Genomic DNA, 144,179 nt, shown 5'->3' with positions numbered 1-144,179 from the left:
CCTCAGTCATTTAAATATCATGGTTCAGGCCACCAAAAGTCATGAGACTGGCTTAAAATCATGAGACTGTTTTAAAATAGATTTTGGGTTCTTTTTCTGAACCTTTAGGGTGCACTCGCTTCATATTTTCAAGTCTTTCTCCACAACCATAAGGGCTAAAAACTTATTTTTTCTTTTAAATGAAAGTTGAGATTGCATGGCAAACATCTGATTCCTCCCAAACCCTCACAGCTGTGTGTGTGTGGAGGGTGCTTGGAATCCAAACCTGGGTCTAGTGGTGAATTTTCTGGTAGCCTCCTATCTATAATAGCTTAACTGAAACCCCTGGAGGTGAATGCTCCAGAACCCTGGGCACAAAATCTCATCATTTGCCACAGGCTTCACTTTGAACCCCTTCTTTACCTCTGCCATAGCATGGGAGCAAGAGGTGGGGCCAGCACTGACATCCCAAAGAAAGCCCCACTCAGCACAGGATTAGAAAGAAGATGTCAGAGTTGGAGTTTCATGCAGCAGTGCCTCCTGCATCCAGAGAGCTCGCTCTAGCATCAGACTAAACCAAATTCTCTTGTGAAATTCACAGTAACTAGTTCTAGCTAGTGTAACAGAGGCAAGAGCCATAAACAACTTTCACCTTTCAGTGACTCTAGCCAATAAGAATGTGAGAGCAACTCAGTGGATGCAAGATTAGCTTATGTAGAATATCTCACCCAGAATCTATTAATCCTTCATTTCCTGAATTAATGTAAAACAGTAACAAGAACACAGCTAAGATTGCCAACCTTGATCTATCTTGCTATATTTGTCCCGAGCGCCTGGAGTCCTGAGATTAACTGAGACACTCTGCTTTTATTTAAGAAAAAGTAAATTTCTAGTCCTCATAGTTGCAGAGAAATGCTTGAAATGTGACCTATGGGCAGCCTGAAGGCCCAGAAGGAAAACGAGGGAATCCTACATAGTTTTATTATTTTTTAAAAATCTCACAATTTTAAAGCCAGTCTCATGATTTTTGAGACTAGACTCATAATTTTTGAATGCTTGGGGTTCACAGTATTAGCGCCATATTATTAGATTTGAGTGCCTTAATAGTACAGCTGAGTTCCTCATATGAATGCAAACAAAAGCAATTAGGACAAGATTAAAAAATATTATCCAAAATATAGGCTATGGAATCTTTATTCAGGCACCTAAATAAGTGGACTGAGCACCTGCAGCTCCCACTGACTTCAGCTCAATCAAAACTCAAGGCTTCTTTTAAAAAAAAACACTAACTCTGCTTTTAGCTCATTTGGTTATGAATATAACCTTCTGAATCCAGAGACAGAGAGCTGAAACAACAGATGTGGGAAAGGTGTGAACTCCCCCCATATGCCTCAATAGACCACTTCAGGAGGACAAGAAATAAATTAAAAACTAACCTTCCTTTTGTAGAATTTGCTGTTTGATTAAAAAGTGTTAAATTGACAAACACGTGAAAATTGAATTTATAAAAATAATTAAAAACCCTCTTTCATAAATCTTTGTTATGAAGCTAATTTCGGTGCAGTTAACTTTGCTAACAATTTTCCCCTGCAGAAAACACATTTTCATGATAAAGAATTCACTTCTCTTCTCAATAGGTTCTTACCCCTTTCCCAGCATGGTAGCTGAATGATTTCCAGTTATGCACTGAATTATGTGTCATGTGTGGTTCAGTTTCTCTCTCGTCAACTCATGTGTTTGGTTTTTGTAGATTTTCCTTTCATTTTTGTTTGGTTAACGTGTTCGCGCTGCTCTGCGTTTGTGTTAGAGGAGGCAGATCGGAGAAGTGCGTCATGCTCTCGTAGTGGAAGGTGAGGAGGTTAGTGATGATCCTTAGTTCCTGAGGAAATTCCTTCCACAATCGTGGACCAGCCCCCGAGAAAGCTTTGCACAGACAAGCTTTACCTGATGGTAAAAAGTACCGTGGTCCCTGACCAGCAGCCTTGTCATGCCCAGACCTCACTTTGCAGTTATAAGCTGTTTTCAATGTGCTTCCACAGGCCATTGCTTAGCAATTTCAACAAGAAATTTAGCTTTGTTCCCACCTGATATTTGAAAGACACATTTTTTTTGAAACCATTAAAAGTATATCAGCATATTTTTATGAAAGGGTCATTTTGTTTGTTCCTTTCTGGTTCTCAAGTGAAAATTAAAATCTGGTTGGATTTAAATGGTTTTTGTGTTTGATTTAAAAGGAAAAGTTTGCAATGCTTTTTGTTTTCAAAGGGACATTGTTTGGCAACATGGTTTTGTTCTCTCAATTGAAAATTGAAAATATGGTTGTTGCTGACCTGCACATTTTTAATCCTTTTTCTTTAGCTCACATTGCCTTTAGCAAAATGCCACCTCCCTGTAACAACTGGTGAAGACAAGCAGCACTCTGTACCAGTCTACCAACAAGGCCTGCCACCTGTCTCAGCATGGGCCTCAGAAGGCCTCAAACGTTCTCTGTGACATTTGTTCTCACAGTCTTGGGTGCTCCTTTCTTCTGCTGCCTCATTATTTACTTATACCAACACCTCCTCAATCTTCAATAACTGAGCGTCCACCCATCTGAGTGGATGCTTAGCTGGAGTCCAGGCACTCATGAGCTATGAGTGAGTAGCATTGTGCAAGCGACTGCCTACACTTGGCGATTAGTGCATATAATGAGATTCCTGCCATGTCTTATTGTATCGCTGAATATAATTACTGGAACCCTGCCACAGTGTGACCCAGATCTCTTTGCCAACAGTCACACCATGCTGAGGATCTTTACTGTCACAAGTGTGAATAATGTGTAGCAGTGTGCTACCAAATACTTAAAAAAGGGGGAATGCCCAACTGTTTACTTTCAGAAAAATTACCCCAAGAAATTAAAGATTCCATGTTATAGCATATGCTAGCTACACCCATGCAGCTAGGGAAAGACTGTTCAATTGACATCTTAAAGAGAAAGTAGGACTCACAGACTGTAGCTCTGTCAGAAACAGGTTATTCTAAACATAGTCATTTAGGCATTGGGTAGTCTTCCTCCTCTGAATAGGCCTGTCACAATTATGCCTCAGGGAACAAAGCCTAACGCAGGTACACAACTTTTTTTCAAGCCATGTTGATTATTTATAGGATAATATTTGTTTATTTTCCTGCCAATTTAAAAAGAGCTTCTAAAGTTTAAGAAATTATTGCTACAGTCACTCTCTGACAAGTTCATTCAAGCCAGCAACGGCTTTTCTAAAGGTTTCTGAAAATTGTTAAAGGGGAATTTTACATTAGGTAAATATTTACTGGATAATATTTTTTACATGCGCATACTTTGTTGAGTTAATTTTGGTGGAATAAGTGGGGCCAAAGAGTCAAAGGTGTTAACCCGACCCTGTCACTGGCCAACATTAAAGAGTTTTAAACCAGGTTCAGGGTTTGGCATTCAGAGACTTCAGCCTGCTTAGCACCATGGCAAACACACCATTAAAAATCCTTTTAACATTTTATTAAAGATACAGAAAAGAAGGCAAAACAGTTCTGGATCTGAAATGTCAAGTATTATGTGAGGCTTTCGTTTTAACACCATTCCTCGCTCCCTTCCCCTTTAGCTGGGGAGAGTCTTGAGAAGAAAGAACCCCTTTGTTTGACAGTCTCTTAGAGGGTAATAACTGTCCTTTTAGGGAAAGGAGAAAAAGTTAGTTGAGATGGGCTGGAGCTGTTAAAATCAGATCCTGTTTCCTAGAAGCCAAAACAAAACAAAAGCACATGAAAGGAGAGCAAAAAACAACAAAGATTAAAAAAATAAAATAAAAATAAAGCAGCTTCTCTGTCTGTTGTTGACTTTCACTTCCAAGCTCACTGCTGGAAAACCAAGGCATGGCACATGGTCTTATTAGCCACTCTGAGACCTAGCAAATTTATGCCAGAATCAGGCTGCTTAGAGCATTGCTTTTAACAGCCTCTTTGATCACAGATTCAAAGGGGTGCAAAATATGCAATCTTGGCTGGCGAGGCAGACTCTTATTAGACAGAATGCGAAAGGAGAAGGAGAGAATGGGAAAGAAAAAGGCTACATGAAGGCTGGAGGGTGACCAAGTCTCACATCCCAGGTGGGGTCTGGAATTTAACTGAAAGCAGAAGAGGTGACAATGGCAACTGGATCCCTCTTTCTGGTCCAGTCTGGTCAGGACATCTCCCAGGATCAGAATGACGAAGGCCCAACAGCATTAGGCTGGATCCTAGAGCCCCAGGGGACAGTGAGAGCAACAGCCATGATGGTGAAGCAGTTGTTGGCAGGCAACTCCTTTTCTTTGAAAGATGCCTAAAGGGTGCTGGGCAGAATAGCCCTCCCTCCTCATTATTTTGTAAACCAGTTAGACCCAATATCCAAACACCAATTTTGGTCCATTGATTTCTGGTTCCACACGTCTCTTGTTTACCTTGCATGATCTTAACCCAGTTTTTGCGTTATAGCAGGAGGCTTTTTTGTTTGGACTAATTAAGTTCTTCTGTCTCCCTTTTGCACCTTTTCCCATCACCCTTTATTTTTCTAGTGAACTTTCGCTCACATCTCATAGTTGAGCTCACAATTAGGTTAAATTTGTGAGTCCCGTGATCACAATCTACTCTCATGTACATGCGTGTATATTTAATATGTGCATATATAATCTGTATGGACACACACACACACACATACACATACCACGGCTGCCAACTCATGATTTTCTCACAAGTATCATCATATTTGCTGTTCTTGAAGCTGCAGCTCTTGGAAGCATGTTATCTGCTGAGAAACTCAGCTTTTATTTAAAAAAAATCAAATTTCTAGCCCTCCTGGGTGCAGAAAAAAGCTTTGAAAGCATGCCCTAGGTGTACTCTAAAGGCTCAGAAGATACAAGGAAAACAAAAAGAACCTCAAATGTACTGGGGGGGGGGTGTTAAACGACTTTTGAAGCCAATCATGATATTTTGTGCCCCAACTCATGATTTTGAATACTTGGGGTTGACAAAGTGACACAAACAAGCAATGTTAAAAGCATGTTAATAAGGTTGCAAAGAAAAGCTCTCCGAAGTCAGGAAATGCATCTAACACGGACTGAGCCATAATCGCTTAGAGACACAGAAACAGAACTCTTCATTATCTATAACTTAGCCAATGAATTTTGCCCTTTTTACTGTTTATAAATTATCCAAAGAGTTTTGCCAATGCATTCGCTAGCCAGATGAATGCTGGATGAATAGTTTATGCAAACAAATTTCAGCCTGTGTGCTATTCACATTGACTATTTGCTAGCACATCGGCTGTTAGTGGGGTTCAATTGGTCACCTTAGTCACATGAGGCTGTTTCTTCTACCTGCCTAGAGAGTCACAGATCACACATATTCCAGTGTCTCCATGAATAGCCTAGTTTGTGTGGAATTCTGGGATTGGTGAGAGGAACAGCCATTCCCCAAACAATCAGCTGGCACGAACACAGGTGACATGAACTAAAAGCCAACACTGTCTGAATTAACCTTTGCAAACCAAATCTCGCATGTTTGTGATCGTGGCACCATTCCAAGAATCTCCTCCACCCAAATCACCCAGACGCAGTGAAACAGGATGAAATATCCTAAAATAGAAAACCAGTCCAAAAAGCCTGCAGGGGAAAGTGTTGTGAGCCTGTAACATCCCAGAAAAGCTGACTACAGAGAAAGACAATGCTTTTTCTGGACATTATAGGGTCTCTGTTGCCACTAACTCGCTGAATATAGGTTTGAACCTAAAAATGAAGTCTAGCAAACAAAGAGATACTTATGTTTAATGATACCTCCAGTCTCCTATGTGGTAAGAAGGAAGGAATTAGGGCTTGATTTTTCACTGCCTCGCCCCTGGTGTTGTCATTGACTCTTGTGCAAATTGAGGGGACCACAAGCCAGAATAGTAGCACTTTCCACTTATTTTGCACCAGAGTAAATGACAACTAAAGGTTTCCCCTTGATTTCAATGGGAGCTTGGCACCTCATAATCTGGCCCCAAATGCCTACATCTCATTGAGAAGTCACTTAGGTGTTTGGGAAAATGTTGCCGCAGGTGAAGTAAATATGGTTAAATATTCACATAAAACAATTTGGACTAGTAGAAGTTTGAAGAAAGAAACAGTCAGATGATACCAAATGCAAACAGCAAATAAAACAGAGTGTTGCGCAGATGAATTTTAGACAACAAATAAGAACTTTAGAGAGTTGTAGTATTGACTAAACTCATTCTAGCAAGGAGCGGGTTCTTAGGGTGATACCTTTCTGGACCATCAACTTTCTACAATTCATAGGAGGTAGGAGAGTTATTGGATACCCCTCATCCAAGACAGAGAAGTGTGCTACTGGCTCACCCTCTGAAGACAAGACCCAAATGCTGCAGATGGTAGAAACCTCCAAGTCTCTCCATCCTCAAGAAGAGGGCACTGAAATGGAGAGAATGGGGTTTACCAGGGGCAGGCGGCATGAGAAGGAAGAGTTGTGCAGATTGCTGGAGCTGGGATGGGGAGCAAAGCTTCAGCTCATGCAGGTAAGCAGCCAACTTTGGGATGCCTCTTTCAACCTAGCCCAAATTCCAAACCTTTCTGAGCTTCACTCACCACTGCTCATGGCAGAAGAGTCCTTTAAAACCCAGTCCATTAGGAAGAGCATGCTCTATAATTACTCAGATGGAAGCTTCCAAGAATGGCTATAATAGAGCAGTTAATACAGCACTGACAATTGTCATAACATTTCTTCCCAGATCTGGACCTTAGCCTCCAAAATATGGGTGTTAGCATGAAAACCTCCAAGCTTAGTTACCAGCTTGGACCTGGTAATTGCTGCCACCAGCCAGGAATTATATAGTGCCCAGCTCACTGTGGTCTCCCCAAAACCTTCCCTGGGGGACCCCCAGACTCAGATGCCTTGAGTCTTACAACAAAGGGAAATAACCCCCTCCCCTTGTTTCCTTGTTACTTCCTCCCAGGCTCCCCTCCCTGGACGACCCTAGGAGATTCCCTGCTTCCAGTCCTGGAAGCACAAGTACCGAGAGGTCTAATCTCTCTTCCCCCTCACCCAGAGGGTATGCAAAGTCAGGCTTAGTAAATCTAACACAAAGAGTTTTTCCCCCTGACTTCTTCCTCCCACCAATTCCCTGGTGAGCTGCAGACTCAATTCCCTGGAGTCCCCACTAAAGAAAAACTCCAACAGGTCTTAAAAAGAAAGCTTTATATAAAAAAGAAAGAAAAAGACATTAAAAATAGTCTCTGTATAACGGTGACAATATACAGGGTCAATTGCTTAAGAAAAAAAGTGAATAAACAGCCTTATTCCAAAAGAATACAATTTAAAACATTCCAGCAACTACACACATGTAAATACAAAAGAAAAACAATATAAACCTATTGTCTTACTATCCTTGTACCTACAACTTGGAAACAGAAGATTCGACAGCCAGGAGATAGAAAGATCACTCTCAGAGACGAGAAAAGGAACAGACCAAGAACAAAGGACTCACACCCAAAACTTCCCTCCACCCAGATTTGAAAAAGTCTTGTTTCCTGATTGGTCCTCTGGTCAGGTGTTGTTTGTTAACCCTTTCCAGATGAAAGAGACATTAACCCTGAGCTATCTGTTTATTACAACAATGACAAAGGATGTTGAAATGCTGAAAGCTAAATCTCTCCCTTCTCCCTGACCCCTGCCTCTAGCAGCAATCTCCAGAGGTCATTTTTTAAATCATAGACTCACAGAATATCGGGGTTGGAAGGGACCTCAGGATGTCATCTAGTCCAACCTCCTGCTCAAAGCAGGAGCAATCCCTAACTAAATCATCCCAGCCAGGGCTTTGTCAGGCCTGACCTTAAAAACCTCTAAGGAAGACGATTCCACCACCTCCCTAGATAACCCATTCCAGTGCTTCACCACTCTCCTAGTGAAAAAGTTTTTCCTAATATCCAACCTAAACCTCCCCCATTGCAACTTGAGACCATTACTCCTTGTTCTGTCATCTGCCACCACTGAGAACAGTCTAGATCCATCCTCTTTGGAACCCCCTTTCAGGTAGTTGAAAGCAGCTATCAAATCCCACCCTCCTTCTTCTCTTCTGCAGACTAAACAATCCCAGTTCCCTCAGCCTCTCCTCATAAGTCACGTGCTCCAGCCCCCTAATCATTTTTGTTGCCCTTCGGTGGACTCTTCCCAATTTTTCCACATCCTTCTTGTATTGTGGGGCCCAAAACTGGACACAATACTCAAGATGAGGCCTCACCAATGTTGAATAGAGGAGAATGATCACATCCCTCAATCTGCTGGCAATGCCCCTACTTATACAGCCCAAAATGCTGTTAGCCTTCTTGGCAACAAGGGCACACTGTTGACTCATATCCAGCTTCTCATCCACTGTAACCCCTAGGTCCTTTTCTGCAGAACTGATTCCTAGCCATTCAGTCTCCAGTCTGTAGCAGTGCAAGGGATTCTTCTGTCCTAAGTGAGGACTCTGCACTTGTCCTTGTTGAATCTCATCAGGTTTCATTTGGCACAATCCTCCAATTTGTCTAGGTCCCTCTGTATCCTATCCTTACTCTACAGTGTAAATACCACTCCTCCCAGTTAGTGTCATCTGCAAACTTGCTGAGGTTGCAGTCCATGCCGTCCTCCAGATCATTAATGAAGATTTTGAACAAAACCAGCCCCAGGACCGATCCTTGGGGCACTCCACTTGATACCGGCTGCCAACTAGACATGGAGCTGTTGATCATTACCCTTTGAGCCTGATGATCTAGCCAGCTTTCTCTCCACCTTATAGTCCAATCATCCAGCCCATACTTCTTTAACTTGCTGGCAAGAATACCGTGGGAGACCGTATCAAAAGCTTTGCTAAAGTCAAGGAATAACACATCCACTGCTTTCCCCTCATCCACAGACCCATTTCTTTTCTCCTTATAGAAGGCAATTAGGTTAGTCAGGCATGACTTGCCCTTCATGAATCCATGCTGACTGTTCCTGATCACTTTCCTCTCCTCTCCTCTCCTCTCCTCTCCTCTCCTCTCCTCTAAGTGCTTGTTTCCCAGGCTTCTTACATTTGTGTATAGGCACTTAAGATAACTTGGTGATCATCCTGCTTTCTCTTGCACTGTTCTGCTTATGCTTCCTCCCGGTATCCCACTTCACCACTTACCTCAGGGCTTTGGTCTCCTTCCCCTGGTGAACCTAGTTTAAAGCCTTCTCACTAGGTTAGCCAGCCTGCTTGCGAAGATGCTCTTCCCTCTCTTCGTTAGATGGAGCCTGTCCCTGCCTAGCACTCCTCCTTCTTGGAACACCATCCCATGGTCAAAGAATCCAAAGCCTTCTCTCCGACACCACCTGCATAGCCATTCATTGACTTCCATGATTCATCGGTCTCTACCCAGGCCTTTTCCTTCCATAGGGAGGATGGACGAGAACACCACTTGTGCCTCAAACTCCTTTATTCTTCTTCCCAGAGCCATGTAGTCTGCAGTGATCCGCTCACGGTCATTCTTGGCAGTATCATTGGTGCCCTTGTGGAGAAGCAGAAAGGGGTAGCGATCCGAGGGTTTGATGAGTCTCAGCAGTCTCTCTGACACATCATGAATCCTGGCTCCTGGCAAGCAGCAGACCTCTTGGTTTTCGTGGTCGGGGCGGCAGATAGATAACTCAGTCCCCCTGAGGAGGGAGTCCCCAACCACCACCACCCGCTTCCTTCTCTTGGGAGCAGTGGTCATGGAACCCCCATCCCTAGGACAGTGCATCTCGTGCCTTCCAATCGGTGGAGTCTCCTTCTGCTCCCTTCCCTCAGATGTATCATCTAGTCCACTCTCCACATTAGTACCTGTGGAGAGAACATGAAAATGGTTGCTCATCTGTATCTCCTTTGTTGGTACATGGACTCTTTTCTTTCTTCTTCTGGAGGTCACATGCTGCCAAATTTCTTCACCATCCCTCTCTCCTCTCTGCACAGCCTGCTCCGATTCTTCAGAACGTTGTGCCCTTAGAAGCATATTCTGACATCTGTCCAGGAAATCTTCATTTTCTCGTATGCAACGCAGGGTTGGTAGTCAGACCTGTTCATGATGACAACGGCACTTCCTTTATCAGCCTCTTTGATGATAATGTCAGGGTGGTTTCTGAGGCTGTGGATGGCATTGCGTTCTGCATGACTTAGGTTGTGAGGCAAGCGATGTTGTTGTTCCACGATTTCTGCCTGTGAACGCCGGCGGAAGCATTCAATGTATAGGTCCAGACTGTCATTTCGACCCTCAGGAGGAGTCCATGTGGAGTTCTTCTTCTTGTGCTGTTGGTGGGAGGGCACCTGTGTATCAGTGCACTGTTTTGTGTTGTCCTAGAAGTACTCTTTGAGTCGGAGACGGCGAAAGTAGGCTTCCAGATCGCCACAGAACTGTATCATGTTGGTGGGGGTGGCAGGGCAGAAAGAGAGTCCCCGAGATAGGACAGACTTTTCTTCTGGGCTGAGTGTGTAGTTGGATAGATTGACGATATTGCTGGGTGGGTTAGGGGTACCACGGTTGTGGCCCCATGTGGCAGGTAGGACTGACTACCAAAAGGAGGCCGCCAGACAACTCTCCAATACCAAATTCTACAGGCCACTTCCCTCAGATCCCACTGAGGAATACACTAAGAAACGACAGCATCTACTCAGGACACTCCCTACACTAACACCAGAATAAATCAACATACCCCTAGAGCCCCGACCAGGGTTATTCCATCTACTACCCAAGATCTACAAACCCGGAAATCCTGGACGTCCCATCATCTCGGGCATTGGCACTCTCACTGAAGGACTGTCTGAATATGTGGACTCTCTACTCAGACCCTATGCCACCAGCACTCCCAGCTATCTCCGTGACACCACTGATTTCCTGAGGAAACTACAATGCATTGGTCACCTCCCAGAAAACACCATCCTAGCCACCATGGATGTAGAGGCTCTCTACACAAACATCCCACACACAGATGGAATACAAGCTGTCAGGAACACTATCCCTGATGATGCCACAGCACAACTGGCTGCTGAGCTCTGTGCCTTTATACTTACACACAACTATTTCAAATTTGATGACAATATATATCTCCAGATCAGTGGCACTGCTATGGGCACCCGCATGGCCCCACAATATGCCAATATCTTTATGGCCGACCTGGAACAACGCTTCCTCAGCTCTCGTCCACTCACGCCCCTTCTCTACCTACGATACATTGATGACATCGTCATCATCTGGACCCATGGGAAGGAGACTCTGGAAAAATTCCACCACGATTTCAACAGCTTCCACCCCACCATCAACCTCAGCCTGGACCAATCTACACGGGAGGTCCACTTTCTTGACACCACGGTGCAAATAAGTGATGGTCACATTAACACCACCCTATATCAAAAACCTACCGACCGCTATGCCTACCTTCATGCCTCCAGCTTCCATCCCGGACACATCACACGATCCATTGTCTACAGCCAAGCACTGAGGTACAACCGCATCTGCTCTAACCCCTCAGACAGAGACCAACACCTACAAAATCTCCACCAAGCATTCTCAAAACTACAATACCCGCATGAGGAAATAAGGAAACAGATCAACAGAGCCAGACGTGTACCCAGAAGCGTCCTACTGCAAGACAAACCCAAGAAAGAAACCAACAGGACTCCACTGGCCATCACATACAGGCCCCAGCTAAAACCCCTCCAACGCATCATCAAGGATCTACAACCCATCCTGGACAATGATCCCACACTTTCACAGGCCTTGGGTGGCAGGCCAGTCCTTGCCCACAGACAACCTGCCAACCTGAAACATATTCTCACCAGTAACTGCACGCCGCACCATAATAACTCTAGCTCAGGAACCAATCCATGCAACAAACCTCGATGCCAACTCTGCCCACATATCTACACCAGCGACACCATCACAGGACCTAACCAGATCAGCCACATCATCACTGGTTCATTCACCTGCACATCCACCAATGTAATATATGCCGTCATATGCCAGCAATGCCCCTCTGCTATGTACATCGGCCAAACTGGACAGTCTCTACGGAAAAGGATAAATGGACACAAATCAGACATTAGGAATGGCAATATACAAAAACCTGTAGGAGAGCACTTCAACCTCCCTGGCCACACTATAGCAGACCTTAAGGTGGCCATCCTGCAGCAAAAAAACTTCAGGACCAGACTTCAAAGAGAAACTGCTGAGCTTCAGTTCATCTGCAAATTTGACACCATCAGCTCAGGATTGAACAAAGACTGTGAATGGCTTGCCAACTACAGAACCAGTTTCTCCTCTCTTGGTTTTCACACCTCAACTGCTAGAACAGGGCCTCATGCTCCCTAATTGAACTGACCTCGTTATCTCTAGCTTGCTTGCTTATATATACCTGCCCCTGGAAATTTCCACTACATGCATCTGAGGAAGTGGGTATTCACCCACGAAAGCTCATGCTCCAAAACATCTGTTAGTCTATAAGGTGCCACAGGATTCTTTGCTGCTTTTACAGATCCAGACTAACATGGCTACCCCTCTGATACTATCCAACTCAGTGGCACTATTTACTTGATTTTATATGAGTCCCCAACTTACCACAAGGATCAGCCCTGCATTGACTTCCCCTGGCATCGTGCCAGAAATGCTGGATCTGACCTGGAGTTTTGCTGTTTCTGGGTATTGGAACAGACATGAGATGTTTCACTGAACTGGCTGTGTCTCGTCATGTAGATTGTCAGCTCCCCGGGGAACGTACCGCCCTTCCGTTCTGTGTGTGTCTTGCACTTGGCACAATGGGGCCCCATCCCCTCGGCCCTATTATAATCCTGCAGGACATCTCTTTACACCTGTGTAATCCATTTGCACCTGCATAACTCCAGAGTTCTCCACTGAAGTAAGTGAGTTACTTACTCACTAGTGTAACAGCAGATTATGATCCACAGAATCTGAGCCAGATTATCAGTGGGGGTGTCGTTTCTGCACTTGAGAGAACTGGCCTGCCTGAAGTTCTCTTGAGTTTTCAAAGTAGCTGTTAGGGCTCAAAAACACATTCATAACTTGACTCTTCCCTCCGTTCTCCCAGCTCAGACAGAGCTGGGGCTCCAGGCAACCAGCTCCATGGAGAGGGCAGTTGGATTGAAGGCAGCTGAACCACCTGCCCACTAGCAGCGAGCTCTCCTGCACAGGAAAATGCTCCTCTGCTTACATGGTGCAGAGTGGCCTCACCAGACAAGAAAGGCTGGCCGTACTGGTGGGGTTTCCAAAGTGCTCAGTATTGGCCTGACTCTGCTCCAAGGAAAATCAATGGAAACACATTTGCTTTGTGTCAGTGGGAGCAGAATCAGGCCAGTGCAGACAGAGCTGGGAAATCCCACCCTCAAGAAGGATCCATCAGGTGGGACCAGGCTCTAAGAGGAAGCAGATTCCCCTGCTGTGAGTGCCACCTGTATCTGGCTGACAATTATGTGATTCACCCCTGGATGAAACTCCATGTTTAAGGGACAAGTGATTGTCCCTGATATGACAAAGAGCTGAGCCATTCCTCACAGAAATCAGGGGACTGAGGAGAAGGAGCCAGATCATGATTAGGATGGCTGATCTGTTTCAGGGTAAAATAAGGTCAGATCTGAACACAGGATTTTTATGGTAGGAACATTATTTTTATGGCCTAACTCATCTCATCCTTGTTTTAGTGCAGGACTAGAGGTGCCAGCAGCACAAGATAGGCCACCACTCGCCCATGTCAAAACATTTCCATATCTTTATCCCAAAAAGGCATCTACTCTATAAAGATACACACCATTGCACAAAGAATTTTGCACCCACTGTTTCTTTGACTTGTGATGACTTTCTGGGCAAATATGCTATCCGCATGCTACCTCACTGTTATTGTCCTCACAGTTATGAACAATGCCCACATTTTGGGGAATGTCTTAGGACGAATCCATTCACAAAAATTGCAGTTTTCACAATGAAATAACTAAGCAGATCATAAGCCTCATGGAAGGAAGCAAGGATGACAGTTGTGTATTCGTTTAGTCTGCACCAATCCATGTGTTTCTCCATAAATTAGAGAGCCCCAATAGTGACTCCAAGGGACTATGACCATCTCCACTTAAAGCTCAGTTTTGACATCTCCTATCTTTCTGAACAAAAGGCCCCTTTCTGTCTGAAAATTTCTCATGCTCCCTCTGGAACTGGAAGAAGATTTGAGATGACATTAATCTGACAGTCTCTTTTCAGGTAAGGAATCTTTTGTAAAGTCTTAATTTCTTTTCCTAAAAAGCATCACTCATCTAACACGATCTGTGCAAGCCATGATGGTATATGAGTGTTTCATCCAATTCTCCTGCCCTGGATCTGGTGTATTCCGCTTGTAAACGCTTTGTGGGGAGGACTGTCTTGTTGTCTGTTCAGTGCACAGCACAATGGGGCCTGGACCTCAGCTGACCCCTAAGCACTGTCATAATGATGATAGTACAGTCACGCTGGCTGACAGGCTCATGACTGGGAGTGCGAACCTCAGGGCAGACTGTCAAGGAGCACGGCACAAACCCCAAACTGGCTGTAGGTTCTATAATTAGATTTTACCATCCCAGTAACAAGTGTGAACTCCTAAAGCACTGTAACAGTATTACCATGGGGTCACATACAGTCCCCTTGGGCACACCCAGGCCAGCTGGACGTACTGACCTTTGGTTGCCATACACCAAAGATCACAAAATATTCAGGTTGCTCCCAGGCCCAAGAGACCAATCACTTACCCCAAGTCAGTTTGTACCTCAGATCTCACACGAAAGACAACCTATAGTAATCAGTCTCAGGATTTATTAAGTGAGATAAGAAACAAGAGAGTTATTTACAGGTTAAAGCAGGTAAATACAAACACACAAATTAGTTTCAGCCTATGGTTCCAAAAGGTGACAGAGTTGTAGCAATCTGTCAGCTCTGCATGTTGTCTAGGGCTAACGTAGGCTTGCCCTGGGGATCTCTGCTTCTGTTTTGTAGTTATTATTTCCATCTTCCAGAATTCAAGCTGATGGGACGAGCCCTTTGGAACAGCCCCTTCGTAAGTGCGAGGGGACAATTAATAATCACTCTATTGTGATATCTCAGAATGACCCATTTAGTTTGATGGGCCTTCTTGATGGGAAAGAGATGATCCCTCCTGACTGGGTTCACAGCTTCAGAGCAAACTTTTTACAGTTACCACAGGAAAAACTTAAATATTACTTTATAGCACATGACAAGGATTCTACACATGGGATTAATGCACACAGCAATGTACACACATTTCACAAAGTCTAAACACAGCATACATTGCTATAAGCCCAATACCTCTTCGAACCATTCTAACACAGAGATGAAATAGACTGATTTCCAGCAATGGTGCCTGGTCTGACAGCGTCACAAATGCCAGCACTGTGATTAAGGTGCCGGCTTGGAATTTAGGAGCACTGTTTGCCAGTTCCACCTCTACCGATGACTTTGACCAAGTCACTTAGTCTCTCTGGGCCTTGTTTTCCCCATCTGTGAAGTGGGGTTAGTACTTCCTTACCATATGGAGACATTGTGAAGGTGAAGTATCAGAGGGGTAGCCGTGTTAGTCTGGATCTGTAAAAGCAGCAAAGAATCCTGTGGCACCTTATAGACTAACAGACATTTTGGAGCATGAGCTTTCGTGAGTGAATACCCACTTCATCAGATGTATGTAGTGGAAATTTCCAGGGGCAGGTATATATATGCAGGCAAGCTAGAGATAATGAGGCAATTCAATCAGGGAGGATGAGGCCCTGTTCTAGCAGTTATTGCCATTCCTAATATCTGATTTGTGTCCATTTATCCTTTTCCATAGAGACTGTCCAGTTTGGCTGATGTACATAGCAGAGGGGCATTGCTGGCATGTGATGGTGTATATTACATTGGTGGACGTGCAGGTGAATGAACCGGTGATGGTGTGGCTGATCTGGTTAGGTCCTGTGATGGTGTCGCTGGTGTAGATATGTGGGCAGAGTTGGCATCATTCACATTTAGGAAGTGCTCAGACACAGCAGGGATTTGACCTAAGCAAGTGTCTCTTGAGATTTCCCTGAAATCTTTTTTACCAGCTTTCCTGAGAATTCAGCTTGACGTTAGTTTTGGTATTGAGGTACACCTCTACCTTGATATAACGCTGTCCTTGGGAGCCAAAAAATCTTACCGCGTTACAGGTGAAACTATGTTATATTGAACTTGCTTTGATCCATCTGAGTGCACAGCCCCACCCCCAGAGCAGTGCTTTACCACGTTATATCTGAATTCATGTTAAATTGAGGTAGCGGTGTATTTATATTTGGCATACAGCAAGGCTACGTGGAGTTGATTAGACTCAAATGTAGGGGGAAGGTGTAGACGTACCATACATCCATTGTTGTCTTGGTCATTGTCAGTGGTTCCCTGGAGATTTCCACATCTCTTACTTGGTGCAGACATTGTGTCTCCAGCCTGCTGAGGTTAATCCTGACCCCTAAGAAGTTAGGTCTCACCCATGTGCAATTAGTCAAGTCAAGCCAGGCCAGGCTTATGATGCCTAGCTAGATCTAAATCCTTTTGGCTTTCTTCCGACATTATTCCTTGGTGAGAGCCACCATGTACAATGGGCAGCTCTGGGTGTGATTATGCCCCCCCATGGCCACTCCATGCCGCTTCTGTGCAAATGAAGAATGGTCATGTCTTGCTGATGGTGTGGGTAGCAACCCTTACTGGGGAAGAGATGCGTAGTCACCAGGAATTGTCCTAATAGCTTAGCAGAACATAAGAACATAAGAAGAGCCGTACTGGGTCAGACCAAAGGTCCATCTAGCCCAGTATCTGTCTACCGACAGTGGCCAATGCTAGGTGCCCCAGAGGGAGTGAAGCTAACAGGCAATGATCAAGTGATCTCTTTCCTGCCATCCATCTCCATTCCTGTCTAATAGCCATTTATGGACTTAGCCACCATGAATTTATTCAGTTCCCTTTTAAACATTGTTATAGTCCCAGCCTTCACAACCTCCTCGGGTAACAAGTTCCACAAGCTGATTGTGCGCTGAGTGAAGAAGAACTTTCTTTTATTTGTTTTAAACCTGCTACCTATTAAGTTCATTTGGTGACCCCTAGTTCTTGTATTATGGGAATAAGTAAATAACTTTTCCTTATCCACTTTCTCAATATCACACATGATTTTCTATACCCCCTTAGTCTCCTCTTTTCCAAGCTGAAGAGGCCTAGCCTCTTTACTCTTTCCTCGTATGGGACCCTCTCCAAACCCCTAATCATTAGTTGCCCTTCTCTGAACCTTTTCTAGTGCTAGAATATCTTTTTTGAAGTGAGGAGACCACATCTGTACACAGTATTCGAGATGTGGGCTTATCATGGATTTATATAAGGGCAATGATATATTCTCAGTCTTATTTTCTATCCCCTTTTTAATGACTCCTAACATCCTGTTTGCTTTTTTGACCGCCTCTGCACACTGCGTGGACATCTTCAGAGAACTATCCACGATGACTCCAAGATCTTTTTCCTGACTCGTTGTAGCTAAATTAGCCCTCATCACATTGTATGTATAGATGGGATTATTTTTTCCAATGTGCATTACTTTACATTTATCTACATGACATTTCATTTGCCATTTTGTTGCCCAATCACTTAGTTTCGTGAAATCTTTTTGAAGTTCTTCACAATCTGCTTTGGTCTTAACTATCTTGAGTAGTTTAGTATCATCTGCAAACTTTGTCATCTCACTATTTACCCCTTTCTCCAGATCATTTATGAATAAATTGAATAGGATTGGTCCTAAGACTGACCCTTGGGGAACACCACTAGTTACCTCTCTCCATTCTGAGAATTAACCATTAATTCCTACCCTTTGTTCCCTGTCTTTTAACCAGTTCTCAATCCATGAAAGGACTTTCCCTTTTAGCCCATGAGAGCTTAATTTACGTAAGAGCCTTTGGTGGGGGACTTTGTCAAAGGCTTTCTGGAAATCTAAGTCACTATGTCCACTAGATCCCCCTTGTCCACACGTTTGTTGACCCCTTCAAAGAACTCTAATAGATTAGTAAGACATGATTTCCCTTTACAGAAACCATGTTGACTATTGCTCAACAGTTTGTTTTTCTATGTGCCTGATAATTTTATTCTTAACTATTGTTTCGACTAATTTGCCCGGTATTGAAGTTAGACTTACCAGTCTGTAATTGCCGGGATCACCTCTAAAGCCCTTTTTAAATATTGGCTTTACATTAGCTAATTTCCAGCCATTGGGTACTGAAGCCGATTTAAAGGACACGTTACAAACCTTAGTTAATAGTTCCGCAACTTCACAATTGAGTTCTTTCAGAACTCTTGGGTGAATGCCATCTGGCCCCAGTGAGATGTTAATGTTGAGTTTATCAATTAATTCCAAAACCTGCTCTAGTGACACTTCAATCTGTGATAGTTCCTCAGATTTGTCACCTACAAAAGCCGGCTCAGGATTGGGAATCTCCCTAACTTCCTCAGCCGTGAAGACTGAAGCAAAGACTCCATTTAGTTTCTCTGCAATGACTTTATCGTCTTTAAGCCCTCCTTTTTTATTTCGATCTTCAAGGGCTTCCTGCTTCTGATGTACTTAAAAAACATTTTGTTATTTCCTTTGGAGTTTTTGGCTAGCCGTTCTTCAAACTCCTTTTTGACTTTTCTTATTACACTCTTGCACTTAAGCTGACAGTGTTTGTGCTCTTTTCTATTTGTCTCACTAGGATTTGACTTCCACTTTTTAAAGGAAGTCTTTTTATCTCTCACTGCTTCTTTTACATGGTTGTTAAGCCACGGTGGCTCTTTTTCAGTTCTTTTACTGTGTTTCTTCATTTGGGATATACATTGAAGTTGGGCCTCTACTATAGTGTCTTTAAAAAGGGCCCATGCAGCTTGCAGGGATTTCACTTTAGTCACTGTACCTTTTAACTTTTGTTTAACTAACCCCCTCATTTTTGTATAGTTCCCTCTTTTGAAATTAAATGTCACAGTGTTGGGCTGTTGAGGAGTTCTTCCCCGCCCAGGGATGTTGAATGCTATTGTATTATGGTCACTATTTCCAAGCGGTCCTGCTATAGTTACCTCTTGGACCAGCTCCTGTGCTCCACTCAGGATTAAATCTAGAGTTGCCTCTCCCCTTGTGGGTTCCCGTACCAGCTGCTCCATTAAGCAGTCGTTTAAAGTATCGAGAAATTTTATCTCTGCATTTCGTCCTGAAGTGAAATGTTCCCAGTCAATATGGGGATAATTGAAATCCCCCACTATTATTGGGTTCTTAATTTTGATAGCATCTCTAATTTCCCTTAGCATTTCATCATCACTATTACTGTCCTGGTCAGGTGCTCGAAAATAGCTCCATGTTATATTTTTATTAGAGCATGAAATTTCTATCCATAGAGATTCTATAGAACATGTGGATTCACTTAAGATTTTTACTTCATTTGAACCTACATTTTCTTTCACATATAGTGCCACTCCTGCCCCTGCAAGACCTGTTCTGTCCTTCCGATATATTTTGTACCCCGGAATGATTGCCTCCCATTGTTTGTCCTCGGTCCACCAGGTTTCTGTGATGCCTATTATATCAATATCTTCCTTTACCACAAGGCACTCTAGTTCACCCATCTTATTATTTAGACTTCTAGCATTTGTGTACAAGCACTTTAAAATCTTGTCCCTGTTTATTTGTCTGCCCTTTTCTGATGTGTCAGATTCTTTTTAATGTGACTCTTTATCATCTGATCTGGCCCTTACATTATCTTCTTCCATCCTCTGCTCCTGACTATAACCTAGAAAATCTCTATCATCAGACTCTCCCCTAAGAGAAGTCTTTGTGCTATCCACATGCTCCTCTGCAGCAGTTGGCTTTCCCCCATCTCCTTGTTTAAAAACCGCTCTACAACCTTTCTAATGTTTAGTGCCAGCAGTCTGGTTCCACTTTGGTTTAGGTGGAGCCCATCTCTCCTGTATAGGCTCCCTCCAACCCAAAAGTTTCCCCAGTTCCTAATGAACATAACCTTTCCCTCTCTACACCATGGTCTCATCCACGCATTGAGACTCTGAAGCTCTGCCTGCCTACCTGGCCCTGCACGTAGAACTGGGAGCATTTCTGAGAGTGCCACCATATAGGTCCTGGATTTCAGTCTCTTCCCTAGCAGCCTAAATTTGGCTTCCAGGACCTCTCTCCTACCTGTCCCTATGTCATTGGTACTGATATGTACCAAGACCACAGCCTCTTCCCCAGCACTACACATAAGTCTGTTTAGATGCCTCGAGAGATCCGCAACCTTCGCACCAGGCCGGCAAGTCACCATACGGTTCTCCCGGTCATCACAAACCCAGCTATCTATGCTTCTAATGATCAAATCTCCCATTACTAACACCTGCCTTTTCCTAGCAAGTCTGCCATGTAGGAGCTTTAAAAGCAATGCAGTGCAGTTTATGGGAGAGTCTAAAGGCATCATGGTAGCAGCAGGTAGCTGCTCTGCCCTGGCTGGACATGCACTCAGATTGGAACAAGGTCAGGTAGGACTTAGGCTCTTTGAGATGCTGGGTGACCAGGCTCACTGGAGAGGAGGCGGAGGTGCGTTGACTGAAGAAAGGAGATCCCAGGCTGCATTCCTGATTGATCGCTCCTCACTGCTGGCCATGTTGTTGTAGCCCCTACTCCAGTAGCTAGAGAGGCAAGGGGGTGTCAGAAGTACACAGCATGTTAAGCGACCAGGAACAAATTGCCAACTGTGGCCAAGTGAGGAAATAGAGCTGGGATGGACCATATTTCCCGTTTTTTGGGAAATTCTGCATTTTTTTTCTGTTCTGAAACAGAATAAAAACAAACATTGGGGGAATCTCCCATGCATTTTGGTTTGATAATATTGAAACATTTTGTTTTGATTTTCTCCTTTGAAGGTGTGTTTGTATTAACGACAATGCACTGCGTTTCAAAGAGGCATTTCAAAAGGAAATATCAAAATCACCCCAGTCCCAACATGGCAAGAGAAGGAACTTTTCATTAAAAAAAAGTTTGGATAAAAACTTTCAAGCAGCTCTAACTCAGAAGTTTCTGCCAGCTTGCAAAAGTGCTGAATGAATCACTGCAAAATGTCGGGTGTGTCAGCTACTAATGTTATCATAACTCAAAAGCAGCATTAGTCTGTCTCTGGGTACGTGGAACCACTGATCTTCAGGGGCCAGGAGGCTCTTGAGTAAAGATTCAAGGTCTCCTGGTCCTCAATTTCCTTTCTCTTATCCCTCTTGTCGACGTGCCATTAATCAAAAGGCAACTGCTAAATGCATTCAGATCCCTGCACACCATGCTTCCTGCCTCGGAGTGCTGTGCCACATTTGCCGCAGAGCTAACACTAGCTGCTTGTGGAGGCCAGGAGCAGGATGGAGGATGGCTGGGGATGCGTCACCTTGTAACATCGGAGTCAGACCAAGGAGCCCAGAGTGGGTGGGGTTTTCTTCCTTTTAGCTCAGGAGAAAGAAGGTCTTCCAGAGAACAACGCACAAGGGAGCAGGTGAGGCTCTTTTCCTTGGGAGAGCTGTGAAGCATCCCACAAGAATATCTGCAGCAGACAAGCCCACGGGGCTGAGGACAGCACTCGCTGTGGGAGCTTCCCATTCAAACTGGAATTCCCCATCACCAGGAGAGCAGGAGGAAGACCCTTGACTGGCACCCAGTGTAGCCATTAGCTGGAGATCTCCCAGTGATGAGTGTGATGGCAGACTGAGGACAGGTAGTCAGATTTCCTTTCAGGTTCAGTGCCATCTGCAGTTCTCAGGGCACTCACTGATCCGGAATAACTTCATACCTACCCTGGTCTTGTCTGGTTATTTTATACACAACTCTTACAGCAGGGAGGATGTGCCCATGATAATGGCACCTCACACCGTTTCCCCAAGGGAACAGAGCAGTGGGAAAGAATTCACACCAGCAGGAAACCTGAATTCAGGTTCATAGAAAGCTGAAGGTTCTGCAGTTTTCCCAATGGCCTAGGTGCTAATGAAACGCTTATACTGAAGACACTGCAACTTCCTTGAAATGGGGCTTTTCATGGAAAATGGTGGCATTTAAACTAAGTTAAAAATTAGTCTTCAGCTCAACATTATGGCCACGATGTTCAAAAATGGGTTTTCCAGGTGTTTTTGGAAAGCGCTGAACCACCTGTTATTCTCATTGCCCTCAAGGAGATGTTAAGTGCCCAGCACTTAAATCAGAGCACTTATTTCATTCACTAGATATGGAGCTAGGAGGCTGCATTTGGCAGTCATTTTTGAAAATCTCAGTTTTGCCAATGCGATGTATTCAAAAGTCATCAGACAGAACCACAGAAATCACGAGACTGACTGAAAAATCTTTAAAAGAATGCACCTGAGGTTCTTTTTATTTGCCTTCTTGTTTGAGTTTTCAGAGTTCATATCTTCTAGCTTTTCTTGAAACATGAGGGCTAGAAATGTATTTTTTAAATAAACAAAAGCTGTGAATCTCATGTAATCACCAGACTCCAGGAGCTGGGGCTTTCATAAAAGCCAACAAATAGTTCAAGACTTGCAATAAAAATCACAAGAGTGATTCTTGCCCTAAGGTTCTCTAGACTTAGTCTAAAAGGTGTCACGGGTCCAGCTCAGAAGAAAAGTACCAGATAACTTCAGTGACACTTCATATTATCCTACCTAGAGGCTCTATTTTCTTCAGCAATCAGCAGTTCCTTTGGTGAACACAGGGAGCACCTCTTGCAGCCTGTAACCTGCATTTTCCATAAGTCTATGAGTGCAATATTCCATTGCAATAGTGCTTATTTAAATACATGCTTTTAAATAAGGTATCCAGAGGCTGAACAAAGCTGGTGGCTTCAAAGGGGACAGAGGTGCATTCTGTGCATTTGAAAAGCACCCAAATGGAAGATTAGGTTGCCTGCTGCTGGAAGTGCCACTGGCCTTAGCTTCTAGGATGACTATACTGTGTTACCTACTTAGTGTGTTACTGCAGGACAGCGCAGCCCTTAGAAAAACTAACCCCCAGTCTAACCACATCGCTTCCTTGGATTTAAAACGCTCCCTTTGAATTCTGTTGCCCATATGACCCAGGACTTGTTCATGTAAAAGCCTTTCCCAATGTGTATGCTCTTGTCAGTGGAATATACCAAAGCACGATAATCTTCATTTTTCAAAATTCTTTTCACAGATTTTTAAGGCCAGAAAGCACCACGAGATCAACTAGTCTGAGCTGCTATATAGCGCAGGCCAATGAATTTCAGTCAGTGTTTCCTGCATTGAGCCCAATAGTTGAACTTCTGAGCTAAAGTCTCTTCAATGTGCGCAATGGGTGCAATTTCATTGATTTATTTTTTAAACAGCTCTACATGGAATAACAGCATTTTTTTCCACAAGAAATTATTTTTAATTTTTTAAAAAATATATATTTCCCACAAATAAAGTAAAATGTGAAAAATTGTTTTTGAAAACAATTTTTACTGAAAAATGATCCAAAAAGTCCCAGGATATGAGAGAGACAAGGTGAGTGAGGTAATATTTTATTGGCCCGACTTCTCTAGGTGGCATGGAGAAGATCTCAGGCTGCACACAGACTGAAGAAGAGCTCTACTTAGCTCGAAAGCGCGTCCCTTGTGTCTTCTGTGAACGTTTTCATGGGAGTCAAAAAGCCAGGCCTCTGAACCAATGGCTGCAGCTCTTTCCATAGAATCATGAAAGGGAAGAATCTTCTTCCCAAAGAAAAGCTGAGGAAAGCTCCTATTGGTCTGCATTCCTGTCACTTAGGGTACATCTACACTGCCAAACCTGTGGCAGTGAGTCTTTGATCCCTGGTCAACTGACTCAGGCTCACTTGGCTAAAAATGGCATTGTAGATGCTTCCTCCTGGGCTGGAGCCACTGAGAGGGGCAAGGGTCTCAAAGCCTGGCATCCAGCCTGAACAGGAACATCTAGACACCTACTTTTAGTCTCATAGTGCAAGCTCCACACGCCCAGGTCAGTTGACCCAGGCTCTGAGACTGGCCATCAAAGGTTGTTTCCACCTCCACAGTGTGGATGTACCCAAGCTGCTTTTAAAACTCCTCCCACAATGTAACTGACATCAGAAATGATCACTGGCTGAGGGCACAGGTACCATGAGAAGCATTGCATTGCTCTTGCTGGGCTTCCCATTTTGGTGGCGAGAAACGACCTAGCCAGAGCTGTACAATTTCATAGCGTACAACTCTCGGGAGCGTCTCTCTTGGGAAGTGCAATGCACACGACCCACTCCCTGCAGGGGGCATCCTGCCTTTGACTGAATTCCTCCCGTGTCTCCAGGTATGTCTGCATCACAGTCAGAGAAGGGACTAGCTCGAGGGTGCTCGCCCGAGCTAGCTTTAACCAAGCGAACGCAGATAAAAATAGCAGTGAAGACACAGCAGCACAGGCCCCGGAGCAGACTAGCAACACACTTACACTCCCTGTGTTGGCGGGTACAGTCTGCCCTGATGCCTGGGCTGCTGCCCCTTCACTGCTATTTCTAGCTCGGCTAGCTAGATTAGAACCAGTCTCGCTGGGCTGCAATCACAGCTTTCCGTGCAGTGCAGCCTCCTCTGAGCAAATGTGTCCTGCCTGCACCAGCCCAACTACTTGATATGGACAAGTTTAACAGAAGATTCTTCCCTTGGTGTGACCACTTCAGGTACTGTCACTGACTGTGCCCCAGGAAGCCAACGAACGCCCTTCCACTGGCTGTCCTGAGTGCAGGACAGAGCGTTTGGTGCCACTCCCTTTCCGTTCATCACCATTAGTCAGTGGCAGCTGTGCAGGGTTGCTGTGTGACTGAGTCTTCCCAATATTCGGCACAGTCACATTTTTCTTGCTTGTTTTTAGCCAGAGAGGTGAGGCAACAGTAACTATTCCTGTGCACTGCCAGGCCGGAGCCCTTAGCTCTCGCATGCTGTCTGGGAAGTGGTGAGAACAGAGAGAAGCAAACATCGGTGCCCCCTGCCCCAGTTCTGCAGGAAATGTTTTCTCGCCAGCAGCAAGTGCAACAAATCTCTTGGGCAGAGCATCCCGGGGACATGGGGCTGGGCCAGTGAGATTTACTCAGGTATGTGCTATGCTGTCTTTGGGACCCATGCACGAGGGGTCTGGGCAGAGCCAGGGAGCGGCACCAGTTACTGGGCATAGGGCCAAGCTGTGTGTATCTCCACATAGGACATTTCATGAAATGATCAAAGGGGCTGTTTTGCACTTTTGAATTTTGCAGATATATGTAATTTAGTGCTGGCGAAAGACCTCTCCCAACAGCCCGGAGGAAGCCCCTTGGCACATACAGCCCTGCCAGCCTGCCCCAGTCTGATCAGGGGGAGCTTCCTCTTGGAGCCACAGGGCCCATGGGCAGTCGGTAGAAGAGGCCGCGCTGCACCAGCCTTTGGAGTGCTGCTGATGAAAGGGCATCTGGACCCTGGGTGACCAGGAAGGTCGGGCACACACTATTACAGACTCAAAGCTAACTTCAGAGCAGGGTTCCCTTAGCCATTCCCAGCGGCAAGCCACAGAAATGAACAGGAGTCATGAGCTCAAGTACTTTGTAACTGCAGCTCAGACAGAAATCAGCCTCTCACAACAGGAATAAGTTATTTGTTATTTCACTGTGGAAGAGTCCAGCATGTTCTCTCTTCTGAGCCCAAGGAAGCTGTGCTGAGCAAAGGAAGGGATAGGCCATGTCACTGATTGCCCCCAGAGAGGACAGTAAGAAGCTACACTACTCAGCCTAGGAACTGTGTCCATTTCAAATAAATCAGTGCAACCCTCCCCAGCCATGTGGACACATTGATTTCAGTCTGAGAGTGGTTGCTATTGGTTTACCTTAGAGCTGTTCCTAACTGATTTAAACTAATCCAAATCCAGCCAGGGTTAAATCAAAATAAGGGTATTCACACTGCTGTCTAACTAAATCAATCTGGAACTCACACCGTCAGTTAACTCCACGTGACCCTGCGTGTAGACAAGCCCTGTGTCTCCTCTGACTCTTGTGGCAGGGGCTCCCCTCAGGGTAAGATAAGTCTGCGCTGAACGACAGACAGATGCGGTATAACACACCGTGCTGGTGCAAAAAAGCACTAATCAATAAACAGCTATGGAAATTGGGGAGGGAATGATGAGGGATTTCCTGACAGGTCCCTTACAGGATCGCTGACAAATCCCAAGAGAAGTCACAGTCATACCCTGGGATGTTCAAGTATATTCATAGGTATGGGTGGGCAGCTGTACCCGCCCATAGTGCTAGATCCTAGCACTCTGTTATCTTCCGGTTGTGTTCCTTGGGAGATCCCAGCTAGGGACACAGTTCCTGCCTTCCTGCAGCAACAACCTCTTTGCAGAGAGTTCCAGCTGTGGAAATGTAATAGACTAGGGGAAAGCCTGGGACATTGGGTGGGTCTGCCATAGGGCTCTGAGTAGCAAGAAACTTGCCTCCTCTTGTGACTGCTGTCAGCATTTGGCCCCACTAAGATGTGTGCATTACAATGGACTCCATCCTTTTCATAGTGCTCTTGTGCCTTGCTAAGGCTGTTAATTTAATCACCATCATAGAATATCAGGGTTGGACGGAACCTCAGGAGATCATCTAGTCCAACCCCCTGCTCAAAGCAGGACCAATCCCCAAATGGCCCTCTCAAGGTTTGAGCTCACAACCCTGGATTTAGGAGGCTAATGCTCAAATCACTGAGCTATCTCTCCCTCCTGAATGTAATGGATGGTGATGCTCCTCTTACACTGGACTCTCTGAGATTCCTTCACATCTTGCACACACTCACTCATAGGGCCAGATTCACTGGCCTGATAAGCCTCCTCCAGCCACACAAAGCAGATTTAACCAGCTGCCTTGAGATATCCACGGCACATGGGAATCCCTAAGAGTGATAGTGTCAGCATAGTCCTGCCCTACAGTCTGTGCTTCTCTGAGTTCCACCTAGCCCCTGATTAGGGCCTGTATCTGGGGAGCCCTCAAGTCCCCAGCTGCTGTAATAGCCCCATAGGGCCATAAATCACTAGCTTAAGGGAGCACCGCTGTAAGGCTGCGTTCAGCATCTACCAACCCTTGGACTGGGGAATGCAAAGATAGCTGAGGTCCCACTCTCCCTGTGAGGGTTCCATGCAATGTCTCCAGAGAATTGAAGCTACGTAGTAATATTCACCTTAAATATATTTCTTTACATCAACCTTTAAGGCCAGATTCTCGCTACGCCTGCTCTGTACCCATCAGGTGCAACATGAAGCAGCCTGCAAGCACTGGCCAGATAAGACAGGTACACAGCTCTTTCACGTCCCAGGAGTAGTGTCAGGTTAGAGAGTTTATTCCTTCACTCTCACCCTTCCCTGGTCCTTCTCACATGACCAGAGAGCAACAATACCTGAAGTCCGAAGGTGCAAACAACTCGATGTTTATTGGGGTGAACTTCCAGCAAGCTTAAATCCAAGTTCCTTTTTCCTTATTTTTGAATCCCAACTTACTTCCTCTTTGCCCCTAATTTATATAGTAATATTTTTAGCTCTACCTTAACCAGTCATTCTACTAAAATTTACCTAACCAATCCTAACGTACTGTAACATGATTAGCTAACCAATTATATCCCACCGCCTTAATTAGTTTACACTCAGCAAAATTAATTATACAGCAGATGGAAACAATCAGAGAACCAGGCAGAGACCATGCAAATAAACATACAAAACAATACAGAAGTGAGGATTTCACAACTACATCTATACAGATATAAGGGTTCTCCAGCTGTGTCTATTGATGAGTGAGTTCTAACCAGACAGAAAACTATCAAACTAAATTTCCTTTTACATGGTCTAGGCTCTTCTCTTTCTCTGGAGGCGATAGATCGGATCACCTTCCTAACAGCTCCAGATTGCCTTATTTCAATGTGACTAAACAGGGCGTCAGACTGTCACAGTGAGAGAAGGCCTTTACACAGATAGACAGTGATTCTGATTCTTTCTTTTATACCTCCATAACTAGCTAAGTGATAAGAATACACAGGATAGACAGGTTTGAATATCTATATCCTAATATGCTACACTGGTGAATTTGATCCTGAGTTTGGCTGTGTTCTGCCATGGTTAAGGGCAGTGATCATACACGCTGATCCAGTGGACAGCTGGCAGCCACGTAATCTACAGGCAAATTAGCTACAGAGGAAGGGTTGGCTGACTCACCTCTGATGTCACAATGATCTCAACTAAGTGACCTGTGCTGTTGCCCTAACACTGTCCAGTTGTCTAACAAGTAGGTGCAACAATTGTTAGTAGTGCTGGTTGGAAACTGGAATACCGGCCCGCAAGAAACTCGGACAGTTTGAAGTTTGTTTTTTTTTTGAAATTGGAATGAAAATCTGAAAGTTCCCATGAAATGAAAGTTCTGAATAATTTTGATTCAGATCTACCAAAAATATTATGGGTTTTTTTGATAATGTCATAAGAACACTAGCCCTACCGGGTCAGACCAATGGTCCAACTAGCCCAGTACCCTGTCTTCTGACAGTGGCCAGTGCCAGATGCTTCAGAGGGAATAAACAGAACAGGGGAATGATTGAGAGATTCACCCATCCTCTATCGTTCAGTAACAGCTTCTGGCAGTCAGAGGTTTAGGAACACCTAGGGCATGGGGTTGCCTCCCTGACCATCTTTGCTAATAGCCATTGATGGACCTCTCTGCCATAAATCTAGCTCTTTTTTGAACCCAGTTATACTTTTGACTTTTGCAACATCTACTGGCAATAAGGTCCAAGGGTTGACTGTATTGTGTGAAGAATTTTCTTATGTTTGTTTTAAACCTGCTGCCTATTAATGTCATTGAGTGACCCCTGGTTCTTGTATTACATGAAGGGATAAATATAAGGTTGCCAGAACACCTGGTTGAAAAGGGACCCTGGTGGCGCTGGTCAGCACCGCGGGATGTTAATGTCTGGCTTGGGGTGCAGTGGGGCTAAAGTAGGCTCCCTGCCTGCCCTGGCTCTTCACAGCTCCCCAGAAGTGGCTGACATATTCAGCCCCTAGGTGCAGTGACTATCAGGGAAGCTGCGTGTGCTGCCCCGCCCCAAACTCTGGCTCTGCAGTTCCCATTGGCCAGGAACAGTGGCCAATGAGAGCTGCAAGGGTGGTACCTGTGAGTAGCGCACACCACGCAGAGCTGTCTGGTCATGTCTCTGCTTAGAGGCTGTACATTCCGGCCGCTTCTGGGAGCAGCGCAGAGCCAGGGCAGGCAGGGAGATCATTGTTCAGATGGAGCCTGCACCACAAACCCTTGCCCCAGGTCAGAACCCCCTTCTGCACCCGCCCAGACCCCACACCCCACTTGCACCCAACCTCCCTGTCCCAGGTCGGAACCCTCTCCTGCACCCTCCCTGCCTCCCAGATCCCGCACCCCACCCAGCCCCCCTGCCCCAGGTCGGAACCCCCTCCTGCACCTCCCTCCCAGACCCCGCTCCTCCACCCACACATCAACCCCCCCGCCCCACTTCAGAACCCCCTTCTGCACCCTCCCTCTCTCCATCCCTCCCTCCCAAACCCTGCACCTCCACCCAACCCCCCCTGCTCCAGGTCGGAACCCCCTCCTGCACCCTTCCTCTCAGACCTCGCACCCCCACCCAACCTACCTACCCCAGGTTGGAACCCCCTACTGCACCCTACCAGACCCTGCATCCCGCCCGCACCCAACCCCCCTGCCCCAGGTCAGAACACCCTCCCTGCCTCCCAGACCATGCACCTCCACCCAACCCCCCTGCCCCAGGTCAGAACACCCTCCCTGCCTCCCAGACCATGCACCTCCACCCAACCCCCCTGCTCCAGGTCGGAACCCCTCTGCTCCAGGTTGGAACCCCCTCCTGCACCCTCCCTCCCAGACCCTGCCCCTCCACCCACATATCAACCCGCCTGCCCCAGGTCAGAACCCCCTTCTGCACCCTCCCTCCCTCCCAGAACCCACACCCCCACCCAACCCCCCTGCCCCAGGTCAGAACCCCCTCCTGCACCCTCCCTCCCTGACCCCGCACCCAACCCCCCTGCCCCAGGTCGGAACCCTCTCCCACACTCTTACTACCTCACAGACCCCACACCTCTACCCTAGCCCTTAGCCCACACCCAAATTCCTTCCTGGAGCCTGCACCCCTTCCCATACTCCAACCCCCTGTCCCAGCCCTGAGCCCTGTTCTGCAGGTCAACCCCCTCATTCCCAGCCCCACCCCAGAGCCCACACCCCCAGCAGGAGTCCTCACCACCTCCCCCATCCCTGAGCCCCCTCCCACACCCTGAACCCCTCATTTATGGCCCCACCCCAGAGCCCGCACCCCCAACTGGAACCCTCAGCCCCTTCCGCACCCTCACCCGCTGCCCCAGCCCAGTGAAAGTGAGTGCGGGTGGGGGAGAGCAATGGGAGGAGGGGGCTGGAGTGAGAAGGGGAAGAGCAAGGGTGTTTGATTTTGTGTAATTAGAAAGTTGGCAACTCTAGCTAAATAACACTTCCTTATTCACGTAATCCATACCAGGCAGATTGAAATGTTTCATTTTGACAAGGCAAAAACATTTTTGATAATGTCAGAACATTCTATTATAATATAAAATCTTTAAAATATATATAATAGTGTGTGTGTTTATATAAAAATATATTATATGTTCATAAAATATCAAAATAATATTTTGATATTATATGTACATATATTTTATAAACACACACAATATTATATAAAAGTCTAAAGAAAATATCAAAATGATACAGGAAAAATGTTTTCTTTTGCTTTAATCAAAATATTTTGACATTATCAAAACACACGACACTCACATTGAAAGTGAAACATTTCGACTTTGACTATATTGCATTTTTCAACAAAAACCTGTTCCACTGAAATTTTTTTTGATGCATTCTCATTGTTAGCAGTATAACTTAATTACAACTCAATTTTTTTGAGATGTAGTCTATGCAGAAGATGCCAATGAGTTTTAACTAGGTCAGAAACTTGAAGAGTTTGTGCTATTCCATTCATAATATTATTTGGGACAAAATAAGATCCAACAATGAACTCTGAACCTCTTAAAGGAACGTTAGAAGTTAGTTTTAACTTAAGCTAGTTGTTATAAATTGCACTTCTTAGGAAGTGTATGCGAAGAGTTAGTGCTGTAATCTTAGGGAGCATCAGCTAAATTTTTCCTGCATAAGAGAGACTGAACCCCTGCTTTAAAGACAAAACTCAACTCAGCCATAACTATTGAGTTGCACTCAGCACTGCCATACTTTAATAGTCCATCAAAGGATGTTGTTATGCTCAGGGTTGGGAAACTAGTGAATGTAACACTCACCTTCCATTCAGGCTAATGGGGGAACAATTAAATGCCCCTTTCTTTAGAGATAGCTGAAACAATGAAAGCCACCACCCAAAACAGAGAACACATGCAAAGCTGCTCAACAATCTGAACTATATGGTTGGAGGGATTTCATGGTTGGCTTAGTGTAAGTGCAGTGGTGGGGAAGTGATTTGCTTGCAGGTCTGTGTGTGAAAGCGAGAAGGAGAAAAAACATTTCAAGAGTACACAGAGAAGGTAGAAAGAATCCCCAGAAGCCCTGGTAGCATTACCCTGAGGGGAAAAAAAATAGAGAGAGAGAGCACTTTTGGGCTGAGTGCTAGCTGAGAGTGGCCTGGGGCTGTGAGCAGAGAAACTATCACCTGTTTGATTCCCTTCAGGGATAAAAAGAACAGGAGTACTTGTGGCACCTTAGAGACTAACAAATTTATTTGGGCAAAACCTTTCATGGGCTAAAACCCACTTCATCTGATGCATGTAGTGGAAAATACAGTATGAAGATATATATACACAGAGAACATGAAAAGATGAGTGTTGCCATACCAACTCTAATGAGACAAATCAGTTAAGGTGGGCTATTATCAGCAGGAGGAAAAATCACTTTTGTAGTGGTGATCAGGATGGCCCATTTCAAACAGCTGACAAGAAGGTGTGAGTAACAGTAGAGGAGAAAATTAGCATGGGGAATTAGTTTAGTTAAAGAATAAATGGACACAAGTCAGATGTCAAGAATTATAACATTCAAAAACCAGTCGGCGAATACTTCAATCTCCCTGGGCACTCAATTACAGACCTAAAAGTGGCAATGCTTCAACAAAAAACCTCAAAAACAGACTCCAATGAGAAACTGCAGAACTGGAATTAATTTGCAAACTGGACACCATCAAATTAGGCCTGAATAAAGACTGGGAGTGGATTGGTCATTACACAAACAAAAAACTATTTCCCCATGCTAATTCCTCCTCTGCCCCCACTCCTGGTACTGTTACTCACACCTTCTCTAAGGCGCCACAAGGACTCCTCGTTCTTTTTGCTTATACAGACTAACACGGCTACCACTCTGAAACTTTCAGGGATACAGGACTTTGTCCATTCTTTGTAAATAAAACAGGATTGCAACTAACACATGCATGACTCCATCATCAATTTCTCTTCCTAGCTGAAACAACCCTGAACATTGACCAGTCATTCGGGTCAAAAGCAGTAACAATGTAAACAGGTTTGAGTGGTCTATGGCAAGATGAATTCAGCTGCTTACCATGGTGGAGGCAACATGAAACTTACATGCCGTAGCTGGAACTGAGCCCTATCATTGCTATTTATTTGTCTCTGGCAGTGTGTGCTAGGTGGTGTGCAAGCGTCAAAGAAATCATGCCCCCTGCCCCAAAGACCGTGCCACCTACTGTCCACAAGATTAACAGTCGCTCAGTAATTGCTCAGCGAGATGAGGTGTCCAGTGGCCAGGCTATGTCTTCTGTTTATTGTGTGGATCGGATGGTTTCCTGATACCAGCAGCTTAATGCCTTTTGGGTAGATCTTTATAATTACATCTGACTTATAAACAGACAACCTTGGTACAGCTGCCTGCAATCCATCTGAGGCAATGCTGACTCATGTGGTCCTATGATGTGAAAAGCAATGTAGTCTGGCTGAATGTGGGCGAACAGAGACCTAGTATTTTACATGGCCAGGGACCCAGGGGCCAAGTTGCGCCCTTGATATGACAGGCAAAAATCTGGCAACAAAACATCCAATCTCTCCTTCCTCCTTTTCCTTTGCTAATTTCTTTCCTTCTTTTTTTCTCTCTCAAAGTTTCGTCCCTGTGCAGGAGCAAAACCATGGCCCATGTGTCATGTAGTCCCTTATTATAGAGAAACACTGGCTATACCTTGCGCTAGGCCCCGAACAGAGGTGAATTCCACAGAAATTACTACACTGAATTTTCTCTGCCACCTGGTAGGTTCCCCTGCTATCTAGAATGAATGTTCTACAGATGATTTGTTAGGCAGTAAGTCAGTTGTCCTTTCTCTTCTAACTTGAATTACAAATTAGACCCTCAATTTGCAATGCATTGTGTCTAGATATGGCAAAAACCGTGGACTGACTCCAGCATAAGAGTGGATCAGATTCTGCAGGATGTTTACAAAGTACAAACCTCCATGCCTGCGGTAGTGGATCCAGGAAAATAATTGGTGTTGAATTCTCTGGGCATATCAGGCCATGAAAACAACCCTAGCATCTATACACCTGCATTTCTGGTTCTTATTTTGTCTGAATCAGTTTGAACTCAACTCATATGTGTGTTTTGGGTCCAAGCTGGTTTATTAGCCTCAGCCATCCCCCCTTCTCCCTTAGGGTTTGGGTTGCCTCTGAAAGGCATCAATGAGAAGATGCCCACTGATACCAGTGGGAGCTGGAACAGCCCCTTAGCATCCAATCTCCACTTTCCCATGATTCCTGGGGCAGGAGGTTGGGGCATGGAAGGAGGTCCGTGGTGCAGGCTCTGGATGGCGCTTACCTCAAGCAGCTCCCAGAAGCAGCGATGTGTCCCCCCTCCAGCTCCTACATGGAGGCACGGCCAGGCGGCTTTGTATGCTATCCCATCCACCGGCTCTGCCCCTGCAGATGGGGCATCACGCAGAGCCCCCTGGCTGTCCCTAGGTGTAGGATCTGGAAGGGGGACATGCCGCTGCTTCTGGGAACCGTGTGGAGCCAAGGGAAGCAGGGAGACTGCCTTAGCCCACTGCACCATGGACCGGACTTTTAACAGCCCAGTCAGCAGTCTGACCAGAGCTGCCATGGTCCCTTTTTGACCAGGCATTCTGGTCGAAAACTGGACATCTGGTAACCCTACCCATTGCCCTGTGACAGTCAAAGGGCATGTTGCCTCTGGTTTTAAACTGCGCCATTGGAAGGGCAGCCGGGATCCTTCTGATTTTCTAGTCTCATGTCCTGCAGGAGGTGGGTCAGAGAATTTCACCCCTGGGGTTAATGCCTTAAGTTCGTAAGTTCTGTTGTGCACTAGAGCGTATCTCTGAGGGAAAAACACCTACTCTTGATTAAAAAACTTTGAGCGATTGGGAATCCATCACACTTCTTGGAAAGTTTTTCCATTGCTTAATTACTTTCACTTTTAAAAATGTGCACCCAACTTTCTCTCTGAATTTGTCTAGCTTCAACTGCCAGCCATTGGATCTCATTCTGCCCTTTCTGCTGGATTAAAGAGCCCTCTAAGCTCTCAGAAATCTGTTCTCCACATAAGCACTTGCAGACTAGAATCAAGTTGCCTTCTCTTGAGGAAATTACATAGACTGTTTTTGTTCAATCTCTCACCATTGGCAGGTTTTCCAGTCCTCTAAGTATTCTTGTACCTCTTTTCGGCACCCTTTTGAAGTGTGAACATCAGAACACGACATCCCATTCCAGTAATGGTGTCAATGTCATATACAGAGGTAATACAACCACTCCACTCCTGCTTAATAGTCTCCTTTCTATTCATTCAAGTATCATATTTACCCTCTTAGGGCATGTCTACACTGCCCCGCAGTTCACACTATGGGGTGTGAATAGTGGTGCGTACCAAACTGTTTGTGCTGTAATTCCCCCTTGTGGACACTGCAGTTATGAACTAAAGGTTCTTATGTGGATTAATGTAGTTCTCTTTGAAGCGGATTATTTATATTCATGAGGGGCAGTGTAAGACATGCCCTTCGGTACAGCATCACACTAGGCATTCACAGGCAGCTGATCATCTACAGTAGCCCCAAGCCTGCATCCCAGGATTCAGTTCCCCATCTTGTAGTATGGCCTAGGTTCTTTGTTCCTAGACATATGACCACGTGTTTGGCTGTATTAAAACACAGGCACAGTTCAAACGAGCCCAGTTTACTAAGTGGTCGGGGTCAAACTGTATAACTCACTTGTCTGCAGCATCATTTATCACTTCACCAATTTTTTTGTCATACAAATATTACCCGTAATAATTTTATATTTGCTCCCAGATCATTAATGAAGGTTGTTTAGCCTTGGACCAAAAACAGATCCCTGAAGGACCCGCTAGAAACACCCTTGTTGGCTGAGTCTTTCCCATATACTTTCTGTGATTCTATCAGTTAACCAATTTTTAATTATTTAGTCTGGGCTGCATGGGTTTTATATGGTGCTAATCTTTTTATCAGAATGTCATGCAGGACTAAATTAAATGCCCTACAGAAATGTAAGTATAGCATGCCAGTATGGTTACCTTCATGAATCAAACTTTTTTTTTGAGATAGCAAATCTGACAAATGTTCTATAAAAACATGTTAATTTGCACTGATTATGCTACTATCTTTTAATTCTTTACTGACTGCATCCTATATCATTCCATGACTTGCCCAGGATCAGTGTCAAGCTAACTGGCCTATAGTTACCCAAGTGAATGCATTTATCCTTTTTAAGTATTGGCATGACAGTAGCTTTTTCTAGTCCTCTGCAGCAGTGGTTATTGTAAAGTCCACTAACTCACCAGGAACTGAACAGAGAGCTTCAAACCAATTTCCTAGAGGCTGTTAAACAACAAATGGCAATATCGTTCGTTTGCTATTATCCCAGATTTCAGCAAGCCACCTCGACTGAAAAGTTCTCTGTTTCATTGCCAATATGCAAACAAAAAAAGGAAGTGAAGAAAATTGATTTGGGCATTTTCTTCTGCTGCGCCATTAAGAAGGAGAAGACTTGGCATAAATATTCCTACATTCCTAGCTGCTGCTGTCAGCTATTACTCGTGTAATGTAGACATACAACTCTAACTGCTCCAAGTGAGCTGCTTCCATCATGCTGAGAGGCCTGGCTCAGAAAATAATGAAACTTACCATGTTTCCATTTTTATAAAGGTTAAATAAAAATAAGTCCTTTCAGCTACTATGGTTGTGTAAGTAGGTCTCTTCCCTTCTATGCCAGGCTTGGAGAGCTCTTGGTGGTTTTAGAAATGTAGAATTCTGAGAAAGAACCAATTTCACTTTAATTGAATCTACTGGCTGAATCATAAAAGAAGGGAGGAACTTGTTATAAGCAGAGCCAGTAGCACTTCCCATTATAATACCTTATTTTCAGTTGTTTACAACTTTTCCAAACAATAATGTGGAAACACAGGATAGACAGTGCACACTGAACGAGCAGCTATTCTTTTGTTTTCTCATTTTGTTCAATATGGAGGTACCGGCAACCTTAATTCTGGCATTACCTAACTTTTGATTGTTTGATTTTGCAGCCACAATAATGTTCTTACTGTAATTTTTTGGGATATAATATGTACACATACAGTCAACTGCCTTATACATACAGTAATTCCATAAAGAAAGCGGGGCCATGACTTTCTCCACTAATTTATAATTCAGAACAAAAGCCCCCATGTGTCTACACTACTAATCTCAGCAATGAGCGTAACATTGGGCCATATTGTCCGATTTCGAGGAGTTGGGGATGAGTTGTCAAGGACAACATACTGACAGGGAAGATTTACCTTGGTATAAAAATAGAATGTCCAATTGCAATTCAGCTGGAAATGCCAGGAATGTAATTGTGTCCTATATAAATGCAATCTAATTGCATTGAAATGCCATGCTCAGCGAGTTGGGAGCTAGGCAGGATTAGGTTAGCTGAGATGGGTCCAAATCAGAACCATTTCTCTGAATCTCTTCCAGCACCACACACAATCTTTGGGCATTCAGCAAAATGGGACGTGAATACAAAAAACCATAGCTTTGCAAAACCAGTTGTGCGTCAGTAGCTAGAAGGTGCTGTTGCGATAAGGACCGCTCTGAGAGAAGTGTACAAATCCCAACAAGCTTATAGGGCAATTCAAATCTGGATTAAGCCATAACAGGATAGCTGGCTGAAGGTTACTGAAAAAGCCTTTAAAAAAAACAAAACAACACATTTCTGACCAAACCTGCTGACTTTCAAAACTTTTCACATTTTGGGAAAAGTTCACATCCTGTTTTTTTAAACGCAAATGTTATTGACATTGTTAACAGAGTGGTTGTTGAAGTGTATCCTTACCCAAACCTGGGCTTCAATAAACAAAACAGGTCATTAACTTTTTTATGATAAAAAAATTCTTAAAAAATGAAAAATGAACCCATTACAAACACTGCCAAATGGAAAGAACTTTGAAATTTGTCATGAAAGCTGTCTGCATTCCAATCAGCTCTACTCCCCCAGTGCACGTCTAATGGGCAGTCCTAACCCACAGGGATCCCACCTGCCAGGCTTTTGGAGAGTTCAGATCTGAACCCACCTCCAGTTTACGGGGTAGCCAGGAAGGGGTAGAAATCCGGAGTGGTTACAATAAGAGCCCATGTGATTTTGAATAGTAGCACTACAATTTCAATCCAGTTGTCACTCTCCCAATTCACAGGCTGGAGGAGTGGAAGGAAGGCCTGGTTCTCTCTCACCCACCCAATGATCATTGCCCTTACTGCTCCATTCCTCTGGCTTGGAGGGCAATTTCATGCTTTGAATTCAGCATGATGCCCATGTAATCTCCTAGCTCAATCTGCAAGGAGTGATGGTAACTTCCCAGGTGATAGAGCAAGTGACCTTTGCACACCACCTAGCCTGTGCTGGCCTCAGCAACATTAATCAAAGAACCTGTCTCTAAATGCAGGTCTTTTGCAGGACAGACAGACACATGCTGTGCCCCTCTCCCCCTCAAAATACCCAAGGCCGGAACCTCCAGCCCTTAATTTGAATGAGAGTTGATGTAAAGACTGCAGGATGGGACCCCACATAAGTGGGTGTTTAGTAAAATCAATATCACGAGGGGAAATTACACTACAACTCCTGACAGATCAGTAACTCTAAAGAGAACAATGAGCTGGAGAGCCCTGTTTGTGGCCACTGGGAAATTGTAACCTACCACCCTGAGCCCTGCTAGGAGTTCGTTTAGCAGACACGCAAGCTGAGGAAGGAACAGATCTGCTCCAGCTCTGAAAACATGGTGCAGGAACCTTGCAGCCCTCTGCATGTGCTTGGATGTGTTTCTGCAAGGCACTGCAGCTGAGAAAGTGTGTGTGTGTGGGCGAGATGGGGGAGGGAGAGGGAGTGGGGGAGTGAGAGAAACAGAAGGAAATAGAAAATAAAAGTAAAAAAGAAACAGTAACACAAAGCTAGTGAAGTCCCCTGAAGTCTGCAGTCAGACAGCAGCACAGCCAAGAGAACAAGCTGCCTCAGTCAGAGGAAAAGCAGGGAAACTTCTTACAATTAATAACCATAATGTTGCCCCTGGGATTGACCCTGTGGAAACATAGGCTCTTTCTGCCAATATGGAAGAGGCTGCTCTGTGCAGGTGGTTGGAGCTCGAACGAGAGTGCCAGTGCCAGCGCAATCCCCCAGTGGCCGCATTCAGTGCATGGTGCCCCCACCTACACCAGCAAGAGTGCCGCATGCCGGGGGTGTCACCAGGAGACTCTTTCCCCAGCACGTGAGAATCCACTAGGGTGGAAACCAGTGTCCTGGGGGAAAGGAAGGTTCTGTGACAGCAGCTGCAGTGGCAGCAGGGAAATAAAATGTAGCCAGGATTATAGAATATGTGGAAACCCCTCCTCACATATGGGCAGAGTCTGCCCCCTCCCCCCGTGTTTCATGGTACCTTCCTCCACAACTCTCCCCCATGAGATCAGCCCCACTACTCCCAGGGGAGAGGTACAACTTAACATGGGGGCAGGTGCAGAATCGAGCCCAGTCAGAGGAAGCCTCCACAAATGCTTCCTACTTCAGCTAGTCCTACTCTGTTTGGGTTCATCTTTTACAAGAAAGACTCTTGCTAGAAGTGATCTGCCAAAAGGCTGGGATTTGTTACCAGCTCCACTCTGCTGCGTTCAGCTCTGTGAACTGGCATGGTTAAGGCACTTTGCTTCTCAAGCACCCTACCCCCTTTTCGTTCACAACAAGACTTTTTAAAATTTTAAAACAAAACTCTCTGTTCAGAACCCAGCCTGTGTGACAGAAACCAAGATGGAGGATGAGGCAATGCAAAGCCCAGAAGAAGGAATGCCACAGAGACGCTTCCTTTCTGGTTGCCACATCTGTTCCCTCATGGCGTTTTCACTCCATGTTTCTGGTGGCAAGTGGAGACCTGCTGAAAGAACTAGAATGTTTTTGTATTAAGTCAAGTCCAAGGCCTTGGTCTTTATCTTCACAGTTGCTGAATGACCTGGGCCCAGGGAATTTAGAAGAGCCAAGGAGGAGGACCCTGGTCAACAGCTCTGCTCCTCAGACACAATGGAACTTTCCACCGTCTGGGTAAATCTTGTCTGTGCAGGTGACAGACCTTTCCCTGACTGGGAAGTGAACTCCCCCAGGAACGAGGGACCAGCACAGACCTCCCGACCTTCCACTCCAAGTGTCAGGGGCACGTCTCTGACCTGCCTTCACTAACACTAACACAAAGCAGTGTGGACCTATTATAAAAGCCAAAACAAAAGACTACACGGCCCCACCTAGGGAAAAGGTGGGAGAGACGGAGAACAAACCACACATGACAGGTATTAGTCACATGGCTTAATGAGCTGCTGCAAGGTGCTCAGATGCCACAGTGATCAGGGCAGTATAGGAACTTGTGTAGAACAGAATTGGTAAATACATCTAGGCTCCCAAAGCAGTACCAGAGAGAACAATCTCTGCCCTCCAATGGGCAGTTGTGCTGGCTGGGTGGGGACAGCGTGCAGAGGAACCTCTTCACCTCTCCAGGGCAGGACAGACTAACAATTAATGAGGACACAGGACAGTGCCTGGCTGTGTTGTACAGTGCCAGGGATGGGGTAACTAGCTCAGAGTGTTTCTAGGCACATTTCCCAACCAACTGGGCTTTAAACATTAGACATGTATTTATATGGCTACATCTGCTCAATGTGCAGCGGCAGTCAAACAAGAGAACAGAATGTTAGGAAAGGGATAGAGAAGAAAACCAAAAATATAATGCCACTATCTAAATCTGTGGGGCACCACACTTTGAATAGTGTGTCCAGTTCTGATCACCCCAGCTCAAAATAAGTGTTAGAATTGGAGAAAGTACATCGAAGGACTACAAAAATGATTAGAGGTATGGAACAGCTTCCGTATGAGGAGAGATTTAGAAGACTTGAACTGTTCACCTTGGAAAAGAGACAACTAAGGGGGGTGGGGGAAATGATAGAGGTCTATAAAATCATGACTGGTGTGGAGAAAGTAAATAAAGAAGTGTTATTTACACTTTTACACAACACAAGAACAAGGGACCACCCAATTAAATTAATAGGCAGCAGGTTTAAAACAAACAAAACAAAGTATTTCTCCACACAATGTACCATCAACCTGTCGAACTTGTTGCCAGCAGATGTTGTAAAGTCCAAAAGCATAACTACATTTAAAAAAGACTTAGATAAGTACATGGAAGGTAGATCCATCAATGAGTATTAGCCAACATGGTCAGAGAGGCAACATCATGGTCTAGATGTCCCTAAACCACCGACTGCCAGAAGGTGGGATTGGACAATGGATCACTCAATAATTGCCCTGGTCTGTACATTCTCTCTGGGGCACCTGGCACTGGCCACTGTCAGAAGACAAGACACTGGGCCAGATGGACCATTGGTCTGACCCAGTCTGGCCATTCATAAGAGGATGGTCCTTGGTAACGACTTGAAACTCACCCTTTTACTCCTGTTTTGTTCCCTCATTCTCACCATTCTGCTCAACACGCAAAGAAACATGCACGTTTTCTGCCACCTACTCCTGGGGAGTTGAATTTTTCCATCTGTGGATTCATCTGAAAACTAAAATAGCTCCCTTGTCTGCACACAGCCAGCCTCAGAGCTAAACGGCAGACAAACCAGCTCTTCTGGCTGATGCCCTGTCAGCACAGTGGTACTGCTGACAGCTTCCCTGCTCTCTCCCGCTCTTTACAGAGTGTGGGGCTTTCATTATCGCCCTCTGTCTCCTCTCGCTGCAGTACATACTCAGCAGGTCATCAGACTGAGAGGAAGGTAAAATATATCTGTGGATACAAAGGTATTTTTGTGTGTGTGCAAGTGTGCCTCTGTTTTTGCATTTCTATACAAGCCTCTGGACCATATACAGAAATGCGTAAACAGAGCATGGATATTAGGAAGTTTAGACTTGAAATTAGACGAAGGTTTCTGACCATTAGGGGAGTGAAGTTCTGGAATAGCCTTCCGAGGGAAGTAGTAGGGGCAAAAGACTTTCCTGGCTTTAAGACAAAGCTTGATAAGTATATGGCGGGGATGTTATGATAGGATCGTTAATTTGGGCAATTGATCTTGAATTACCACCAGACAGGTCTGCTCAATGGTCTGCGGGGAGATGTTGCATGCGATGGGTACTGAGTTGCTGCGGAGAATTCCTTCTTGGGTGCTAGCTGGTGACTCTTGCCCACATGCTCAGGGTTTAGCTGATCGCCATATTTGGGGTCGGGAAGGAATTTTCCTCCAGGGCGGATTGGCAGGTGCCCTGGAGGTTTTTCGCCTTCCCCTGCAGCGTGGGGCACTGGTCGCTTGCTGGTGGTGTCTCTGCAGCTTGAGGTCTTCAAACCATTTTTGAGGATTTCAATAACTCGGTCCTGGGATAGGGGTTGTTATAAAATTGGATGGGTGGGGTTCTGTGGCCTGCCATGTGCAGGAGGTCAGACTAGATGATCAGATTGGTCCCTTCTGACCTATGAGTCTATGAGTCTATGAGCAGCGCATACACAAACACAGCCACCCAGCCAAGTTCCACGTTGCCACCAAAGTGTGACTAATAGAATACCAACCGATCATTTACTCCTTGCCGTGGGCGGCTTTACCAACCAAGGAAGGGAAAAAAGAGTGAGGACGCATGAGATGGGAATCATTAGCCAGAATAGGAAGAGAGACTCATGAAGTTGTGCTTGGTGTCTGCCCTAGTTCTTGCAAGCACCCTGTTCCCTCAAAGACAGACAAAGAAATGGTTCATCAGATGGCAAAACAAAAAACCAGATTGATCACATCTGTATCAGCTCAAGAAATGGTCAGCTGTCCAAGACACAAGGGGATATAAATCAGCAGATCTTTGCATTGCCAAACAAAGAAAACCCGAGAAAGATCAACTTGAAACAGATAGCTGCAGAGAAACTCAACACATCAGAGCAGAAAACAAAAGAGCACTGTGAGACCTTCCACCTTGAATCAGAAACAGACTGGAATCACTGCCAGAGGAAGAGGAAGGTGTGTCACTGACTGGAACCGAATTAAAATAGGCAGTGCTCAGAGACTATGTGATTCAAGCTTCAGCAGTTGCAGTTGGATATCAGGGTATGTCTACACTACGGGATTATTCCGATTTTACAGAAACCGATGTTCGGCAACTGATTGTATAAAGTCAAGTACATGCGTCCACACTAAGCACATTAATTCACAGTGTCCGTCCATGTACCGATGCTAGCGTCAACTTCCGGAGCGCTGCACTGTGGGTAGCTATCCCATAGCTATCCCATAGTTCCTGCTTCTCCCCCAGCAATTGGAATTCTGGGTTGATGGGGCAAAAAACATTGTCGCTGGTGGTTCTGGGTACAGTCTCACCCCTCCCTCCGTGAAAGAAACTGCAGATAACCGTTTTGCGCCTTTTTTCCTGGGTGAACTGTGCAGGTGCCATACCATGACAAGCACGGGGCTGCTCAGCTCAAGACAGCAATCATGAACATTGTAAACACCTCATGTATTCTCATTCAGTTTATGCTGAACCAGGACCTGAAAAGCCAGGCTAGGAGGAGGCAGCTATGGCAGCACAGTGAAGAGATCGATGAGGACATGAACACAGAATTCTCTCAAACTGCGGGCCCCTGCGCTTTGGAGATCACGCTGTTAATGGGGCAGGTTCTACTGTGGAACACCGATTCTGGGCCTGGGAAACAAGCACAGACTGGTGGGACTGCATAGTGTTGCAGGTGTGGGACGATTTCCAGTGGCTGTGAAACTTTTGCATGCCTAAGGACATTTTCATGGAACTTTGCGACTTGCTTTTCCCTGCCCTGAAATGCCAGAATACCAAGATGAGAGCAGCCCTCTCAGTTGAGAAGCAAGTGGCGATAGCCCTGTGGAATCTTGCAACGCCAGACAGCTACCGGTTAGTCGGGAATCAATTTGAAGTGGGCAAATCTACTGTGGGGGATGCAGTGATGCAAGTAGCCAAAGCAATCACTGAGCGGCTGCTATCAAAGGTAGTAACTCTGGGACATGTGCAGGTCATATTGGATGTCTTTGCTGCAATGGGATTCCCTAACTATGGCGGGGCGATAGATGGAACCCATATCCCTATCTTGGCACCGGAGCACCAGAGCACCCAGTACATAAACCGCAAGGCATACTTTTCAATGGTGCTGCAAGCACTGGTGGATCACAAGGGATGTTTCACCGACATCAGTGTGGGATGACCAGGAAGGGTTCATGACACTCATGTCTTGAAGACACTAATCTGTTTAAACAGCTGCAACAAGGGATTTACTTCCCAGACCAGAAGATAACAGTTGGGGATGTTGAAATGCCTGTAGTTATCCTGGGGGACCCAGCCTACCCCTTGATGCCATGGCTCATGAAGCCACACACAGGCAGCCTGAACAGTAGTCAGGAGCTGTTCAACTACAGGCTGAGCAAGTGCAGAATGGTGGTAGAATGTGCATTTGGCTGTTTAAAGGCGCGCTGGTGCACATTACTGACTCGCTCAGACCTCAGCCAAACCAATGTCCCCATTGTTATTACTGCTTGCTGTGTGCTCCAAAATCTCTGTGAGAGTAAGAGAGAGACGTTTATGGAGGGGTGGGAGACTGATGCAAATCACCTGGCCACTGATTCCGCGCAGCCAGACACCAGGGCTATTAGAAGAGCAAACCAGGGAGTGGTGCGCATCAGAGAAGCTTTGAAAACCAGTTTCATGAGTGGCCAGACTATGGTGTGAAAGTTCTGTTTGTTTCCCCTTTATGAACCGCCTCCCACCTTGATTGACTCATTCCCTGTAAGCAATCCACCTTCCCGCTTCGATGACAGCTTGCTTTCAAAGGAAATAAAGTCACTATCATTTAAAGTCATGTATTCTTTATTAACTGATTATAAAAAGAGGGAGAGAACTGACAAGGTAGCCTGGGTGAGGTTTGGGAAGAGGATAGGAGGGAAGGAAAAGGCCACTTCAGAAGTTCAAAATAATGACAGCCTTTTGCTTGGGCTGTCCTCTGAGGTGGAGTGGGCGGGTGCACGGAGTCTCACTCCCCACGTTCTTACACGTCTAGGTGAGAGGGTATGGAACTTGGGGAGATGGTAGGGCAGTTATATAGGACCTGTAGCGGCACTCTGTGATCCTGCTGCCATTCCTGAAGCTCCACCAGACGACGGAGCATGTCCGTTTGATCACACAGCAGCCCCAGTGTTACATTCAGCTACTGCTGATCTTCCTGCCGACACCTCTGATCTTCCAGTCGACACCTCTCATCTCGAGTATCCCTCCTCTCTTCACGTTCGTCCCTCCTGTCCTCACATTCGTCCCTCCTGTCCTCACATTCACTGGCATCTTTCCTGTACATTGATACCGGATCCTTCCACTCATTCAGATGATCTCTTTCATTGTGGGTCAATTCCATGATTTCAGAAAACATTTCATCTTGCATCCTTTTTTTCCGCCGCCTTCTCTGAGATAGCTTTCAAGACGGAGGAGGGAGGCTTGAAAAATTTGAAGCTGCGGGTGGGAGGGAAAAAAGGGGAGAGAAGTATTAAAAAAATTACATTTCATAGAACAATGCTTATACTCTTTCACGGTGAACAACACTATTCACATTACAGAACACACGTGATTTCAGTAAAAGGTCGCATTTTGCATCTTAATATTGAGTGCTTGCAGCTTTGGTATTAGAGATCACAGACACAGGGCTGGGCAACAGAATTCGGCTTGCATGGGACCATGGTAAGCCATTGTCTTTCGGCTTCTGCAGCCTTCATAAAACCAGCACCCTCCTTTCCCACATACCAAGCAAAGCCCATTGAGTGCTGCGGCTTTCCTGTTAACGGTGAAGCAGCAAAAACCACACCATCCAATTCTCTGGGATGCTCGCTTTACCCTTCCCCCAACCGCGTGGCTGGTATCAGGGAAGATCCCTGCTAGCCAAACATGAAAAAGCTCAGCGACAATCCCCCTCCCCTACCCCTTGGCTAACTGCAGGTAAGGATTTCTTTTCAGCCAGAGGCAAACAGCCCAGTAGGAATGGCAACCTCTGTCGCCTTAATTAAATTCCCATATTTCAATTAGGTTACCACGAGGGATATCACTCTCCTGAGGATAACACAGTGAGATAAAGAACTGATGTTGCTTGAATGTCAGCAAACACCAGGACCATACGCCGCCAGGCTTTGTCATGCAATGATACCAGATTACTTGCTACTAGTATAGCATGGTCAAGTGTCATACCATGGAGGACGGAATAAGGCTGCCCTGCCCAGAATCCTTCTGCAAAGGCTTTTGGAGTACCTCCAGGAGAGCTTCATGGAGATGTCCCTGGAGGATTTCTGCTCCATCCCCAGACACGTTAAAAGACTTTTCCAGTAGCTGTATTGGCCGCGAATGCATCTCAAGTCCTCAGGGTAAATTAATAATTAAAAAAGCTTGCTTTTAAACCATATTTTATATTTACAAAGGTACACTCACCAGAGGTCCCTTCCATGGCTTCACTGTGTGGGATAGTGGCTTGAGAGGGTTGGGAGGGTACTTCATTCAGGCTGAGAAAAAGATTCTGGCTGTTGGGGAGAACGGAGTGCTGTTTGCTCTCCACAAGCTCGTTGTCCTCCTCCTCCTCCTCCTCCTCATCTTCCCCGTCCGCAGAATTCTCAGGCATGGCTGAGATTACTCCCTTATAGGAATCCACGGTCAGGGGTGGGGTAGTGCTGGCGGACCCCCCTAGAATTGCCTGTAGCTCAGTGTAGAAGCGGCATGTCTGCGGCTCTGCCCTGGACCTTCCATTTGCTTTGTTGGTTTTCTGGTAAGCTTGTCTGAGCTCCTTAACGTTCATGCGGCACTGTATTGAGTCCCTATGTGGCCTGTCTCTATCATGCCCTTGGAGATTTTTTGGAATTTTTTTTCATTTCGTCTTTTGGAACGGAGTTCTGTTAGCATGGAATCCTCTCCCCACATAGCGATCAGATCCAGTACCTCCCGTATGGTCCATGCTGGAGCTCTTTTTTGATTCTCGAAGTGCATGGTTACCTGTGCTGATGAGCTTGTCATGCTGGGGAAACAGGAAGTTCAAAAGTTTGTGGGGCTTTTCCTGTCTACCTGGCCAGTACATCCGAGTTCAGATTGCTGTCCAGAGTGGTTACAATGGTGCACTGTGGGATAGCTCTCAGAGGCCAATACCGTTGAATTGCAGCCACACTAACCCAAATTCGAAATGTCAATACCAATTTCAGCACTACTCCCCTCGTTGGGGAGGAGTACAGATATCGATATTAAGAGCCCTTTATATTGAAATAAAGGGCTTTGTTGTGTGGACGGGTGCAGGGTTAATTCGGTTTAACACTGCTAAACTTGAGATTAAACTCGCAGTGTAGACCAGGCCTCAGTGTAGACAGAAGAAGAATTGGATAAGCCAAGAGATGTGGCATCTGTCGTAAACAGATTGTTAAGGGTTAATGTCTCTTCTACCTGTAAAGGGTTACAAGCAGGGAACTGGACACCTGACCAGAAGACCAATCAGAAGACAAGAAACTTTTAAATTTGAGTGGTGGGAAGTTTTGTGTGTGTTCTTTGTCCGTTGTGTGTTCTTCTCTCGGAGGGTCTGAGAGAGACCAGACATTACTACAGGCTCTCTAAGTTTCTTTTCAAATAGTAAGTAAAAACAGGCAGTTTAGGCTTTTGGATTGTTTTACTCTATTTGCAACTGTGGATCTGGCTGGTTACCTTTTATATGTGTAGTTGCTGGGAATATTTTGATTTGTAGTGGTACTGGGGGGAAAGACTCTTTCTGGTGTCTGTAAACTATAGGACCCTAATATTTACATCTTGAAGTTACAGAGATAATTCTTTACTTTTTCCTTTCTTTTATTAAAAGATTTCTTTTTAGAGAACCCGATTGATTTTTTTTTCTTTTTTCCCTTGTTTTATTCCAGGGGATTGGGATAACTCCGCAGGACGGGTGGGGGAGAAGGGAGGGGGGAGAGATAGAATCTCTCTCTGTTTTCCTTGAATCTGTTTGCCTCTTTGTGGAAGGGAAGGGAGATGCTTCTCTGTATTGTGATTTAAGAGGTTGGATCAGTATCTCTGAGGATAGCCCAGGGAGGGAAACTGTGGGAGGGGGAAAGGTGGGGGAATGGTTTATTTCTCCTTGTTTTAAGAACCCAAGGGATCTGGGTTCTTGGGGTCCCCAGGGAAGGTTGGGGAGGTCAGAATGCCCCAAAACACTATATTTTTGGATGGTGGCAGTGCTATCAGATCTAAGCTGGTAATTAAGCTTAGAGGATTCAGGTGCTAGCATCTCATTTTCCGAACTCTATTTTCAGACCTGAGAGGGAGTGCTATGACAGCATCGTATTGAGGAAAGAAAGTAACTGAAAGGAAAAATCTTGAATGTTAAAATCAACAAAATATTGGAAGCAGCAGTCAAAGCAGTGAAAAGCAATGCCAAGGAACGAGAGATGGAAATACGCTGAAGACCTACCAAATGAAGCTGCTGCTTTGATAGGAAATTAGAGTCTTTTACCAAGTGGTTAAAACCCGGTGTGGGTGCTTCAAAAACAGGAAATGGGACAATAAAAATTAAAGATAGAAAAATGCTTACAACTGAGGTAAAACAGAACAACAAATGGGCAGGGCATTTCAAAGAAGTCCTCAGCAGGCCTGGCCCTACTTCAGCACCAGAGTTCGATGAACCATGCGAAGCTAATCAACTTGATATCAACGTCTCTCCAACAGACGTGTCAGAAGTCCAGGCTGCAGTCAAGAAGAAACAAGAGGGCAACGGGAGATGATTGGATCACAGCAGAAATGTCAAAAACACTTGACACTGCCACTCTACTGAAACTAACAGCGCTGTTCAGGGCTGCTCCTAGGAGGCGGGCTGTGTGGGGCCCCAGGCCTCCGCAGGGAGGAGCAGGGGGGCTGGCCCCAGGCCTCTGCGAGGGGGCTGTATGGGACCCCGTCCCATGCATCCATGGGAGGGGGGTGGCTGGCCCCAGGCCTCCGTGGGTGATGGAAGGAGGGGTGACTTGATCCCAGCCTGCTCTTCTCCCCTTGCTCCCAGGCTTGGGGGGGACCACCCCCCCCAGCCCTCTCCGGCGGTGTGGCTGGGAGCCAGGGGAGCGGAGCAGGCTGGGGCCGGGTCGCTCCACTCACCAGTGAGTGCAGGCCTGACCTTCTGGAGTCCTCAGAGGCGTGGGGACAGGGTGGGGTGGAGCAGGGACTGAGGCTCTGGGGAAGAGGAGAGGCAGGGGCTGGAGCAGCGGCTGGAGCAGCACGCAGCTGCGCAGGGCCCCAGGAAATTTGGTGCCCCACATTTCCTGGTGCCCTACGTAGCTGGGTACTTTGTGTATGGGTAAGGATGGCCCTGCTGCTGTTCAATGAAGTTTTGGGAAAAGAGGCACAGTGCAATCATGGAATAAATTGTCAGATTACCCAAAAAGGGTGGTGCTCTTACCAACTGCAACAACTGGAGAGGAGTCACAGTACTCTCTGTTGTGGGGAAAGTCTTCTGTGACATGATATTACACAGTATGAAAGAGGCAATGGATGCAAAGCTTAGGGAAGAACAGGCTGAATTCAGGCCCAGGAGATCCAGTATAGATCAGATCATCACACTAAGGGCCAGCATAGGAGAATGCATAGAATGAGTAGACTCCCCCACCATCAAGTTCACTGACGTGTCAAGAAACATTTGACAGCCTGCACAGTCATACACTGTGGAACATTCTTCAGTCTTACAGGATTCTAGCTAAAGCCATGAACACCGTCAGGGCTATGCATAGCAATGCGGATTGTGCCGGAAGGGTGGCCAACTAAACAGAGTGGGTCAATATGGAGACTTGATGTGAAACCGGGCTGCATCCTATCTCTGCTGTTTGGCATTGTCACTGAATGGATAATGAAGTTTTTAGCAACACAAACACTGGCCTAGCATGGGTAGATGGCAGATGCCTAGAAGACCTAAGCTTTACTTATTATATTGTGCGATTGAGCAATACCCCCAAAAGCCACACACACACAAAAAAAGAGACACCTTGGCAAAAACAGAAGGCCAACCGGGGCTCTGGATCAGTTACATCAGAATAAACATCCTGAAACCAGACATCAAACAGGAACATCACATTAGAAGGCAAAAGGGGTCTATGGATCAGTGTTCACATTGCACTCTCTGCCAGTACCCGGCCTGGACCGGGAAAGCTAATGAGCCAACCAGCAAATCAAACTGGGTGATGAATCCTGGTCACATGCCACTTGAGGGATGTTGTACCTATACTAAAAAGAAAAAGGCAAAAACATCAAGTAGTAGAACAATTCATTTACATGAGCAGAACCATGCTGGCCAACGGAGACCTCAGGAAAGAAGTGACATCAAAGATAGGAAAGACATCCGTAGCATTCACTCAACTCAACAATGTATAGAAATCAACGATAGACAGCACCAGAACAAAACTGAGAATTTTCAGCTCAGACATAATCTTGGTGTTAACGTATGGCTGCATGGGCTGGAGATGTATTAAAATGTTAGTTTCACATACATCGAGTTTTCTATCTAAGTGCCTTGTGACAAAGTTCCTCCTCTACCTTGGTGGGTCCTGCGCTTATTGGCAGATTTGCTCACCTCAGTGATCTCCCCCACAGTCTGGATCAACTCCTCCTGTGTCTGATCAGGAGTTGGGAGGTCTGGAGGGAACCCGGGCCAGCCCTCTACTCCGGGTTCCAGCCCAGGGCCCTGTGGATTACAGCTGTCTATAGTGCCTCTTGTAACAGCTGCATGACAGTTACAACTCCTTGGGCTACTTCCCCATGGCCTCCTCCAAACACCCTCTTTATCCTCACCACAGGACCTTCCTCCTGGTGTCTGATAACACTTGTACTCCTTAGTCCTCCAGCAGCACAGCCTCTCACTCTCAGCTCCTTGTACCTCTTGCTCCCAGCTCCTCACACACAGTTCCTCTCCTCTGGTTCCCCCCTCCCTGACTGGAGTGAGCTCCTTTTTAAACCCAGGTGCCCTGATTAGCCTGCCTTGATTGGCTGCAGGTGTTCTAATCAGCCTGTCTGCCTTAATTAGTTCTAGCAGGTTCTTAATTACTCTAGTGCAGCCCCTGCTCTGGTCACTCAGGGAACAGAAAACTACTCTGCCACTGACTAGTATATTTGCCCTCTACCAGACTCCTGTACCCCACTGGCCTTGGTCTGTCACAGCCTGCAAAAGAGTTTGGGCATTGGTTGAAAAGACGTCATCACCGGTGAAGAGATCCATGAAATCAACAGTCAGCAGCTCATGTGCCCAGCACTTCCTTCTGTTCTGGTGGATATTTGAGCACATTCTCCATATGCCAACACAGACTCCCCATGAAACAGTCAAGTGGAAACTAACTGGTGTGAGGCAACAAGGGCGCCCAAGAGAAATCTTAACAAGAACCTTTAGCAGGGAGGACAGGCCAGTCAACTAGCATGGAGCTGATGGATGCAGCAACTAATGACAGAGAGGACAGAAGATACTGGTTGCTGTCCTGTGCACCAGCATAGTGTGAGAATCCTGTAATGATTAATAGCGACCTATATCTTGCTAACAGTGCTCTCTGTTAATGGGCTCTGGTGAGAATAACAGTTTGGGGAGAAAGAAGTGTGATGGGACTGGCTCTGGAATTTTTTGATGAAATTTTTTTTCACAAGACATGCAAATTTGTTGAAACTGAAGCTGTCAGCAGGAACGGGCCCTGCTGTGCCAGTGAAGACAAATGTATGTCCCCTCACTTATCTTAGCTCAGCATGGCAAAGACCACGACAGTCCCCTCTCGGGTATGTTTACACAGCACTTAACCACCTGCAGCTCACTTGGGCGCATGGGATTCAGGCTGCAGGCTTAAAATTGCTGTGTAGACATTCAGGCTCCAGCTGGAGCGTGATCTCTGGAACTCTGTGAGCAGGGAGGATCCATGAGCCCAAACATCTACATAGCAAATTTTATTTCAAAAGACCCCACGAGTCGATTCAACTGACCCGGGCCAGCCGCAGCTGTGCCGCTGGCCTTTTAATCCAGTGCAGACATCCCTGTGGTGTCAGCTAGCACACAAACTGGAGCAGAGCTGCCGTGAGGGCAGAGGGCAACAGATCAATGTGCAATGGAGGACAGAGACTGGATGAGAGGGCCAGAGCTCACAGTGGGAAGGAGAAAGTGCTGGAGCCCATGTATTGCTGCAGCACAGGGTGAGGTGGGTAAATAGTAATGTGACCTGCTACCTGTAGTAGGAAGAGAGCCTGAGACATAAGCCCTTGTATCAGAGGCCTGAGGCCTGGGCTAAAGTAGTGGGCAAAGCTTTGCTGATATAAAGCAAAGTCAGGCTGTGAGCTAGAGGCCGGCCCTGCTCACAGAATCTGGCAAGAACAGGGCTGATACTGCAGAAACACACATTCTGAAGAGGTGCTAGGCACAGAGCTCTCATGTAAGCACATTCCAGAAGAGTGGTACCAGAACACCTCCATACCAGCACATTCCCTAAGAGAACAGGAACACGCTGACCCATTTGAAAGATAAGGTCAGGATGATAGCATGATGGATAGAGATGTTCAAGGTGATGGATGGTAACTGGCTATGTCAGACGGTGTCAACTAACCATGTCAGAGGGGCAAAACGTAACTTGTTTGTATTGATGCATAAAATGGAGCCTCAAAGGGAGTGTCTCTGTCTGGCTGAGGGAGGAACGGAAAGTCCCACCATTCACTGAGCTGGTCCATTGTTAGGGGCATACATGTATTAGTGGCCCAGTAGAGTCTGTGGGATACTAGTACCATGCTTCATCAACAATAAACCTGGCTGGGTGCCTTCGAACCTTAACAGATCTTGTGGTCATTGGGGAATTCACCTGAGGTCTGCTGTGCCAGCTACCTGCGCAGGGCTGGGACAGCACACAGGGAGAACACACACATACAGCCAAACATCGCTCAACACTGCCCACATGGAATTTTTGCATTGCCTTATAAATATTAAAATCCCATTCCATGTGATTAATTTTATTTCCAAATCTAATACTCACTATTATCTATAACATCACAGGCTTGGTTTACAGTGGGAAGGGTTTGCCAACATAGTTATACCTATATAGTTAAACCATGCAAAATCCTTCAGCGAATCAGGGGAAGCTATACTGGTATCAGTATGGTTATATGGGTGTAACTGAATCTGCACTACAGATTTTTCCAGCATAGCTCTGTCAATAAAAATTATACCCCTAATTGACATAGCTATGCCAGCAAAACTGAATTGTAGAGCAAGCCATGCTGTGTTCCAGGCAGTGCCATAAAATGAGTGAAAGGTCATGGTTAAGATATTAGAACTTTTTCCTAAGTGTTGTCATTGACAATGCTAACCTCTACTTAGGTTTCTCAAAACAACACTCTGTTGCTTAGCTCTCTGAAGTCTGGTTGCACTAGCTTGATTGTGGCATATTCAGGAATTCATTTAACGGAGAAAGCAAAGGAGAATGGATGTTTTCTACTCAGGCCCAGGGAGCTCATCCAACACAAGCAGAGTAAGATGCACACTGACACTAATATATGTTGCACTGATGGAACCCTCTAATGGAGAATAGATGGACCTTTAGACACTCTGCCACACAGCAGCCGTATGGGGCTGGCAGGCCATGCCAGCACTTCTCTTGCATCCCATGCGACTTTGCCGAATGTAATTGTTCATTTAAAAAAATATGTTTCTGTCCTTTGTGGTGGAGGGAAATTAAACCTTCTAACTGTAAATTGCTGCTATGCTAAGACATGCAGTCTGCAGCAATTGCATCCTGTCCATCTCCATGGAGCGTTGACTCTGAAACCTAAGGGTTGTATTCTAATTGGTAATATGTATGATTGTTTATGAAACATATTTCTCAAAGAAGCATATGGCAAGGATTCCTAAATCCTATTACCCCTTAATGCACAGTGTAGCCTTTAAATTAACATAGGGTGCAAAGAATAACGCTCACCTGAATGATTATTGCAATTATAGAATTATTTGTTGAGGTGCAACATGCACTTGTCACAAATAATAGATTCTTTTTCAGATGGCTGGTTGCAATTAATTGAGAAGATAAAATATGGTGAAGCATGCACAGAAACTTTGTGAGCTTTAGTTAATACAGACAAATATAATTGAAATCTTAGAAAAAAATCAATATACATAAGATGTTTCATTTGATCAATTTCTGTGCCCATAAAGAGATTCATATTTGCCTATTATCCAGATGTCGTTTTCCAGGTATTTATAATCACATCTCTAATTATTTAACAACCTGCTTTAATGATTTCTTAATAATCCCTATGCATCATTGCAGTTTAACAGCCTAGATGCCATAATTGGAAAAGCCCCCCCAGACTCCCTCTAATGCATGCAACTTGCCATGTATCTGCACCCTGGATGTCACTTGCTTACTTGTACATAATGAGAAGGCCTCAATTGTGACCTGGGCTTATATCCTCAGGTCTATTTTATTTTAACTAAAAGCCCAGCCTGAGCATGACTACTCCTGCTAGGGCCTCGCACTAATAAAACAGCCATTAATCACAGCAAAGCCTAATAACCCAGTTATTTGTGTTTTTCTGCTTGCTGTTACAGCTTTCATAACTTCCACTGATAGTCCTGTCAGCACATTGAGCAAATCAATCATATTTTACCCCAAACTGTAAACTGTCCGCTGATCCTAGGCACCTAAGTAGTCACCCTTTACACACTATTGCAATAATATTTGTACAAAAATATGCTTTGGAAGATGGCACAAGGAAGCTGATAACACACTGGTTACTAATGTGATTGTAAAGCGCATGTGTAAACCTTATGTGTGAAGTTATGAATTCCCTGCAAAAAGTGTTATTAAACGTGCCTAGGAAAAAGGCAAAGACAGCCTAGCCTAAGCAAAGTGAGTTTACCTCAATTTACATATTAACCATAAAGAAAGCTGTCAAGCTAAACCAGCCAAGGGTTATCTTGAACCTGAACTCGAGAGACAGAGAAATAACATGGCTCCTGCACCCCAGAGTCTAAATCCCCAGGAGGTCATCCTAGCTTTCAAGACAAAAGACAAACCATTCAGGAACATAAGGAACAGAGAGATATTCCCTCTGGATCCTTCACCTTAGGAGACAAAAGAACCAAGTAATTTGATCTCTGGAAAGGAGACTGGGATGGGAGAAGCCATCTTGAACAAAGACTGTATCTTATTAGTTTAAGTTTTAAACTTTTAGATGTATGCTTTTCCACTTTAATTTGCTTGTAACCATCTCTACCTTTATCTTTTACTTGGTATCACCTAATCCATGGTCTTTTGTTAACAAAATTATTTTACTTTTGCCATACACCAGCTCAGCGCTGTGTTTGAAGGGAAGGGTGTATTTAACCCAGTAAAATTGATAAAATGCCATGTATTGACTCTTGAGCAGAGCAGGAAACTTAATATCATCGGTGAATGCACCAGGGGCTGGGGACTTGATTGCTTACAACTATGTGTGTAAAAGGCAGAAAGCCAGCAGATAGCCAGAGAAAATGTGGTGAGTATGGCCCTGGGAGGAAGCTCAGAGACAAAGCTTCCTTTGGACACAGGACTGGCTGGAAAGGCAGACTTGGATTTCTGAGCAAGGAAATGGCCTGCTGCTGTTTGTTCCTCCTGTGTTCAGGGAAATGGGACTGTTCATTTATTGTAGAAAAACAGGATTGCATCAAAGAAATACCTGACTCGTATCATCCATTTCGCCTGCTAACAGAAACAAGCTGGCAAAGCCCTAAAAATTGGCTAACTGCTTGGGCCTACAAGGGGCAATTGTCTCAGTGAGAGTTTTAAATCAGGCACATAAAGAAGAGAGCAGGCAACGTACAGGCTATACAAGTTATTTCTCGTTTGCCTGCTTTGCTGACAACCAGAGTCCAATCTGCAGGGCTGCCCAGAGGATTCAGGGGGCCTGAGGCAAAGCAATTTTTGGGGCCCCTTCCCTAAAAAAAAGTTGCAATACTATAGAATACTATATTCTTGTGGGGGCCTCTGTGGGGCACGGGGCCTGGGGCAAATTGCGCCACTTGCTCCCCGGGCAGCCCTGCCAGTTTGCAATGTTGGTCTTTCGCTGAGGAGTTGCTAGTTTTCTTTTTTTAAGCTAAAATACATGCAGAACAACTCTTCAGCATTCCTCTAATCCAGCAGCGAGTGGCTCAGAAGGCACCAGCCAGTGGGTGTTAGGGATAGGTTCCTGCTGAAGAAACAGGTGCTTGTGGGCAGAGCTGACTGGTTTTATGTGCAGAAGCACACTCATTTCATTTCTCATGCCAAGATGATCAGTAGCTATCTGTCCTGACAGGGCACAGGATAGCAGAGTTATTCCAGGGGCAAAGAGTGAAGCTTGCACATACAAAATATTCTGCATTCACCACAAAGTTCAGGCAGCACAAGAAATGTAGTTGCTAAACAGGTAATTCCCCCCTTCTTATGTCACAGTTACCAAGGCAACTGTGCATGAATCATCAAACTACTATATGGAATAGCACAGTAGGTGTTTCTCTCAATGCTTTTGCCTGGATGGGAAGTGTCTGAGCACCTGTGCTATATAAACCCTTCTCCTGTCTCCTTCCCACTACCTTCCAAACTGGGTCTGATTTCCTCTGCCAGGAGTAGGTTACACTTGCTGCTCCCCTAGGAAGTTTTGGGGACTTGGATTTATTTGTTGATTTCACTTTATTGGCCCAATGTTTTCCTCTTTGGGATAAACCTTAACACAACTCCATTGGGATATTTCTGCTTCGCTGTAAATCTTTCTTTTCTTTTTCTAGTTCAACTACCAGGGCCAAATTCAGTCCTGGTGTAAACAAGTGACTCTCTCATGGAAATCTTTGGGGTGAAATCAGCATGCATGTTGAATGTACATTGCTCAGACATGCAAATTAGAAAGTTAGTGGAACTTGCACCAAATCTGGCATTCCATGAGTGTGCAAAATGAGGGAAACTTACATGTCAAGAGTGGAGAAGGAAAAAGCACCTAAAAGTAGTGCCCAGTAAGGTTAAGAGGACCATTTCCTACTACAATGCCACTAGTTACCCATCTCAGCACGTGGAGAGACATGCTTGCACATGCACTGAATGCTGGATTGATGTAAGCTACACTATTTTACCACTGACACCTTAAGAGTGAGATTTTCAAGAGTGCCAGAGGAATTTAGGAGCATGTTTCATTGCCTTTCACTTCTAAATTCTCCAGGCACTTTGAAAATGCCCTTTTAGTTTGCCTAACACTAGTCTGGAATACTGCTGGATTTCCCTCTATTTATTCCCATTGAAGGGTAGAGTTGGTTTAGAATTTCCTTTCAAACGTAAAGCTCAGCCTGAATTTGTAGCAACATCTGCCAAGGCCTTGAGCAACCGTACCTGCATTTATCCTTTCACAGTGTATCCCATTGGTTTCAACTGGGTTTAATTGAATGATGCTCAAGAGGTGTGGGATATTCCATTGGAGCCCCATGAGCTGAAAGGACTAAGTTTCACCATTCTCTGCAGAGGAGACATATAGACTAGGTCTAGACTAGGAAAATGGGCTGACTTTTAACACATTAGCTAACACATCTTCACTAACATGGCTGTAAACAGGACCCTGCACCCACTGCAAACAGGTTGAATCATGCTGGAAACCGTGTTAGCAAGATGTGCTCAGCCCTGGAGGGGAGCCACAATCAGCTAACATCTTTGTATGCACAATCTATTTCCTCAGTTCAGTCATGACCAAAGAGCACTGCTAGTCCATGGTATAAGAGCTAGAGGAGGCAGGAAGAGCAGGGAGCCAGTTCTTGGTCATCTCTGTGTGCCTCCGGTCCTCCATATGCCGCATGGGGATACTTACAGGTCCCCACCTTCGTGAAGCATTGGGAGACAGAATGTAAAGCACCTTAGAGATGCTAAGCAGTATTTCTTACAGCTTGTTATTACTAATAGTATGTCAGGGAGGGCTGCCCATTTCCCCCTTTGCTTGCAGCTAGCTGCTTTACAGAATGGGGGGGAGGGATAGCTCAGTGGTTTGAGCATTGGCCTGCTAAACCCAGGGTTGTAAGTTCAATCCTTTGAGAGGGCCATTTGGGGAACTGGGGTAAAAAATCTGGGGATTGGTCTTGCTTTGAGCAGGGGGTTGGACTAGATGACCTTCTGAGGTTCCTTCCAATCCTAATATTCTATGAACTGTGGGGTTGGGGAATCAGGAGAGGCAAGTGCAGGAAAGCAGCATATCTATGACTCTGCACCACCATTCATCAGCCAAATGCTTGGAAGGATTTCTCTCGTCCTTGGATGACCAACATTTGTTGCTTACAAAGCTTTGCACTGGAGGCTACAGCTATACATTATGCAAGAACCCATCTTGCATTCAACTCCGTCATTCACAGTGCAGAACAGATTGAGGACATGCACTTCCATTGGTCTGGTTCCTTGCTGATTTGGGGACAAGCTCAGGATGGGTGTAAAGCAGTGCAAGTCCACTGAACTCCATGGCATTTGTCTGCATCTAGCTGGGCTGAATCTGGCCCATCCCTCCAAAACTGCCTTATTTCAAATCCGCACAAGCACTGGGGAGGTTTCTTTCGAGAGGGGGTTCAAAATCCTGAACATTTTCAGCCAAAAGTTTTGTCAGAAACATTTGGCTTTTTCATCCCATGGAAAATCAAGCTTCCAAAGAAGACATCAACATTCAGGAATTTTGTCCAGCTCTACTTCATTTCTTACCTTTTCTGCTCCTTAAGTGGTGAACTCTTCAGTCTAGCAGAGCAAGGTCTAACATGATCCAAAAGTTGGAAGCTGAAACTAGACAAGTTCTGACTGGAAATAAGTGGTACATTTTGAGTAATTAACCACTGGAACAATTTACCAATGGTTGTGGTGGATTCTCCATCCCTGGCAACTTTTAAATCCAGATTGGATGTTTTTCTAAAAGACTTTCTCCGGGAATTATTTTGGGGCAGTTCTCTGGTCTGTGCTATATAGGAGGGCAGGCTAGATTATCACAGTGGTCCCTTCTGGTCTTGGAATCCATGAAGCTTTCAAGTTGGAATAAAATATAATTTTTATCTGAATTTTTCTTGGAAAACATTTAAGATTTTCTGACCATCTCTGTTAACTAACATGACATCCCTGCTATTTCCAAAGTAAATAAATATCTTTATACTGTACATTGAGAGAGCATTAAAAGGGCTTTTTTCCCCTTCCCAGCTCATCTTTAAAATGAATAAGGCCAGATTCAGCTCTCTATCACACTGATGTAAATCCATAGTAATCCCATTAACAACTAGTGAGTGTTCTGTGTTTGTACAGGGCCTAGCACAGTGGGATCCTGGTCTGTGCCTATATGAATGGCAGCCCATCTGCTCCTCGAGTTGTGTCTGTCTTCAGATGTGCTAATTTTTTCATCAGCTGCTCTGGCATAATTATGATTTCCATTAGCATTTTTCCATCCTCCCCAGGAGGAATTAATATGTGTATTGCCATCTGTCCTTCGTCTTCCGCTGAGAACACCCAGGCAAAATATCATGTTTAAAGCCAATCTACTTCTGTTAATAAATTGCCCTTGATATCTCTCCGAGGCACTGCTGTCTCCTTCACTGACCTTTTGTTCCTTCTGTGCTTTATCATGTTTTACTGTTCTGCTTAGCCTCTTCCTTTTTTATCCACTTACATTTGGAGATAGGAACATGCCCTGAGTAATGATCCTATTACTTTCTGGGAACATGTCTTATTTCTTGAGATTATTTTTCCCTTTACCTTTCTTCTTTTTTCTCTTTCATTCTTACTTTAATGTACATTCTCTGTTTCATTACTTCATACTTGGCCTGCTAAACCCAGAGTTATGAGCTCAATCCTTGTGGGGGCCATTTGGGGGTTGGTCCTGCTTTGAGCAGGGGGTTGGACTAGATGATCTCCTGAGGTCCCATCCAACCCTAATAAGATATGATTCTACCTCTTTTTTCTGTCTCTCCCCTTCCTTTACCTATTCAACCACTGACAATAAAAACCATGACTGCTTTTTAGATAAGAATTTTTTGTAATTAACTTTTTCTTGGTTTTCTTCAAAGGCAATAAAAATAATTAACATGTAGCAGAGAAATAGGGACAAACAAGAAAGCTAAACCAGAGATTCTATTTGGTCCAGGGGACTGTATAACCCAAGAGAAGCACGTACAACAGTATATTTAAGCATGTGAGGAGAAAGGACAAATAAAGGTAAAGGCAGGGGGGCACCATCCCACAGCAGGAGGCTGCAAATATCACCAAAGTGAAACTATTTTCTAATAAAGGATTTTGGCAAAACTTTCCACATGATATCAGGTCAAATTCTACTTCAGGTTTCTGCTCCTGGAGAGTTGGCATTGAACTGAGCTGTGCCGATAGCACCAGCTTCTCTTTTGTCTTTGTGCCCTGGGACAGGATGTATAAACCCTGCACTGCAATGGAAGGGGTTAAGGAGCTACCCCTTTGCCACCTGCAAACCATGCCAGGACTGGAGATGACACTAAACTGGGAGGAGTGGTAGATACACTGCAGGGTAGGGACAGGATACAGAGGGACCTAGACAAATTAGAGAACTGGGCCAAAAGAAACCTGATGAGGTTCAACAAGGACAAATGCGGAGTCCTGCACTTAGGATGGAAGAATCCCATGCACAGCTACAGACTAGGGACCGAATGGCTAGGAAGCAGGGCTGCAGAAAAGGACCTAGGTGTTACAGTGGACGAAAAGCTGGATATGAGTCAACAGTGTGCCCTTGTACCCAAGAAAGCTAATGGCATTATTGGCTGTGTAAGTAGGGACATTGCCAGCAGATCGAGGGAAGTGATCATTCCCCTCTGTTCGACATTGGTGAGGCCTCATCTGGAGTACTGTGTCCAGTTTTGGGCCCCACACTACAAGGAGAATGTGGAAAAATTGGAAAGAGTCCACCGGAGGGCAACAAAAATGATTCGGGGGCTGGAGCACATGACTTATGAAGAGAGGCTGAGGGAACTGAGATTGTTTAGTCTGCAGAAGAGAAGAATGAGGGGAGATTTGATAGCTGCTTTCGACTCCCTGAAAGGGTGTTCCAAAGAGGATGGATCTAGACCAGTGGCTCTCAAACTTTTTTTAATGGTGATCCCTCTGAGTGCAACCCCCCTTATAAATTAAAAATACTTTTTTATATATTTAACAATTATAAATGCTGGAAGCAAAGCAGGGTTTGCTATGGAAATTGACATCTTGCGACCCCCCCATATAATCACCTTGTGATCCCCTGTGGGGTCCCGAGCCCCAGTCTGAGAACCCCCAATCTAGACTGTTCTCAGTGGTACCAGATGACAGAACAAGGAGTAAATGGTCTCAAGTTGCAGTGGGGGAGGTTTAGGTTGGATATTAGGAAAAATTATTTCACTAGGAGGGTGGTGAAGCACTGGAATGGGTTCCCTAGGGAGGTGGTGGAATCTCCTTCCTTAGAGGTTTTAAAGGGCAGGCTTGACAAAGCCCTGGCTGGGATGATTTAGTTGGGGTTGGTCCTGCTTTGAGCAGGGGGTTGGACTAGATACCTCCTGAGGTCCCTTCCAACCCTGATAGTCTGTGATTCTATGGAGGAGGCTTAAAAGGAGGGAAGTGCACTCAGCTCAGGGCAGGCCTGGGAAAGGAACAAGGTGCTGGAGTACAAGTATCTCCAGTATCCTAATAGAAGCTGCCTACAGGTTGTTTTTTTTTCCTTCATGAACCTCATTTGCTGACTGAGGACTGTGGTTTGGCTCACCTGGGACCCTGAGAGGAAAGGAACAGCCAGGAGGTCTTGGCTAGAGAATAGAACACTGCCCCCCCCAAACCAATATACCCGCAATGTCTGCTGGGAGTGGGGGCAATTGGCCCCATCTGCTTGTGCTCCCCACATGTCTCCTGAAGGTGAAAGTTGTGGCATGGCCTTCTGGCCAAGACATCTCTCCAGGCTCGTCCCCTTCCAAAGTTTCAAAAGTTCAGCTCCATAAGCTCCAATCACCTGTAAAGCAAAGGTTCTCCTGACCCTCTGCAGGGCTGTGCTAAGATCCCCTAATTCCCTTCCCTGTCCTCCCTCAGGACTTTTCTCAGCTGAGTCTGCCTTGCTCCCTGCAGGAGTATCATATCCCTCTGCACTTTCTCCCCTACAGAGCTCTTATGGGGTCCAGGTGCCAATGGCTCATTGCCTAGATCTGTGCCTTCTGGCTGGGAGACAGTCAGTGACCGCACTTTGGGGCTTTCCTTTCTCTAGCAGGTGATGGGCAAAGGGCACAACTCCGTGAACCAGGTTCCTATTGCAAATATGGTTCAAAAACCCAGTATTGCCATCCCAGACATTCAAAAATCATGAACCAGGTCCCCACGCAACCATGAGGCTGCCTTAGAAATCACAAGATGTTTAAAAATCAATATATCTGAGATTCATTTTATGGCCTTCTGGGTTTTGAGCCCTTAAAAGGGTAGTAAGATTCCAGGGAGCAAAAGAAAGATATGATTTTATGGTTCAACCTACCACATCTTGAGTGAATTTTACTCCAAAATATAGTAGTCTCTGCGGCATACTCAGTTCCTCCAGAAGCCTGTAATAAATAATAATTTAACAAAGAATGCTCAATATTTAGAATTCTGGGCAGTTTGCGTAGCTGATAGCCAGCACTCGCATTGGCCAGGTTGCAGTGGCATGTCCCCCAATCTGCCTTCTTTTCCAGAATCTCAGCTCTCATATTTCTTCCAAAAGCCAGTTTGTAGCCATAATGCTTAGAAGGAAAGCCTTGAAAACCTGACCTAATACAGTAGTGGCTGCCTGGATATGAAGATAGCCTGAAACAACAGCTCTGGTGTGTGACCTGCCCATCCATCAAAATGAGTGCTCACTCAGTTGCTTAATGATGACACTTTAAGAGGAAATATTGAAAATCTACACAGTCTGCTGTGAGTAGTTGTTCATTTCCATACCTCTGCAAGAACACTACCACATTTGTTTTCTTCAAACAAGGACCCCAGTAGGACATTTAAGTCCAAATGAAGAGCCTGAACCCAAACAAGGCAGAGCCATGCCCAAGACGCTAGAGGAGCCTAGCTGGAATGAATGATCATGTGTTGCACATCTGCACAATCTACCAAATCAGCAACTCAAATAGGCAAAGCTTATTCTGTGGGTGGCTTGGAAGAGTGCCCCTAACTCCCAGTTCAGGGTCTTCTTCCAGCTCATTTTTCAGGCTGTCTGCAGAGTTGTGATGAGTGTGGTACTGGCCTAGTTCTGCTTAGCATCTCAGTTCAGCTTAGCAATAACATAGCAAGGCCTACTGGTTAATTTACTGGCTGGGGTAGACAGGCCAGCACAGACATCTGTGTGACCTTGCGAGATAAGAGAATGCTTGTAGAGGCTGGGAAAGAAAAATGCTTACAGACACTTTTTAAAGTAACACGTATTCTTTTTTGTACTAAGAATTAAGTTATCAAGAAGTAACAGTTGTTCTTTGTTTTGTATGCTGGGAACAAATGCTGGGAAGGTACAGTGATGACGCGACTTAAGTGATGATGCGACGGAATAGCTAATAAAAAGCAGTTTGAATTTGTGAAGGGGAGGCTGGTTCTGTATGGAGTGAGATGGGCAGTTCTCTGTTGTATGGCATGCTACAATAAAGAACTTGATACTGGGATTCTTGCTGGTCTTTGCCTGTCTCTTTGTGGTCGGATGATGAAATCTTAGCCGTCTGGGATAAGAGAGATCCCCGACACTTGGAAAGATGACAATGCTTCTGTTTACACTCTGATTACATTTCAGAGATGGTGATGACAATTTTATTGTTGCAATTACGGATGTAAAATCTTTACCAGTTAACTGGTCAGCATTTGTCTTACTGCTTAACCTGCCTTAATTGTTATCCCCTGGGACGGTCCGATAACCTCAGCGGCCCCGCACCAGCCTGAGCAGCCCCAGCCCACCCCTGCCAGCCCCTGCCATAGCAGCCTCAGCCCCAGCCCCAGCCATGCCGCCTCTGACAGAGCAGCCTCAGCCCCAGCTGGCCCCTGACAGAGTAGCCTCAGCCCCAGCCCCAGCCATGCCAGCCCCTGACAGAGCAGCCCCAGCCCCAGCCCCAGCCCCAGCCCCAGCAGCGCTGGCCCCTGACAGAGCAGCCTCAGCCCCAGCCCCAGCCCCAGCCATGCCAGCCCCTGACAGAGCAGCCCCAGCCCCAGCCCCAGCCCCAGCCACGCTGGACCCTGACAGAGCAGCCCCAGCCCCAGCCCCAGCCATGCCAGCCCCTGACAGAGCAGCCCAAGCCCCAGCCCCAGCCCCAGCCCCAGCTCCAGCCGCGCTGGCCCCTGACAGAGCAGCCCCAGCCCCAGCCCCAGCCCCAGCCCCAGCCCCAGCTATGCGAGCTCCTGACAGAGCAGCCCCAGCCCCAGCCGGCCCCCACCAGAGCAGCCCCTGACAGAGCAGCCTCAGCCCCAGCCTCAGCCCCAGCCGGTCCCCTCCAGAGCAGCCTCAGCCCCAGCCCCAGGCCCTGACAGAGCAGCCTCAGCCCCAGCCTCAGCCCCAGCTGCGCCGGCCCCTGACAGAGAAGCCCCAGTCCCAGCCTCAGCCCCAGCCCCAGCCGCTCCGGCCCCTGACAGAGCAGCCTCAGTCCCAGCCTCAGCCCCAGCCGGTCCCCTCCAGAGCAGCCTCAGCCCCAGCCCCAGGCCCTGACAGAGCAGCCTCAGCCCCAGCCTCAGCCCCAGCTGCGCCGGCCCCTGACAGAGAAGCCCCAGTCCCAGCCTCAGCCCCAGCCCCAGCCGCTCCGGCCCCTGACAGAGCAGCCTCAGTCCCAGCCTCAGCCCCAGCCGGTCCCCTCCAGAGCAGCCTCAGCCCCAGCCCCAGGCCCTGACAGAGCAGCCCCAGCCCCAGCCCCAGCCCCAGCTGCGCTGGCCCCTGACAGAGCAGTCCAAGCCCCAGCCCTTTAATTGGTTAACCATTTAAAAGAAATGTCTTAATAGTTTAAACTGTTACCTTTCTAAATGATACTTATATCCCTAGTTGCAATGACGAGAACCAGAAAATTTTTTAATGAAAGTTGAGAATATGGAGCACAATTCTAAGGCAAGAGGTGGATTTCCGTCCCCCAAATAAAATAAAATAAAAATCCACATGTGTGGAATTGCAACTGACGTGAAATTCTGCTTGTGGTTAAATTTAAAAGTCTGATAAATATTGAGCATTCTTTGTTAAATTATTATTTATTACAGGCTTCTGGAAGAACTGAGTATGCCGCAGAGACTACTCTATTTTGGAGTAAAATTCACTCAAGATGTGGTAGGTTGAACCATAAAATCATATCTTTCTTTTGCTCCCTGGAATCTTACTACCCTTTTTGTCCTCAACCTCCAGCTAGCGGAACACAATCCACTGTCACAACATGACAAGTCACTAAGTGACACTGTCATGACAGAGCTGACTGAAAAATGGAGAAAATGATTTTGTGAAGAAATTTCAATTTCCCCCTCCCTACGTTCAAAATGGACCACCCCCTATTTTTTTTGGCAATTATTTTCTTCAGTGTATAATTTGGGCTGGGTTGTTCTTTTTCTCTTATTATTTTTCACTGTTCCTTTTCCCCTTAATTCCTTTCCTTCTTGTCTTCTCTCTCACCTTTTTTAGAAGGAGAATGCTTATTTTTTTTAAATAAATGGTTTTATTTGAATTTATTAAAATGTGGGAACATTTCGACTTGTCTTAGGCTTGTTTTTTAGAAAAGTAACTTTTTGAGCCAAAATTAAACCTGACAATGTCCCTTTCATACTGAGGTAACACTATTTTTCAAAGGAGATGAGCAAAAAAGATATGAATTTGAATTGTGCTATCTGATGTTGCTTTGAAAGTAGTATAAACTAAACCAGAAAAGGGCATTTGTATTCTGGAATAACAGTACACGCATGAGGAGTTATACTGGTATAACTATTGTGGTGTAATTATAATTATCTAATTATCGTGGCATAATTATATGCTTATAGTTGCTCTGATAAATTTCCCCGTGTAGATAAGCCCTTAGGAGTCATTTACACTGTGAACTTACTGGGGCTGAGTGAGTCACAAGCTTCTTGTCATGCATTAGCCTAGCCTGAGAGAGTGCACCACACTAGAAAAGAGAGAAAGTTCTGCACCCTGCTATCACACCCCATGTCCACACTGGCACTGCGCTGAATCTAGGACATGCAAAATTTTGGGGGTGTATCCCATGATTCATAGCTTCACAGTCAGCTGCACCGCTCTATGACCGCTTTTGGTGGGTATTGTAGGAGAACTTGTCTGTTCCTTCTGGGGTTGTTGGCGGAGATAACACAAGCCCAGGAAATCCCCAGGAAATTCACAGTAGCTGGCTCCTGGTACTAACTGTCATTTCTGTGTCCATACCCAGGTGGTTGTTTACAGAGGATCTGATAGTAAGGATTGTAGCCTAAGACTCAAGAGATTTGAGTTCAAGTGTTTACTGTGCGTAGGCTTTATCGCTGACATCAGTGCAAATTAGGCACCTAAATATCTGTGAGGATCTGGGTCTTAGCATCTCTGGGCCTCAGTTCCCCATCTTTACAATGGGGATAACAGCCCTGCCTGACCTGACCAGGGGGTGAGGGGGGTGCAAGGGGGGGTGAGGGGTTTGCAAGGATAAGTATATTGAAGACTGTTGTCCCCATAAACTGGATTGTCTGCTTGCGGATATCATGGAGGAAATGCTTCTTCCCAACCAATTGAGCAAACTCAAATGTAAATCACAGCTGTAAAGACAGGGCCAATGGAGTTTTAGATCTCCCATTGATTTAGGCCTCTTTGAAAGGCCCAGCTTCAATGTAACACAAGACAGGGATGGTCACTTGCATGTGGAGCAATGTTTTCCAATTATTGTGAAAGGGCTGCCTGGAGATTAATTGTTTAAAAGAAATCCACATCTGAATTTCCTGAGCTGCATGTAATCAATAATTCAGGCTGTAAGGCATATTTAATGGATGTTTAACCTGTCAAAAGGAAAGAACAGAAAGGAACTATTATTTTTTCTAAACTGGCAGGTCCATTCTAGTAAGAACAATGGATTTGATTTGGGTCAGTCTCGTCTAACTATACTTCCCACACAAGCACTATGTTAGGGAGTGTGTTTGAACTTTTCTCTTTTGCTTCCTGATTAAAAAAGCAACTAATCCTTGTCAAATGCCCCTTCTGAAAGTAATTTTTTTTAATACATTTATTTTGCAAAAACAAAATCTTATGCTGCGCTAGACAAAGGACCTTCCCTGGGCATGTGAAATACATTTCCCCATTGTGCATCACAAAGATGAATTGATACGTTACACCAGTGGGATGTTAGTTATTGCACAGAAAAGGTTTGTTACAGCAGTAAAAGGAATGAATGAAGGCAGGGAGGGATAATCTGTTTTTTATTGCTAATGTATGCAGTGGTTCTACTGCAGCAGTCAATTACTAAAATAAAAATATAACCCACTGTCTTGTGGAACTATATCTAAAAGAGCTATGTGAAATAAAGAAGGATAGTATTTCACAGAGAGGTGAAATGTTTGCATTTGAAATTCTCCTCATCATTTGGTCCAGCTAATCATTCCTTTCAGAGACAGCAGTTTACAGTGGCATATTAAAATATAAAGATCTTCTTTCAAAGACCTGTAAAGACTTTCTCTAGTATGGCAAACAAACTGTTAAATAACACTGGGGACAGGAATAGCATAGGGTCCATTTCCAATGGCCGCAAAAATCAACCCTATCGTTCAACAGAAATATTTGCTGACTTAGGGCCAGCTCCTGTTCCCACTGGAGTCAGTGGCAAAATTCCCATTGATTTCAAAGGAAACAGGACTGGCTTCTAAATTTGCACAGGTATCAGACTCTTATCACACTCTTATAAGTGCCTGTAGCGATGCAGACTCACTCCTGCGGCGCCTCCTGCTGGTCTGTTCCGGGAATTAGCTCTCCATCCTCTGAAGCGCCCTCTGCAGGCCGGTGATCTGCTGCCTCTTGGCCCCCATGTCCCTCCCAGGACCCAGTGCCCCTTTATCTGAGGTGCTGCCTCCTGGCAGTAACTCCTTTCTCTTTGGGTCTCCCCTCTCTGGTAAACCCCCACCCACTATCCCCTCCTCACCTCAGTATCAGGCTACTACCAGTCATCATCTAGCCCCCACACCCTGGGGCAGACTGCAGCATCAGTCTACTCATCACTGGCAAGGTTGGGTTTGGACCTGCTGCCTTTGCTTGCCCCTGGAATGCCCTCTGCAACCACTAGTACCTGTTGGCCTTATGCTAGGCCACAGCCTGGGACTTTCCAGGCTGGAGCTCCCCAGCACCTTTGCCTTTCCCCAGCCCTGCTCCACTCAGGTACGCTGTGTCCAGCTACCTGCAGCCAGGCCCATCTCACTCTACAGCTAGAGAGAGACTGTTTGGGCTCCTGGCTCACTGTCTGTTATAGGGGCCATCTGGGCCTGATTGGGGCTTGGCCACAGCTGAGCCTACTTTCCCTAATCAGCCCAGGCTTCTTGCCTCAGCCACAGCCCTCTTCTGGGCTGTTTTCCACCCCATAGGACAGGAGAAGGTAACCACCCCGTTACAGTGCCCACCAACTCTTTGCATGTTTGGAATGGAGCAGCACAATCTTCAATTAGGTTTTTGTGACTGCTGTAAGAAGAATCATAGATAGGTATTGCTTTCTATCTATCAATCTGTCTGTCTACCCACCCATATCTACCCACAGATATCTATCCATTTGTGACTGAGGACTCTCTCTCTGCCATCTGGCAAAGGGCACAGAAAGGGTTCGTGGGGTTATGGAAATCTCCTTAGCCTGATATGTGCATACTAGGATCACCAAAGCATATTATGTGAGGTCTTAAATAAAAGCTGGCGTCATCAACCTATTTGCAAAACACACATCTGGATGTTGTACAAGGAGTTATGTGTATACATCGAAAATTATAAGGTCTGTGTCTAGAGACTGGTCACCAGAAAAGATGAAAATGAGGTTTCCTGTCAGACAAGAAATGTGTATCTAGCTGGCTGTTTACATGTCATTATTAAGTATTGTATACTTGGCAGTGAGTGTGCTATCAGCAGTCTGAACTGAATGCCAATGAAGGACTGTAAAAACTGTAAAGGGAGAAAAGGATCAGGAACAAGCAAACAGCAGAGAGGCAGGGAATGGGGGAGAACTCTATCTTGAAGTGCATGTCAAAGGTTTGCTCTATAATATTTGGGAGACAAAGAAGATACCCTGCCGTACTTCACCTAGGAAGTAAATGGACAGCGACTTTACATCATGAAAGAGGGGGTATCAACCATACTTGGTTGAAAATGCTGGAGAGAACTGTGGGTGAGATAAACTTCTTTAGAAATGAGATTAACCTATTAGTTAGGTTTAGTCTTGAGAAAGCATGTAATGATGTTGTTTTACATATCACCATTTATTTCGTATATCCTTTACTCACCATTCCTGGAATCTCTGTTCCTTGATAATAAATTTATTCTTATTTTCACTATCAATATATCTCAGTGCTGTGGTATTGTGCAGTGCTGGTCCTGAGCTGAATCTTAAAAGCTGGTGCTGTTCCTTTCTGCTCCACTGTGGGGAGCTATCCCAGGACACGGAGATTGGTGAGTCTCCATTGCTACCCATACTGAGAAAGTGAGGCCTGTGGAGGCCTGGCAGGCAGGGCTTGTGCTGCCAGAGGCTGGTGGTTTCAGGGAGCTGATCCACAACAGACCCAGAAAAGGTGCTCACATCCAGGGCAGGTGATGAGGTGCTCACAACCCAGGGAGCATCATTGTATCTACAAGTCTAAAGATCTCCATAACATTTAGGCATATCTAATCTAATCTATCTAGTGCATTTTTGGGCTTTTTGCTGCTACGCTCCTCTATAGTATTTGAATATGTTCTCTGTAAAATCAATAGCAAAGGCAAAGTCCCTTGGATGTTGTGGCATTTCAGCAATCTCTCTCTTTCAGGTGAAATCGCTGCATGCCTTTGACTTTTTTAGATTTCATTAATTTACTTTTTATGGTGAGGTGATTTGATTTAGAATTTGTTCATGTTTTCCAGTTGGGATTATGTGGTTAGAAGGAGCTGTCAGTGTTGTAAGATTGTGTTTCTTGTTAAAAGCCCTTAAACCCACTAGTGGTGTGTGAAAATAATGGTGTCTGTTGTCCACAAGCTGTAGGGTCAATAAAGTAGTTGTTGTTGTAGTGTGCTGCAAATGGCTTCCTGTGTGCAGGTCTTAGCCACTCTCCTTCAGTGCTTGCTATGTCGTACTTCGAGTCACAGTCTACAATACAGAAGATCTAACAATTCTCATTAATTTATCACAAGTAATGTGATTCTGGCCTCTGCTGCAGGCTGCCTCACAATGACACTGAAAGGTGAGCCTTCATGTGATTTTTGGGGAGGAAAATAGGTTTGACCACACAACACCCTCTAACCTAGTTAAAGGTGTGCTAACCTGAAAGCCTCTGCACTGTGAGTTCTAGTCCTAGCCTTTGTCACTGACTGTTGTTAATTTTTCTGTGCCCTTCAGAGCCCTTATTATCAGCTAATATTTCAAGCTGGGCGAAGGTGCTGATAATTCTCATTCACCTATTTCGCTGAACCTATCTCAGAGTTTGCACCACCGCACCTCTAAGAAAGCTAGGACTAGAACTCCCACCTCCAGTGTAACAGCGCTAATTCTCAGCCACTTTGACAAACTTTTGACACGCACTCCTCATATTAGATAAATGTATCATTCCCAAGGTGAACATTAGCACTTGTAAGGGACCGGATGCCTCAGAGCATTGCTAATGAGCTACAGAACCTTTCCGTGACAGGTCAGCAGCCTGAATCCTGCCCAGCTTTGCAGGGGTTAAAAGTCTGTTCCCATCTAATGGATGTTTGGTGAACACTATAGGTGAGATGAGTTTGGTGGGTTTTCCATGCAGCGCCCATATCACAAACCCACCAACACACTGTGCACTTGGCTGTAGGCTCTTCCAGCAGTGACTGTCTCTTTTTATGCATTTGTACATGTCTGGCACAATGGGGTTGTGATGCTGTTGGTACTTTAATGAGAGCTGCTGCAGCAGGGAACAGAATTGCTTCACTGCCTATATATTTCTGAGAGGTAGCGACATCATAATTGTCACAGGCACATGCTGGGGCTGGTCGGGGGAACTGAAAAATCGCACAGCAGACCTCAAACCCTGTTTCATCTTTTTTAAATACGATGCTTTTTCGGGTCTGACTCATGATTTTTTCCCTTTGGGGTTGGTGATGCTGCAGAATGCTGCTGTCGGTTTTCTTTTGGGTGTGTTCCATTACTTCCTGATCACCAGCTCTTATATGGGAAACACTTTCAGGACTAAGACAGAGTCCCTTTTGGTGAAAATTCTTCCAAACTCTTAGATGGTATCAATCATTCATGGTACAGCCCTGTTGCTGTTGTCCTTCAGTTCCTTCCTGGTTCATTTATGAAACCTTTGAGGGTATTTGTCTGGGAAAAAAATTGTCTCCATAAACATTTTTTGGCCTCAGACTTTGTAAGTCAGAGGTTCTTTAGTAGACATAAACAACTCAGAAAATATTCTGGACTGCTCAAATGCAGACATTTTCTATTAACAATCGAATGAACCACATCTGTAAATGGTAACCAGTCAATATATTCATTCTACAAACACCATTAAGGGATGGAAAGCATTGCTCAGGACCTAACCTCAGAAGCATGAAGAGAGGTTAAAGATCTGAGGCTAGAGCTGTAAATACTGGGGGTTAAGTGGACTGTAAATAGTTATGTGGTCTTTACCAAGCAATGACAGAGTGATTGCGCAGATAGATCAGCAGTTTGCCAGAGTATATATGTAGTAGCCATGGTAAGGACCATAGCATAGACATATCCCATAAATTGCATGTGCCTAGTAACACTGTCTGATAATATTCCACAGCTGCTGTGTATTAACAAAACCATGCTAGAGTTGCCCTCAATTTCTAACCGGACATTTTTGCTCATCACTTTAAACTTGGGAGCATACAGATAAATAATTAGTGACAGCCTCAGAGTATAGAAGCACCAAACAATGCTGTCCAGGATGGGAGGAGCCGATTTCTGAGTTCAGATGGAAAACAAGCCTCTATAGGCAATTTGTTCCAGTGCTTAACCACTCTGACAGTTAGGAAGTTTTTCCTAATGTCCAACCTCAACCTTCTTTGCTGCAATTTAAGCCCGTTGCTTCTTGTCCTGTCCTCAAAGGTTGACAAGAACAATTTTTCTCCCTCCATCTTGTAACAACCTTTTATGTACTTGAAAACCGTTATCGTGCCCCCTCAGTGTTTTCCAGACTAAACACAGCAATTTTTTCAATCTTTCCTCATAGGTCATGTTTTCTAGGCTTTTAATCATTGTTAAAGCAGCAAAGAATCTTGTGGCACCTTATAGACTAACAGACGTTTTGGAGCATGAGCTTTCGTGAGTGAATACCCACTTCGTCAGTTGCATCTAACGAAGTGGGTATTCACCCATGAAAGCTCATGCTCCAAAATGTCTGTTAGTCTATAAGGTGCCACAGGATTCTTTGCTGCTTTTACAGATCCATACTAACACAGCTACCCCTCTGATACTTAATCATTGTTGTTACTCTACTCCGGACTTTCTCCAATTTGTCCACATCTTTCCTGAAATGTGGTGCCCAGAACTGGACACAATACTCCAGCTGAGGCCTCATCAACATAGAGTAAATCAGCAGAATTACTTCTTGTGTCTTGCTTACAACACTCCTGCTGATAAATCCAACAATGATGTTTGCTCTTTTTGCAGCAGCGTTACACTATTGACTCATAGTTAGCTTGCGATCCACGCTGAGCCCCAGATCCATTTCCAGAGTACTCCTGTCTAGGTAATCCCAGCTTGGCATTGCCCACAGACTTTATAAGTGTACTCACGACGTCATTATCTAAATCATTGATGAAGATATTGAACAGAACCGGACCCAGAACTGATCCTTCCAGAACCCCACTTGATATGCCCTTCCAGTTTGTCTGTGAATCACTGGTAACTAATCTCTGGATACATTTTTCCAACCAGTTGTGCACCCACCTTATAGTAGATCCATTTAGGTTGTATTTGCCTAGTTTGTGTATGAGAAAGTCATATGAGACAGTATCAAAAACCTTAATAAAGTCATGGTATACCACATCTACTCCTGCTCCCCTGTCCACAAGGCTTGTTTTGACATGATTTGTTCTTGACAAATCCCTGCTGACTGTTAGTTATCACCTTATTATCTTCTAGACGTTTGCAAATTGATTGCTTGATTATTTGCTCCATTATTTATCCGGGCTGAACTTAAACTGACTGGCCTGTAATTCCTGGGTTGTCCCTATTCCCCTTTTTATAGATGGGCACTTTATTTGCCCTTTTCCAGTCCTTTGGAATCTCTCCTGTCTTCCATGAGTTTGCAAAGATAAGAGCAAATGGCTCAGATATCTCTTCAGTCAGCTCCTTGAGTATTCTAGGATATATTTCATCAGGCCCTGGTGACTCAAAGAATCTATCTTTTCACCTTGAATGCAATCACTGTGGGTGGGACTGAGACACTTTAACAGCCCTGCAAGGGAATCTGAGTGACTGCTGCACCATGCTGTACCTGGTCACTATGTGACTGGATAGAGGAGTTCAGACTCTGGCTCTTTTCTTATTAACTCAGTTCATGTAGGGTACGTCTTCACTGCAGAGTTAACGAGGGTGACAAGCCCAAAGCTGGTGTCGCCCAGCTGTGAGCAGCCACGTTCAAGTTACTGTGTCCCCACTGGGGCAGCACTCGGACTGCTGGCATCAGACCCATGGTTCTTTGTGCTACAGCAAGCTTGGGCACTCTGCGATCCTTTCCCAGGGAACTATGGGATAATTTTTTTGTTATTGTGGAACATGAGTGGAGAGGGATTGTGGGAAGGCATTGGAGGACTATCGATGGTTTAGCCTGCATCCTCATGAGAAAATGGGTGCATTACCAGCCCAAGTACAAACCTTACTCAGCTTTAGCATCTATCCTGGGATGAACCAGGTAACCTGGGAGTGAATCATTGTGACACTCAGGTGCAGGGCCAGCTCGGGGCTGGGTGGCCCAGGTGGTGGCCCAGGGTGACCCATCAAAGAGGGAGCCATGTGCAGGGTTTGCATGAGTCCCACCTGATCTGCTGAGTGCTGGCAAGGCTGACAGAAGCAGCCATGCAGATGAGCAGCAGTGTCTGGAGAGGGCAGAGGGACCCGAGTTGCAAGGGGGCAGTTGGATGGCCAGCCAGAAGTCTCTCTGCCCCCCCACTCCAGTGCCATGTGCAGCCACTGGTCCTGTTCATTCCCCCTTCCCCAGAGCTGCCCTGGTCACATTGCTTGGGACCGGGAGTATCCTGTCTGCTGTGCAGCATGGGGGGGCTATTGTCGGGGTGTCCCCCCTCCCCCCCGATCTCTGCTGAGTTGGGGTGGCAGGACGGGGGATCTGTCTGTGCTGCTGCCTCTCTCGGTCCAGAGCAGGACTCAAAGTGCAAGCAGCTGCTGGTGGCTGAAGAAGCCTTCAGGCTCCTGATCCAGAGTGGTTTCTTAAAGAGACAGCATGCTCTCACACTCATTCAGGCACACATACACACACAGTCTCTCTCATACCCACACATTCTCACACACTCAGTCTCTCGTACTTGCATGCACACAGTCTATGACACACACTCCCCTCAGCAGACACACACTCACACTCATGCTCTCTCTCACACACACAGTCTCCCTCACACAGTCCCTCCTCCCCCAACACACACACCAGGGCTCCCTGCATCCAAGTGACTTTCCCCACCTGGGCTGTGCTGCTCTCGTGCTCTCTCCTTACTCAGCCTAGGTGGGAAAAGTGACCTGGATGCAGGGAGCCTCAACATCGTTCCTCATTCCCCCTCACAGCCCCTAGGTGTGCATGGAGGAGTAACAGCCGAGGAGGGGGAAGCAAGCAGCAATGCTAGATACTCCCCACATCCAGGTCAGTTTCCCCCTGTGGGCGCAGGAGGGGGATGCAGGGATTGGGGTGCAGGGGGGCAGGGGTTAGGTGTGAAGGGAGGGAGGGGAGTACAGGGCTTAGGGGTGAAGGGAGCCCATGGGGGCCAGGGGCACCAAAATACAAGTTTCCCCATGATGCCATTTTCCCTAAGGTTGTCCCTGCTCGGCTGAGAGGGTTTTGTGTGTGGCAGGAGAGGGGATTAGGGGCAACACTTGGGTAAAACTCAGGTTAAGTGCACAGTGAAGACAGAAAACTCCCAGAAAACACCATCCTAGCCACCATGGATGTAGAGGCTCTCTACACAAACATCCCACACACAGATGGAATACAAGCTGTCAGGAACACTATCCCTGATGATGCCACAGCACAACTGGCTGCTGAGCTCTGTGCCTTTATACTTACACACAACTATTTCAAATTTGATGACAATATATATCTCCAGATCAGTGGCACTGCTATGGGCACCCGCATGGCCCCACAATATGCCAATATCTTCATGGCCGACCTGGAACAACGCTTCCTCAGCTCTCGTCCACTCACACCCCTTCTCTATCTACGCTACATTGATGACATCTTCATCATCTGGACCCATGGGAAGGAGACTCTGGAAAAATTCCACCATGATTTCAACAGCTTCCACCCCACCATCAACCTCAGCCTGGACCAATCTACACGGGAGGTCCACTTTCTTGACACCACGGTGCAAATAAGTGATGGTCACATTAACACCACCCTATATCGAAAACCCACCGACCGCTATGCCTACCTTCATGCCTCCAGCTTCCATCCCGGGCACATCACACGATCCATTGTCTACAGCCAAGCACTGAGGTACAACCGCATCTGCTCTGACCCCTCAGACAGAGACCAACACCTACAAAATCTCCACCAAGCATTCTCAAAACTACAATACCCGCACGAGGAAATAAGGAAACAGATCAACAGAGCCAGACGTGTACCCAGAAGCCTCCTACTGCAAGACAAACCCAAGAGAGAAACCAACAGGACTCCACTGGCCATCACATACAGCCCCCAGCTAAAACCCCTCCAACGCATCATCAAGGATCTACAACCCATCCTGGACAATGATCCCACACTTTCACAGGCCTTGGGTGGCAGGCCAATCCTTGCCCACAGACAACCTGCCAACCTGAAACATATTCTCACCAGTGACTGCACACCACACCATAATAACTCTAGCTCAGGAACCAATCCATGCAACAAACCTCGATGCCAACTCTGCCCACATATCTACACCAGCGACACCATCACAGGACCTAACCAGATCAGCCACACCATCACTGGTTCATTCACCTGCACATCCACCAATGTAATATACGCCATCATATGCCAGCAATGCCCCTCTGCTATGTACATCGGCCAAACTGGACAGTCTCTACGGAAAAGGATAAATGGACACAAATCAGACATTAGGAATGGCAATATACAAAAACCTGTAGGAGAGCACTTCAACCTCCCTGGCCACACTATAGCAGACCTTAAGGTGGCCATCCTGCAGCAAAAAAACTTCAGGACCAGACTTCAAAGAGAAACTGCTGAGCTTCAGTTCATCTGCAAATTTGACACCATCAGCTCAGGATTGAACAAAGACTGTGAATGGCTTGCCAATTACAGAACCAGTTTCTCCTCTCTTGGTTTTCACACCTCAACTGCTAGAACAGGGCCTCATCCTCCCTGATTGAACTGACCTCGTTATCTCTAGCTTGCTTGCTAGCACACATATATATACCTGCCCCTGGATATTTCCATTACATGCATCTGAGGAAGTGGGTATTCACCCACGAAAGCTCATGCTCCAAAACGTCTGTTAGTCTATAAGGTGCCACAGGATTCTTTGCTGCTTTTACAGATCCAGACTAACACGGCTACCCTCTGATACAGTGAAGACAAGTTCTTATGGACAAATGAGGATTTAAGGAGGCCATGCAGGCAATCATAGAATCCTAGAACCATAGGGTTAGCAAGGACTGCAAGAGTCATTGAGTCTAACCCCCTGCCAAGAGGCAGGATTTGTTGTGTCTAAAATCACTGAACTCATCTTGGGGGCCAGGGGAGAGGGGTAGGGAGGGCTGCAGGGGGAGAGTTATCCACCTACTTCCTCACACTTTGCTTACCCAGCACTCAGACTGGCAGCTGGAGGAGAGTCTCCCCCCTTAAGGATGGTAAGTTAAGAAGATCCTTTGGGCCAATGTGATTGCTTTCAAATGTCAAAAGCAGTGGTTCTCTGTGTGGGTTTCTGCCAGCAGTGAATGGGTTAAAACCCAACCCGAGGCAATAGAAGGAGAAATGTACTGCAGGTGGAACTGGAAACTGCTTTTGAATATGCTCCGCCTTTGGATTTCCACTGGGCAGCACTGATCTCTGAACATGTCAGCGTCTGAGTCCATCCCAAGCAGCCTTTCTGTGACCATGGCTAAACGGGCGCCTTTGGGAAAATTAAAGGCCACAGGGAGCATTTTCAAGCACTTACAATCTGGACGGTAACTGTGAGTTAAATCCAGGCAAACACAAAACTAGGAGCAATTGTTTTAACAAAATGGGCAAGAATAAGGAAGGCAGAATATTAGATCACTTTCCTGAGAGAGGAGCCCGCAGGGGCATATGGGCCATTGAGAATTTGGCTGGGATAGTATGGACCCAAATGTAATCCTTGAATGGGATGGGACTAAAGCATGATGGGTAGAGACTTCCTCAGCCTGGGGAATTCAGCCAATCTAGTAACAACTGAAAAAGATGCCCCCAGTTGTCTGGTCCCTTGGCTAGGGCACTGAGCCAGGAGAACTGCATTCTGCTCGCTGGCTTGCAGAGCGCACATCCCCGAACCACATCTCTGGCATCACAGGGCCATGGGGGTGCATCTCCCTGTGGCACACACCAGTTAGTTTCCTGAAGACAGAAATACTTTAACTGAAGTCATTGGGCCCAACATAGGAGTATTTGGGTGAAGATTAATGGCCTGTGAGATGCATAAGGTCAGACTAGACGACCTAATGGTCCCTTCATGCTTTAAACTCTGGCATCTGTTTCCCCATCCATCGATGTCTAGCTCGATTGCAGACTCTTTGGGGCAGGGACTGTCTCTTATTATATGTATGTACACAGCACCCTGTACAAAGCAGCTCTGATCTCAGCTGAGGCTACTAGGTCCTACTGCAATACAAACACTAAATAATAGTGCCAGTTTTGCCAATGTTTCTGATTTTCTCTTGATATTTAATATTTTTAAAGCCCCAGCTCTGGAATCTTCCAATTATCTGAGTGACTCAGTTTTCATTTAATAATATATTTCTGGCCCTCATGGTTGCAGAGAAAAGTGTGAAAATCTGCCAGAGCAGTTGAAAGGAACCATAATGTAAATGAGAATGAGGCCCTAAGTTTACATGATGCCCTGCTGATAACGACATAAAAATTCCCTGTCTCAACACCAAGGTTGTTGCAAGCTTCCAGAATCATCCCATTCACAGAATCATAGAATATCAGGGTTGGAAGGGACCTCAGGAAGTATCTAGTCCAACCTCCCTGCTCAAAGCAGGACCAATCCCCAACTAAATCATCCCAGCCAGGGCTTTATCAAGCCTGACCTTAAAAACCTCTAAGGAAAGAGATGTCACCACCTCCCTAGGTAACCCATTCCAGTGCTTCACCACCCTCCTAGTGAAAACGTTTTTTCTAATATCCAACCTATACCTCCCCCATTGCAACTTGAGACCATTACTCCTTGTTCTCTCATCAGGTGCCACCGAGAACAGTCTAGATCCATACTTTTTGGAACTCGCTTTCAGGTAGTTGAAAGCAGCTATCAAATCCCCCCTCATTCTTCTCTTCTGCAAACTAAACAATCCCAGTTCCCTCAGTCTCGCCTCGTAAGTCATGTGCTCCAGCCCCCTAATCATTTTTATTGCCCTCCGATGGACTCTTTCCAGTTTTTCCACATCCTTCTTGTAGTGTGGGGCCCAAAACTGGACACACTACTCTAGATGAGGCCTCACCAATGCCAAATAGAGGGGAATGATCATGTCCCTCGATCTGCTGGCAATACCCCTATTTATACAGCCCAAAACACCATTAGCCTTCTTGGCAACAAGGGCACACTGTTGACTCATATCCAGCTTCTTGTCCACTGTAACCCCTAGGTCCTTATCTGCAGAACTGCTTCCTAGCCATTCAGTCCCTAGTGTGTAGCAGTGCATGGGATTCTTCCATCCTAAGTGCAGGACTCTGCTCTTGTCCTTGTTGAACCGCATCAGATTTTTTTTGGCCCAATTCTCTAACTTGTCTTGATTCCTCTGTATCCTATTCCTACCCTCCAGCGTATCTACCACTCCTCCCAGTTTAGTGTCATCTGCAAATTTGCTGAGGGTGCAGTCCATGCCATCCTCCAGATAATTAATGAAAATATTGAAAAAAACCAGTCCCAGGACCGACAGTTGGGGCCCACCGCTTGATACCGGCTGCCAGCTAGACAAGGAGCCATTGATCACTACCCATTGAGCCTGACGATCTAGCCAGATTTCTATCCATCTTATAGTCCATTCATTCAGCTCATGCTTCTTTAACTTGCTGGCAAGAATACTGTGGGAGACCGTATCAAAAGCTTTGCTAAAGTCAAGGAATAACACACCCACTGCTTTCCTCTCATCCACAGAGCCAGTTATCTCCTCATAGAAGGTAATTAGGATAGTCAGGCATGACTTGCTCTTGGGGAATCCATGCTGACTGTTCCTGATCACTTTCCTCTCCTCTAAGTGCTTCAGAATTGATTCCTTGAGGACCTGCTCCATGATTTTTCCAGGGACTGAGGTGAGACTGACAGGCCTGTAGTTCTCCGGATCCTCCTCCTTCCCTTTTTAAAGATGGGCACTACATTAGCCTTTTTCCAGTCATCCGGGACCTCCCCCGATCGCCATGAGTTTTCAGAGATAATGGCCAATGGCTCTGCAATCACATCCACAAACTCCTTTAGCACTCTCGGATGCAGCACATCCGGCCCTATGGACTTCTGCTCATCCAGCTTTTCTAAATAGTCCCAGACCACCTTTCTCCACAGAGGGCTGCTCACCTCCTCCCCATGCTGTGCTGCCCAGTGCAGCAGTCTGGGAGCTGATCCTGTTTGTGAAGATAGAGGCAAAAAAAGCATTGAGTTCATTAGCTTTTTCCACATCCTCTCTCACTAGGTTGCCTCCCTCATTCAGTAAGGGGCCCACACTTTCCTTGACTTCCTTCTTGTTTCTAACATACCTGAAGAAACTCTTCTTGTTGCTCTTAACATCTCTTGCTAGCTGCAATTCCAAATGGGATTTGGCCTTCCTGATTTCACTCCTGCATGCCTGAGCAATATTTTGATACTCTTCCCTGGTCATTTGTCCAATCTTCCATTTCTTGTAAGCTTCTTTTTTCCATTTAAGATCAGCAAGGATTTCACTGTTAAGCCAAGATGGTCACCTGCCATATTTACTATTCTTTCTACACATTGGGGTGGTTTGTTCCTGCAACCTGAGTACAGATTCTTTAAAATACAGCCAGCTCTCCTGGACTCCTTGCCCCCTCATGTCGTTGTCCCAGAGGATCCTGCCCATCAGTTCCCTGAGGGAGTCAAAGTCTGCTTTTCTGAAGTCCAGGGTCCGTATTCTGCTGCTATCCCTTCTTCCTTGTGTCAGGATCCTGAACTCAACCATCTCATGGTCACTGCCTTGCAGGTTCCCATCCACTTTTGCTTCCCCTTCTAATTCTTCCCGGTTTGTAAGCAGCAGGTCTAGAAGAGCTCTGCCCCTAGTTGGTTCCTCTGGCACTTGCACAAGGAAATTGTCCCTTACACTCTCCAAAAACTTCCTGGATTAACTGTGCACTGCTGTATGGCTCTCCCAGCAGATATCAGAACGATTGAAGTATCCCAGGGCCTGTGATCTAGTAACTTCTGTGAGTTGCCAGAAGAAAGCCTCATGCACCTCATCCCCCTGGTCTGGTGGTCTATTACAAACGCCCACCACGCCATCCCCCTTGTTGCTCACACTCCTAAACTTAATCCAGAGACTCTCAGGTTTTTCTGCAGTTTCATACTTGAGCTCTGAGCAGTCATGCTGCTCTCTTCCATACAATGCAACTCCCCGGCCTTTTCTGCCCTGCCTGTCCTTCCTGAACAGATTATATCCATCCATGACAGTACTCCAGTCATGTGATTTATCCCACCAAGTCTCTGTTATTCCAATCACATCATAGTTCCTTGACTGTGCCAGGACTTCCAGTTCTCCCTTGATTCTTGCATTTGTGTATAGGCAGTTAAGATAACTTGCTGATTGTCCTGCTTTCTCAGTCTGAGACAGGAGTCGTCCCCTCTTGCACTATCCTGCTCATGCTTCCTTCCGGTGTCCCATTCCCCCACTTACTCAGGGTTTTGGTCTCCTTCCCCTGGTGAACCTAGTTTAAAGCCCTCCTCGCTATGTTAGCCATCTTGCTTATTGATACATTTGACATATCGTTGTCACTTTCTACTTAAGGATTTCAAAGCACATTAAAGCATTCATCAACAAATCCTTAAACTTTCTTTCTGAGGTACTGGTAGGTAAATATTATTGTTACTGCAAGATCACTGCAAAGTAGCGCTATTTTGCATGACCTTCCAAATTATTTTTCTTCATGTGTGAGCAAATGTAGAGTCTTAGGAAGACATGTTGTCTTGTCCTTAGTGGTGGTTAAGCAAGGTTCTGTTAGAGTTAGTGGTCTTTGGAAGAGGAACCGTGTGAGCACCAGGACAGTTTGCTCTGAGTGGAGTTAATTCTTGAGGCAGATTTGCTGGGATATTTGGGCAGAGTGCTGGGAACCAATCAGTGCTATTGGACTGAGATGCCTGGGAGAAGAGATTCCCTGCATGCTGTTTGGTCACCTACAGTCTAAGAGTGTTGGTTGTGTATATGTAAAACAAGCTACATTCAGAATATACCCCGAATGTGCATCAGTGATCTCTCCTCCTGAGCAGGTCCCAAAGAGGAGTGACACTGGGGTCAGATCAGGATGCTGGTGCTGGAGGAATGTTAGTATTATTCTATAATGTATTTTTTACTGAAGTCACACACATAAATCTCATACAAATCAGACATTACCACGCATATTATCTCCACGGACCAAAGGAGAAAGTGAGGCAGAGAAATGACAGGACTTGCCCATTGGGGTCACAGAGCATGTGTGTGGCAGCTTCTACTGTTGATCTGCAAGAGTCCAGGGGGTAGTTGCAGAGATCAATGGCATCCTCCATTTTGGAAGTTTGGGCCTGCACTGCAGGGAATACCAGGCTCTGGTTACTGCTGTGTGAGAGCAATTGAATGTTTCAGTTACCATAACTTATGTCAAGTATCAGAGGGGTAGCCGTGTTAGTCTGGATCTGTAAAAGCAGCAAAAAATCCTGTGGCACCTTATAGACTACCAGACGTTTTGGAGCATGAGCTTTCGTGGGTGAATACCCACTTCCTCAGATGCATGTAGTGGAAATATCCAGGGGCAGGTATATATATGCTAGCAAGCAAGCTAGAGATAACGAGGTCAGTTCAATCAGGGAGGATGAGGCCCTGTTCTAGCAGTTGAGGTGTGAAAACCAAGAGAGGAGAAACTGGTTCTGTAGTTGGCAAGCCATTCACAGTCTTTGTTCAATCCTGAGCTGATGGTGTCAAATTTGCAGATGAACTGAAGCTCAGCAGTTTCTCTTTGAAGTCTGGTCCTGAAGTTTTTTTGCTGCAGGATGGCCACCTTAAGGTCTGCTATAGTGTGGCCAGGGAGGTTGAAGTGCTCTCCTACAGGTTTTTGTATATTGCCATTTCAACAGCTTCCACCCCACCATCAACCTCAGCCTGGACCAATCTACACAGGAGATCCACTTTCTTGACACCACGGTGCAAATAAGTGATGGTCACATTAACACCACCCTATATCGAAAACCTACCTACCGCTATGCCTACCTTCATGCCTCCAGCTTCCATCCCGGACACATCACACGATCCATTGTCTACAGCCAAGCACTGAGGTACAACCGCATCTGCTCTAACCCCTCAGACAGAGACCAACACCTACAAAATCTCCACCAAGCATTCTCAAAACTACAATACCCGCACGAGGAAATAAGGAAACAGATCAACAGAGCCAGACATGTACCCAGAAGCCTCCTACTGCAAGACAAACCCAAGAAAGAAACCAACAGGACTCCACTGGCCATCACATACAGTCCCCAGCTAAAACCCCTCCAACGCATCATCAAGGATCTACAACCCATCCTGGACAATGATCCCACACTTTCACAGGCCTTGGGTGGCAGGCCAGTCCTTGCCCACAGACAACCTGCCAACCTGAAACATATTCTCACCAGTAACTGCACACCGCACCATAACAACTCTAGCTCAGGAACCAATCCATGCAACAAACCTCGATGCCAACTCTGCCCACATATCTACACCAGCGACACCATCACAGGACCTAACCAGATCAGCCACACCATCACTGGTTCATTCACCTGCACATCCACCAATGTAATATACGCCATCATATGCCAGCAATGCCCCTCTGCTATGTACATCGGCCAAACTGGACAGTCTCTACGGAAAAGGATAAATGGACACAAATCAGACATTAGGAATGGCAATATACAAAAACCTGTAGGAGAGCACTTCAACCTCCCTGGCTACACTATAGCAGACCTTAAGGTGGCCATCCTGCAGCAAAAAAACTTCAGGACCAGACTTCAAAGAGAAACTGCTGAGCTTCAGTTCATCTGCAAATTTGACACCATCAGCTCAGGATTGAACAAAGGCTGTGAATGGCTTGCCAACTACAGAACCAGTTTCTCCTCTCTTGGTTTTCACACCTCAACTGCTAGAACAGGGCCTCATCCTCCCTGATTGAACTGACCTCATTATCTCTAGCTTGCTTGCTAGCATATATATACCTGCCCCTGGATATTTCCACTACATGCATCTGAGGAAGTGGGTATTCATCCACGAAAGCTCATGCTCCAAAACGTCTGTTAGTCTATAAGGTGCCACAGGATGCTTTGCCGCATAACTTATGTATTAATGGCCACTCTGGGTACCTGACTGAGAAGAGCAGTACAGTCAGGAACAGGGCTGGTACACCAGGCTTCTTCTCCCGATCAAGTCCCCCATGTCATTCCCAGAATTATTCTGCCAGGGAGGGTTGGAGGCTGTTCCCTTCAGAATCTGCAAATGCCACTCCCACCCTGACCAGAGGGGACAATGCAGAGTAGTTCAAATTCCACCCCTTCCTTCGCCCACGTCCTAAGGAATGCACATGCCCCTGCGATGCCAGCAATCCAACCTAGGTCTCCTGAATGTGGTACAGAAAGCCCTAGCGCTCAGCCACTCAGCAAGACTACCACAGACAATCTTAATGCAGAAGAAAGCACATAGACTAGTTACATGATTGCACAATAGAGGGTTTCAGGATTTTTCAATACAAAATACTTTATTTATCAAGTTACCTAATTAAGAGATACTGATAGAGACATACTATGTGGTGAAAACATCTGCCTAGTGGCATAGATACATCACTTGGAACAAATCAGTGGACCAGAACATCTTCGTCACATGCATTCTGGTCTAGCTGAGATGTAATGTCATAGTTTTCCAAGTGCACGTGAAAGATTTTTCTCTTTCTGGCTGCACAATATAAGGATGCTGAATGCAGGTAGACATGCAGTTCAGGTTGTGAGACAAACTGACAAAGGCCAGGGATTTCAAAGTCTGGTTAACTCCCTGTCTTTATGTACGTTGTCTCTTCCACAACACAGTGCAGTAGGGATGGAGTGCCAGCCTTGGTTTTAGTTGGCCTGTGTTATAATCCTGATGATATTTAAACCTACTATTGTATGTGCAGTTCTGTCTGTTGCTATTTCTCTCTCAGAAGCATTTGCAATTCACTAAAAAGACTCATTCTAGTTTTCACCTCCCTGCTAAACCACACTGCTTTACTTTGGCTTTGGGAAAGAATAAATAACTGTTCAGAGGTAGCCCAGGGATGTGTATGACCCCACTGCCTTTCAGCAGCATCAACAAAATAACCCTCCAAAGGAGAAACTCAGATTCTCCTTGAAGTTAAAACCAGGGATTAGCCCCAACTGGAAACTGAGCTGATTCAATGCAGTGTAAAGCACTGAGTTCTGATGTCATGAACACTAAGACATCTCCAACCATAATGCCTTTTCTTTTCCCCAGCAGTCCTACAAAGTGCAGCGCCTTATGTCATGTCAGATAGGAATGTATGACTGGTAGGTACCGGCACAAACACCTCTGAGTACTGTAGTTTTCCCTACTAATGATGCTGGTGCAGCTGGAGATGGCAGGCACCGCTCTCTTGGAATTTGATTTAACAATCCAAGTTAACAGGAGAGACCTGAAAAGTCGATGTGGTGTGGCTCAGAGTTAAAGGTTGGAACAAATAACATTGAGTTATGAAAATGGTGGAGAATATTTAATTGGCTTTTGAGAAAGCACCTCCAGGGTCAGCTCCTGATGCTGTTCAAGATATGGGGAGTTTTTGCATTGACTTCATTGGGCCTTAGATTAACGGACATCCTAAATTAGGCAGCATGGTCTAGTGGAGAGGCCAGGGAGGCAGGAGACCTGTGGTCTATTCCCAGCTCTGACCTGCTCTGTGTGACTTTAACCACCTCATTTCTCTCTGCGCCTCTGGTTCTGCTCCTATGACTGTTCAGAATGTATGTTCTTTGGGGTAGGGACTGCACGGCATCTGCCACAATCTATGCTGGAGCCACTACATGCTGCTGTAATATAAGCTATAAGTGCTCAGATGGAAGTCCTCGTCATGCTCTACACACAGTTTCTGTGCTGAATTCACCATTTCACTTAGGGCATGATTTTCTACCAGTATACTTCTACCAACCCCGAGTGTGGATACTGGTATATAGTGCTTTATAGTGGAATAGCTTGTTCCCCTTCGCCATGGGAAAACAGCTAACAGAAATTTTTTAACCAGATGTAGTGGTGTCCTCTCAAACCTGAGCCTCCCTGGGGAGAATACCAAGTTTTGGAGAATAGTATTTAAGCAACTTTCAAAGTAAAGAGTAAGAAATAGAAGACAGAAAGCAGCCGTTACTCCATTCTTACTCTAGGAGATAGAAAACAGGGTTGGTTTGTACCAGCCCATACCAGCCATGGCGGCGGCTTGGCAGAAGAGGCCACTCATGTCCTGGGCATTGCTTAATTTGTGCCAGGGGTTGGCAGGGTGGAGCTCTGGCACCTCTGGGTTTGGCAATTCATAGCCCCAGCACCTCTGGGATTGCTGTGTCAGTTATGAAAGTAAAATATTGCTTGAGCACCTCTTTCATTACAAATTAAGCACTGGTCTTGGGTAATAAATCCTCAGCTCCTTTCCATGGGAGTGAAAGCCAGGCTGTCTCATTTCTGCTTCAGCTTCAAAAGAGATAGCAAGAAAATGGCATGTGCTGTGCATCGCAGAGCAGTGGGTCTGTTAAATCTAAGTGCAAATGAAAATAGAAAACAATGAAAAATAATCAGCTGGGCTTTTGTGTAGTTGGAAGCTCATGTGATTGTATCGAATGGCAAGGACATCAACCAAAGCTAGCCTGCAGGACCCAGGAAAAGGAGCCTTGATTCTACAGAGAAAGAGGCTGCAGTATGCTTTGGCTCCCTAAACCATAAGGAAGAAGAGTGATTATCTTACTGGGAGAAATCCAATCTTATGAGGCTTTCAGCAGATACAAATTGTTTCCGGGATAAAGGCTAATGACACCTAATAGGAGACCCAGCAGCTGACATGGCAGCATTTTCCTATTTCTTGCCTGTAATCACAATTTCCATCTGTTATTTTCCATCCTCTTAATAAGTATTATGGGCAATTCCATTCATATTTCCACCATCTTATTTCAACCAAGACATCAATGTTCCTACATTCTATATGGACACACAAAGTGTTGGGGTTTTTTTAGTTGCTTTGAAGCTAGACTAATCTGAAAAGGCATTGGCCAGTGTAATTCTATCAAGCCAATTACTCCACATGGAATCATAGAAATCATGATCAATTTAGCAGCGTTATGAATAATACAGATTTGCTTTTAAAAAGCACTGAAAGGGGAGTTATTTAAAAATTATGAACTGACAAGACTGTGAATAATAGTGAATCACTCTTTAATAGGTAATGCACCATGAGGAGAGCTGTGTACTGGTTCAGCTATTACCAGGGCTAAGAAGCCAGCTATAATTTCATTAATGGGAGCTGAGCCATATAAAATTGAATAGAGCAGATTCAAACAATACTAGAGAACAATAATGGGGTGCGCGTGTGTCTCAGTCTCAAGGCTGCAAGATTGAAAAGAACAGCACTAATCTCTGGAAAATACAAGAATTATAGATTGAATTAAAAAGTGCAGCTGTAAGGATTATGGTTACTGTTTTGTTAGCAATAAATGATGGAGCAGGCAGGCAGAGTTGGGCATGCATGGTGGCTAGAGTCACTTTGAGAGAGGCCTGCATATGACTAGTAGCAACCTGGCCACCCTCCTGCCTTCTTGCACTCCCAACACAGCTTCTATTGCTGAGGCTACGGTGAGCTCCAGGCTGGCTCCTACTTCTTCCCCTTGTTCTTTGATGAGATAAAATAAAAGTTTTACTTTCCTGCTCTCTTCCTCCTGCATGGTGATGCAGCAACCTGCATGGACCTTGGAGGGAAGAGTGCAAGTTGCAGGAGGGAAGAATTAGGAGGAGGCCCAAATGCAGCAGCTCTGAAATAGTTCTCTTCATAAAGAACCACTTTAATTTTACAAGCAGGGAGGTCTGTCATGTTATTACCCAGCACATGGTACATGAAATTAAATGGATGACTTAAGTGCACAGTTCCAATTCCTGCCTCCACTGGTTCCACTAGATTACTGTCTGCAAAGTCCAGGTGTCTGGCTGGGGTCTTCAGGCTGTATGCCATGGGTCACACTGCTCATTGCTCTGCCTGGAGCTTCTTAGAGACAAATCCCTGCTACCATGTTTCATTAGCAATAAGTGATGCGACTTGCAGACAGAGTTGTAGGAAAGAGATCTTTACTGAGCATGCAGAGAGGCAGTGTTAAAGAAACCATAGGTCATGGCTATCTTGCATCCAGGTCTGTTATGGAATAAAGGACTCTAAAGGGGACTTTTAAACGGGGGGGAAACCTAAAATGCCTTCTACAGGATCAGAAAAGCTATAGTGGAAGAGCTCTTTACAGAGCTATTAGCTCATCCCATGAGGTCAGGGGAGTCTCTAAGCAAAGGCTGAAGGTATGTTAAATCAAAACTGCCCTTGATCTGACATGATACACATCAGTAAACCACAGAGCTTTCTGGAGATGTTCAGTACACTTCCTGCTTTGTTTACTCCCTATCAGAGCTTTGTGCTGCACCAGCAGTGCAATCCGGCCCCAAAAGCCAGCCTATCCACCCAGGGGCAGCTCTAGGTATTTTGCAGCCCCAAGCAAGGCAGGCAGGCTGCCTTCGGTGGCTTGCCTGTGGGAGGTCCCCGGTCCCGCGGATTCCGCGGCACGCCTGCGGGAGGTCCGCGTAAGCCGCAGGACTAGCAGACCCTCCTCAGGCATGATGCCAAAGGCAACCTGCCTGCCACCCTCGCGGCGACCGGCACAGAGCCCCCTGTGGCTTGCCGCCCCAGGCACGCGCTTGGCATGCTGGTGCCTGGAGCTGTCCCTGTATCCACTCCAGAAGGATCATCTTCCTCTGGCCTCCAGCTAGTGTGACCAGACAGAAAATGTGAAAAATCTGGACTGTCCCTGTAAAATTGGGACATCTGGTCACCCTACCTCCAGCCCACAGAGCTCTTAGGTTGCTCCTTCGCCCTGCAGCACAGTAGAGAAAAGATGCTGTGGCAAGAAGAAAGTGGACATGCTCAGGCTACCCCTTTGCTAAACCCACTACAGCTGTGGTGTTAGCCCCTGGATGATATTAGTGGTCAGCGTAAGTCAGAAGATTCCTTGGGCTGGTAGAGGAACCAGACTAGAGCTGGGCAACATTTTTCAGATGAATATTCAGCCAAACTGAAATTAGTTGCAGATTTGCCCCATTAGTTTTGACTTGGATAAAGTGTGCTAGCATGGAAAAATGATTCCCTCCCCTCCCGGCTCTTACGATCTTTAGCCCAGAGCATAGGACACTTGCCTTGTAGGGAGACCCAGGTGTGAAGCCGCACAGCAGGCCAGGGACTTGCGCTCAGATTTCCACTGTCCTGGGAAAGTAGCTGAACCACCAGGTTATTCTGGGATGGGTTGCTCTTGATCCTGCCTGTTGTAGGTGCTCTACTTTGCATAAATACTTAAATATATTGGGCCAAAAAGGGAGATTCGGGTCTTGTCTGCACTTGAAATGCTCCAGCAGCATCACTGCAGTGTAGACAGGAGGGTTCTCCCACCCGCACAGATAATCCAGCTCCCTGAGAGGTGGTGCGCTAGGTTGGCTTAACTACTGATTTGTCACACCCTTGAGTGGTGTAGCTGGGCTGACTTAACTTTTTAGTATGGACCAGGTGGAACTCTATGGCCTGGTGCTTAAGGTTTTCACCGAGGTGGTGTGAATTCAGATCCTCTCTCTGTGTGATTCAGAGGAGGAAATTGATTCCATAGCTCCTGCTTTCCAGGTGAGTGCCTGACTCACCAGGCCATACAGTCACTCTCACTCTTTTTTTTAACAGGGAGGGTAAATTAGCCACTGGAACAATTTACCAGGCTGGCGGATTCTCCCTCACTGACAATGTTTAAATCTAGTTGGGAGGATTTTCTAACAGATCTGCTCTAGGAATTATTTCTTGGCAGGTCTCTGGCCTGTGCTATAGACAGGGTCACACTAGATGATCCATTCTGGCCTTGGAATCAGTCACCCTGTGAAGGGCCAGAAGCGCTCTTGTCCAGATAGCAAAGGGGTGCCGAGGTCAGCCATGGCGTCACGTCCCTGTCTGCAGGGGTGGGATTCCTCCCTTGAAAGCAATCAGACCTATGAGTGGGCACTGTGTGTTGTTTCTGGTCTGAGAACTGGGTAACAGTCAGCCAGACATCATAGGTTGGTTTCATTGGTCAGTGCTCTCCAAGCAAACTTGACAGTAATAGCACCGTATAGCAGGTCTGTTGGATCTCTGTGTGGTAGCACATGCAGCCTGGAGATTAGTGTATAATTCAAGCAGCCACTAATATGTCAACAAACTGAGTGTGGCGGCTGTGCCCGCAACCAAACCAGGGCAGATGTATGAAGACCCAAAGGCTCTGCTCCCCAGAGGCTCCCAATAGTTTTTACATCAGGGAGGAATGGGAAGAGATCTTCATTTTCAGGTGTTCCAGGAGAGGCTGGTATGACAGACATGGTGATTGCCTGCAATTTCCTGGACAAACCTTATTGAAATATTAAACCTTATTGACTTAAGCTTGAGTGTGTTAGGAGTTCATTGAATTACAACTGCAAAGGTTTATGTATTATTATGGGAGTGTATGTAACATGTCTAGGAAGGGGAAATGACTAATGTAAAATGCTGAAATGTGAGCTTCCAAGGGCTATTTTAAAACAATGGGCCAGATAAGGAACTTCTGGGATAAATAAAGTTAAGGGGGTTCCTATGAAATACCTGGGCAATGTCAATTTCGCACCTCTGAATCCAACCTTTTTAAGCTACCTTGAGGAGAACCCCACTGTCTGATAGTTTATCTACTCATGGTCTCTATGGCTCAAAGTCTCAAGCACTGCAAAGGAGAAAAAAATCAGAGATTCATGAGGGTGCCTGTTCTGAGCTGACAGCTGTTATGAACTTGTGATAGCAGAAAACTCCCTTGCTGGGGACTGAAGGACTGGTTACCTGCCACAGCCCTTGTTGAAGTCAGGGGATGATCTCTGGTGAGCTTATTAGGATGTGCATACATTTTAATGTGTCTTCTCTGTAATGCTTTTGCCTTAAGAATAGACTAGATAGAGTTTGCTTAGCTAGAGCTATGCAGTAACTTAGCTAGGGCGAACATGCTGTTAGCCTCTGAGGAGAAAGCAAAGCAGGCCTCCTTAGGTCATCTGACTTGCCAGGGAATTACAGTGCAGGCAGGAAACTGTGCAGCCTGAAAATACCCCAGGGAAGGGAGTGGAGAGGGTTGCATGTTTCCCCCCAGAAAGGTATAGGCTGGGGAGCCAGATGCCTGAGTGTGAGTGCCCTCAGTGGACCATGGAAGGGGAATACAGATGTAGTGGCTCTGAATTGTGACAAGTAGTATGTAAGGCAACAGTCAAGTTTTACTCCCAATTATGTGACACCTTGTTGGAGTGACACTAACTGACCTTGTACACAGATAGGGAAGAGTCAATGGGTAATTGATTGCCACTGTCTCCATTGCTGGAAGTAAGTGATCAAACTACCTATATCTTGGCTGAGATTCCCTTCCATCCAGTGCAAGTGCTTTCCAGAGTCAGCAATAGAGATGTCGTCAGCATACACATACTCCTTAACCTGCATTTCAGGAAGGTCATGTGTGTCCATATTGAACAAAGGGAAGCCAGCACTGATCCTTGGGGAGGGCCAACTGATTTTCTCCCTGACTTGCAGGATGAAGCGTCAGTTACAAACCATTTCTCAGATAAAGCAGCAAAGAATCCTGTGGCACCTTATAGACTAACAGACATTTTGGAGCATGAGCTTTCGTGGGTGAATACCCACTTTCTCAGATGAATCACACCATCAGCCTTCAAGAAGTAACTTGCAGCACCTTTGCAATTGGCCCACAGTGCCACATAGGTCATTGATCTCACAGCAGCCTACGACACTAACTCAAATGCATTTTCTATGTCTTGAGTGAGAGATAGTGCCTGATCCTGGGTGCATCATCCCCTCCTGAATCCAGCCTGAAGGCAAGGAAGCTGAGGATCAGGTACCTCATTAACCCACAGCAGGAGTAGTCTCTCCGTCAGCTTGTAGGTACTCATGGTGGAGAAAGTAGTCAGTAGCCCTTTGGGTCTGACAATGGTTTCCCTGGTTTGGGAACAGCTATTACCTTTGCTCTGCATGAGACTTTTGTGATGCCACAGTCCTGGGCACACCACTTCAGGAGTCAAAGCAGCCAACTTGTCAAGATTGTCCCAAAGTGAGACAAACTTTGTGTGGATGTTATCCAGACCAGGAGCCTGGGTGGGCTGCAACTGATGCATAACCACGTCAAGCTCTAGCTCAGTAAAAAGAGCCTCAGGGTTGTGTCCACACTCAGTGCCGTCTATCTCTCAGCAGCCAACATTTTAACTGTGCTGCTGAAAATTGTATTTTGATTAGGAGCTCTGCCATTGGCCACGAGCTGGTATGCCACGGAGTTTCCTGCGACAGGGTATTCCGTCTTGCCCAGACTAGCATCTCCGCTCAGTCTCTTAATAGTTTGCCAGGCTTTGTGACTGGAGTGCATGAAATTCAATCTGGAAACCATTTCTTTCCAACAAGCTTGCCTGGTTTGGTCTACAAGGTGAAAAAGGGTCTCTACTTTTGTCAAAAAATACCTGTTTGTTCTTGGCAGATTTAAATTCCTGATATAGACTGGTTGCATCGGATGGCCATCCAGGAGTGAATTGTTGACAAAATTCCTGAGGTATAGATTTCTTTACAGTGGCCAGAACTTTATCTCAGAAAGCTTGGTAAATGGTATGTTCGACCTGCAAGAGATTCCAATTCAGGTTGGAACAGATCCCATCTTGCCTTCCAGAAATTCCACCAAGGTTTCTGGATGCCGCTTGTAGTTGGAATTTGCATGCAGCTGTAATTAAGAATGTTATAGGCCTGTAGTTAGACTGCTCAGCTGGTGGAGTGGAGAGCTGAGTTTGAGTTGCTGCCCTGGAGTTGGGATTTAAACGTGGCTCTCTCACATCCCAGACAAGTGTCCCATCTGCTGGGCTAAAGGTTACGGAGGGGAATATATGCAGACACACAAACTTTGCTGGCCTGAAACAGACTTTTCGGAATTGAACAGTTGTTCTGATGTTTTCAGTTTGCTGACCCAGCTCTAACACAGACCTCTGACCTGCACGTGGCTGAAGTGCAGAGGGGAGCTTTATTGCTACCTGTGCTTGCACACACTCTCACTTGCTCTGTGTGCAGTTCAGGTGTAGCTAAGGATTTAATCTGACAGGTCCAAATCTGACCTTTTCTCCTGGCTTCTCCATCCCCTTCCTGCATCCACTTTCCACTGACCATTGCACTATCCTGACAGCCTCCAACTTCAGAGTAACTAGGGACCATTACAAACCCCACCACTTTCTGCTCTAAGTGCAAGGTATATTTCTTTGGCCTTTGTGATTGTCATGGTATAATTTCCCACTCTGAACCTTAGCATCTAAAAGATGAGGTACCAGCATGAATTCCTCTAAGCTCAATTATCAGCTTAGTACTTGTAGCGCTGCCACCAACCAGGAATTCCAGTGCCTGGTACACTCTGGTCCCCCCAAAACCTTGCCCGGGGACCCCCAAGACCCAGTCCCTCTGGATCTTAACACAAGGAAAGTAAACCCTTTCCCTCACCATTGCCTCTCTCAGGCTTCCTCTCCCTGGGTTACCCTGGAAGATCACTGTGATTCAAACTCCTTGAATCTTTAAACAGAGAGGAAAATTCACCTTCCCCTCTCCTTCTCTCTCCCCCTCCCAGACTCTCCCTGAGAGAAAAAGTAATCCTGACACAGAGAGAAATTAACCTCTCTCTCCCCTTTCCCTCCTTTCTCCCCACCAATTCCCTGGTGAATCCAGACCCCGTCCCCTGGGGTCTCACAGCAGAATGAAAACAAACAATCAGGTTCTTAAATATGAAAAGCTTTTAATTAAAGACAGAAAAACAGTAAAAATTATCTTTGTAAATTTAAAATGGAATAGGTACAGGGTCTCTCAGCTATAGACACTGGGAATACCCTCCCAGCCTAAGTATACAAGTACAAAGTAAAATCCTTTCAGTAAAATACAAATTTGAACTCCTTCCAGCCAAATACACATTTGCAAATAAAGACAACAAACATAACCTAACTAGCCTTATCTACCTAGTACTCACTATTCTGAATTTATAAGAGCCTGTATTGGAGAGATTGGAGAGAAACCTGGTTGCACGTCTGGTCACTCTAAGAACCCAGAGAGAACAACCACCAAAATCTAACAGCACACACAAAAACTTCCCTCCCTCAAGATTTGAAAGTATCCTGTCCCCTGATTGGTCCTCTGGTCAGGTGACAGCCAGGCTCACTGAACTTGTTAACCCTTTACAGGCAAAAGAGACATGGAGTACTCTTGTTTTATTAACCCTTAACTATCTGTTCATGATAGTGATAGATGAGGAGGTGGAGCTCCCTTTTATGGACAGCCAGCCAGTTAGCTATAAAGTCCCCCTTGGTGGCTGCTTGCTTTACTTGTAAAGGGTTAAAAAGTCCTCCAGGTAAACACCTGACCAAAAGAGCCAATGGGAAGGCTAGAACTTTTTAAAATGGGAAAAAAGCTTTCCCTTTGGCTCTCTGTTCTCTCTGGGCTGAAGAGATGGGGCAGCTGGAATGCTGTGTAAAGTTTGAACTAGGTGTGAAAATTCATCATCCATACCTAGGAGGATTCATTGAGACAGGGAATGTTTAGATACACACAATTAGAGTTACTTATATTATTTTCTGTAAGGCTTGTGGACTCCTCTGTGCTAACCCCAGATGCTTTTGTTTGCTTGTAACCTTTAAGCTGAACCCCCAAGAAAGCTAGTTTGGGTACTTAATTTTTGGAATTGCTCTTTTAAAATCTAGCAAAAGTCTAAGTTCCAGATGTATTTTCTTTCTTTTTGTTTTTAATAAAATTTATCTTTTTTAAGAACCTGATTGGTTTTGTATCTTAAAAGATCTGTGCATATGTTTTTCAATTAGCTGGTGGCAACAAATGGGTTTCCCCTCCGGTTTTTTTCTCTCTGCTTCCCCGAGGGAGGGGTGGCAAAACTGAGGGGCCTCAAGGAAAACTTCCCAAGTGAGTTTTTCCAGGATTTGCAAGAGGCAGTTTTTCATTTGGGTGGTGGCAGTGTTTACCAAGCCAAGGTGTCATAAACAGATAGTTAAGGATTAATGCCTCTGTTACCTGTAAAGAGTTAAGAAGTTCACCTAGCCTAGCTGACACCTGACCAGAGGAACCAATGAGGGAACAAGATGTTTCAAAAGGAAGGAAGGAAGTTTCCTTTGCTTAGTCAGTTTCACTTTGACTGGAGTGGGAAAGCTCCAGAATTCAGCCTCTTATTAAGTAGTGAGTATTAGTGAAGGAAATACATAGGTTTATGTTTATTTCTTTGTAACCTGTCTTGTGCAATTAGAGGAATAGTCAAATTGGGTATTTTTTTTTGTGTAACTAAGTTTTTGCCCAGGGGAACATCCTCTGTGTTTGACATCTGTTGTCTGTAAGAGTAGCTGCTATGCTAATCTCTCCCAGAGGGTTTTCTTTTACTTTTCTTTTCTTTAATTAAAAGCCTTTTTTTATACCTGGTTGATTTTTCCTTGTTTTTAGATCCAAGGGGGTTGGATCTGGATCCACCAGGAGTTGGTGAGAGAAAGGAGAGGGGATGGTTAATTTCTCCTTGTTTTAAGATCCAAGGGGTTTGGATCTGTGTTCACCAGGAAATTGGTGAAGTCTCTCAAGGCTACTCAGGGAAGGAAAGTAGTGCTTGCGAGTGGTGGCAGCTGGACCAGATCTAAGCTATTAATTGAGCTTAGAGATTCTCATGCTGGTCCCTCACATCTGTACCCTAAAGTTTAGAGTGGGGAAGGAACCTTGAAATGGTGGCAGATTTGGGATTTTTTAGAAACCAAAAGCCAGATTTTTTTCCTCCTTTGAGATGCTGTGGAAGCAGTGAAGGAGAGATACACTGAAGGGAAAGAAATAAGAGATTCTAACAGAGGGCTTTTTATTAAAAGGGAAGCTCCAGCTGTGATCACTGGAGGGTCATTAACATATTGCCAAGGCAAGTAACAAAAACGTGTTTTACTTGTTTTTTTCTAAAGAGTCACATTACAGTAACCAAAGATTCCAAGCTGTTTCCCCACCCCCACCCCCCACCCAGATAGCTAAGGTAGACCAGGGCGAAAATGACAGGCAAAGAAAATAAAACATACAACAGCAGCTAAAATTAGCCAAACTCCAGGGCTGAGGCTGCACACAAAAGAGTTATGGAGGAAAGGGGAAAAAAAAGAAAAAGGCAAAGAAAATGCCCACAAAAGAGCTATGGAGGAGAAACACAAAGAGATGGAGGCAAAAAAAAAAAGAGATGGAGGAGAGGGAAAGAGAGAGAAAGCATGAACTGGAATTAGCAAGGGCTAAACAGGATGCACCAGCCAACCCTAACAACGCTTCTCCAGGTACCACTTCCCATCCCAGAAAATTCCCCACCTACAAGGCAGGTGATGATACTGAGGCCTTCTTAAAAATTTTTGAAAGGACCTGCCTTGGGTACAGCATATCTACAGACCAGTACATGATAGAGCTGAGGCCACAGCTCAGTGGACCCTAAGCAAAGGTGGCGGCTGAAATGCCTAAGGAACGCATGAACAATTATAAACTTTTTCAAACCAAGGCCAGAATCAGAATGGGGCTAACACCTGAGCATGCTCGTCAGCGGTTCAGAGCCCTAAGGTGGAAACCAGATGTGTCATTTACCCGAGACGCCTACCACATTGGAAAGAATTGGGATGCCTGGATATCAGGAGCAAGTGCTGAATATCTGGAAGAGCTGTCCCTCCTGATGCAAATGGAACAGTTCTTAAAGAGAAAATAAAAAGGTACATCCTAGATGGGAAGCCCAAAACTGTAACCGAGGTGGGGGAGGTTGGAGCCAAATAGGTGGAAGTGGAAAAAGAGAAAAAAACTACTAGCAATTGAAGCAAATATCAGAGGGGGCAAACCGAAACCAAATCCTATCACCGGGGGCAACCCAAGGCCCCACCTACAACCCAAGGAAAGCCCCAGACACCTTATTGTCCCACCTCACCAGTCTCCAGCAACCCACCTTGGCCCAGTGACCAGTCAGCTGGGCCATGTTTTAAATGTAATGAACTGGAAATGTAATGAAAAGGTCCACTGCCCCCAAAACCCCAGCCGATTACAGTTCATTACACCACAATCACACCAAAGATCCCCAGGCCCAGATGCCTCTCAAATAACCTCGAAGCGAAGCAAAAGCTTAAAAGTGGGCGAAAAAAAGGTTATCGCGTAAAGAGACACTGGGGCAGAAGTGTCAGTTATCCACCAATCCTTAGTGAATCCCCAATTCATCAACCCAAAGGCCCACGTGACAATTCACCCATTCATGTCAAAATCTTTAAACTTGCCTCCAGCTGAGTTGCCTGTCCAGTACAAGGGCTGGTCTGAAATGTGGACTTTTGCAGTCCATGACAATTGTCCCATCCCCATGCTACTGGGGGAAGACTTGGCCAACCATGTAAAGCGGGCCAAGCGAGTGGGAATGGTTACATGCAGCCAAGCCAGGCAAGATTCCACACCCATCCCTGTTCCTGAGCCGTCCACCAGGGCCCCGTCTGTGTTACCAGAGACCCAAACAAAGGTGGTGGAACCGGATCTTCTACCCACAAAGGCTACAGACATAGTAAATCCAGTCCCAGTACTGGAACTGGCAAAGCAACCAACACCAGAACCGTTGCCAGCACTAACTCCATCACTTGCAAACCCATCTACAACTGCAATGCCAGAAGGCACCGGTGGGCCTAAACTGGCAAAAGCTGCAAACAGCCCTACCCAAGAGGCTCAGCCAGAGCCTAAAATATCACATAGTGCACCAGCGGAGAGCGGTTCACAATCAACAAAAACAACCTCATCACCTACATTGCTTCCAGAGGGACCAAGCCCAAGTCCACAATCTAAGGATGTCTCCAGCATCAAGGAAACAGTTCCACGCTGAGCAGAAAGCAGATGACAGCCTTCAGAAAGCTTGGGTGGAGGCACGGAGCACCCCACCGCCTCTCAGCTCTTCTAACCCATCCCGGATGTTGTAGAACAAGGACTTTTATACAAGGAGACTCTTTTTGGTGGACACCAGAAAGACTGGCATCCTCAAAGACAGTTGGTAGTTCAAACAAAACCAAAAACAAGTTGGGGAAGTCCTTCCATTGGGAGGGAATGGGCAAGGATGTTGCTAATTATGTCCGGTCTTGTGAGGTGTGTCAACAAGTGGGAAAGCCCTAAGACCAGATCAAAGCCCCTCTCCAGCCACTCCCCATAATTGAGGTCCCATTTCAGCCAGTAGCTGTGGCTATTCTGGGTCCTTTCCCAAAAAAGATGCCCAGAGGAAAACAATACATACTAACTTTCATGGATTTTGCCACCCTATGGCCAGAAGCAGTACCCTTAAGCAACACGAGGGCTAAGACTGTGTGCCAGGCCTTAGCAGACATTTTTGCCAGGGTAGGTTGGCCCTCCGACATGCTTACCGATTCAGGAACTAATTTCCTGGCAAGGACCATGATAAACCTGTGGGAAGCTCATGGGGTGAATCACTTGGTTGCCACCCCTTACCACCATCAAACTAATGGCCTGGTGGAGAGGTTTAATGGAACTTTGGGGGCCATGATATGTAAATTCGTCAATGAACACTCCAATGACTGGGACCTAGTGTTGCAGCAGTTTCTTTTTGCCTACAGGGCTGTACCACATCCCAGTTTAGAGTTTTCAGCATTCAAACTTGTGTATGGTCACGAGGTTGATGGGCCATTACAGTTGGTGAAGCAGCAACGGGAGGGGTTTATGCCTTCTCCAGGAACTAACAATCTAGACTTTGTAAGCAACCTACAAAACACCCTCAGACACTCTTTAGCCCTTGCTAAAGAAAACCTAAAGGATGCTCAGGAAGAGCAAAAGGCCTGGTATGACAGACATACCAGAAACGTTCCTTCAAGGTCGGAGACCAGGTTATGGTCTTGAAGGCGCAACAGGCCCATAAGATGGAAGCATCATTGGAAGGGCCATTCACGGTCCAAGAGCGCCTAGGAGCTGTTAACTACCTCATAACATTTCCCAATTCCTCCCTAAAGCCCAGAGTGTACCATGTTAATTCTCTCAAGCCCTTTTATTCCAGAGACTTACAGGTTTGTCAGTTTACAGCCCAGGGAGAAGATGATGCTGAGTGGCCTGAAGGTGTCTACCATGAAGGAAAAAATGACGGTTTGGCTGGATATTACAGGCGATTTGTATCACACTACAGTGAAATTGCTGCCCCACTGACAGACCTGACTAGAAAGACACAGCCAAATGCAGTTAAGTGGACTGATAAGTGTCAGAAGGCCTTTAACTAGCTTAAGGCGACACTCATGTCTGACCCTGTGCTAAGGGTCCCAGACTTTGGTAAACCATTCCTAGTAACCATAGATGCATCTGAGCATGGTGTAGGAGCAGTTTTAATGCAGGAAGGACCGGATCACAACTTCCATCCTGTCGTGTTTCTCAGCAAAAAACTGTCTGAGAGGGAAAGCCACTGGTCAAATCAGTGAAAAAGAATGCTACGCCATTGTGTATGCCCTGGAAAAGCTACACCCATATGTTTGGGGACAGTGTTTCCAGCTACAAACCAACCATGCTGCGCTAAAGTGGCTTCATACTGCCAAGGGAAACAACAGACTTAGATGGAGTTTAGCTGCTTCGATGGAGTTTAGCTCTCCAAGATTTTGATTTTGAAATTCAACACATTTCAGGAGCTTCTAACAAAGAAGCTGATGCACTCTCCCGTGAAAGTTTCCCAAGGTTAAAATTGTCCTTGAGATGTGAAAAATCTTGTAGTTTTCCATAATTAGTAGTATATGTGAAGGTGTATGTGTTTTATTAATCTGTTTATTCTAAAGTTCTAGGAAGAAATCACTGCCAGTGTGGTTCAATACTATCTGAGATTTGGGGGGCGTGTCATAAACAGATAGTTAAGGGTTAATGCCTCTGTTACCTGTAAAGGGTTAAGAAGTTCACCTAGCCTAGCTGACACCTGACCAGAGGAACCAATGAGGGAACAAGATGTTTCAAAAGGAAGGAGGGAAGTTTCCTTTGTTTAGTCAGTTTCACTTTGACCTGAGTGGGAAAGCTCCAGAATTCAGCCTCTTATTAAGTAGTGAGTATTAGTGAAGGAAATACATAGGTTTATGTTTATTTCTTTGTAACTTGTCTTGTGCAATTAGAGGAATAGTCAAATTGGGTATTTGGGTTTTTTTTTGTGTAACTAAGTTTTTGCCCAGGGGAACATCCTCTGTGTTTGGAATCTGTTGTCTGTGACAGTAGCTGGTATGCTAATCTCTCCCAGAGAGTTTTCTTTTACCTTTCTTTTCTTTAATTAAAAGCCTTTTTTTTAATACCTGATTGATTTTTCCTTGTTTTTAGATCCAAGGGGGTTGGATCTGGATCCACCAGGAGTTGGTGAGAGAAAGGAGGGGGGATGGTTAATTTCTCCTTGTTTTAAGATCCAAGGGGTTTGGATCTGTGTTCACCAGGAAACTGGTGATGTCTCTCAAGGCTACCCAGGGAAGGAAAGTAGTGCTTGCGACTGGTGGCAGCCAGACCAGACCTAAGCTGTTAATTGAGCTTAGAGCTTCTCATGCAGGTCCCCCACATCTGTACTCTAAAGTTCAGAGTGGGGAAGGAATCTTGACACAAAGTCAGAGAAAAACTGAGATAAGTTTGGAGTTTAATACAAGCCTAGAGTGGCCAGTATTAATTTTTAAAATTATTGCCCCCTTACACACACTCGAAGTGCCAGAGGGGGGAAGAGCCTTGAGGTGGCATCAGAGTGGTGGAATCATTTAGAACCAGAAGCACAGACCTCAGGATTTTAAAAGGACAGATTTTTCCCTTTGGCTGCTTGAAAGCCAGGGAGGTCCCCCCCGCCACCTCTTTTCTTCTCTTTGCTGCCTGAGAGGGAACAGACAAGCAAAGGGTTCAGCCTCCCATGCCAGGGAGTCCAACAAGCAGCTTTTTTTTTTCTTTTCCTTTTCTAGCCTCGTGGCAACGAAATAGTAAGGCTACAGTAGGGCAGCCTGTGCACGAGATTGAGAACCCGTTTTCCTAAAGCAGCACCTTGACAGCCTTGCCTTCTCTAATGTAAACACAGAGCAGCAGCAGGCAGATTTATATTTCAAAATGACACACCCAACCAAAACAAGACACTGGATACACTTCTCCCTCTGGAGAGAGAATGACAGAAAAAACAACCCCTGACAGATGTGCAGTCACGTTATTAATGCATGACTGGAAGGGACTCAGATGCTTTGGTGATGCACATGGTATAGAATCGACTCATCTTCAACTGCTCCTCCTCCTTCTGGCCCATTGAAATCAGTCAATCTTTCCACTAGTGCTGTTGCTCATTTCTCTGTATGATCAGCAAGACCCATGCTTTCCTTGCTCTCCTTCCCGCTGCTCAAACACATGCTGATGCCGCGATGCTGTCTGCCTCATTAGTGTGACCTTCTCTTCTCCAGACCTCTCCCCCACTTTGTGCACCCATCCCCCCTCAGTCATTTGAGAGTCTTTCCCCTATTACAACACAGTGGAAGCACTAGGGCCTTCTAATGAGAATCTGGACATTGGGAACGTTCTCCCAGCCTGTCTTTTCATATGGAATGTTCAGGCTCCTTCCTTTGATTAACGTGAGTTAGGATTGAATATAAATTTCTCATCCTCCATTGCTGTAGAACTTTTACAGCTGGGAGAAAATGCAATTTCCTTTCAGTTGTCAAATGTCAAGAGAACTTCCTGAACCATGAAAATGTACATTGCTGCTTACTGAAACCCCTATACAATCTAAGGAAATAGGAAGAACAGCTCTGTAATCAGTCTGGGTTATTGAATTAGTGTGGAGAGGCATTGCTATAAGAATGGGGCTGCACACCACCATGACTCAGCAAAAAGACAGTTCTACATATAGCTCACAAAATGCCATTACTCAGAAGGAAACAATCACTGGTTTTTCTTTGAGTGCTTACTCATGTCCATTCCATTGTAGGTCTGTGTGCTTTCCACGTGCACTCATGCTGGACGTTTTCCCCTCAGTGGTGTCTCTAGGGGACTGGCTCTAGCACCCTCTGGAGTGGCTCACATGTGCACTGGTATAAGAGGTGCACTGGCTGCCCCCTCTTTCAGTACCTTGTTGCCGTCAATGACGGTACTGGAACATCTCCTTGCCTCAGCAAGCTTGCTTCTCTCAACTGGGTCTACTTGCAAACTTTTTGTATATAGTTTAGCGTTAGAGTTAGTAATAGTTTGTTAGACCCAAGTGGGACTTATCCTAGGGACGGGACATGACCCAGTTCTTGTGACTGTTATAAGAAACCCATGCCAGTCAGTGATCCCCAGAGAAGCGGTCCAAAGTGTTTAGGGGAAACCCACATTAGCGACAAGTGTCATATTTGCAAGAGCTTCAGACTGCAGACCAAAAAGGAGCGAGACATTCGCCTCCAAGCACTCCTTATAGAATCAGCCCTCGCACCAGCCTCAGAGCTGACCAGATTGGACTCTGCTCTGAGCACCGTGGCCTCAGTGCAGAGCATGCTGGCACCGATCTCAGACCCATCCCCGGTACTGGCTAATAAGCAAAGAAAGGCCAGAAGATGTTCTCCTACATCCTATAAAGGAAAGGAGAGAGCTGGAAGAGAGCAAAGACCCACATGAGGCAGCTCTTCTCCTCCAGACAGTGGCCAGGCTCCAACTCCGCTAAGTGGTCGAACCTACTCCAAGAGCCGTCCGCCACCCTAGGAAGCAGAAAAGGCACTCAGCTGCTGAGGACGTACTGTCCCTTCCTGTGCTGCCCATGCCGACTGCTGATATGCCTCGTTCGAGGGGTATACCTGCCTTGGGACCCTTACAGAGATCTCCATCACTGCGGCACTGCTCCTCGCCACAGCAGGTGCCCTGTCAGCACTGGCCTGAGCAGCGCTACCAGCCCTGAGATGTGGGTCAGCTTACCTGACAATTCCTGGCATCAGTCCCCGGACTCTAGGTAGCACTCCTCAGGCTATAGGTGTCAATCGCCAGTGGTCTGGCGTAGACCAGCAGGGGTGCAAAACTAGTCCCCAGAGCCCCAGTGCTGGGAGCACCAGAGCTGCTCTCCCAGCTCATGGCACCGTTCCTGAGGGTTGAGACACTGGTCCCCGGAGCCGAATTGCCAGTATGGTTCCCTGCGTCTGCAATAACGGTCTCCGACACAATGGTCTTCTCACTCCCGATCTACAGCGCGGCCCCGCTCTCAAAGCGTAAGGTGTCAGTCACTGGGGTACCATCGCTGATCTGCTGAACACCGCCACTGGTCACCGGGATCCCGGCACTGAGAGCCATTGCCCTCATACAGACCCTCAGTGGAGGTCTGCAGCCACTATCCTGCTCCCCCAGACAAGTCTCCCCCTCCTTTGACTTCGACGGCAAGGAGGAAGACCCTGCCCGCAGGCTAGGGCCACCCATCGGAGGTATCGACATTCCCTGCTGGGCCCCCAGGGGCAGCATGGCCCCAGGGCCAGTGGCCTGCCCCCTGGCAACTATGGATCCATGACTCCATCAGCTTCCCTGACATCTCCTGCCCACTTGGCAGTCAGTGGCTCAGGAGTAACAATATTCAAAAAAGCCCCCATGCCTGAATTCAAAGCCTCCTCCATCTCTGAAGTGCCCCATTTCCAAGGTCGTGCTCCTTTCACCACCCACACGAAGAATTCACCCTGCCCCACACTGACTTTCTCTTACCCTCCACTCCACACCCCACAAGCCTCTGTTAACTCTTCTCTCTGCCAGCTTCATGATGCCCTGCCTCTTTGCTCACTGCCTACATCTGTGGATGTCTGGCAAAAGAGGTCCAGGACACCTGGTATCCCCCAGGCAGCTGCTGGCTGCCCCCTTGCATGTGTTTCTATTGGAACCAGCTGGAAATGGATGAGGGCAATTCATAGGAGGAACTAGGTGGTCTTTCTGCTGCCATACAACAGTGGGAGCTCTTGGCAGTGAGCATGGAGACTTGGTAGCATTGTCTTATGTCCCCTCTAATTGGCTTTCCCTGCTCTGCCAGGCTGTGGCATGGCAGTTACAGTGGCTTCAAGCACCTACTGAAGCAGCTGAAGTGTCATCATGTCTTTCCCACATACACAGCCTGTGCACCTGCTAACTGACCAGGTTATACTTCCACTGTGACTCCCATTCACATCACTGTGGAACTAGACCCTGAGCCTTAGTCTAGGAGGTGCACCTACTTCCCGTGCAGTACTGCAAAACAAGTCCCCTGGAGTCACTGGAAAGTACAAGCAGTGCAGCCTGGGAGACCAGAATTAGGTCCAGGTCCGAGTTTTGCCCTGAGTTGTGAGCTCTGAATAAAATCCAGAAAATAAAATGCTTAACCCCCCACCCCCCAAAAAACAAAACCCAGCCTTTTGCTTTGCATGATTCAGAGAGCCTCAGCATGCACACGCAGCTAAATGGTGTTATTTTAGCCCCACTCTGTTCAAATACATTTGATGATTCAGTCTCTTTCTTTGGGCCATTTCCATTGTGTGTATCTAAGCTCCTGCTTTCACCTGCTGTTTCCTTGCATCAAATGATATTTGTGTTTTCTCTTATTGCTTTCCTTGCTGCTCGTTTGTCTGGTTTGCTTTTGTTCTCGTCATCCCTATTTGCTTGCCTCTTTGGCCTTTGTTTCCCATTTCCTCTTGCATAACATCCCTCCCTTCGCAGCGGAGTTCAGCAAATCATGAAAGCTGTGCTCCCTGCTCTCCTACTTTCACAGGTCCATAGTGTTTAAGGCCAGAAGGGACCATTCTATCATGAAGTCAGACCTCCTGTACAAGATTTGGTGAAATTCTCCAGCCTGTTACCCCTGTAGTAAGCCTAATACATTGTGTTTGACTAAAGCACATCTTCCAAAAAGGCATTCAGTCTTGATACCAAGACTTCAAACAACGGACAATCCAACACTTCTGTTGATAGTTTGTCCCAATGACTGGCCACTATCACTGTTAAAAATGTGTGCCTTATTTCCAATTGGAACTTGCCTGCCTTCATTTGCATGTCTCTCTCTGTTAGGTTAAAAGAGCCTTTAGTACGTGGTACATGGACAACTTCCTTGTACAAGTACTGGAGGAACCAACAAGGGGCTGTGCTCCTCTTGACCTGCTGCTCACAAACAGGGAAGAATTGGTAGGGGAAGTAGAAGTGGGTGGCAACCTGGGCAACAGCGACCATGAGATGGTTGAGTTCAGGATCCTGACAAAGGAAGAAAGGAGAGCAGCAGAATACAGACTCTGGACTTCAGAAAAGCAGACTGACTCCCTCAGGGAACTGATGGCAGGGTCCCCTGGGAAGCTAATATGAGGGGGAAAGGAGTCCAGGAGAGCTGGCTGTATTTTAAAGAAGCCTTTTTGAGGGTGCAGGAACAAATATGGCAGGCGACCAGCTTGGCTTAACAGTGAAATCTCTGGGGTGAGCTTAAGCTCAAAAAGGAAGCTTACAAGAAGTTGAAATTTGGACAGATGACTAGGGAGGAGTAAAAAAATATTGCTTGAACAAGCAGGGGTGTAATCAGGAAGGCCAAGGCACACTTGCAGTTGCAGCTAGCAAGGGATGCTAAGAGTAACAAGAAGGGCTTCTACAGGTATCTTAGCAACAAGAAGTAGTCAAGGAAAGTGAGGGACACTTACTGAACAGAGGAGGCAACCAGTGACAGAGGATGTGGAAAAAGCTGAAGTACTCAGTGTTTTCTTTACCTCAGTTGTCACAGACAATGTCAGCTCTCAGACTGCTGCACTGGGCAGCACAGTCTGGGGAGGAGGTGAGCAGCCCTCAGTGGTGAAAGAACAGGTTAAGGACTATTTAGAAAAGCTGGACATGCTCAAGGCCATTGGTCCAGATCTAATGCATCCAAGGGTGCTGAGGGAGCTGGCAGATGTGATTGTAGAGCCATGGGCCATTATCTCTGAAAATTCGTGGCAATCGAGGGAGGTCCTGGACAATTTGAAAAAAGCAAATATAGAGCCCATATTTTAAAAAGGGAAGAAAGAGAACCCTGGGAACTACAGACCGGTCAGCCTCACTTCAGTCCCCAGCAAAACCATGGAGCAAGTCCTCAAGGAATCCATTTTGAAGCACATGAAGGAGAGAAAGGTGACCAGGAAAAGTCAACATGGATTCACCAAGGGCAAGTCACGCCTGATCAACCTGATTGCCTTCTACGATGAGATAACTGGCTCTGTGGACACAGGGAAGGCGGTGGATGTGATATATTTTGACTTTAGCAAAGCTTTTGATATGGTCTTCTACAGTATTCTCGCCAGCAAGTTTAAAAAGTATGGATTGGATGAATGAACTATAATGAAGATATTGAACAAAACTGGCCCCAGGACCGACCACTGAGGCCCTCCACTTCAAACCGGCTGCCAACTAGACATGGAGCCATTGATCACTGCCCATTGAGCCTGACGATCTAGCCAGATTTCTATCCACTTATAGTCCAATCATCCAATCCATACTTCCTTAACTTGCTGGCAAGAATACTGTGGGAGACCGTATCAAAAGCTTTGCTAAAGTCAAGGAATAACACATCCACTTCTTTCCCCTCATCCACAGACTCAGTTATCTTCTCATAGAAGGCAATTAGGTTAGTCAGCTATGACTTGCCCTTGGTGAATCCATGCTGACTGTTTCTGATCACTTTCCTCTCCTCTAAGTGCTTCAGAATTGATTCCTTGAGGACCTGCTCCATGATTTTTCCAGGGACTGAGGTGAGGCGGACTGGCCTGTAGTTCCCCGGATCCTCCTCCTTCCCTTTTTTAAAGATGGCCACTACATTAGCCTTTTTCCAGTCATCCGGGACCTCCCCCGATCGCCATGAGTTTTCAAAGATAATGGCCAATGGCTCTGCAATCACATCCGCCAACTCCTTTAGCACCCTCGGATGCAGCTCATCCGGCCCCATGGACTTGTGCTCATCCAGTTTTTCTAAATAGTCCTGAAACTCTGCTTTCTCCAAAGAGGGCAGGTCACCTCCTTCCCATGCTGTGCTGCCCCATGAAGTAGTTTGGGAGCTGACCTTGTCTGTGAAGACAAAGGCAAAAAAAGCATTGAGTACATTAGCTTTTTGCACATTTTCTGTCACTAGGTTGTCTCCCTCATTCAGTAAGGGGCCCACACCTTCCCTGACCTTCTTGTTGCTAACATACCTGAAAAAACCCTTCTTGTTACTCTTAACATCTCTTGCTAGCTGCAACTCCAAGTGGGATTTGGGCTTCCTGATTTCACTCCTGCATGCCTGAGGAATATTTTGATACTCTTTCCTGGTCATTTGTCCAATCTTCCACTTCTTGTAAGCTTCTTTTTTCCATTTAAGATCAGCAAGGATTTCACTGTTATGCCAAGCTGGTCACCTGCCATATTTACTATTCTTCCTACACAGCGGGATGGTTTGTTCCTGCAACCTCGATAAGAATTCTTTAAAATACAGCCAGCTCTCCTGGACTCCTTTCCCCCTCATGTTATTCTCCCAGAGGATCCTGCCCATCAGTTCCCTGAGGGAGTCAAAGTCTGCTTTGCTGAAGTCCAGGGTCCGTATTCTGCTGCTCTCCTTTCTTCCTTGTATCAGGATCCTGAACTCGATCATCTCATGGCCACTGCATCCCAGGTTCCCATCCACTTTTGCTTCCCCTACTAATTCTTCCCGGTTTGTGAGCAGCAGGTCAAGAAGAGCTCTGCCCCTAGATGGTTCCTCCAGCGCTTGCACCAGGAAATTGTCCCCTACACTTTCCAAAAACTTCCTGGATTGTCTGTGCACTGCTGTATTGCTCTCCCACAGCAGATATCGAGGTGATTAAAGTCTCCCATGAGAACCAGGGCCTGCGATCTGGTAATGTCTGCTAGTTGCCAGAAGAAAGCCTCATCCACCTCATCCCCCTGGTCTGGTGGGTTATAGCAGACTCCCACCAAGATATCACCCTTGTTGCTCACACTTCTAAACTGAATCCAGAGACTCTCAGGTTTTTCTGCAGTTTCATACCAGAGCTCTGAGCAGTCATACTGCTCTCTTGCATGCAATGCGACTCCCCCATCTTTTCTGCCCTGCCTGTCTTTCCTGAACAGTTTATATCAATCCATGACAGTGCTCCAGTCATGTGAGTTATCCCACCAACTCTCTGTTATTCTAACCACATCATAGATTCATAGATTCCTAGACTCTAGGACTGGAAGGGACCTCGAGAGGTCATCGAGTCCAGTCCCCTGCCCTCATGGCAGGACCAAATACTGTCTAGACCATCCCTGATAGACATTTATCTAACCTACTCTTAAAAATCTCCAAATGATGGAGATTCCACAATCTCCCTAGGCAATTTATTCAAGTGTTTAACTACCCTGACAGTTAGGAACTTTTTCCTAATGTCCAACCTAAACCTCCCTTGCTGCAGTTTAAGCCCATTGCTTCTTGTTCTATCCTTAGAGGCTAAGGTGAACAAGTTTTCTCCCTCCTCCTGATGACACCCTTTTATACCTGAAAACTGCTATCATGTCCCCTCTCAGTTTTCTCTTTTCCAAACTAAACAAACCCAATTCTTTCAGCCTTCCTTCATAGGTCATGTTCTCTAGACTTTTAATCAGTCTTGTTGCTCTTCTCTCGACCCTCTCCAATTTCTCCACATCTTTGTTGAAATGCGATGCCTAGAACTGGACACAATATTCCAGTTGAGGCCTAATCAGCGCAGAGTAGAGTGGAAGAATGACTTCTTGTGTCTTGCTCACAACACATCTGTTAAAGCATCCCAGAATCACGTTTGCTTTTTTTGCAACAGCATCACACTGTTGACTCATATTTAGCTTGTGGTCCACTATAACCCCCAGATCCCTTTCTGCCGTACTCCTTCCTAGACGGTCTCTTCCCATTCTGTATGTGTGAAACTGATTGTTCCTTCCTAAGTGGAGCACTTTGCATTTATCTTTATTGAACTTCATCCGGTTTACCTCAGACCATTTCTCCAGTTTGTCCAGATAATTTTGAATTATGACCCTGTCCTCCAAAGCAGTTGCAATCCCTCCCAGTTTGGTATCGTCTGCAAACTTAATAAGCGTACTTTCTATGCCAATATCTAAGTTGTTGATGAAGATATTGAACAGAGCCGGTCCCAAAACAGACCCCTGCGGAACCCCACTTGTTATACCTTTCCAGCAGGATTGAGAGCCATTAATAACTACTCTCTGAGTATGGTTATCCAGCCAGTTATGTGTCCACCTTTATAGTAGCCCCATCTAAGTTGTATTTGCCTAGTTTATTGACAAGAATATCATGCAAGACCATATCAAATGCCTTATCAGAATGGAGAGGGGTAACTAGTGGTGTTCCCCAAGGGTCAGTCCTAGGACCAATCCTATTCAACTTATTCATAAATGATCTGGAGAAAGAGGTAAACAGTGAGGTGGCAAAGTCTGCAGATGATACTAAACTGCTCAAGATAGTTAAGACCAAAGCAGACTGTGAAGAACTTCAAAAAGATCTCACAAAACTAAGTGATTGGGCAACAAAATGGCAAATGAAATGTAACGTGGATAAATGTAAAGTAATGCACATTGGAAAAAATAACCCCAACTATACATACAATATGATGGGGGCTAATTTAGCTACAACGAGTCAGGAAAGAGATCTTGGAGTCATCGTGGATAGTTCTCTGAAGATGTCCATGCAGTGTGCAGAGGTGGTCAAAAAAGCAAACAGGATGTTAGGAGTCATTAAAAAGGGGATAGTGAATAAGACTGAGAATATATTATTGCCCTTATATAAATCCATGGTACGCCCACATCTCGAATACTGTGTACAGATGTGGTCTCCTTACCTCAAAAAAGATATACTGGCACTAGAAAAGGTTCAGAAAAGGGCAACTAAAATGATTAAGGGTTTGGAGAGGGTCCAATATGAGGAAAGATTAAAGAGGCTAGGACTTTTCAGCTTGGAAAAGAGAAGACTAAGGGGGGATATGATAGAGGTATATAAAATCATGAGTGATGTGGAGAAAGTGGATAAGGAAAAGTTATTTACTTATTCCCATAATACAAGAACTAGGGGTCACCAAATGAAATTAAAGGGCAGCAGGTTTAAAACCAATAAAAGGAAGTTCTTCACGCAGCACACAGTCAACTTGTGGAACTCCTTACCTGAGGAGGTTGTGAAGGCTGGGACTATAACAATGTTTAAAAGGGAACTGAATAAATTCATGGTGGCTAAGTCCATAAATGGCTATTAGCCAGGAAGGGTAAAGAATGGTGCCTCTAGCCTCTGTTTGTTAGAGGGTGGAGATGGATGGCAGGAGGAAGATCACTTGATCCTTGGCTGTTAAGTTCACTCCCTCTGGGGAACTGGGCATTGGCCACTGTTGGTAGACAGGGTACTGGGCTAGATGGACCCTTGATCTGACCTGGTACAGTTGTTCTTATGTTCTTATGCCTTACTAAAGTCTAGGTATACCACATGCACCACTTCTTCCTTATCCACAAGACTTGTTATCCTATCAAAGAAAGCTATTAGATTGGTTTGACGTGATTTGTTCTTTACAAATCCATGCTGGTTATTTCCTATTGCCTTCCAAGTGTTCGCAGATTATTTCCTTAATTACTTGCTCCATTATCTTCCCTGGCACAGTTCTATATGCATTGTACCACAGTTTCTGTCTGTAAACTTCCTGTATATTTGTCAGTGTTTTAGAGCAGATGATTCACCAACCGTTCTTTATCATTTTTTATCTTGCATCAGCTGACAAGTCAGAATTCATATAATGCACCATTATCATTTTCAGAACCTAAGTTACAATGACATTGTGAATAATACAAGGAAAAAGGCATTATTTGTATTGAAATGAAGGGTGAGCAGGTAACATCCTAAAGCTTCAGGACAGGAGATTAAAAAACACAGAACAAACAAAAAATTACATCAGATGCTATAACAACCAAATGCAAAATATAATAACCTTGTCTGTGTCATTTTGTATGAACATGAAGGTCCACAGTGTATGTTCTGGGCTGACAGTAAACACTGCTGTTTGCCTTACATCCTTTACAACACCAAAGCTCTCATTTCTCTAGCTGCCTGACTTCCTGTCACCACAAATTCGTGGTGCATTACGCTGTTCCTCAGGATCACAGCATTTAACTCTGTGAACACATTGGCAGAGCAGAGTCCAATAGCTAGCTCCAGGACATCTATCGTTTTGAGGTCCCTGCTTTTTAAGTGAATTCAGTGGAGACCAATCCATATTTAGCTATTCCTTGCTGAGATCAGACTAAATTTCTTAAAGATCTCAAAATAGAGCTGTAAGGACCAGAAACGTTGTTTGTAGCTAGAATAGGATAGAATTTCTGATGGAGAAAATTTGATACTTTTTAGGAAAAAAATAGAGATATCCATGCACTTCATGAAATAATGAACAGCTTTAAATAACATATGTGCTAAGCCATACTGGTGGCACCTTAGAGACTAACACATTTATTTGAGCATAAGCTTTTGTGGGCTATAGCCCACTTCAGATGCATAGAATGGAACATATAGTGAGGAGATATATATACATACAGAGAACATGAGAAGGTGGGAGTTCCTCTCCCAACTCTAAGAGGCTAATTAATTAAGATGAACTATTGTCAGCAGGAGAAATAAAATGTTGTAGTGATGATGAAGATAGCCCATTTCAGATACTTTGACAAGAGGGTGTGAGGATACTTAACATGGGGAAATAGAGTCAATGTGTGTAATGGCTCAGCCATTCCCACTTTCTGCTTAAGCCTAAATTGATAGTCTCTAGTTTGCATATTAATTCAAGTTCAGCAGTTTCTCGTTGGAGTCTTTTTGAAGTTTTTCTGTTGCAAAATTGCCACCTCTAAGTCTGTTGCGGAATGGCCAGAGAGATTGAAGCGTTCTCCTACTGGTTTTTGAATGTTATGATTCCTGATGTCAGCTTTGTGTCCATTTATTATTCTGTGTAAAGATTGTCCGGTTTGGCCAATGTACATGGCAGAGGGGCATTGCTGGCACATGATGGCATAGATCACATTTGTAGATGTGCAGATGAACGAGCCCCTGATGGAGTGGTTGATGTGATTAGGTCCTATGATAGTGTCACTTGAATAGATATGTGGACAGAGTTGGCACTGGGCTTTGTTGCAAGGATAGGTTCCTGGGTTAGTGTTTTTGTTCTGTGGTGTGCTGGTGAGCATTTGCTTCAGGTTGGGGGACTGTCTGTAAGTGAGGACAGATCTTGGGAGACATACCTGTGAGAGTGAGGGATCATCTTTCAGGATAGGTTGTAGATCTTTGATGATGCGCTGGAGGGGTTTTAGTGGGGGGTGGGGGGGGCGGAAGGTGATGGCTAGTGGTATTCTGTTATTTTCTTGTAGTAGGTGACTTCTGGGTACTCTTCTGGCTCTGTCAATCTGTTTTTTCACTTCAGCAGGTGGGTATTGTAGTTTTAAGAATACTTGATAGAGATCTTGTAGGTGTTTGTCTCTGTCTGATGGATTGGAGCAAATGTGGTTGTATCTTAGAGCTTTTCTGTAGACAATGGGTCATGTGGTGTGTCCTGGATGGAAACTGGAGGCATGTAGGTAAATAGAGAGGTCAGTAGGTTTCCAGTATAGGGTGGTGTTTATGTTACCATCGCTTATTAGCACAGTAGTGTCAAAGAAATGGACCACTTGCATGGATTGGTCCAGGCTGAGGTTGATGGTGGGGTGGAAATTGTCAAAATCATGGCGGAATTCCTCAAGGGCTTCTTTTCCATGGGTCCAGATGACGAAGATGTCATCAATTTAGCGCAAGTAGAGTAAGGGCATTAGGTGATGAGAGCTAAGGAAGCATTGTTCTAAGTCTGCCATGAAAGGATTCATTTAAAAAACCCAGCAGTATTAAAAAATTGCTGGGTTACAGAGTCCTGGCTGAAAAGTACATTCAGTCAATGAGACTGTTTAGGTGATGAAATGCATATTTTGTTTCACTGGGTGAGTATGCTGTCACTCATTGTCCTGCTAACTCAGGGGTGGGCAAACTTTTGGGGCTGAGGGCCACATCTGGGGGAGTAAATTGTATGCAGGACCAGGGCAGGGGGTTGGGGTACAGGAGGGAGTGCAGGATGTGAGAGAGGGTGCAGTGTTCAGGAAGGGGCTCAGGGCAAGGGATTGGGGCAGAGGAGGGTGCAGGGTGTATGAGGAGGCTCAGGGAAGGGGATTGGGGGGCAGGAGGGGCGTGAGGTGCAGGCAGGGGGCTTAGGGCAGGGAGTCGGGGTGCAGGAGGGCTTCGGGCTCTGGCCTAAAGCAGTTCCGTGGTGGCAGCAGTGTGCACCGGGGCCAGGGCAGGCTCCCAGCCTGCATGCCCTGTCCCCTGCCCTGTGCTGCTCCAGGAATTGCTGCGGCCCCTGGGGGACGGCAAGTGGAGGGCTCTGTGTGCGCTGCCCTTGCCATGCTTCCAGGTACCTCCCCTGAAGCTCCCATTGGCCGCTATTCCCCATTCCTGGCCAATGGGACCTGCAGGGGTGGTGCCTGGAGGCAAGGGTAATGCTCATGGAGCCCTCTGCCCCCCACTCCCGAGAGCCGCTTCTGAGAGCGGTGCAGGGCCCATGGCACCACGGGGAGCAATCCTGCAGGTCAGATCCAGCCCATGGGCTGTAGTTTGCCCACCCTGTGCTAACTGAATTGTATGGGTGGAATTTTAAAATTAGCTATAAGGGTTCTGACCATTTTCCTCATGTAGTTGGATTATGCCTCTTAGTAAAACCACGTGTCAACTTTCTAAGCTGCTTCTGGACTTTTAAATACTATTGGGCTGTGACAGGTTGGACCCCCTGGGATGTCACCTGGTGTGTGGGTCACTGAGTCAGACTGTTCTGCCAGCCCAAGTCCCCTTTTACCTGCTCTTGCTAGGCTAGGCTCCCTGTTAGAATACAGATATTTAGGCCTGCCTGTAAAGGTCTATACTTTAAGAACTTAGGTGTATTTTTATCACTTAGCTAGTTATAGAGCAGGGGTCGGCAACCTACAGCACGTGAGCTGATTTTCAGTGGCACGCACCTGCCTGCCGCGGTCCTGACCCCCAGCCTAACTCAGCCTCCCTGCCCACCACTCTCCCCTGCAGGGCAGGAGGCAAAAGCATAGTCCTGCAGCAGCCAAGCTTCCCCCTCCCCCTGCTTCTTCCCCCAGCATGGTGCTTTCCTGCCCTGCCCCTTCTCCATCCCTGCGCCAATCAGCTGATGGTGCTGGCGAGGGTGAGGGGGAAGCAGGCAGCGTGCACACAGCTCCGTAGAGGAGACAGAGAGGTAGGGATGGAGCCTTGGGGAAGGGGGTGGAACAGGGCATATCCCTTCCAGCCCCCTGCTGTGAGCAGCTCAGGGCAGGGGGCTGGGAGCACCCCTACGGGCTGAGCACCCCAGCCCTCTGCCCTAACCCCCCCCACACCCAGCCTTCTGCCCTGCACCCCCCATACCGCCAGCCCTCTGCCCTGAACCCCCCACCCCAACACACACCCAGCCCTCTTCCCTGCACCCCCACAGCCCGATCCCTCAGCCCTGACACCCCTACACATCCAGCCTTCTGCCCTGCACCTCATGCCCCCATCTCTCTGCCCTGACCCCCCCACACTCACCATTCTGCCCTGCACACCCCCCAGCCCTCTGCCCTGACCCCCCCACACACACCCTCAGCCTTCTGCCCTGAACCTCCACCCCTCTGCCTTGACCCCTGAACCCCGCCCCCAGGTCTGGGGTGCCGGGGTCCCAGTCGCAGGCCCTGCTCAGCCCGCTGCCGGCCTAGCAGAACAGAACCCCAGGCTGACAGTGAGTTGAGAAGGCTGGCGGCGTAAGATCAGCATTTTAATTTAATTTTAAATGATGCTTCTTAAACATTTTGAAAACCTTGTTTACTTTACATACAATAGTTTAGTTATATAATATAGACTTATAGATAGAGACCTTCTAAAAACATTAAAATGTATTACCGGCACACGAAATTAGAGTGAATAAATGAAGACTCGGCACAGCACTGCTGAAAGGTTGCCAACCCCTGTTATAGAGATATAAAATAAAGAATCAAAATCACAGTCTGCCTGTGTATGGGCCGTCTCTCACTAGGCTAGTCTGAGGCCTTGTTATTAGGCTGACACCTTTGGCTAAGCAGCAAAGGCAGCCATAAGCTGGGAAGCAAATGGTCACAGCCCCACATTCCAAACCAGTCACATTGAAATGAGGTGGTATTTAAGGAGGGCTGTTAGGAAGATGATCCGATCCTGATAATGCCCATCACCACCAGATAAAGAAACCAATCATAAGGCAAGAAAACACTTATCAGTGGTTGTGAAACCTGCATTTCTGTATTGTTTTATCTTTATAGCCCCCACTTTTCTATCATTAATCTGTCTGGTTCTCTAATTGTTTCTGTCTAATGTATCATTAATTTTGCTGGTGTAAGTTAATTAGGGTATGGGATGTAATTATGTTACAATATGTTAGGATTAGTTAGATTTCAGTAAAATGATTGGTTAAGGTAGAGCTGAGAAACAGGAAGTGGAAGGGGAAATTGGAATCATGCTTGTTAATGGGGGCACAGGTACAGGAAACAGAGACACAGAGCTGGGAAGGGAACACTGGGGAACAGACTATGGGCATATAGAGATAAGCCTGACTGGTGTGAAGGGCTTTGGAATATGCTTGCTTGGAAAATAACCCCCCAAAAATCATCTCATTGTCTGCACTTCGGACTTCTGGTCTTTTGCTGCCTGCATGGCAAGAACCAGGGAAGTGGGAGGGTGAAGGGAAAGCCCTCTAACACTCCCCAGCCTTTTCCAGCCAAGCACACAGGCAGGGCCACACCCAGCTGCACAGAGAGACAGAAATCCGCTCTGAGACGACTTAGCTTAAGGGGCTTGCCACAGCACCCAGATGTAGACCCCACCTTGGAGTACAAACCAGAGTTATATGAAATTCACCTCTTCCCTCAATGTGCAGGAGGGTATGCACAACTTCTCCGCTCCCCCCTCGTTAGAAATCACATAAACTGGGTTATATTGTAAACCAGAACTAAATTTAACTAGAACAGGTTTATTTTAAGTAGTCAAGGAGGTAGCAGACAGAACAAGGCAGATTACTAAGAAAATAAAATAGAGGACACAAACTAAGCTTAATACACTAAAGAAACTGGTTACATGTAAGTTTTCACTCTAAATGTGGTTCTAAATCTTCTTCACTGGCCAGATGCCCTTCCAGCCTGGGTCCAGTTCTTTCCGCCCAGTTCAGTCTTAGTTTTTTCTAGCTGTCAGCTCAGGTGGGGTAGCCAGAAAGAACTGATGACCTAGATTACCTCACTCCCCAACCTTAAATCGGATTTGCATAAGGCGGGAGTCCTTGGTTTCCTAGTTTGACTCCTCCTCCCCCAGCTTCTCATGGAAAAAGTACAGAATTCAAGATGGGTTCCAGTATCAGGTGACATGGTCACATGCTGTTGTAGGGCCCCTGTAGCCATTCTTCGCAGGCTGACTGTAGGGCTTCCTCGCTCTCCCCGTCAGAGGGAGGCCACTCAGGCTAGTCCTGTGGGGTCAGGACCAGAATCTGTAACACAGGCAAGAGCCCCAGTAGGGCTGCGTGGTTAATAGTCACTACTAGGCTTTAGCCTGGGCTGGGGTAACTCAAGTAGTCAGCCCTTAACCACCATCTATTGGGGCTGGATGGGGCCTGGGTAGAGCTCAGGCAGTCAGCAAACAAAACCATCTACAGGTGAGCTGTGCCTGGGCTTGAGTAGGCTCAGGCAGCCAGCAAGCAAAAGAGTGCCTCAGGCACGGCCAGTGCAAAACTTCCATCTTGCGCCCCCCCAGCCCTGCAGCAGCTCCTCGCCCTGAAGTGTGCCCGCCACCCCCGCGGAAGCTCTTCTCCCCCTAGCCCGAGGAGCTCTGCTGTACCTCCTCACCTCTGCTCCGCGTCCTCCCCGAGCACGCTGTCCTGCTCTAATTCTCCTCCCAGGCTTGCGGCGCCAAACAGCTGATTGGCGCCGCAAGCCTGGGAGGCGGGAGAAGTGAAGTAGCAACTGTGCAGTGGAACCCCTGGGCTGCCGGTGGCATGCTGACCCAGGCATGGGTGGCAAGTTTGTAGGAATTTTGGTGGTGCCCAGAACCTGCCCCCCAAACTCCACCCCCACTTGCCTAAGGCTCTGGGAGGGGTTTGGGTGGAGAGCTCTGGGGTACAGGCCCTGAGCTGGGGATTAGGGTGCAGGAGGGGGGCAGGCTTTGGGATGGAGTTTGGGTGCTGGGTGCAGGCTCTGGGCTGTGGCAGGAGGTGGGTGTGCAGGAGGGGGTGAGGGGTGCAGGCTTTGGGATGGAGTTTGGGTGCAGGCTGGGAGTGGGGGTGTAGGAAAGGGTGAGGGGTGCAGGCTCTGGGAGGGAGTTTGGGGGTGGGAAGGAGTGTGTGGGAAAGGGGAGATGGTGCACGCTCTGGGAGGGAGTTCATGCTCTGGGAGGGAGTTTGGGGATAGGAGGGAGCGCAGGGGGATGAGGGTTGGGGCTGAGGATGAGGGGTTCATGCTGCAGGGGGGGCTGAGAGTTGGGGAAGAGCATTAGGGTGCAGGAGGATGATGGTTGGGGCTGAGGATGAGGGGTTCATGATGCGGGGGGGCTGAGGGCTGGGGAAGAGGATTAGGGTGCTGGGGGATGAGGACTGGGGTTGAGGATGAGGGATTCATGATGTGGGGGGGCTCAGGGCTGAGGCAGAGGATTAGGGTGTGGGGGGCTAAGGGGTTTGGGGCATTGGAGAGATTCAGGGCGAGGGCAGAAGCACAGGGTAATGGCAGCCTGCCCTGCCAGTAGGAGATGGGGGGCACTAGGACTCTGGGACAGCAGACAGCAGTTCTGCCGGGAGCCGCTCTACTCCAGCAGCAGAAGCAGGCAGGGGAGAGACACTGCCCTGCTTTCTGTGCGGCATGGACACGGCGGGGCGTGTGGGGGGGAGACCCGCGGGGGTCGGGGCCGGGGCCCGATCCAGGCAGGGCCGGGGGAGAGACCCAGCTCCAAATATTGCTGGAGCAGGGCCCCCAGCCCTGACTATTGCTGGTGCTCGAGCACAGCAAACAGACATAACCTGCCCCCTATAAACCCTGGACTGCTGGCTGCCGCGGCGGCGCCCTGACCCAGGGGACACCCTGGGCTGCCGGCTGCGGATGCTGCCAGCAGCTCCCGAGTCCCTCTCGATCCCAGCAGCAGCGGCCGCTCAACCACTTAAAAAAAATTGGGGGGCACTTTTTGGCACCCCCAAATCTTGGCGCCCTAGGCAACCGCCTAGTCCGCCTAAATGGTTGCACCGGCCCTGCCCTCAGGGCTGGCTGTGGTCTGGGCAGAGCTCAGGGTGCCAGCAAAACAGTCTACAGGTGAGTGGCACAAGAAGCTCCTCTTCAGAGCTAGAGCCTTCTTTCCCTGGGTAGGGGTTCAGCCACCCTGGGGTGGGGTGGCAGGGGGACATAGGCCCACTCTACTCCACCACATCCCAGCCTAGGGCCCTGGCAGAGGCAGAATCAGCTTCCCCATGTCAGCAGGGATCCAACCACAACACACCAACTGGGCCCCCTCTGGCTTTGCAGCTAGCTGCTCTGGGGCTGCCCCTGGGCCACTTCCTGCCACCCCAGGGTTCGGTGCCTCCAGGCCTCTTGCGGCTCCTCAGGATATATAGCAGCAGGTACTCTGGGCCAGTCCTCATCAGCATCTGGAACAGCCAGGTGTAGGTTCTGCTCAGGGATGCAAGAGAATAGGCAGAGTGTCCTTTTCCTCCACAGCTCTCCCCCAGCTGTGCTGCGGGGCCAGCCTTTTATACTTCTGACCCTGCCCTGGTACTTCTGGTGAGGGGGGCAGGGTGATCCAGATTCCGCCCTCCAAGGGGTGTGTAGTGCCCCCTCGCTCTCCTCAGCCTCACTACACTGATCCACATGGTCACAGGAAGACTACGCTCTTTTACAGTCCATTGTCTCTTGCTGATGGGCTTTTTCATTGTTGTAGCTGAAGTGTTAACAGCAGGCATCACCCAAAGTAGCATACTTGAAATACAGATACATAGTCAATATTCCTAACTTCAGATACAGGAATGATACAGGCATACAAAATGGATAATCACATTCAGTAAATCATAACCTTTCCAATGAGATATCACATGAATCATCTTGCATAAAGTTTCTCAGTTATGTCATATTCATATAATAATCATATTTTCATAAAGAATATGGAATGACACATCACAAGGGCCAGATCTTTTGATGGTGTAAATCGATGTATCTGCATTGACTTCCTTGGATCTACGCTGATGTACACCTAACCACCTTATGAAGGATTTTGAACCAGTGTATTCCTGCCGGACGTCTTGTAGAACGGCAGGTCATAAGTCTTTTCTCCTTTTAATCTTCACCAAGAATCTGAGAATACCTCTTATTTTCAGACTGAAGTGATTCATTCTTGCAAAAGAGGCACTATTGCATGTATCATTTAAAATGAGCTACAAAACCTTTCTCACTATTGTAAGCACAATGAAACCTGCTGGAATCCATCAGAGCCCAGCTGTTAACTAAAACACCTCACACTGTTTTACAACAAATGAGGCAAATACTGAATTGTAGCTCTTTCCTGCCAGTCATGCACTGACACCCCATCACACCAGCCTGTTTGTCAGGCTTTTGCTAATCTTGTGCCAAAAGGCATTGAAACTCATGCTGTATCAGTAGAGGGAAGAAGCAGAGCTTTGCTTAGAAGGCTGCAATACAAACTGTTAATTAGAACGGTTTGAGGCACATGTGTTCACACATGCTAGATTGTAATGATAGGAAGAGATCAGAAGATTTTAAATGTTCTCCTCTAGCATTAGGGTGACCAGATAGCAAGTGTGAAAAATCAAGATGCTTTTTTTGGGGTGGAGTGGGGGGAATGAGGGGGAGGTATAGTTGCATATATAAGACAAAGCCCATAATATCGGGACATCTGGTCATGCTACCCAGCATACTTATTTGTGGTCTATCAGTATAATCTTCTTACAGACTAAGGATTTGGGGCTAGATCCACCAAAGAATTTAGATGCCTTGTGGTGGGGTCTGCAGGCCCCATGCTGAACTAGGGCTGGCAGTAGAGCAATATGGGGTGAGAAGGGCCCCACCCCTGACCAGGTGCAGGGCATGTTCCCAGTGGAGAAACAATTGAAAAGGACATGTGTAGGCCTGGAAAGGGGGAAGGAGGTGCATGCTACATCAGGAAGTGAGGCTGATGCTGAGAGCTGTGTCAGGAGCAGCTACAGCTTTGTGAAGGCTGCTCTAGCTCAGGAGTTTGGCTATCCTCCCCCACTGCTCTGGAAGCTGAAAACCTGAGAACAGAGTGCTTGAACTAAGAGACTAAAAGACTGAGGGGAGTCTGATAAGCCAGCTGCTATGGGTGCCCCAAACTGAGGAGCTCTAAAGTGGTAGCTCCTTTGGAGCTCCAAACTGAGGAGCACCAAAGGAGATCAGTGTCATGTGGTCTGGTCACCTGCCTTTGCATGCCCTGCCCGGATTATAGCAACCACTACAGGCTGCCTGGAGGTTCTCAGGACGGCTCACTAGCTGGGGGATAAGCTTCTTCTAAGGCCCATTGTTTGTCCTAATGGCCCTTTACCCTGAATAGGACCTTCCCGACCAGCTGTCTAGACTGGAAACATTTTGCCTAGTGGGTGTTACCAGGTGTAACCACTTTTGAAATACAGATCCCTAGTCAATATTTATAACTTCAGATACAAAAATAATACATGCATACAAATCAGATAATCCTATTCAGCAAATGATAATGTTTCCAGTGACACCTTATGTGAGGTCTGCTCTGGTATAATTAGAGCTGCAGTTACCAGAGTGCTGGCCCAGCTGCTCTCACCCCGCACTCTGTCGCAAAGCCTGAGCCTAGCTAAGCTATGTGATCTGAGGGGTTTCCCTGGGGCCGGCTGAAAACCCAGGGGCAAGGGGATTGCTTGGCAAGCTGTGTGAGCGCTGGAGAAAGCCTGAGGAGGAACAGGAGAGAGTGCAGCCTGAAGGGAAGCAGAGACAGGGCTCCTTCGGGATCTTCTCCTTGCTGAAGGGGCAGAGTTGGAAACGGTGAGCTGGAAACACCAGCTGGTTTGATTCCTGCTGTGTCCAGGGAAGACTGACTGAGAGGTTAAAAGGGAAGAATGTACTCAGAGGAATAATCACAAATTCTTATTTCACTAGTTTAATTTACTAGACAATGGTCACCGTTTCTAGACGGCAAATGGCCACTACATTTCCAGAGTGCATATTCCCAAGGACTGAAGTTCATTTCTATATGGAGGTGGCTGCATTGTTCAGAGCTCCTGCCTTGGATTATAAACCCGTGGCAGGCGTTACTCTTGGTAACTGCACCAGCTGTGAGAAATGTAGTGTCAGTGATTGACGCTGTGTAGGAGGATGCCATAGGCTCCAGGCTCATGCAGAATTACACTGTCAGAGAGTTTGGAGTGTTTAGTTTAGGAATTTTGTGGCAAACAGACTGGGAAGATCATCAGCAGTCATGTTTCTGTTGATGCAACATCCTATTTATTCCACATTTTAAAAGAAGCACCACTTTAGAGTTTGTAGCATCTGCTATTTGAAACAAAGGATGCTGTTAATTTGCCATGGCAGTCAGGGTTTGCTAAACACCAGCTGAGGTTTTAATTCATCACATTAATATTGGGAATCGGGATGATATAAGCAAAACTATCAGCATATTTTTGCAGTCCCATCTCCCTTCCTCTTCATATCATACTGCTCTCCCTTTCCTCCCCACTCCTCAACAGCTGCCAGCTGTGATCATCCAGGAAGGCAGCTGAGCAGCTTCCTGACTCATATGTCTGACCAAATACCCTGTACGATGCATTGCATGTAGTCCCATGGTCGATCAATCCTCCTGTCCCTGTCTGCACTATCCTGGAACATACCTGATATGGACATTGTTAAGGTTCCTTCCCCACTCAGAACTTTAGGGTACAGATGTGGGGGACCTGCATGAGAAGCTCTAAGCTCAGTTAACAGCTTAGATCTGGTTTGGCTGCCACCTGGGCAAAAACTTAATTACACCAGTGAAAATACCCAAATACCCAATTTGATTTTTTCTCTAATTGCACAAGACAGGTTACAAAGAAATAAACATAAACCTATTTTTTTTTTTTTTTTTTACTAAAACTTACTACTCTGATAAGAGGCTGATTCCTTGATCTTTTTTACTTTGACTGAAACTGAAACTGACTAAACAAAGGAAACTTCCCTCCTTCCTTTTGAAACATCTTGTTTCCTCATTGGTTTTTCTGGTCAGGTGTCGGCTAGGCTAGGTGAACTTTTTAACCTTTATAGGTAAAAGAGGCATTAACCCTTAACTGTCTGTTTATGACACACACCCCAAATCTCAGACAGTGTTGAACCACACTGGCGGTGATTTTTTCCTAAAACTTAAGAATAAACAGATTAATAAAACACATGCACCTTTACATATACTACTAATTATGTAAAACTACAAGATTTTTTACATTTTAAGGACAATTTAACCAGTTAACTATGGGAAACTTTTACGGAAGAGTGCATCAGCTACTTTGTTAGAAGCTTCTGAAATGTGTTGAATTTTAAAATTAAGATTTTGGAGAGCTAAACTCCATCGAAGCAGTTTTTTGTTGTTTTTCTTGGAAGTATGAAGCCACTTTAGCGCAGCATGGTCAGTTTGTAGCTGGAAACTCCGTTTCCAAATGTATGGACGTAGCTTTTTTAGGGTATACACAATGGTGTAGCATTCTTTTTTACTGATTGACCAGTGGCTTTTTCTTTTAGACAGTTTTTTGCTGAGAAACACAACAGGATGGAATTTTTGATCTGGTCCTTTCTGCATAAAAGTGCTTCTACAGCACGCTCAGATGTATCTGTGGTTACTAGGAATGGTTCGTTTAAGACTGGAGCCTTTAGCACAGGGTCAGACATGAGTGTCGCCTTAAGCTGAGTAAAGGCCTTCTGACACTCATTAGTCCACTGAACTGCATTTGGCTGTGTTTTTTTGGTCAGGTCTGTTAGTGGAGTGGCAATTTGGCTGTAGTGTGGTACAAATTGCCTATAATATTTGGCCAAGCCTAAGAAGGATTGGACCTGTTTTTTTGACTTCGGGACAGGCCACTTTTGGATAGCATTTACCTTGGCCTATAGGGGATTCATGGTTCCTTAACCCACCTGGTGCCCCAGGTAAGTCACTTTGTTTTGGCCTATTTGACACTTTTTAGCCTTAACAGTTAGTCCTGCCTGCCTGATGTGCTCAAAGACTTTTTTCAGGTGCTCCAGGTGTTCTGCCCATGAATTAGAAAAAATGGCCACATTATTAAGATGGGCAACTGCAGATTTATTTCAATCCTGCTAGGAGACCATTTACAAGTCTTTGGAAGGTGGCGGGTACATTCTGCAGCCCAAAAGGGAGCACATTAAATTCATACACCCCTGCATGGGTGACGAAGGCTGACCTTTCCTTGGCGGGTTTATTTAGTGGTACTTGCCAGTACCCCTTGGTTAAGTCTAATGTAGAGATGAACTGGGCACGTCCCAATTTTTTCAATAACTTATCAGTGCGTGGCATTGGATAGTTGTAGGGACAAGTTACAGCATTTAGCTTACGGTAGTCCATGCAAAAGCGTATTTTCCCATTTGGTTTAGGAACTAGAACCACTGGAGATGCCCATGAACTGTTAGAGGGGAGGATTATACCCATCTGTAGCATGTTCTGGATCTCCCGTTTTATAGCAGTTTGGGCATGAGGTGACACCCGGTAGGGTGGGGTTTTAATTGAGTGAGCATTACCTGTGTTAATGGAGTGGTATGCCCGTTCGGTCCGTCCTGGGTTGGCTGAGAACATTGGCTCAAAGCTAGTGAACAGTTTCTTGATCTGCTGTCGCTGCAGACATCCAAGGGTCGCGGAGAGGTTCACCTCTTCCAAGCCACCGTCACTTTTTTTGTTGTAGTAGACACCTTCAGGCTACTCCACGTCATCTATTTTCTGGGCTGTAAACTGGAAAATCTTTAATTTTTTGAAATAGAAGGGCTTAAGAGAATTAACATGGTATACCTTAGGCTTTATGTTGGAGGTGGGGAATGCTATGAGATAGGTAACAGCTCCTAGGCACTCCTGAACCGTGAATGGTCCTTCCCATGACGCTTTCATTTTATGGGCCTGGAGCGCCTTCAAGACCATGACTTGGTCTCCTACTTTGAAGGACCGTTCTCTGGAATGTTTATCATATCAGGCCTTTTGCTCTTTTTGAGCATCCTTTAGGTTTTTTTTAGCAAGGGCTAAAGAGTGTCAGAGGGTGTTTTGTAGGTTGCTTACAAAGTCTAGAATGTTACTTCCTGGAGAAGGTGTAAACCCCTCCCATTGCTGCTTTACCAACTGTAATGGCCCCTTAACCTCGTGGCCATACACAAGTTCGAATGCTGAAAACTCTAAACTGGGATGTGGTACAGCCCTGTAGGCAAAAAGAAACTGCTGCAACACTAGGTCCCAGTCATTGGAGTGTTCATTGACGAATTTACGTATTATGGCCCCCAAAGTTTCATTAAACCTCTCCACCAGGCCATTGGTTTGGTGGTGGAAAGGGGTGGCAACCAAGTGATTCACCTCATGAGCTTTTCACAGATTTTTTATGGTCCCTGTCAGGAAATTAGTTTCCGAATCGGTAAGGATGTTGGAGGGCCAACCTACCCTGGCAAAAATGTTTGCTAATGTCTGGCACACACTTTTAGCCCCAGTGTTGCTTAGAGCTACTGGTTCCGGCCATCAGGTAGCAAAATCCATGAAAGTCAGTATGTATTGTTTTCCTCTGGGGGTCTTTTTTGGGAAAGGACCCAGAATAGCCACAGCTACTTGCTGAAATGAGACCTTAATTATGGGGAGTGCTGGAGAGGGGCTTTGATCTGGTCTTAGGGCTTTTCTACTTGTTGACACACCTCACAAGACCGGACATAATTAGCAACATCCTTGCCCATTCCCTCCCAGTGGAAGGACTTCCCCAACTTGTTTTTGGTTTTGTTTACCCCAGAAGGGCCACTGGGATGATCATGGGTTAAGCTTAAGAGCTTTACCCAGTACTTAGTTGGAACTACCAACTGTCTTTGAGGACGCCAGTCTTTCTGGTGTCCACCAAAAAGAGTCTCCTTGTATAAAAGTCCTTGTTCTACAACATCCGGGATGGGTTAGAAGAGCTGAGAGGCGGTGGGGTGCTCCGTGCCTCCACCCAAGCTTTCTGAAGGCTGTCATCTGCTTTCTGCTCAGCGTGGACTGTTTCCTTGATGCTGGAGACATCCTTAGACTGTGGACTTGGGCTTGGTCCCTCTGGAAGCGATGTAGGTGATGGGGTTGTTTTTGTTGATTGTGAACCGCTCTCCGCTGGTGCACTATGTGATATTTTAGGCTCTGGCTGAGCCTCTTAGGTAGGGCTGTTTGCAGCTTTTGCCAGTTTAGGCCAACTGGTGCCTTCTGGCATTGCAGTTGTAGATATGTTTGCAAGTGATGGAGTTAGTGCTGGCAATGGTTCTGGTGTTGGTTGCTTTGCCAGTTCCAGTACTGGGACTGGATTTACTACGGCTGTAGCCTTTATGGGTAGAAGATCCGGTTCCGCCACCTTTGTTTGGGTCTCTGGTAACACAGACGGGGCCCTGGTGGACGGCTCAGGAACAGGGATGGGTGTGGAATCTTGCCTGGCTTGGCTGCGTGTAACCATTCCCACTCTCTTGGCCCGCTTCACATGGTTGGCCAAGTCTTCCTCCAGTAGCATGGGGATGGGATAATTGTCATAGACTGCAAAAGTCCACATTTCAGACCAGCCTTTGTACTGGACAGGCAACTCAGCTGGAGGCAAGTTTAAAGATTTTGACATGAATGGGTGAATTGTCACTTGGGCCTTTGGGTTGATGAATTGGGGATTCACTAAGGATTAGTGGATAACTGACACTTCTGCCCCAGTGTCTCTTTACGCGATAACCTTTTTTTCGCCCACTTTTAAGCTTTTGCTTCACTTCGAGGTTATTTGAGAGGCATCTGGGCCTGGGGATCTTTGGTGTGATTGTGGCATAATGAACTGTAATTGGCTGGGGTTTTGGGGGCAGTGGATCTTTTCATTACATTTCCAGTTCATTACATTTAAAACATGGCCCAGCTGACTGGTCACTGGGCCAAGGTGGGTTGCTGGAGACTGGTGAGGTGGGACAATAAGGTGTCTGGGGCTTTCCTTGGGTTGTTGGTGGGGGCTTGGGTTGCCCCCGGTGATAGGATTTGGTTTCGGTTTGCCCCCTCTGATATTTGCTTCAATTGCTAGTAGTTTTTTTCTCTTTTTCCACTTCCACCTATTTGGCTCCAATCTCCTCCGCCTCGCTTACAGTTTTGGGCTTCCCATCTAGGATGTACCTTTCTATTTTCTCAGGAACACCCTTTAAGAACTGTTCCATTTGGATCAGGAGGGACAGCTCTTCCAGAGATTCAGCACTTGCTCCTGATATCCAGGCATCCCAATTCTTTCCAATGTGGTAGGCTGTCATAACTTAGTCCCAGATTTGGACCTTAGCGTCCAAAATATGGGGGTTAGCATGAAAACCTCCAAGCTTAGTTACCAGCTTGGACCTGGTACTGCTGCCACCACTCAAAAAATTAGAGTGTTTTGGGGCACTCTGGTCCCACCAAAAACCTTCCCTGGGGACCCCAAGACCCAAATCCCTTGAGTCTCACAGCAAAGGGAAATAAACCTTTTCCCTTCCCCCCCCCCCTCCAGGTGCTCCTGGAGAGAGACACAGAAGCAACTTCCGTGAATCTAAGCAGAGGGAGTCCACCCTTTCTAATTCCTGTCCTGGAAATAAAAGCACTTCCCTCTTTACCCAGAGGGAATGCAAAGTCAGGCTAGTAAATCTAACACACACAGATTTCCCTCTGACTTCTTCCTCCCACCAGTTCCCTGGTGAGCTGCAGACTCAATTCCCTGGAGTTCCTCAGTAAAGAAAAACTCCAACAGGACTTAAAAGAAAGCTTTATATAAAAAAGAAAGAAAAATACATACAAATGGTCTCTCTGTATTAAGGTGACAAATACAGGGTCAATTGCTTAAAAGAAATATGAATAAACAGCCTTATTCAAAAAGAATACAATTCAAAGCACTCCAGCAATTATATCCATGTAAATACAAAGAAAACAATAGAAACCTTACTGTCTTACTATATTTATACTCACAACTTGTAAACAGAAGATTAGAAAGCAGGAAATAGAAATCCTTCTCATAGCTGAGAGAGATTCCGGCAGAAGACCCAGAACAAAAGACTCACACACAAAAAACCCTCCACCCAGAGTTGAAAAAATCCTGTTTCCTGATTGGTCCTCTGGTCAGGTGCTTCAGGTGAAAGAGACATTAACCCTTAGCTATCTGTTTATGACATAGGCGTGTTGGGTAAATGACACATCTGGTTTCCACCTTAGGGCTCTGAACCGCTGACGGGCATGCTCAGGTGTTAGCCCCATTCTGATTCTGGCCTTGGTTTGAAAAAGTTTATAATTGTTCATGCGTTCCTTAGGCATTTCAGCCGCCACTTTTGCTAAGGGTCCACTGAGCTGTGACCTCAGCTCTATCATGTACTGGTCTGTAGATATGCTGTACCCAAGGCAGGTCCTTTCAAAAATTTTTAAGAAGGCCTCAGTGTCATCACCTGCCTTGTAGATGGGGAATTTTCTGGGATGGGAAGTGGTACCTGGAGAAGCGTTGTTAGGGTTGGCTGGTGCATCCTGTTTAGCCCTTGCTAATTCCAGTTCATGCTTTCTCTCTCTTTCCCTCTCCTCCATCTCTTTTTTTTTTTTTGCCTCCATCTCTTTGTGTTTCTCCTCCATAGCTCTTTTATGGGCATTTTCTTTGCCTTTTTCTTTTTTTTCCCCTTTCCTCCATAGCTCTTTTGTGTGCAGCCTCAGCCCTGGAGTTTGGCTAATTTTAGCTGCTGTTGTATGTTTTTTTTTCTTTGCCTGACATTTTCGCCCTGGTCTACCTTAGCTATCTGGGTGGGGGCGGCGGGGGGGAAACAGCTTGGAATCTTTGGTTACTGTAATGTGACTCTTTAGAAAAAAACAAGTAAAAAACGTTTTTGTTACTTGCCTTGGCAATATGTTAATGACCCTCCAGTGATCACAGCTGGAGCTTCCCTTTTAATAAAAAGCCCTCTGTTAGAATCTCTTATTTCTTTGCCTTCAGTGTATCTCTCCTTCACTGCTTCCCCAGCATCTCAAAGGAGGAAAAAAAAATCTGGCTTTTGGTTCCTAAAAAATCCCACCACTACCACCATTTCAAGGTTCCTTCCCCACTCTAAACTTTAGGGTACAGATGTGAGGGACCTGCATGAGAAGCTCTAAGCTCAATTAACAGCTTAGATCTGGTTTGGCTGCCACCACCCCCAAGTACTATTTTCCTTCCCTGAGTAGCTGTGAGACACTTCACCAATTTTCTGGTGAACACAGATCCAAACCCATTGGATTTTAAAACAAAGGGAAATTAACCATCCCCCCTCCTTTTTCCCTCCAACTCCTGGTGGATCCAGATCCAACCCCCTTGGATCTTAAAACAAGGAAAAATCAATCAGGTATTAACAAAAAAGGCTTTTAATTAAAGAAAAGAAAAGTAAAAGAAAACCCTCTGGGAGAGATTAGCATACCAGCTACTCTTACAGATAACAGATTCAAAACACAGAGGATGTTCTCCTGGGCAAAAACTTAATTACACTGATGAAAATACCCAAATACTCAATTTGATTTTTCTTCTAATTGCACAAGAGAAGTTACAAAAACATAAACATAAACCTATTTATTTCCTTCACTAAAACTTACTACTCTGATAAGAGGCTGGTTCCTTGATCTTTTTCACTCCAGCTGAAACTGAGACTGACTAAACAAAGGAAACTTCCTTCCTTCCTTTTGAAACGTTTTGTTCCCCCCATTGATTCCTCCGGTGAGGTGTCAGCTAGGCTAGGTGAACTTCTTAACCCTTTACAGGTAAAAGAGGCATTAACCCTTAACTATCTGTTTATGACAGACATGTACACTACTGTCTAAAAGGGAGCCTCAGAGCTGGGCAACCTTTGAAATTAAAGCCAGCTTCCAACTTCATCTGGCTAGGGAATGTTTCCCCTTCCCCTCAGATGAGGACTGGATACAGTGATCACTGTTTTACCACCTCTGGGTTAGATCCCTGCAACTCCCTGCATCTGGAAGTGAAGTGGAGGCATTGCAGGAACTCCTGAAATACATCGCCCCTGCTGGCTACCACTTAGCTTCCACTTCCAGTTCAAGACCTCGATCCTGAACATCAGCAGCAGCAATGGGTGAAACCTAACTACATCAATGACCATATCGCCATCTGTGACCTGTCAAGATGGCTGCGTTGTCAAAATAATGTATCATACACAGCCCAGGATGAAGCATGTGAGACCCAGATGCCAAGAGCTCTTGGTAGAAGGATTCTGGCTGTGGAATTAGCTTCCAAACAAAATGAGACTAGTCCACTTACAGGGCATACTGCAAGACCCTCCTTCAAAAAATAGCTTTACACAGTTTATACAGAAAGAGCGAGAGCAGGGAGCTCCATGAATGCAGTAGGAACTGGCAATGCAGATATCATGTACCTGGGAAGTACTTAGATACTTTAGCAGTGGATGCTGTGGAAAAACCATAGAGACAGACAGTTCTACCAGTTATAAAACAAGATCCTGCTTTGTCTTTTATTTTTGTTACAGTTAACAGTGCTTCAGCTATATGCATTAGAAACCAAATGCTCAATAGGGGGAAATGGAAAGAACAGAACAAGTTATCTATTTTGTGTTCATTTTATTTTTCTAAAAATTACATTGCTCACTTTTGCCATAAGTAGGATAAACCTCAGAAGATTAAAATAATGTGCTGGTGACTGCACAAGTCAAATCCCATCCTGGCTTTATTAACACTCCGGTGCATCAGCTGCTAGACTGAAAAATTAATAAAAACAAAGAGTACCAGGACTGTGACTTGCTTTAGCCAAGAGAGAACTAAGCTGATGATTGCTGATTCAGAACAACAGAGTGAAGTCTCTGTAACTACAGGACATGAACAGAAGAGGTTGTTTAAAAGTCTAAGTGAAAGAAGAACTATGTAACCAAGTTAGAGAGTAGTGTTTGGAAAAATGCTTTCAGAATGACTCAGAAGAGCGATGTCCCAGGGCACTGGAGCTTGCCGGAGGGAAGAAGAGATGATGTTTTTTCTCCTCTGCTGAGGTCAATTATTCACCATCTTGAAGTACGATAGCAGCCTTGGGAAGTTGTTTTTGGCTAGAATACTTCTGGACTTTTCTGTTTCTGAAGAACTGTTTTGCAGCCTGCCTCACTGCTTCTCCCAAGATCTTTCTGAGAGGGCTGAATACCGACTACTACAAGGCTCTTTAATCTATCAGAGAAGGGAGAACAACAACCAGTGGCTGGAAGTTAAAGCCAAAGATATTCAAATGAGAAATAAGGCCCACATTTTCAACAGTGAAGGTGATCAACCGTTAGCACAAGCTACCAGGTGTGGTGGTGATTCCATCTCTTGAAATCTTCAGATCAAGACTGGATGTACTTCTGGAAGAAATGCTTTAGCCAAGATTAAATTCTCTGGCCTGTCTTACACAGGAGGACAGACAAAATGATCTGATGGTCCCTCCTGGCTTTATAGTCTGTACAGCCATGCTGGCTGGTGAGTCTTGCCCACATGCTCAGGGTTTAGCTGATCGCCATATTTGGGGTCGGGAAGGAATTTTCTTCCAGGGCAGATTGGCAGAGGCCCTGGAGGTTTTTCACCTTCCCCTGCAGCATGGGGCATGGGTCACTTGCTGGTGGATTCTTTGCAGCTTGAGGTCTTCAAACCACAATTTGAAGACTTCAATAACTCAGGCATAGGTTAGGGGTTTGTTATAGAAGTGGATGGGTAGGGTTCTGTGGCCTGCTTTGTGCAGGAGGTCAGACTAGATGATCATATTGGTCCCTTCTGACCCTAAAGTCTATGAGTCTATGAGTCTATAAATGCAAAAGATCTGAATAGTCCCAACACACCCGTACGCTTTCCTTCTCGCCCTCAGAGCATGCATAGGTTAAACCAGATTGCCCTGTCTCCCTCCCAGCTCCTGTTCAAAGGGCCATGTTGGTCTGGAGTTGCAACATAAGGATTTGGGGAAAGCCTTTAGAACCAGTACTGTATTGGGCATGAGGGATGCATGGGGCAGGGGAAGGGTGAAGTGCAGCACTTGGAGCGCAGCGGCTGGAGGCTTTATAACTGCAGAGGCCAGGAGCAGGCATAGTGGGCCAAATTCAGGCCTGGCATAAGTGGGTGTATTTCCATTGATCCTGTGAGTGCTGAGGGCAGCATGTGCTTGCTGCACTGTTAGAAAAGAGCCAGTATGTGCTAACTGCACACCAGGGCAGGTGGCATGTCTCTTGCTCTGGCTTGGAGAGAGCAGGCTGTGCCCCAGCCCATGCAGACATGCCTGCTTTGGTCACTGAGTGGCAGTGTAAATAGCAAGCCAGGCAGACACACTCTGGTTGCCTCTGCACAGATGCATGAGGAGACTCCTTGAGCCTTGTCTGCCAGCTGTTGTTGATCCGTACCTTTTAATGGAATGCCTTATCCTCCTGCTTCACCAGAGAGCTGCACGAACCCCTTCTGTAACAGTGCTATTGCAGAGCTGGGAGCAAACCATCCCAGCAGGATGGTGGTTAACCAGTCCTGGTTCATACAGGGGCTGGCGTAGTAATGTGCTTAGCCTCAGCTCTCACAACATACTACAGAGCAAGGCAGACATTCAAAACACTATCCTTCATTCAGGTCCTAAATCAGCCTTGGAAAACTATTGCTGAGGTTTACTGGCCAAGGCAAAAATAGCCACTCCCTGGCCCTTTCCAGGATGGTGACAGTGAAAAAACTAAGCATATTGTACATACCTGTCCAAAAAACTGTTGTGCCCACAGGTGAGTGGGGGAGGAGAATGTCTCTAGGCTGACTGGAGTGAATGTTTACATGATGAGCTCCTACAGATGAGGGCAAGAGCTCACTCTTGCTATATGTTTGCACAGTTGGTGCTACTGTGATACAAATAAATACAAATTGAAGATTAATGGATTAGGTACACAATGCAGTTGTGAGCAACAGAATCTCTGAGCACAGCATCAGCTCATAGTAATCTAAAGAGAACCAATGACATTTGCTTTCCATAAGCTGTAGAGTTGCAAGAGTAAACTATGCCTGATTTCTATAAGACACGACAGCATTCTAGCACTCGGGAGCAAACACATGCTGCAAATACCTGGCTTAACCTCCAAATGGTAAACATGTCATGATGTGAAAATCAAGGTCTAGCTACACTAGGACAAGATTAGCTACATTAAATCAAGCACAATTAATGCTAATACACCGCTCCCATCACCAGTGCTCCCTAATTTAAAATCCCCTTTTGTGGATGTCTAGACTCAAGCAGGATATCAGCTGAGCCATCGCTGAGTACATAACTCAAACACCACTATCTAAACAGATGAGGCCTGTTCTCCTGTAGCTCATTTTATAGACAAATTGTATGTGGTGGAATTGCTCTTTTTCCAGAGATTCATCGATTTTTAAGGCCAGAAGGGACCATTATCTGGTCATCTGATGTGACCTCCAGCAGAACACAGGCCAGAGAATGTCACTCTGTGATTCCTGCATTGTGCCTTGTAACTTGTAACTGAACTAGCTTATTTCTTTTACAAGGAATCCAGTGTTGGTGGATGTGATCGAGAATCCACCACATCCCTTGACAAGTTGTTCCAGTGATTAACTACCCACCCCCTTATACATTTGTATCACATTTCTATCTTGAATACTGGTGACTTTTTAATTTGGTGTATTTTACAGAGGAAGTGTTTTGGATGATAACAGTATTTCTCAATGTTTTAACATGAGTTAATCAATAGAGTTGCTATGTTACCTGTCATTCTACAATAACTATTTGGTAGCTCAGAAGTGAATCTGACTCTAAGTCACTGTGTCCAGATGCCCAATAAAATCAAAGTTATAAAAATGTATTTTATGCTTAGCTAAGTGCAGCACTGTCTTGAGGAAGGCATGTCAAGATGATGTAAATACAGTTATACTCTGCTTCAGTTTAAGTGGGTGTTTTCATCTGTTGGTTAGGAATTATTACTGACACAATGGAAGTTCAAAGGAAAAAGATGACATCTCTGTAAATTCCATCTAATGCATTCTGTCGGTCACAGAACAGGGTTCATGGTATGTTGCTTTATTTTTTTTTTAGCTTCTCCTTCTGGTGATAACCTTTTAATCCCAAGCTTTGTGCTCTTCATTTCTTATCAGCAATGTATATCCATCTGCCCTCCAAGGGAGCTATGACTCATGCCTGACTCATAGTCACTGGAGCAGAGCTGCAACCTTTACTTCATTTCCTGGGAGAAGCATCTATTAGATTCAACATGGACGATTCGGCCTTTCTCACTGTCGTTTACAAATGAAGGCATTTGTGATTGGCTGAGGCTGGATGAACTGACTCACTGCAATGAATGGAAAATAAATCTCTTAGAGCAATTGAGCTCCTCATCAGAGGAGCTACAACACTTCCTTCACAAGCACAATTTCAAGTCAGTGGTCAATCTTTCCCCTGCAGAAGAAGCAGATGGCAAGTGTCATGGTCTTCAGGAGCACCTAGCTTCACTGCCCCATGCCACCTTTTCTTATCACTGGTGTGAGACTTAGTAAGATAAGCCTGAGTATGTGTATTTTTATAGAACAATTCCATGTGTTCACAGGAAATGCTGCAAATGAAAATTGTCACTGTTCCTTGCTGGCTGAATGATTGGCTGCAACCAGTCACTTTAAATTGATTTGTTAACATCCATCTGCTGTAGGAGTTCACACCAACTGAATAAAGGGCACTTCAGACTTCCCTTTCTGCATAATACTGCATCTATCGATAGCTAAGTTACCTTAAAAAAGCAGAGCATTGCTGTGAAAACAGCAGTTTTACAGGTCTTCCTTCTGACAATGGCTTTCCATTTAGGGAACATAAGAATGCCCCTATGGGGTCAGACCAAAAGTCATCTAGCCAAGTATCCTGTCTTCCAAAAGTAGCCAGAAGCATCAGGGAGAATGAACAGAATAGGGCAATTATCAAGTGATAGATCCCCTATTCTCCACTCCCAGCTTCTGGCAATCAAAGGGTTAGGGACACCAAGAGCATGGGGTTGCCTCTCTGACCATCTTGGACCTATCCTCCATTAATGTATCTAATTATTTTTTGAACCTAGTTATACTTTGGCCTTCACAACATCACATGGCAATGAGTTCCACAAGTTGACTGTGCATTGTGTGAAGCAGTACTTCCTTGTTTGTTTTAAACCTGGTGCCTATTAATTTCCTTGGGTGACCCCTAGTTCTTGTGTTATGTGAAGGGGTGAATAACACTTTCTTATTCACATTCTTGACACCAGTCATGATTTTGTAGACCTCTATCATATCCTCCCTCAGTTGTCTCTTTTCTAAGCTGAACAGTCCTAGTCTTTTTCATCTCTCCTCATATGGAAGCTGTTCCATACCCTAGTAATTTGTGTTGCCCTTCTCTGTACCTTTTCCAATTTGAGATGGTGCCACCAAAACGGTATGCTGTATATAAGGTAAACACACACCATAGATTTATATAGTGACTTTGATTTCTGCCTTATTATGAATCCCTTTCCTAACGGTTCCTAACACTGATTGCCACTGCACATTGAGCAGATGTTTTCACAGAACTATCCATTTTGACTGCATAAGCTCTTCCTTCAGTGGTAACAGCTAATTTAAACCCCATCTTTCTGTAGGTATAGTTGAGATTGTTTTCCAATGTACATTACTTTGCATTTATCAACAATGACTTTCATCTGCCATTTTGTTGCCCAGTCACCTAGTTTTAAGAGATCCCTTTGTAACTCTTGGGAGTCAGCTGTGGACTTAACTATCTTGAGTAGTTTTGTATCATCTGCAAACTTTACCACCTCCCTGTTTACCCCTTTTCCCAGATCATTCCTAAATATGTTGACCAACACAGACATCTTGCAGGGAGTGGTCATCAGGGCTGGCTCTAAGTTTTTTGCCACTCAAGAAAAAAAAGAAAGACACACACACACACACAAATAACCAACCTACGGGAGTGCAACTGCCGAAGCAAAAAAAAAAAAAAGGGTTGCTGGAATGCTGCCCCTGAAATTGTGCCGCACGTGCTTGGTTTGCTGGTGCCTAGAGTGGTCATGGGGAAGACAGAAGTGAGTAACATTAGTTAGCACTGTACAATACTCATGCACTGGTCCCAGTATAGATCCTTGGGATACTCTGCTATTTACCTCTCTCCACTGTGAAAGCTGGTCATTTATTCCTACCCTTGTTTCCTATTAACCAGTTACTGATCCATTAGAGGATCTTCCCTCTTGTCCCATGAGAGCTTACTTTGCTTAACAGGTTTTGTGAGGGACCTTGTCAAAGGCTCTCTGAAAATCTAAATATGCTATATCCACTGGATCACCCGTGTCCACATGTTTTTTGACCCCTCAAAGAATTCTAATAGATTGGTAGAACATGATTTCCCTTTACAAAAGTCATGTTGACTCTTCCCTAACCAATCATGTTCACCTATGTGTCCGTGTTCTTTACTATAGTTTCAACCAATTTACATAGTACTGAAGTTAGGCTTACTGACCTGTAATTATAAGTATTGCCCCGGAGCCTTTTTTAAAAATTGATGCTATATTACCTATTCTCCAGCCATCTGGTACAGAGGCTGATTTCAATGCTCTTGGGAGAATACCATCTGGGCCTGGTAACTTATCAATTTAAGTATCAGAGGGGTAGCCGTGTTAGTCTGGACCTACATGGGAGGTAGACTTCCTAGACACCACGGTGCAAAAAAGTGATGGTCACATTAACACCACCCTATACTGAAAACCTACTGACCGCTATGCCTACCTTCATGCCTCCAGCTTCCACCCCGGACACACCACACGATCCATTGTCTACAGCCAAGCACTGAGGTACAACCGCATCTGCTCCAACCCCTCAGACAGAGACCAACACCTACAAAATCTCCACCAAGCATTCTCAAAACTACAATACCCGCACGAGGAAATAAGGAAACAGATCACCAGAGCCAGACGTGTACCCAGAAGCCTCCTACTGCAAGACAAACCCAAGAAAGAAACCAACAGAACTCCACTGGCCATCACATACAGTCCCCAGCTAAAACCCCACTAACGCATCATCAGGGATCTACAACCCATCCTGGACAATGATCCCTCACTTTCACAGGCCTTGGGTGGCAGGCCAGTCCTCGCCCACAGACAACCTGCCAACCTGAAACATATTCTCACCAGTAACTGCACACCGCACCATAGTAACTCTAGCTCAGGAACCAATCCATGCAACAAACCTCGATGCCAATTCTGCCCACATATCTACACCAGTGACACCATCACAGGACTTAACCAGATCAGCCACACCATCACCGGTTCATTCACCTGCACGTCCAACAATGTAATATACGCCATCATATACCAGCAATGCCCCTCTTCTATGTACATCGGCCAAACTCGACAGTTCCTACGGAAAAGGATAAATGGACACAAATCAGATATTAGGAATGGCAATATACAAAAACCTGTAGGAGAACACTTCAATCTCCCTGGACACACTATAGCAGATCTAAAGGTAGCCATCCTGCAGCAAAAAAACGTCAGGACCAGACTTCAAAGAGAAACTGCTGAGCTTCAGTTCATCTGCAAATCTGACACCATCAGCTCAGGATTAAACAAAGACTGTGAATGGCTTGCCAACTACAAAACCAGTTTCTCCTCCCTTGGTTTTCACACCTTAGCTGCTAGAAGAGGGCCTCATCCTCCTTGATTGAACTAACCTCTTTATATCTAGCCTGCTTCTTGCTTACGTATTTATACCTGCCTCTGGAAATTTCCACTACATGCATCCCACGAAGTGGGTATTCACCCACGAAAGCTCATGCTCCAATACGTCTGTTAGTCTATAAGGTGCCACAGGATTCTTTGCTGCTTTTATCAATTTAACTTTATCAATTTGTTATAAAACTTCTTTTAGAAACACTTCAATCTAGGACAGTTCCTCAGATTTCACCTAAAAAGAATGGCTCAGGTGTGAGAATCTCCTTCACATCTTCTGCAGTGAACACTGACACAAATAATTCATTTAGCTTCTCCACAATGGCCTTGTCTTCCTTGAGTGCTCCTTTAGCACCTCGATTGTCCAATAGCTCCACTGATTGTTTTGCAAGCGTCCTATTTCTGATGTACTTACAAAAACTCGCAGCATTTCTTTTTATCATTTACTCATTGCTCTTCAAATTATTTTTGGCCTGTTTAATTATACTTTTACATTTGACTTGCCAGAATTTATGCTCCTTTCTATTTTCCTCAGTAGGGTTTGACTTCCAATGTTTAGATGTTTTTTTATCACTAGCCATCCCTTTTACTATTTTGTTTAGCCATCATGGCTTTTCTTTATTTTTTGGTCCCCTTACTATTTTCTTTTGTTTGGGATTTACAATTACTTTACCCTCTATTAATGGTGTTTTTTAAGTTTCCATGTAGCTTGCAGGCATTTCGCTCTTGTGACTGTTCCTTTTAATTTCCATTTAAGTAGCTTCCTCATTTTTGTGCAGTTCCCCTTTTTCGAAGTTAAATGCTAGTGTGATGGGTTCTGTTTTGGTTTTGGTGGAGTCCATCCTTCCTGTATAAGGTTCTCCTTTCGCAAAAGGTTCCCCAGTTCCTAATAAACCTAAATCTCTTCTCCCAACACTATCATCTCATCCAGGCATTGTGACGGTAATTCTTCCTGTCTAACTGGCCCTGCACATGGAACTGGAAGCATTTCAGAGAATGCTAATGTGGAGGTCTTGGACTTTGATTTCTTATCTAGTAACCTGAATTTGGCCTCCGGGATCTCTTTTCCAGATTGAACTAGATGTATCCCAGCCAGGTTGCTAACTAAGCACCTGAGGTTTCTTAGTGGGGACATCCTGGCCAAATCCCATTCCTCCCACAACACAACAGCCCCATGTAGATGGACGAGTCTACTAGCCAGAGTCAGATGAGCAGGATTGGGCCATTAGTTACTTCCCATTTTCTGGCCTTGGCTGTAAATGCACAAGAATCCAGCCACTGGCTGCCAGGAGAGCTCCCGCATGTTGCTGACATCAGGGAGCTGAACAAGTGCAGCAGCAATGAGAAAGCTGTGAGAAAAGTTCCTAGTGTGGCAAAGGCTGGCAAGTGAGGAATGAAGCCTAGTGTCCAGCCTGCCAGCTCTCTGGCCTGCTGATGGATTGCCAGCATATTGCAATTCACTGACTGATAGCTTTAAATTGCTTTCCTGCCACCTCATTGCTGTTAACTGGAGTGCTGCCAGACCTACACTGCTGAATGCTGTAATCATCTCTACTGCCGGCTGCTCCAGCCTGACTTTCTCCCTATGGCCGGCTACTGTTCTTCTTCTTCAGTGCTTGTACAGTGTCTGTGAGCAATGCCACTGGGGAGACCCTCCTGACCCCCTTGCCACAAGCCGGGGCTTAACAGCCCCCACACAGCCCATGGTTTGGGTTCTTTGGGATTTGTTGCAATGGCATTGCAAGGCTGCAGCCAGATTAGGGCCCCATTGTGCTAGATGTTGTACAACCTCAGAGGACATGGTTAGGGTTAGGGTTAGGGGAAAGTGAAAAGTGCAAGGTCATGCACTTAGAGATTAATAATAAGAATTTTAGATATACATTGGGGACACATCAGTTGGAAGCAACAGAGGAGGAGAAGGACCTTGGAGTATTGGTTGATCACAGGATGACTATGAGCCGCCAATGTGATATGGCCGTTAAAAAAGCTAATGCGGTTTTAGGATGCATCAGGCGAGGTATTTCCAGCAAAGATAAGGAGGTGTTAGTACCGTTATATAAGGCACTGGTGAGACCTCACCCATGCAGTTCTGGTCTCCCATGTTTAAGAAGGATGAATTCAAACTGGAACAGGTTCAGAGACGGGTTACTAGGATTATCCGAGGAATGGAAAACCTGTCTTATGAAAGGAGACTCAAAGAGCTTGGCTTGTTTAGTCTAGCCAGAAGAAGGCTGAGGGGGGATATGCTTGCTCTTTATAAATATATCAGAGGGATTAATATTAGGAAGAGAGAGGAATTATTTAAGTTTAGTACCAATGTAGACACAAGAACAAATGGGTATAAACTGGACACTAGGAAGTTTAGACTTGAAATTAGACGAAGGTTTCTAACCATTAGAGGAGTGAAGTTCTGGAACAGCCTTCCAAGGGGAGTAGTGGAGGCAAAAGACATATCTGGCTTTAAGACTAAGCTTGATAAGGTTATGGAAGGGATGGTATGATGGGATAGCTTAATTTTGGCAATTGATCTTTGATTATCAGCAGATAAGTATGCCCAGTGGTTGGTGATGGGATGTTGGATGGGATGGGATCTGAGTTACTGCAGAGAATTCTTTCCTGGGTGCTGGCTGGTGAGTCTTGCCCACATGCTCAGGGTTTAGCAGATCGCCATATTTGGGGTCGGGAAGGAATTTTCCTCCGGGGCAGATTGGCAGAGGCCCTGGAGGTTTTTCGCCTTCCTCTGCAGCGTGGGGCACGGGTCACTTGCTGGTGGATTCTCTGGTGTATTCTCTGCAGCTTGAGGTCTTCAAACCACAATTTGAAGACTTCAATAACTCGGACATAGGTTAGGGATTTGTTATAGAAGTGGATGGGTAGGGTTCTGTGGCCTGCTTTGTGCAGGAGGTCAGACTAGATGATCACATTGGTCCCTTCTGACCCTAAAGTCTATGAGTCTATCCTAGTCCCCAGTAAATGTGAACAGTGCTGCCAACTCTCGTGATTTTATCCTGTTTTCTGAAAACCTCAGCTCCTGGAGCCAAGTGAGAATGTTTCTAGCTCTCCTGGCTCCAGAGAAATCGTGCCAATATGACCCAAATGCACCCCCAAGGCTCTTGGTGTTGTTGATACTACAGAAGAATTAATAGTATTAGGGTTTGAGACTCTCAGCAGGAGGGGATGAACTCTTAAAAGAAAAAAGAAATGTGGACACAGAGAGGCCAATGGGTGTTTCTCAGCTGAGGGTTCAGGCATGCCATTTTGGCACAGGGTCCATTTGTGTGCTGTGCAGAGCAGCACTTCTCCCTGGCAAGCTCAGCATGGGATATGCAGTCAGCCCCCCAGCTGTCAAGTGCAGGCATTGGAGAAGCAGGGAATTCAGGCAGCAGGGCAGCATCAGTGGGGCTTTAGAGCTGTTCCAGTATGGAAGGCTTTCCGACTAGCTCTGCTTCTTCATCACCCAGAAGGTGTCTTAAAAACTCATTTCTCGTTCCTCTCTCTTCCTTAGAGTGGTGCAGGGACCAGCTTTTGTTCAGAGTTCTGTGTACGCACAGCACTTCGCACATTGGGACCCTGGTCCACGACTGGGATATACCTATCTCCTAGAGCAGGAAGGGACCTCAAAAGGTCATTGAGTCCAGCCCCCTGCCTTCACTAGCAGGACCAGGTACTGATTTTTGCCCTAGATCCCTAAATGCCCCTCTCAAGGATTGAGCTTATAACCCTGGGTTTAGCAGGCCAATGCTCAAACCACTGAGCTATCTCTCCCTGACATAGCATCTTGGGAGGTGCCCATATCAGAGACATTACAGAGGGCTTGCCAAGGATCATCCAGCCTTCTGACTATAACCCCATGCTGCTCATCCATGTGGGCAATAATGATCCTGCGAGGTGTGACCCTGAGCAGGTCAGAAGTGACTACGGGGCTCTGAGAATAAGGGCGAAGGAACTGGGGGCCCAGACACACACACCCTGAAGGTGACTGTATGGCTACACAATTGATGTTGCCAGGAGGGCTTTGTCCGTTGACCATGGGATGCTGTTGTGAGATGAAGGATTGCTGAGCAGAGACGGGAAGAGTATCTTCAGATTCAGACTCACCTAGTGAGGCAGGCTTTAAACGAGGTTTGACATACAGAGCCAAAAGTAGGCATTTCAGCACCTGGGAGAATCAAGCATTTTGCGCCCCCTACTGTATTTTCATCATTAGAAAAAACACACCCACAATTCTCAACATTGAGCTAATTTTTGATGATGCTAAACAACATATAGTCCTGATTTTTATGCACAGATGCTTCTTCTTTGGGTGTGTCACTGTTCCCACAAGTTACAGCTGAATGTCTGGTCATTTGCACTGCTCCTGTACTGGAGAGACACAAAGACTCACTCACTGTCAACTCACCGCTTCGGAGTTAGTGTAAACTAACAAAGTAATAATGTGATATCTGTGGTCTGCGCTGCACATTTCCCACCTCCTACTATGTGCTCCCAGGGATTGCCTTGAGCCAGACCTGGAGTCTCAGCTTCCATAGAAATCCTCAGCTGCAGGGAGGGGAGGAAATGACTAACTTTGCCCCTAACTGTGATTGCTGTGAGGGTAAATACACAGCTCTGACTGTGGGCAGGAAGCTACGGGATTTACGTTCTTAGCATCCCCTGTTCTGATACCTTAACTCCGTTTTATGATTCAAAACCAAGACTGCATATATGAGACGCCACATTTTCGCGGCTGTGCTTATCTCTGAATCCCCTCCTGTCCCGCAGTGTGATTCACGGGCTATAAGAACATCTGAAGCAGTCTCCTTCCAGGGCTTTTCCCCCATAGGATCCAGGTCTGTTGCAGCTCAGCGAGCCGATGTGGGATACTGCAGACTCTGCACCTGGCTGACAAGGAGTAGGGCGGTTTCAGCCAGGCTCATGGATCGGGTTGGCTGCAGATGGCACTGCTGCCTTCCAGTAGCCAGGGTAGCTTTCTGCTAGAATCGGAGCCGGGAGCTCCGGCTGCACTGCTGGGGTGTCCTGGTGGCAACATGTAAGATTTCCAAGCAGGGATCCCAGCTCCTTGGTGGCTGGGCTGGCCAGGATCACTGCAGGGATGGCCCAGCCATTGGCTTCAGGGCCAATCCCCTTTGGGCAGAGAGCCGCAGCAGAGCAGGGCAATCACACAGAGCCCGGCTGAGTCACGTTTATCCCAGCCCCTCTGCTTCCTGCTGCCCTGAGAATTTCCCAGCTGGGCTCACGCAAGAATCAAAGCAGCCCTGGGTTGCTGTGGTGGCTCAGAGCTGAGGCAAGTTTCCGGGCCCAGATCCCTGAGCACCAGCTAGGGTTGCCATTGCCAACTTTCTAATGGCAGAAAACCGAACACCTTTGCCCTGCCCCCAGCCCCACCCCTTCCCTAAGGCCCCACCCCCACTCACTCCATCGCTCATTTTCCACATACCAAGGCATCTCCCAGCACAGTGTATATTGGTTTCTTTGTTACTTTAATTGCCTATTAATTTCTTTAAGGAGACAGTTGCTTGTTTGGGGGTTTCTGTTCAGGCAAGCCTATGTTGGCTTCTTTGCAAACGTAATTGCCCGTTCATTTAAATGAAGTAGCCTGTTGCTTTTCGTTAAGTAGCTTTGTCACTGAAGGGTCTGGCTGTGTTTTGGCTTGGTGGCTGGCAGTGGAAGGTGCCTCCGAAAGGGGACTGGCTTCCTTTGTGCTTGCTGTGAAAAGGCAGTGCAGCTTTTTTTAACCTGGGAGCTTCACAAGCTTGCTCACTTTCACTGGGCTGAGGAAGGGGGTTGGGATATGGGAGGGCTGAGGGCTCCAGCTGGGGGTGCTGGCTCTGGGGTGGGCCCAGGGATGAGGGGTTTGGGTGAAGGAGGGGGGTCTGGGCTGGGGCAGAGGGGTGCGGGAGGGGGTGCAAGGTGCATGCTCTGAGAGGTAGTTTGAGTCTGGGATGAAATCCTGAGCTAGGGCAGGGCATTTGGGTGCAAGAGGGGGTTCAGGCTGTGGGCTCCAGGTGGCACAGACCTCAGGCAGCTCCTGGAAAGTGAGGACATGTCCCTCCAGTTCCTAGGAGGAGGGGAGGCAGCCAGGGGGCTTTGCATGCTGCCCCTACTGCCAGGTGCCACTCCTGCAGCTCCTATTGGCCAATGGGAGCTTCGGAGCCAGCGCTCGGGGCAGGGGCAAAAATGGAGGCCCTGTGGCTTCCCTTCTGCCTAGCAACCAGCGGGACATGCTGGCTGCTTCTCAGGAGCTGCGTGGAGCTGGGCAGGGAGCCACCAGGGTTGAAAAATGGACACCTGGCAACTGTAGCACCAGCCCAGACCATGAGCTGCCCCCAGAGCTTCAGTACGTGCAGAACTTTGCTACTATGGCTGCATCGCTCTGTGCCGGGATAAGGGGCTTGCTGCACTGGGGATTCCCCAGCTTCTGGATAGGGATGGGGGCTCTGTGGCCACTGTAGGGGCTGGAGGCAGCCAGCTGTACTCCCTGCTCCCGCCTTGGAGAGAGAGGGACAAGGGCAAGGGTAGCTTGGGGAAGGTACAGGGGAGATGAGGGCTGGTGAACATTGGCCCATGTTGGGAGTTGGGGAGGGGGAGCTGGGAATTCCAGAGGGGAGCCTTGGTGGGAGGTATGGGGAGAACTTGAGTGTTCCTGGAGGGCTTGGGAGAGTCCTTGAAGTCCTAGTGGGAAGGTAGCCAAGAGTGCAGGAGGGATCTGATTTTTTCCATCCCTGGGACTGCCCTACTCCCCCACCCTGGTTACAGCCCTGGGGGCAGGAGACAAAAGCCCACAGGTAAGTCCAAAACATGGAGACCTGGGTGAAGGGGAAACTTGGGGAACATGAGCAATCACTGCAGGAAGGACAAGAAGGAATACAGAGGAGAAAGCTAATAAATATCTTAGGTGTTTGTAAACTATTGCAGAATAAACAAAAAGAACTAGAAAACCTAGTGAATAATCAGAATTATAACGTAATTGGCATCCCAGAAACTTGCTGGGATAATTCACATGAATTCACGTGGAATATTGGTATAGAATATTGGCACAGCTTGTTCAGGAAGCACAGGCAATCAAAAAAGGAAAAGATGTTGCCTTGTATATCAAAAATGTATACACTTGCCCTGTAGTTGAGACAGAAGTGAGAGGAAGACCTGTAGAAAGTCTCTGGGTAAGGATAAAAGGGGGGGGGGGAAACAAGGGTGATGTCATGGTAGGGGTCTTCTACAGACCACCTAGCCAGGAAGGAGAGGTGGATGAGTCTTTTTTTTTTTAAACTACTAACACAATCATCCAAAGCACAGGACATGGTGGTGATGGGAACTACCCAGGTATCTGCTGGGAAAATAACACAGCAGGGCATAGCTTATCCAACAAGTTCTTGGAATGCATCTGAGACAACATTTTATTATAGAAGGTGGAGAAAGCAACTGGGGGAAAGGGTATTCTAGATTTGATTCTGATAAACAGAGAGTTGAGAATTTTGAAGGTGGAAGCCAGTTTGGGTGAAAGTGATGATGCAATGGTAGAGTTCATGATTCTAAGGAATGATAG

At 46.0% G+C, this 144,179-nt stretch overlaps 1 long non-coding RNA gene across 1 annotated transcript; it reads right to left on the bottom strand.

Moving 5' to 3' along the window:
- Positions 1 to 75,193: 75,193 nt before the first annotated feature.
- LOC127048499 (uncharacterized) lies at positions 75,194 to 135,765 on the bottom strand. The gene is made up of 3 exons (XR_007773696.1): positions 135,680 to 135,765; positions 82,489 to 82,586; positions 75,194 to 75,287 (listed from the first exon to the last, which is right to left on the bottom strand). It is a non-coding gene; the product is annotated as an uncharacterized LOC127048499 (long non-coding RNA).
- Positions 135,766 to 144,179: the final 8,414 nt, after the last annotated feature.

The sequence above is a fragment of the Gopherus flavomarginatus genome, chromosome 3 (genome assembly GCF_025201925.1).
Source record: "Gopherus flavomarginatus isolate rGopFla2 chromosome 3, rGopFla2.mat.asm, whole genome shotgun sequence".
Lineage (NCBI taxonomy): Eukaryota > Metazoa > Chordata > Testudines > Testudinidae > Gopherus > Gopherus flavomarginatus.
This window is presented reverse-complemented; position numbering and strand designations above follow the sequence as displayed.